At 35.0% G+C, this 144,179-nt stretch overlaps 1 protein-coding gene and 2 pseudogenes across 1 annotated transcript; all 3 read left to right on the top strand.

Annotated features, from left to right (window-relative positions):
- The first annotated feature begins 53,100 nt into the window (after nt 1–53,100).
- On the top strand, nt 53,101–54,154 carry LOC145687533 (ribosomal protein S6 kinase alpha-5 pseudogene; annotated as a pseudogene).
- Nucleotides 54,155–67,909: 13,755 nt separating this feature from the next.
- Nucleotides 67,910–69,018, top strand: LOC145687532 (ribosomal protein S6 kinase alpha-5 pseudogene; annotated as a pseudogene).
- A 120-nt stretch (nt 69,019–69,138) lies between these two features.
- LOC145687531 (ribosomal protein S6 kinase alpha-5-like) lies at nt 69,139–131,726 on the top strand. Its single transcript, XM_081760992.1, is given in 6 exon segments — nt 69,139–69,171; nt 71,499–71,733; nt 72,700–72,999; nt 124,336–124,407; nt 124,410–125,415; nt 131,630–131,726. Coding segments are annotated over 6 exon segments (1,743 nt in total).
- Nucleotides 131,727–144,179: the final 12,453 nt, after the last annotated feature.

Raw genomic sequence — 144,179 nt, 5'->3', positions numbered from 1 at the left:
TACTGTCAAACAAGGACGCATTTAGGGGTGGGTCCAGGCGGTCCGGACCCCCCTCTGAAATCCCAACTTTTCTGTAAATTTAGCCTGATTTTGGGGATTATTTTTTAAAATTGTATTATAATTTATCCTAATATTGAAGTCGGCCCTTCCCAAAATAAATTACTGCATACGTGCCTGCTGACAATTTTCAATATATTCGTTAAATAATAAAGTAAAATAATTAAATTAGGAGCAAAAAGCTTCAACACGGGCTAACTTTTGTCCACTGCCAATATTGTTAGAAGGGATATTAATAGCAAAAACTGCTAGTCAATGCTGAACTTTGGAACTTCACTCCGAACAGCAAGTCTATTATTGAGAACTACATATGAAACATTTTATCAAAACTTAACTAGCTTTTATCTGGCATGTAATTATTATATACAACAAAATGCACTCTCCTAAAATGTGTATCTAAACATTGCTCTACGTATCTACGAAGCAATGAAAATTTTCTATCGAAATATGTGAGCAGGAAACTCTAACAGCCAGCCATTTTATTTAAATCGTAGTAAACCCTGTAACTGTGCGTTAACGTGAAGACAAAGCTTGGTCCATTAGTAAAGTGTTGGAAGAATGAAAACTCAATGTTCGTAGGTTCGAATCCATCCACTCCCCACAAAATTTTATTCTTATGTGTAACGATGAAATAAGAAAGAAAAAAATGTATAACCGTTAAGACAAAACTTCAACCAAGTCTGAAGAGAACAATACTAAAATAGTAACACAATGACGTCAACCAAGAATTATTTCATGTAGTGTTTGGACGAAATTACAGCTGTCAACAATTACAGAAGTAAAAACAGGCTGATAGGTGTAATGCAGTCTGGACTTCTGAATGCATTTACTTCCTGAAAACTTCCGTCTCGTCATTGGTATGCCGTTAGTCATTGTAAAACCTTTCAATTGGAAGTGAAATGACATAAACTAAAACAGTCTTAAATCAATAAATGTCTATGTGTAAAAGTAGGTGTCTCTTATCCGTAGTTCTGAGTTCTTTTTACTTTGATCATGTGGTTCGGATGCCACGTTAATCAGTAGGTCCACGTCTCATATAGCCTCGCTGCTGAAAGGGACGCTAAACTAAAATCAACTCAACCCCTTTTACTTTGAAGTGACAAATGAGAGAAGAAAGTATGTTGTTCGAAAAAAAATCAAATTTGAGATTTCAACGAATTTACACGTATTATAGCCCCTAACACCGAAAAAGTTATTTTTCGATACATGTCCATCTGGGGTTCATCCGTCCGTTCCCTACACTTTTCTGTGCACTCGTCTAGAGGCCATACCGTTCAACTTATCTGCACCAAATTTTAGTTTAAGATTTTCATAGTATTACCTATAATTTCTTTCATTTCCCTCCTACTCCCGAAACAAGGATAGTTTCCTGTACGATGAAAATAGAAAAAAAAGATATTTTCTCATAACTGGCTCTAACGATCTTGTTTTCTTCCTTTTTTTATAAATCAATATTTAATTAGCAACCCTATTTTGTGGTATAGGGCATTTATGTGAGAAAAATCTACAAGGGGTAGTTTATAGTTAGGGGTGAGTTTTTTCTAAGTGATTTTCTCAAAATGGACTCAAGTGTTTTCGATCATATTTCATAAATAAATATTTCATTAATAACTTAACAATATGGCATAACTCGTTTATCCTAAAAAAAAATGCGAGGGGTAGTTTATTCTTGGTGGAGTGTGTTGTCTGGGCAATTTTCTCAAAAACGACTCAAAAGAGTTTATTCATATTTCAAAACTACATATTTCGTTAATAACCTAACAATATGGCAAAACTCGTTTGTCGTGAAAAAAATACGCGAGGGATAGTTTACTCTTGGGGTGTTTTTCCTCCTCTTTTGGGAGCTGAATTTGAACGTAAACACTATCTGGAGTGTCACTATACATCTGAGCAACCCCGATAAATATCGATTCGACACAAATATTGCTCATTTTCTACTACTTTTACATGTCCCGGTGAACGCCCCCTCAGACTCCCTTGGTTCGAATTGTGAAGAAAATCTCCTCTAAGCCCCAGCCGATACCGCGAAAACTATGAATGTGACACTAACATATGCAATTTTCTACTATCTTTTACATATCCCGGTAAAAGCCCCTATGATCCTCTGGTTCCAATTTTGAAAAAAAAACGCCTCTGGCCCGCAGCCGATGGGGCTGTAATTGGAAGTCTACGCCTGTGGAAGTATCACCATTCATCTCAGCGATAGCGAAAACTATGGATTTGACACTAATATCGGTCATTTTCCATTATTTTTACATGTCTCGCAATTCCCCACTCCCGGTGACTCCCGGCCCGCAAACAATGATGGCTAAATTTGACAATCAACGCTAATGAAAGTATCACCATTGATCTCAGCGACCGCGAAAACTACGGATTTGACACTAATATCGGTCATTGTGGATTATTTTTACATGTCTCGTGATCCCCTTTATAATGCCCCCCTTCGTTAGCTAATGGGGGCTAAATGTAAAGTAAACGCGGTCTTAAGATTCACCAGTGAGCTTAGCGACCCCGAAAACTATGAATTTGACATTAATATCTGTCGTTTTTGATTATTTTTACATGTCTCGGAACTCCCCTCTCGTGGCCCAAGGCCCACATACAACGGTGGATGAATTTGAAAGTCATCGCTAATGTTACCATTGATCTCAACAACCGCGAAAACTTTGGATTTGACACTAATATCAGTCATTTTGGATTACTTTTACGTTTCGGTCCCCCCCCCCCCCGTTAGCCCACGGCCCGCAGCCGAATAGGGTGAATTTGGAAATTAATGCGATCAGAGTTTTACCATTGATCTCAGCAACAGCGAAAACTATGAAATCGACTCTGATATCGGTCATTTTTACTACTTTTACATGTCCCGGTAAACGCCCCCCTGAGATCCCCTATTTTGTCAAAAACGCTCCGCCTTGGTGTGGGACCTGGACCAAGGTATCTTTGTCCACAATTTGGTAGCTCTCGGTCAACTTGTCTGGTCTCCAGGCCGGTCTCGGTAAACGTCCCCCTGAGACCTCCCTAGTTCGAAATTTGAAAAAAAAAAACAAAAAAAAACTCTTCGTCTTGATCTGGGACCTAGACCAAGCTACCCATGACCAAATTTTGAAAAGTTTCGGTCCACTCGTCTGGTTCACAGGCCGCACAAAGATAGACAGACAGACACGAAGAAACTCTTTATTTTTTTATATTAGAAAGGTCAGATCCGCCCTTATTGTAATAAAGTGATGCTTGAGCGATTGATCGTAGAAATTCAAACTCCGATGAGTGATAATTTCATACGCTTGTTTTGTTACAAGTTTAAACTCTTTAGTCAGTAGAGAAGAGGGCTTGAATCATGGGTCAGAGTTGATGACAATGGGTTTTGGTAGGTCTGTGGGTCACAGTGGGTGAAAGTGGTTCATGGTGGGTGGTGGGTCAGAGTGGGGCACGGTGGATTGTGGGTCACGATGGGTGGTGAGTCAATTGGTCGTGGCTAAAGTTTTCATTGCCCCACACCCTCTCTGAACTACAGTGTTGAAAATTAATCAGTGAAAATCAATTGCAATTGATCAATCAATTGAAAGTAATTGCTGTGGAAATCAATTGCATTTGAATTAATTGCCAAATAAGTTCAATTGCAATTGAATTTCTGATTTCAATTGCAATTACTGTCCACTGCAATTACTTTCAATCAATTGATTAATTGCAATTGATTATCCATTATTAATGGCCAACTGCAATTAACAATTAACCATTACTTACTTCAATTGCTAATTGCAATTAACAATTAAATTTACAAATTAATTGTTAATTGTTAATTCAATTGAAATTTGCCCAACACTGTATATAGGATGGGCCGTAAGTCCCTTGCCATCCCTTGTAAAATCCATATTCGTGAAAAATGGTAAACAACAACCATGTAGTAACATAGTAGGCCGAGAGGAAAATCGGATTGTGATGGTGACCAAGATGGCGGCCATCTTGAAAGCTGTCATCTTGAATTTATGTCAAGATTTTTAAATGGTAGCATGGTCATGAGGCACATCATTTTAGGCTAGAATGTAAAGACAAACACAATGCTAAAATCGTTTTGTTGATATCTTCATTTGTTCAAAAGTTAAAGGCATTTCAAATTGCTAATTTTACCGTACTGTTTCTGTTGTTGCAGGTGAATAATTATGCCGCTTACGACAGCAGAGAGGAAGGAGTTGATCAGGACATAAGGAGGAAGGAGTCCAAGGGCTGTAGCAGCTAAATTCAATGCCAGGCACCCAGATCGACATCCTGTGTCCCGTGTTAGTGTCGCCCAACTCTTCCAGAAGTTCATGGATACTGGTTCCATAACAGATAAACCCAGATGTGGAAGACCCACGACCGAAACAGATGACGCCACATTAGTAGCAGTGCTAGCATCATTTGCTACATTAAGACACCGCAGTACCCGTCGTCTGTCCATGGAATCTGGTATCAGCCGTACATCCATCAGACGTATCTTACAGAAAAGAAGTGGCATCCGTCCATTTTAACTGGTATATTTTGTCTCGACTCGAATTTCGAGACGTCTCGACGTCGAGACAGAGTCTGTCGAGTCGAGACAGAAACATATTTTCGAGTCGAGATACGAGTCGAGACAACATCTTCTCGAGAAGAGTCAAGACAGGCTTAAATCTCGACTCGACTCGTGCGCATCCCTAACGAACATGAGAAGAAAAGAACAAAATTTTGAGGTTATAATTTAGCGATAATTAATAATCCAATAGGGTTTTTGTTCCCAATTTCCTGAATTCATTTAGTTTATACACCAATAGTCCGTACTGCCATAAACAATAAAATATCCCCAATCAGTGGCGGCATAAGGGCGGGGCGAGAATGTAGATTTAAAAAAAAATAAAATAATAGTTTCATTATCTTGAAGGCTTCCAAAGAAATTTAAAGGAAAAAGCTCTGAATATAGGTGGAAAATAAAGTAAATGTTTCATAATCTTGGGGGCCCGCAAAGAATTTTAAAGGAAAAGGCTGTATGAAGGCGAAAAAAATAAAATAGACGTTTCACTTTCTTGGGGCCCCAAAGAAATTTAAATGAAAAAATGTATGTGGATTAAAATATGAATAAAATAAGTTTCATTCTGTTCAATAACCTCAGAGAAATTTAAAGGAAAAAGCTGAGTGTAGATTAAAATATAATGAAAGTCACAGTATATTGTGTTAATCTACATCTAAGGTCTTATAATGAAAGTAATGCGGCCCCGTTTGCTAGCCTGCTTCCTAAACTATCACTGTTTATTTATTTATTCATTCACATATCAGTTCAAGAGAAGGGTAGAAAGAAGGGATCAACGTATATAATGCTTTATTAGGGTACTAGCATTCTGTTCCTAATTAAAAGCTCTTTGGTGAAGACGCTATAGTCGCTGATTCACTTGTTTTTCTTCTGTCTTTATTCTTTTGTCATTTACAAGTCGAATTTTCAGCGAGCGAAACCCTTTTGCTTAGCTGGTTTTCCCATTTTTGCGCTTTTGTTTTTTGGCGTATGAATTTACATTTCAGCCCACAAATTTAGAGTGAGGAAAATGTTCAATAAGAAAACATAATCAAAATACTTCAGCATTATATTTAATTCAACTACTGATTGTTCTCATATGGAACACTTGTCACAAATCATTCGATTTATTGACATACAACGTGATTCTGTTTAAGTTCGGGAAGCATTTATTGATTTAATCTCTGTCGAAGGAAAGACTGCTGAGAGTATTTCTGCTAAAATACTAAAGAAACTTCAATGTGATAGGCTTGGTATTAAGATTCCAGGGGCCAGTCTTGTTATAAAAAGGCTACAATGGCCGGGCAATATTCTGGAGTTCAAACTTTCATACGGAATATAAGTCCTTTGGCCATTTTCGTTACTTGTAACAATAATTCACTGAACCTTGTGGCTTACATGCTGCGCACGTTAACGTTCTGGCGGTGACTTTGTTGGGAGCAATGGAACGTTTATTGGTATTCTTCTCTAGATCTACTCACCGATGGAATGTGCTGCAAAATCACGTAAAGATTGATCTGAAACGTGAAAATGACACTAGATGGAGTTCAAAAGCAGAAACTTTAAAGGCACTTTCTAGTCAATTGGATTAAGTAATTGATCTGTTGGAAGATCTGCGTGACACTTCGAGTAAAACGCTTGATACTAGAAGAGATGCTGGTCTTCTCGCAAGCATCCAGTCATTTAACTTCATTGCTTTACTATATTTCTGGTCTGCAAATCTCCCTATATTGATCGGATCCAAAAATGCCTTCAATCTCAGGATATGAGTTTCAATCAAACTCTTATTCAGTTACAGAGCCTGGTTAACACCATTAATATCTGCAGACTTGAGCTGGGCAAGGAAATCATATCCACAGCTGAAAGAAGTTGCAGGGCATGAAACATAACTGTGGGTACACACAGTAGAAGGAGATGCATGCCTGGAGAAGCAAAGAATGAAATGTGACTGCACAGGCCGAAGTGTGAGAGCGAGGAAAGGCTAAAAGATTGTTGCTCTGATTTGGCTTTGTTCTACCCGAATGACCTGGATGGTTTATTATCATTATTTCAGGATTGTAAGGATTTAATCCGTTTATTAAGGTGTGCTCAGAAAGCTAAAGAACAACTTGGCTTTTCACCACAAGTTATCCTGAAATATGTATCTTCAATGGGGCTTGAAATTTACTAAAGTTTGGCAACCGCTCTTCAGATTTTGATAACACTGACCGTGTCTGTCGCATCATGTGAAAAGTTTTTCACCAAAATGAAATTGATAAAATCACACTTGCGTTCCACAATGAGTCAAGAAAGATTCACGAATCTAACCATTCTTTCTATTGAAAATTAAATAGCATCCACTGGATTCTGATAATATAGTTGAGACTTTCGCTGCTACCAAAGCAAGGAAAGTATCATTCTGAATGTTGGTGGAACATAGGCTGATATGATAGTGGAACTACTGTCGAAAGTAGTTTCAAGTAAAGGCAATAAAAATACAAAAGTACCGAAAGAAAATGAAATCTTTGTTTTACGTCTTACGGTTACCGGTATGCCGGTTAGGCTAAGGGGGACGGTGATGATGAGAAATGAATGAAAAGGTGCAATGAAAAAAGTGGGAGGAAACGGGAGAACCCAGAAAAAAACCACGAGCACGATGTTTGTCCGAGATCCCAAGCACCGGAGGTTAACGCTCTACCACTGAGCCACCGTGCCATCAAAAGTACCAAGAGAGTAATAAAAAACTCTCAAGATTTGTCAATTGACTGGTGATAGGTGGTAATAGTAGGATGGTATAACCCGTAGTAGAAGTCTGTGCTCACATATTTAATCTATAATATCACGAATTATTCGATATATTCAGATTTTTTTGTTATAATATATTCTAATACTAAGTATGTTAGTAAATGGTAATGGAAATAGTCATAAGTGACAGAATATAAACATGACTGAATTATTAAATACAAAATAATATAATCATAAAACAAGTGCGAAATCTGGACACAATAGTAAAAAAAAGACAAGCAGAAGAGACATATTCTAGTGCTTAACTATTCATTGATATTTCGGTAAAAGCAGCGGGACTAAATAAATCGTACATATCACTGGAGAGAAACCGAATGTTAAAGTGAATGGGGCTAATTGTAGGAAGAAAAATCTAATCAAATAAAACCCATCTAACGTAAATTCAGACAGTTGAGAAACCATGAATAAACTTAACAATATGAGAAATTGCGCAAGAGAAACACCAAAGGCGAGAACCGAACAAAAATATTCTAGAAAACATAGTACTTACATTTAGAAATCGCATCGGTTATATTATTTGCAATTTTTGCAATATCAGCTCATTGTTACGTTTTGTACGTAAATTTATCTCTTAACTGTACTATTAGGAGATTACTTTCACTATTCCATCTAATTACAGTACGCGTTGATACTAGGATAGTATAGGTGTAGGATAAATTCTGGATTCTTGATTGTTACGTTTTGTTTGTTCTTAAGATTGTTATTTCTGTTGTGGGTTGTAGTTTCCGTTACACTTGTATCCCTAATCCTTTTTCTATCGTGTCATTTGTTTAAAAATGAATAAAAAAGAAGAAAAAATATGCAATGATAATTGTGGTCGTTTTATTTGTAAGTACCAGCCTGAAGGCGGTTCTAAGCATTTAAAAAATAGACAGGGATGCTGAATGTCAGCTCTATTTGTTTAATATATCCCAGATTATAATGATCTAAACACACACACCAACGGAAAGGGGGAGGAGCAAACAGAATGATTATGTAAATGAATGTCAAAAATAGAAGTGTATAAATCACGATTGTTTGAAAAGGGGCCCCAACCTACTTCACTGGCCCCGGACCCCAGTTTGCCTTACACCGCCACTGTCCCCAATCAAACCCAATATTCTTAAAGTCAACTACAAACAAAAAGAAACAGAGAAATAATCTAAATAATAATGACTAAAGATAACTTATTACTATATGCTAAATGGACTAAACACAACTTACTATTCCATTATCAACTCTAGCTCCCAAACGAACACTACATCTGAACAAAAAATAGAATATCTTTTTTTAAATTAGTTTTTTTTTATAAACTGCACTTCTAGGGCAAATGCACCTGTCTCAAGGCTGAGCTGTATCACGTCACTTCAACAAGTTTACAAACCTGCCGCTAGATGCCACTATGTCTTTAAAGAAAACAGTAGCAGTCTATCACAGAAGACCTCAAGCGGTGAAACTGATAACTGTTTAAACTCGCCATCTCACTTTATTTAAATTATCACATTCATCTTTCTTTCTTACAATGTTCCGTTTCATTATTTAAAAGTTACAAAAACATACCTAGAGTAATTAAAATTTAAAATGTAGAAAACGAATTAACACTTGATCTAAAACACAACATAATAACAAAATGAAAGAAATATATAAATTGTATCGTTGTACTTTACTACTATGAAAGTTGGCAACGAATTCACTCTCATTTTTTTTTTCAATCCTTCAAGCGCAGCATTTGTTCTGGCAGTGACGATGTTAATGTAGCCTTCTACATTACATTGGATAGTATATTTGCTCATAAAAATAAGTTGCTTGGGAGTTAAGATAGAAGATACTTTACCTTACAAACAACTAATTTTTAAATATATAAGTGCTTGTGTTATCTCTTATCCGTTTACCAACTGTAGAATAAATTGCTGCATATTTAGATATAATGGTTCTCATCTCCCCTTCTACACATTTGTCTAGTTTACTGAAACACGTCGATTAGACTGTGAGATTCCTCGTTGTTGTAAAAATTATCGAAAAATTTTCAAATTCCCCTTCACCGGACACAAAGTCTCATTATTTAATATAATTCCACAATACGCTCTCTGTCCACTCCTAATGTTAGTGTATAACATATAAGAAATTTACAGCATTCAGTGTACTGAAAACGTTTTGACCGATGCTTTTGATCGTTCACAGACAGTCAGTCACTTTTGATCGATGTAAACCAACTGTTACATTAAAAAGGGGTTGATTCAAATGACAGGACCAAACCACATTTTCAAATTAAACATAACAAATTTGGTGTTTTGTTATAAATCATTTAGTTAGTTATAAACAAAGTAGTAAATTAATTGTAAACAGTTGTAAATAAACAAATTGTTGGCGAATATATTGACTATTTGTCAATATTCTATGTTTGAACGCATCGTTGGATGGCTAACAGTTAATGAAAATATGACTAATGTGGATTTGAAGTGAAGTGACTCAAATAAAAGCGTATAGATTTAATTAAGTACTATAATTAAGTACTACTAAAATACTACTATAATTAAATACTACTAAAATTATTCCTGGACAATGTCTTAAAATACACTTAAATATAATGGGAACTATTTAATAGTATTGGGAGTATTATTAACAAATGTACTGTCTAGGAGCTGCGATTAGGGGCATGGGGGTACTTACCACCCCCACTTTTTGCCTTCAAACTATTACCTAACCATATGTTCCCTTACTATTATTCGTGTTTTGTCTCCCTTCTTTAGTGTTCATACCCAATCGTTGTCACTGGTACTATCAGCGAATGGATCTGTGCTCTTATGCAACGACATTTGATCACGGAAAGTCAGATAATTTTAACGCTTTATTAAAATTGTTATAGTTTGCTATTTATTACACTAAATATTAAATCTGTGTCTCAAAATATGTTTGTACATGAATATTATGTGTAAACATAAGAAACTGTAAATACTCAAATATAGAATTGTTACAAATGATTGGACCTGTTTCATGAATTTGCTCTGGCTATGATATTTGGCATATTATCACAAAGCTTTACAATAATATACACCTTAATTTATTTAATTTCGAACTTATAGTGGTCAAATTCGATCTAAATTGACTATTCAGAACCCTCCATTCTTCAATTCAACTGACTAGGTGAGATTATGTCATTTTCGAACAAAGTTAAACCATTTTGAACGACTGGTTTGTTTAAATTGTACTACATGTTGGTACAAACATCCAACTGCTTATTAAAATGAATTGAGAACTACCCAGTCTTGGTTCAGATTTTTAACAAATAAAGTTTAATGTGTTAACTTATTAAAGACGTTTTGAACCAAATCCATTCGTTGGTTTATTTATTTATTTATTTATTTATTTACCATATTTTGTTCACAAATTATAAACCAATGATTTGAACCAATCTAGGTTGGAACAGTTTCCATTTACTGCTTCAAAAATAAACACATTTGTTTTAGGCTATTTTACATTTTCGTTTATCTCCGAGTAAACATTCCTTCGAATTGTAGGTTTTTCTATACTATTAGCTCTCCTGTATAATGTATAAAGCATGTTTCACTCTATGAAAGCATATTTATAAAGAATTAAGCAGAAAGTAAAGAAAATAGTAAACAAACATTATGTTATATGGGAGACACGAAATTGAAAACAATGAATTATTAATTAATTTCGAAGCTGTAGTAGTCGAATTGAAACAATTGTTGATTATTTGTAAACGGCTATCCTTCCATCCAACCGAAATTAGGTTCACTTTTGGACCAAATTTTCAACTTTTTTCAAGTTTTGATTTAATTAAATTTGACAACCTGCAGGTTAATAGATAAATCAGCTGCTTACTAAACGTCAATTGAAAACTACTAAGTCTTGATTCGGATTTTTGGACAAATAAGATTCAAACACTTTCCTCTTTAACTTTCTTGAACCAAATCTGATTGTTTGTTTAAGTCTATTTTTTGATTATATGTAGTTCAAAAAATTAACCCCACTTTGAAACTGACACACAATCATAGTCAACGTCTTGCGAATAAAATCAGAAAAATAAAGACAGTGCTGAACAAGACAGCACTTATTTAATATAAAAACAAATTTACACGTGACGTTTCGATCTTCTAGCCAAGGTCCTCATCAGAGTGTACATGTGATGAGGATCTTCGCTAGAAATCGAAACGTCACGTGTAAATTTGTTTTTATATTAAATAAGTGCAGTCTTGTTCAGCACTGTCTTTATTTTTCTCACTTTGAAATATTTTCAAATATCGAGATCAAAATATGCACATACATTCTTCGTACTGTGCCATTAAATATTATAATATTATCGAGTCCCTATGAGCCCAAGCTATATATACAGGGTGTTCCATATGTCCGTTTACATAAGCCATTTCCGTAACTATTGAAGATACCAAAAAAATTACAAAAGAGCAATGTTGTTGGAAAGTATGTGTTTTCAATGCAAAATGTTGGAATTTACGGATTTGGACCAACCGTTTGGGTATATAGCCCAAAGGAAAGGAAAATACAACGTTGGCACCTCTTAGTTGGACAACAATGAAGGTAAGTCCGTGAGGTTTGAAGTATCTTGGATCAACGAAAATAGAAGGGACGGCCCAATGAAGGATATGAAGAAAGATCACACGCAAAGTCAATCAAAGGCAGTGGCGTCGCCAGCAAAAGCGAAGGGGCAGGTACGAAAAAGAAAATGAATTGAATTTATTCACGGTAAACGTGCATTAATTGTTATTGCTGTGAACGAGATGAAACAGAAGAAGAATTGAATAAAATTAGAAAGGGTCTTAGTGCCAAAACTAAAAAAAGGAAAAAAGAAAAACAGAGAAAAGTCGATAAACATGAGTTATCGCAATACCAGTTAAAGGGGTACTATGAACATGTGAGTGCTTTAAAACAGAAGCAACAACTTTTAAGATATAAACTCCATACAAATGTATTCTGCTTGGTACTAAGATAACCTTGAACGATATAATTCAATTCTACTTATTGCGACACTTAGATCCCGTCCAGTGTCAAATTTGGATTTGATGAGGCCCTAAGCTATTGAAAAAAGGTCCTTTATTCGTAAAGTTTTATTGGCCTTTTATACGTAAAGTTTTCTTTTTCAGCGATAAAATGTCACCGTTTTTTTTTAGGTTTGAATGTATGCTATATGCTAATTTATGGATCTAATGTATATCTAAATGAAAATAAGGGCCCATTACAAGCAGGGCTAGGAAATGGGGCTCCATTATAAGTGCGGCTAGATAACAAGGGCCTCATTACAAGTGAGGCTGAGAAATAAAGCCCTATTATTTGCTTCACAAAAGCCTAGTACATAACAATACAAAACACCATTGTTGTATGTATATTTTATCTTATTTCATTTTTCTTGTTGTTTAGAAATTGCAATCAGCTTTTTTTTTATTTTTGGGCCCCCAACCGATTGGGGCCCTAAGCTATAGCTTGTTTAGCTTATACGTAAATGCGGCACTGATCCTGTCTCATTATTCAATTGTTGTCTCGTCTAGAAACAGAAGTGCCAATTTCCAGACGAATTCAAACGAAACATTAATTATCACATACCCAGCGGTGTAGGAGTACCGTGCCAGCTTGCCACACAACATTTGGGTTAGTGTTGTCAACAGCTCGAGCGGCTCGGCTCACGGCTGTGTCACCACCGAGCCGAACCGAGAAGTGTCCTGAGCAAACAGCCCACCCAACCGAGCCGAGCCGATGCCTCACCTCAACCGAGCAGGCTCGACCCGATGGCTTGCCTGAGCAGAGCCAATGGCTCATCCTAATCAAGCCGGTTCGAGGTGTTGGTTTATTTGAACCGAGCGAGCCGAGCCGGAGTTCGAGATGAGCCGGTGGCTCAGGGCTCGAGCCGAGCCGTTTGACATCACTAGTAGGAAGGTCGAACTTGACACGAAACCTGCTTCGATGGGTCATACTGACTAAGGATTCTCTTAATTTTCCTCAGTTCCCCGGGTGCATGCCGGAATGGTTCCTTCTCTATGGCCAGGGCAGCTTCCTTCTCCGGTCCTACACTCACCTAAGGAGCTGATGTGACTGCGGAGTGGAGACCCAATCTCTCTGGTATCATTTCCTTGGACGAATAAATAAATAAAGTTTCTCGGCTGATGAGCATTATTTATTCATTTGCAGGTCTCGTCTTGGGTCGCAAACTTATTTCATTGAATGATTGTCTAGTGTCGAGTATGAGTTTTCGAAACGAGACGAGAATGTTTTGGTCTCGTGAGCAATACTACTTACGTCATTGGAAAGGGATTACACAATGTAGAAGCCACCTATTTGGCATGTACCATCCCAGCATTCTTCTCATGGACGACAATTTTATACCATCCTTGTCGTCCTTTGACAAATGAATGATATGAGGAAAAAGGACTGCAATACTCACGCAAGGAATACCACACCTAAACTAACCCATTCACTTGAAGACACCTACCTGTTGGAAGATTTCGAAATAGGTTAAACAATGCTGTGACTGTGCTCAGAGTAGATGTTCGAAGTAAGGTTCATCTTGTTATGCACAAATTGCCATACAATGTAGCAAGCAAACTTGCCCTACCCCGTTGTAGAGCCTCAGTGGTAATAACAGCGCATGCCTCGCGAATATTGTGTTGTAGAGCAGCAATTGAACGCGGGCGATCCCTGTAAACGACCGATTTTAAGTATCAACACAGAAAAAATCAAGCAGTGGTAAATCAAGCGATATAGGTAGCTATTCCACAAGACCACGGCCCTCCATCTGATGTACATGAACGGCTGCATCCAACAATTGTCGAACATTGACACTGAAGCGGTGGTGAACCATCGTGTTGGCAGTAAAAGTGCTGGCGGTTTGCGAGAAGCAAGGTGTCGAAATAAGATTCTGGTATTGCTTGTAGCAGGTTTTGAAAGGTTTCACCTGTTAATCTCCCACTAGCCCCGCCGTGGCCGGTCCCAAGCCCGTGCTGAAAAAGTGGGAGAGACCCCCGCTGGCCTGGTTCCTGTGGCGTGCATTGTAGCCACAGTGTGCCAGCGGGGTAGATTGGTTCGGGTGGGAGTTTGGAAACAGACTTTCAAATCGAGTGTCCTGTTCGAACTTCAACTTCTACTTGTGAGGTTGAATGTAATGCAGGACAACAACCTACCGGCAGAGGTGAGCCTGGGGCATCCTCTGAAATGGGCGACTGACTCCTGCCATTGGATCTGGGAGAGTACGTGTGACCCCTTCATTGACCTTTGACCTATGACGTCACAAAGGTCGGGGTCAAAGTCCAAACTTCGATAGGGTGTCCCCAGTACTACTTATACGCATCGACGACTTCGCATACAACTGAACAATAGAGGAAAATTATGACAGAATACAAGAAATTATAGATAGAAAGTGGAGTTATACATGCGTAATTGTAATGTGGGATTTCAATGCACTTGGGAGAAAAACAAAACAAGAAGGTAGTGACTAAGCAAATATGGTTTAGGCGAAAGAAATGAAAGGGAAAAGGAACTGATCAATTTCTGTAGACGTATTTCTCTAGTAATTGGGAACGCTTGGTTCAATGAGCACAAGAGAAGAAGGTATGCCTTTAAATACTCAATATACGGCCGAAAATATCAGATAGACTGTGTTGCGACTCAGCACAGATATCGAAATAGCTTGAAGAACGCGAATACTCTCCCCGGGGCTGACATTTTCTCTGATCATAACCTTGTGCTGGTCGAAGTGGATATTCAACTGAAAAATGTAGGCAGAAGTAAAGTAGGTAACAAGATGCTAAATAGTGAAAAGTTGAAAAACGAAGAAGTAAGAAATGTTTTCGTTGAAAAATTCGATGAAAAATGCTGAAACAAAAAAAATGATCGGTACACGTAATAACAGAAGGTGGAATCATATTAAAGTTTGCATAGAGCAAGCTGCAGAAGAGTGGGTTACTACTATCACAAAACGACTAAAAAACACATGGGTTACGAAACAGATGTTACAGAAAATGAGGGAAATGAAGATATGAAAACAAGTTGATACAGAAGAGGGCAGAAAGATTTACAAGAAAATAAGGAACGATTTATAAAGGGAAACGGACAGAGCAAGGGAAGAGTTTTAGAAAAGAAAATGCGAGGACATAGGCGAATTAGCAAAAATGAAATGAAATCTTTCACTTTAAATTCCCATGATTATGACTGTGAGGCTAAAGGAGAAGGATGACTATGGCAAGTGAATGATAATGGGATAATTGGTGGAATAAACATGTGTGAAGAAATGGGAGTATCCTGATCATTCCACGGACACGATGTTGTCCAGCACAAAATTACTTGACCGGGATCGAACTAGGAACTTCACGCCAGAGGTAAGCGCTTTACTACTAAGCCACCGTATCTCAGAAGAATTAGTAAAAGTTGGAAAACATGATGAAATGTACAAGGAGGTGAAATCTATGGATCTGCGGAGGAAACAACGGGGTATAATGATAACAATAAAAAATAAGAATGGGAAGGTAGTCAGCGAGAGGGTGAAGTCTTAAGAAAATGTAAATAATACGTTGAGAACTTATATGAGAGTGCAGATAGACCGTGTGGTCTAGATGTTGAAGTACGAAATGAAATAGGTGAAGATGATAAAAAGTATTTAGTATTCTTTGAAATAGCTATATCTGAGATTAAAAATGGAAAGGCAACCGAGATAGATAATATACCAATCGAATTCATTAAGAATGTGGAAGACAAGCACAAGAAAGTATTGTTCTGATTCTGCAATAAAATATATGCAACAGTAGAGTGGTCAAAAGACTTCCAGAAGATAATCATGATAGTGATGGCTAAGAAATCGAACCCAGGGAGATGTGAGAATTATAGAACTATTAGTCTCAAATCCCATGCAGAAAAAATGCTTCGAATACTGAACAGAAGTTTGTTTGGAAGAACAAACAAAAATTTTCAGGAGGAAGAGTTCGGCTGCAGGAGAGGTAAGCAGGGGCGCCGGAACTGGGGGGGCAAGGGGGCAGTTGCCCCTACTGAAATTTTCAAAGGGGGCAATATACCTTTTTGGCCCCCTCACTTTCAGACTGTAGAAACATTACACAACGCTGATTATATGAACTAAATTTTGCTTTTTACAGTAATATGAACATAATTCTTTATTCCAGATTCATCTTTCTCTTTGAAACAAGGGACCGGGAGCTTTTTCTGTCCCCATGTTAGACAGAAAGAGTTAGAAAAAAGAATTGAAAAATCTTTTTTATTTCCATTGGTGTACATTCTCAAAACACTAAATTCTTTTAAAATTGTTTTTTTAAGTAACCGTAAGTCTGCAATATAAAACGAGTCGCCGAGCGAGATTTTAAAGTTTGAAAAATATAACAGTTTAAATGAGTAAGAGGACATTTAGGGACTAAATACATTTTAAATAAAGTTAAATTAATGTTCTTGCAAACAATATGCAGAATACAGTAAGTTTTATAGTGAGGAGGAAAAATGTATAGGGTAGGATTAATAATTCAGAGCACATGAAAAATGCGAAATCTATTGTCGTTCCGTTCGTTTAATACTTTCACTACCAAGGTGCATTTCGCCAGCCACCCACCTTGGAGTTTCGAAACAAAACCTATGCCAATCGTTTGTGCTACGTTTGTGCCGGAATGTACCGCAAAAATTTTCGTTTGTACCACTTCCGGTACGAAGTTATAAGGGTTTTAAAGTTGGGGGGGCTGGAGAAACGGCAGCCTCCAGACTTGGAATTTCGAAACAAAACCTATGCCAATCGTTTGTGCTACGTTTGTGCCGGAATGTACCGCAAAAATATTCGTTTGTACCCAGTGGCGTATCCTGAGTTTTGAGGTTGGGCATGCAATGTTCCAATACCACTACTTCTACTACCATATTATTATTATTATTATTATTATTATTATTATTATTATTATTATTATTATTATTATTATTATTATTATTATTATTATTTGTAAAACGCTCCAGCACTCCTTTATGGTGGAACATTCTACCTTGCGGCGTAGAATAAACTTTACATCTGTGTATGTATCATGATGATAATGATGATGATTGATGTTCTACCCGAAGGCAAGTCTTTGACCCGAAGGTCCCATGGTGTTTTTCCATTGCCTTCCATGGGATGATGATGACGTCCTAAGGATGGGACCTACAGCTTAACGTGGGATCCGAACCACTTGTGTCTCCACCGGGAATCGAACACGGGACCCTTGATACAAGGCGACGAGCGTAACCACTCATTCACGGGGGACACAATATTGAATGATGAAAACAAATATATTTTGTTCAAGTGCAAACAGTATACTGTTCGAGAAACGAATGTTCCACCGTCAATTTCTAACTAGTTTTCAAAATCACTTTTATGCTTTAAAATGCTTGCACTTCCTCTCCCGCTAATAAAATAACATAGTTCAAGTATATTCTTACTAGGTAGCTATTGAACGATTTGAAAATACACACTATTCACTCAGAAACACAACTAAGGAATAATATAATCAATCCAAGGGTTAATATAATCCACCCAATAATCAATCCAATGCTGTGCTGAATTTGCTTCTCCAATTTAAGCTCTTAAAAAAAACAGAGACAGTGGGAAACCAAATAAGTTGGCAACTGTGACTGAGAACATGAGGAAGATTGTCAGCGAGGACAATCATCCCCTTTCTCAAAGAGGGACACCTTCAAACAGGCAGGCACATTGCGCTTTTTTTTCTCCCTCTCTCTCTGTTTCGTTTGACAGAAGAGCAAAGAGAATGTGGATGCTCCAATCGCCCATGTAACGCTGTAATGAAGTCTCAGTCGTCATTGCATTTCCTCTTGCCCTTCTCGCCCAGAAACTTACGAAACTAATGGATACTTTCTTATATATGTTCCTTGCTACGTTCCAGCGGTTTCTCAAGCGTGTATATAACTCCAAAGTTTGTTTGTTACATTGGTATGCACATCTATAAGCGCATCGTAATAGTAATGTGGAATTAATACTTGAAAAAAAAATAGTTTGGGAAAAGAAGGGGGTTCAATGCTCTTTTGCGTTACTCTTGTACCCACCATTCTCTGTAAATATAACATGTTCAAAAAGAGTAGACTATCAGAAAATAATTAGAATTATGATAATACTTACCAATTACTTGAAAAGAAAATCCACTCTTCTGGTCTTCTTGCAAAATTCCTCGGTGACTTTGTCAAAGAACGAATCGTTGCTTTTCATTTCTATTAGAAGATCTTTCTCTATAGACATCATCGCCAAAGCCGAAAGACGTTCTTGTCCTTGAGAATTTCTCTGGAATGTTTTTATGCGTTTCAAAGGCGAAAATGAACGTTCCACTGATGATGTAGTTGAAGGTATAACTCTAATTAATTCGCACAGTTTGTTAAGTTCTTGAAGGCCAGTCTGTAGACCATTTGAAACTAAAAAGTTGTAAATATCTCCCAAACTCCTTCCCACAAAATGATCAGAATTATAGACACCCTTAAGCTCGGCTTTCAATCGTACAAAATCAAAGAATTTTGCGTACATTTTCTCCAATTGCACAAACTGTTGTTCTGGGAAATCTTTTGAAAATTTAGAACAATCAAAAAGTTCCAAAAAAGACATTTCTGGTAGTGAATCAAAACGGTGCTGCAACTACAATATTATGGTGTCATATATTTCACAATAAAGCCTCTTGAATTCCTCCTCCACTGATAAGGGATTGGCTTGTTTTCGACGCTTTGTCGGCGGATCATTAGATAGTAAGGTGTCGCGCCAAACTTCTTCAAAACCATTGTTGCGTTTTAATGACAGTCTCTCCTTCAGTGTCAGTATTTCTTTTGAACAATACGCAATGTCTAAAGACTTGGACTGTAAGATATTAAACACTACATCGGTGAAAGTGTATATGTCTTGAAACAAATTTAGAAGAAAATTAAACTGAAAGTCATTTAACTTTGAAAGAAATCCTCCGTCTGCCTCTTGTACGGTAATACTATCCCAATCCACATGATATTCTAAGATGGCTTCTAATAGTTCCTGGAGCTGATCTTTGCAGTTAGCAATAGTTTGCACTAATCGGCTGGAAAAGTTCCATCTCGTAGCTGCAAGTCGTGGGAATCTTTAACAAATGTGTCCAACATATTAGTTTTTTTTTTTTTTTTTTTTTTTGTTAAAGAAGAGAAAAATGCAGCAATTCCATTAATCGTAACGAAGAATATGCGACAAGCACTAACAAAGGAAACGGATTGTGACAACACAAGATTTAGCTTATGCGCGTAACAATGTATAAAAATCGCCTCCGGAACAATTTTCCTTACCCGCGTCTGGACCCCACTTATGTCAACTGATAACACTGTAGCCCCGTCGTAAGTTTGTGCGATCAGTTTATTTTTGCACTCAAACTGTTCTAACACTTTCATAATTAGATTTGTTAATGCTGCAGCACTACGATCAGAACTAACGTCACTAAACCCAAAAAATCTTTCAACAACGTTATTGTTGTGACTGTAACGTAACACAGTAGATAACTGGGATATATTGGTGACATCTGATGTTTCATCGATCATAATAGATACGAAACGACTTGTTTTGATTTGAGATTTTGTACCACTTCCGGTACGAAGTTATAAGGCTTTTAAAGTGGGGGGGCTGGAGAAATTGCAGACTCCAACCTTGGAATTTCGAAACAAAACCTATGCCAATCGTTTGTGCTACGTTTGTGTCGGAATGTAACGCAAACAATTTTCGTTTGTACCACTTCCGATACAAAGTTATGAGAGTTTTAAAGCGGGAGCTGGGGAAACGGGAACCCCCTACCTTGGAATTTCGAAACAAAACCTATGCCAATCTTTTGTGCTACGTTTGTGTCACAATGTACCGCAAAAATTTTCGTTTGTACCACTTCCGGTACGAAGTTATAAGGGTTTTAAAGTGGGGGGGCTGGAGAAACGGCAGCCTCCATACTTGTAATTTCCAAACAAAACCTATGCCAACCGTTTGTGCTACGTTTGTGCCGGAATGTACCGCAAAAATTTTCGATTGTACTACTTCCGGTATGAAGTTATAAGAGTTTTAATGTGGGGGCTGGGGAAACGACAGCCTCCAACCTTTGAATTTCGAAACAAAACCTATGCCAATCGTTTGTGCTACGTTTGTGACGGGATGTACCGCAAAAAATTTCGTTTGTACCACTTTCGGTACGAAGTTATAAAAGTTTTAAAGTGGGGGGACTGGAGAAACGGCAGCCTCCAGCCTTGGAATTGGTGCACTAACGATGCACTAACGATTGCCGTTAACTCTATGTTTCTAACTCTATTTGTATAGAATTTGATTTTCTGAAGTTGGCCTCCCCACCAAAAATCTTGAATAAATCCCAAATTTTGGTAGCACTAACGTTAGTGCCTAGTGCTTTTAAGTGCACTAACGATGCACTAACGATTACCGTCAACCCCATGTTTCTACCTCTATTTGTATAGAATTTGATATTTCTGAAGTTGTCCCCCCTACGAAAATCTTGAATAAATCCCAAAATATGGTAGCACTTACGATAGTGGTTAGTGTGTTTAAGTGCACTAACGATGCACTAACGATGCGCTAAGTTTTGTGAAAATCTGTCTGCATAAAGATGGGTGGGGGGCTAACTTCATATGAAGTTGGTCCCCACCAAAATCTTCAATATCTCGTAAACGCTGATAGCACTAACGTTAGTTCTAAATGCACTAACGTGCACTAACGATGCATTAAAGATGTACAACGTTTGGTGTAATTTGGGAGAAGTGGGGGGCCAACTTCAGGCACGTATTCTTTTTGCGGTACATTCCGGTAAAAACGTACCACAAACGATTGACATAGTCTTATCTCGAAATTCCCAGGTGGGGGGTTCTGGAAACGGCAGCCCCTAGTTAAACTGTCATACCTTTGTACTGGAAGTGATACAAACAAAAATGTTTGCGATACATTCCGATACAAATGTTGTTAAACGATTTGCATAGGTCTCGTTTCGAAATTCCGAGGGGGTACGAAAACGGCAGCCCTATAGTTTGAAACTCTCGTATCTTTGTACCGGAAGTGGTACAGAAAAGAGTTTAGCGATACGTTCCTGTTCCAAAGTAGTGCAAACAGTGGGCATAGGTTTCATTTCGAAATTCCTGGGTGAGGGGCTGCCGTTTCCACAGCCCCTCTTGAAAACTCATATAACTTCGTACCGAAAGTGGTACAAACGAAAATTTTTGCGGTACATTCAGGCACAAACCTAGCACAAACGATTGACTTAAGTTTTGTTTCGAAATTCCTAGGTGGGGGTCTGCCGTTTCCCCAGCCCCCGCTTCAAAACCCTTATAACTTCGTACCGGAAGTGGTACAAACGAAACTTTTTGCGGTACATTCCGGCACAGACGTAGCACAAACGATTGGCATAGGTTTAGTTTTGAAATTCCTATGTGGGGCCTGCCGTTTCCCCATCCCCCCACTTTAAAACCCCTATAACTCCCCTATAACTTCGTACCGGAAGTAGTACAAAAGGGACACCATACACCAAAGGCGCACGTGCTAGCTACTAGACCAGCGGGGAGGGCACCGCTCACTCCCTGTGTCCTTAGGGATTACGACCACTGTATTGCTAGCTATCACTTCTATGGGTTCTATACTATGATCACATGTTTCTTCTTTGCTGGAACAGTTAAACATACATTCTATGTAATACATGAGGTATTTAGACCTACATGCTCTTCATATAATGTAATAAAAGGGTCATGCTGGGAATAAGAAAAAGAACATTCCTTGGACAAAACGGAAACAATTGGCATCAGAAATATTTATCTACGAGGCATGCGCAGTAGTATATTTCAGAATAGTTACTGTTTAGTTCAGTAAACGAAGAAAGGGGTATAAAAAAGCAAATATGTCACGTCAACGAGATCGACCAGAGTTGGCAGAGGCAGAAGCAGATGTGCAGTAATACAACAACTTGGTTAAATTGATAATTGGTTCTTTATTGTGTACTAGATCGTATCACAACTTTACGGGAGAGCAGAGGAAGACTTACTAATGCTATCATATAGTAAGCTTTAGTAACACGATCAAATAGACACAAATGTATGTAACTGTGAGTACTACAACTTGGATTTAACGAAAGCCGTTTAGATAGTCAATGGTTTTCAGGGTTGTATAAGATACAAAAAGATAAGACACAATACAATTTTCATTACCTCAGCTTCCAGTAGCTAGATACATGCAATTTCTGGTTAGATACTGAAACTGCTGTTGGATTTTAATACATGACGTATTGCAGGATACAAAATGCTTTGCATTACTTGCTTGTTTGTAGAGAGCTACTAGTTTAGGTTCTGAAAGGTTGTGTATAAACTAGGGATAGCCAATTCCGGAATTATTACTTTCCGGACTCCCGAAAGTAAAACCGGACAAATTCGGAATTCGGAAAATTAGGATTTTGAAATAATTCCGGAATTCGAAAAAATCCGGAATTTAGAAATTTCTGATTTCGTTAACATTGCAGAATTCGGAAAAATCTGGATTTTTTCGAAATCCGGATTTTTTCTCAATTCCGGAATTTTCTAAATTCCGGATTCTTTCCGAGTTCCGAAATTCTTCTGAATTGCGGAGTTTAACTGAATTCCATAATTTTCCGAAATCCGGAAAGTGAAAGTTCCGCTTCCGAAAAATTAATTTAGTTTGGTTAATATGAATCGTGGCGGAAATAAGTCTTTGACCAGGTAATGGCGACTGCTTTGAAAGAAATGGGGAGTATGAGAATTCAATCTGTCGTATTTGTAGTTTCTTGTGGAGAAAAAGCAAACTTGTAAACCAACGGTTTGAGAAAAACTCAAGTTATTAATGTAAACTTTGCCGATTTCATAAAAGAAATACGAAAGACTTTTTGAATCGAAGAAATATAACATACAATTTTGCAAGCGGAGACAAAGAAATCTAACGTAACCAGACTAAGGACGAATAGTTTACCTCGTAGCGATCGCGGTTCAGTGGTCAAGGTGCTTGTGGGAATGCACGTTGCAATCATTATTATTATTATTATTTTTACTTTAGGATTTTTGATGGCGATCTATCGGCGATAACATACGTTTTATTATATTCAGATATTTGAATACTCGGATGTTTCAATACTTGAACTATCAAATCTTCAGCAATATTAATAAACTAATAATAGTTATTATTATCTCGTAGAAGATTAAAGCCAGAAGCGAATTATCGCTCAGGACATACCATCCTTGCCGGTGCGAGGGGGGGTCGAGCCGTGCTACCGCCTAGAGCGGCACGTCTAGTGGGCGGCAAAATTTGGAAAGGAAAAGAATAGTATCAAAATATAATGGTTAGTAAAAAATAAAATTGTGTTCACCTGGGAATGTAATTAAACTTAATTCACTCACATTCAGGAAAATATTCACTCAGGAAATTGAAATCATTCCCCCTCATTTTCAATGATCAAACTACTAGCCAGAGGTATCTCGTTCAAAATTTCCCTTGCAGCGGCGTAGATAAGATTTTCAACTAGAGCGGATAAGATTATCAAGTGTCTTAGATTTTTTTTCTATTCAGTAATGCTCTAACGCTCCACTCCAAGTATACAAAAGGTACAATCCCACTTGAGACAATCGATTCTAGCCTACAACATCTAGAGATATTTAGGTTCTAGCAGCGAGTTTTTAACCAATTTACAAATTCTTCATATCTTATCAACAATTATATTTTAGAGAACACGTTACATATAATTGTTTTTATATTTAAGCAATATAAATTTGACAGCGTCATGGCCGAACACATTAAAAGAATCATGAGAGGACAAAATAAATACCACCATTACTAAGGAAGAGATGTTCAAAATTAAATTATTCCAATTCTTAGTGAGTAAATTGAAAGTAAAACACTGTCTTTGTTGAGAGCTGCAACATATTATAGGATAATACTAAACTGTACACGATTTATTTCTGGTACAGAGCAAATGACAACAATCGTTTACAGTAATGAAGAATGCCTTGTAAAAATTTGCGAACACTTTCTTGGTTTCGTATCAGTAACAGACACCACTGGTTTAGGACTGACAGAAGTAATAAACAGCTAAAAAAAATTAACTTCCTATCGAAGACAAGAAGGGCCAAAGATATGACAATGGTTCCAATATGAAAAGCAAACATTCAGAGAAATAAATTCCCAAGCCTTTTATGTTCCCTTACTAAACTTTGTCGTTAACAATGCAACCAGAACATCTCAGTCCACCGTTTCATATTTTTGTATAGTAAAAAAAGTTTATAACTTCTTTTCTGCATCAGTTCAGCGTTGGGCTACACTAAAGGAACATATTAGCAGCCTCACTTTAAAACTATTCAGCACCACACGGTGTCAGAGCCGAATTCATGTTCTAACTCCACTTAGGCAGGAGAAGTTTATGATGCCTTACTTCAAATAAGTAGCGACAATAGAACAGACAGAATGGTCGCCTGCGATTCTATATGTATAGCAAACCAGCTGCGTGGCTTTATTTTCTTTGCTCACTCGTTATCTGGTATGACTTTTCACTCCACATAAACATAGGAAGCAAAATTCTCCAAAGCATTGCTTCTCATGTTTCGGATGCAGTCGGGTTTCTTCAAAATATATCTAAATACTTTGAGAGGAGCAGAAATTATGCAAAGTTTCAACCTTACTTAGTTGATGCGATGGAGTTGGCATCAGCATCAGATATGAATGTTTTACGGATAGGTAATGCAGTGCAAGCTCGAAGTCGAAAGAAGACACAGCGTCGGTAAGAGGCAGAGGATGAAGCTATTGAAGATCCACAAATAAGATACAAGATCGATTTTTATTACAAACTTCTAGGCGTGATTGTGTTAGGTTTAAGAGAAAGGTTTGGGCAACTTAAAAATCACAGCGAGTATTTCGATTTTATTTACGATATAAGTAATCTTAAAGATATGCCACCTGAACTTTTGTCTGAAAAGTGCCTGCATTTTAATATGCGAAGAATCGAAAGATATTAACACCAGTGATTTGAAAGACGAACTAAAACTATTATCGGCTATAATTAAGCCTAAAAGTTCAACAAAAGAGACTGAAATTAATTAAGGAATATGACTTCGCTTCCAATGTCAGTGTTGCACTTATGATTTTGTATACCTTACCAGTAACAGTGGCAAGTAGAGAAAGAAGTTTTTCGAAACTTACTGTAAGCTTATTAAAAACTGTCTACGTTCTTCCATATCTGAAACACGCTTAGGTGGTCTAGTAATGATATCAATGGAACACGAATTGCCTGAAACATTGGACTACGCGAATGTGATAAAGGAATTTGCTCATATCAAAGCAAGAAAAGTTCTTTTTTCAATTAAAGTATATAAAAATTTGTGTATTGTGTTTTAGTACGCTGTAAGGCTAAGGCTAATCACTTACTTTTGCCGTAATATCTGATTTACTATATTATCTTCATGCTCCACATTATTGGAAACACCTTTTGATATAAACTAAGCTTAAAAATTAAAATTCTTAGTCGGACTAAATGATATATATATTTTGTAATTTTCTGTATGCCCTGCTGTATATCACGTACAGCGAAATCGATCATATTGGATATTGTGGTGTCATGTATGGAGTCATTTAAATATTACGTAAGCATTCGAGAGAGGTAGTTCAATATTTTCTTTACTTTTCCTTTTCAAACATGTTTTTAAATATGCTATCTTACTTTTTCTTAAAACCTGAACGTTCTCTGTCAAAATAAGATTTGCGAATTAAAGAGGCGGCATTTGAAAGTACCGCCCAGGGCGGCAAAACTGCTAACACCGGCCCTGCATACCATTACAAGCAGAAACGTGACATTTGGAAAGAATATTTCGGTTTGGTTTAGTGTTGCTCACGAGAAGAGGAAAATCTCATCTTGTTTCTAAAACAAACAAAATAACATGAGAATTAACATTTTACATCCAAGACGGTTCAAGGCTAACGCAAAATTTTCGTCTCTCTTTGGAGATGAGAATCGAGACGAGACGAAAAGTATCGTAAACATTTCCCGTCTTGTCTCGATTCTCGTAATAGTGTATGTCCATTCTTTAAGTAACAATTGCTCTGTAGACTGAATCTCATAGGCTATTTCGTTAAATTATATTTCAGAGCTCATTGAATTATGGTCTGTGTAGGTATTTTTGTAGCAAAGCTTTTATATTTAGCTCTGCATATCCTAAAAATTAGTTTATTATATGCGTTACTGTTGCGTGATATTCAGTTATATGTATTACAGTTATTTCCCTTAAAACATACTGAGTTAGCCTTGACCTGTCTCGAATGTAAAATGTTAATTCTCGTGTTATTTGGTTTGTTTTAGAAACGAGATGAGAAACTCCTCTTCTCGTGAGCAACATTAAACCAAACCGAAATATTATTTCCAAATGTCACGTTTCTGCTTGTTATGATATGACCTGAGCAATAATTAGCTCCTAGCTTTAATCTTCTACGAGATAATAATTATTATTATTAGTTTATTATTATTGCTGAAGATTTGATAGTTCAAGTATTGAAACATCCGAGTATTCAAATATCTGAATATAATAAAACGTATGTTATCGCCGATTAATCGATATCAAAAGTCCTAAAGTAAAAATAATAATAATAATAATGATTGCAACGTGCATTCGCACAAGCACCTTGACCACTGAACCGCGATCGCTACGAGGTAAACTATTCGTCCTTATGTTGGTTATGTTAGGTTTCTTTGTCTCCGCTTGCAAACTTGTATGTTATATTTTTTCGATTCAAAATGTCTTTCGTATTTCTTCTATGAAATCGGCAAAGTTTACATTAATAACTTGAGTTTTTCTCAAACCGTTGGTTTACAAGTTTGTTTTTTCTCCACAAGAAACTACAAATACGACAGATTGAATTCTCATACTCCCCATTTCTTTCAAAGCAGTCGCCATTACCTGGTCAAAGACTTATTTCCGCCACGATTCATATTAACCAAACTAAATTAATTTTTCGGAAGCGGAACTTTCACTTTCCGGATTTCGGAAAATTATGGAATTCAGTTAAACTCCGGAATTCAGAAGAATTTCGGAACTCGGAAAGAATCTGGAATTTAGAAAATTCCGGAATTGAGAAAAACTCCGGATTCCGAAAAAATCCGGATTTTTTCGAATTCTGTAATGTTAACGAAATCAGAAATTTCTAAATTCCGGATTTTTTCGAATTCCGGAATTATTCCAAAATCGTAATTTTCCGAATTCCGGAATTTGTCCGGTTTTACTTTCGGGAGTCCGGAAAGTAATAATTCCGGAATTGGCTATCCCTAGTTTATACACAACCTTTCAGAACCTAAACTAGTAACTGTCTACAAACAAGCAAGTAATGCAAAGCATTTTGTATCCTGCAATACGTCATGCATTAAAATCCGACAGCAGTTTCAGTATCTAACCAGAAATTGCATGTATCTAGCTACTGGAAGCTGAGGTAATGAGAATTGTATTGTGTCTTATCTTTTTGTATCTTATACAACCCTGAAAACCATTGACTATCTAAACGGCTTTCGTTAAATCCAAGTTGTAGTACTCACAGTTACATACATTTGTGTCTATATGATCGTGTTACTAAAGCTTACTATATGATAGCATTAGTAAGTCTTCCTCTGCTCTCCCGTAAAGTTGTGATACGATCTAGTACACAATAAGTACACAATAAATACGATCTAGTACACAATAGAAACATGTGGTCATAGTATAAAACCCACAGAAGTAATAGCTAGCAATACAGTGGTCGTAATCCCTAAGGACACAGGGAGTGAGCGGTGCCCTCCCCGGTGGTCTAGTGGCTAGCACGTGCGCCTTTGGTGTATGGTGTCCCGGGTTCGATTACCGGCGGGAGAGCATGTATGACTTTTAACTGTCTTTGATGTTTCTGTGTTCGTGTCCCTGTCGTTATAAGTTATTAGAAGAAGCAAGTTAAACGAGTGAAACAAGTAAAATTAGCAATAAGTAAGTTATTGAAACACGTTTGGTGAGGCAGTTAAAAAAAAGTGGACAAAGCTCTGGCTTTTCGCGCCGTCCATGCGAGTTCGAATCTATCTCGGCTTGATTTTTTATCCATTTGAGAGAAAGTATTGTTGCTTTTCGCTACAAGTAGTCACTCTTTTCATATTTTCGCTGTCGTTCACAGTTAAAGTAACTGGCTATTCTTATTCTTTCTACGAATGATGGATCTTCTCTTTGATTTCATGTCAAACATGCTCACGTAATGAAACACGCTGTCGATAATAATAATAATAATAACAACAACAACAATAATAATAATAATAATAATAATAATAATAATAATAATAATAATAATAATAATATGAAATATTAGTAGCTAACTCGTGTGTGTATTTCGACAATATAATTTTACATTATTATGTGGAAATAAGTAAGGCTGGCTGGCGCCCGCCTCCCTAATTTTTTTCGATACGCCTTATGGGTCCACGGTGTCCAACGCTGATTCCATCCCACTATCACCTCCTGTTCTCTCGATATAAGTTATAGACATTTTGCCCAAAGAGGGCTCTGCCGTGGCCCCATGACTCCCCATGACAATGACTCTTCGTTCATTTTGCATTGAAATCGCTTATTTCTCTGAGTACTATGAGTGCATACTGACCAACGTTGCTCCCATCACTATACAATTTCCCGTTCTCTCGATATAAATTGCTAATATTTTGTTTGTAAGGGAGATATGGCGTTACAATCATTACGTTTGAAGAAGAATTGAGGAAGATATTGACTTGCCACCAAAAACGCCTATTATTATTATTATTATTATTATTATTATTATTATTATTATTATTATTATTATTATTATTATTATTATTATTATTATTATTGTTGTTGTTGTTGTTTTACTTACCACTAATGTTGCCTACCTTTATTTGCATTGCAGTGTGTTACTAAAAACCAAATGAAATAACACTCCTCGCCATTCAGGCTCCCGAACTGGAAATACATGATTTACAGTTCTCTGTGTTAAGGAAAAGCACATTTATTATATTATTCTTTCAAATAACACGTTTTACTTCACTTTCAATGTGTAATTCCATATAATCACTAATAATCATGTCGTTCCGATAGGGAAATAACCCCCCTCCTGGAAAAAAAAACTGATCGTAGCGAAAGGACGTGAACCTTCTTTAGGTGATTAATCGGGTCCAATATTTCAATAAATTCCTGCACACAAATATTTCAGTAAAAGAGGAAAAGTTATTCAAACTTTCTGAATACCTATTAATGGGCGAAATTTGGTTCCCTTGGAAGTTTTTAAGAGTTTGAAGGGCCGCCATTTTGAACATTTTCATCTGATTATTGTGGTTAACGAACTCATCAAGATATTTCAACAATTAATGTTTGTGCCAAGTTTCGTCTCAATCCGCTGAAAATTAGGGTGGTCATGGCATTCCCAAATAGCGTTATATATATACAGATAGATAGATAAATAGACACACAGAGGGAGAGGGAGAAAGTGTTCTGCTCCCTTCTCGCACCTGTGGTGCGTCAGAGCTAAACCGGGCCAATTTGCAAAACGTATTGACCAGCCTAACCTAAACACAAACCTCTTACTTCCTAACGTAGAAACGTGGTCGGGAGGTGTAAGGCATGTAGAAATTGTATTTTTAGTAACCATGAGTATGGTCCGCTTCCATGTTTTTCTTTTTTAGTTTTTGCACCTACATCGGAACGTTCAATTTTTATTCTTCACTAATTGCAAATGGCTTTTACATTCAAAATATGAGGAATTTTGGTGGCATTTGTTCGGATATTCTTCTCTTTCGAAGTGAAGACAAGAATAAAAGCAATACGCAAAGACAAAAAGTATTATCAGTACTTAACATTATCAATAATAATTGCTACGAAAAACTAAATACGACCTATTTTACCATCTCTCATGAGCTGTATGTATTATTAACAAAAATTTTTAAAGATGTCCTTGACGGGGATTCGAACCGTCGTCCTGTGCATTTGTAAGCCAGCATTTTCACAACTACACCAAGATCATGTCATGGTGAATCTTTAGTTTTCGGCGTATTTGTTGTTTTTGAGTTTTATGTTCCCACTTCGAAAATGTTTACTCTTTTTTCTAAGTTTAACAGCTGTTTCTGGCTTTCTATTTCGGTGTCGCCCTTTATTTACACTATGCACTATTCGTATTCACAGTTTATGCCTCTGTGCAATGTCTTATTCAGATTAAACTTTTCTTTTTGCCCCTCAGTAAACATTTGATTGATTTAATTCTCATACTCTCCACGGATGGAGCACAGTAACGCCAGACTCGAAAAATAGGTGTACATTTACTTTCCTGACAGATAATACATGAAATGTCCAACAATGGCTATCCGAATAGTTGGAATTCAAGAACAACAAGAATACAAGATAGTTGCTTTCGGGATCAATTTCCGACTGAAAGACCTGGTGGTGCGAGTGAAATGTCCTTTCGGGGATCTTCATCTATGGTACATGTAGTGCTTTCGGATTCTGATAGAAGATGTTATGGTTTGGAAGATTCTTACCGAGTTAATGAGGTTGGTGCAAATGAAATGTGCCTCGGCCAGCGAGCCTTCATAGACGGTGATTCTTCGAAGTGGGTTTTAAATACTGAAACTCTTAATAACCAAAGAACTTCGGAATCAGTATTAGACGTCAATCCTTTATCAGCTAATGCTTTGACCTTGGATAACGTTGTTAGTGTTCAGAAATCGGGTAAAGACTTTCCAAACTCTGGGCAACTTGTGATGAGCGACAGTATGAAAAAGAGGGGGAGTCGTCGAAGAAAGAAAACTAGAAAGGGGAATAAAGAGATTGAACCTTCGAATCATAATAGTGGTTTTGAGAGAACAGGAGATGCTAGTGCTTCGGAAGTGACTGATTTCGTGGATGATAATGAACATAAGAATGTTGTTTCGAACGTGGATAGTAGTGATTCTGAAGCATCGGACGTGGACTTAGAACAATCAGAGAACTTTCATAAATTACTTCAGCGAAATAGAAAGTTCCAGCCATTGACAATTCTTCGGGATTATCGAAAGTGTCTCAGGGTACACACGGGTATTTAACCACGGTATCGCACAGGTGAAAAATCACAGTTTGGGTCAAGACTCGTCGAAGTACGAAACTCCTGAGGTTACCGCGTTTATCGACTCGATGAAAGAGAAATTCTCAGATGTTATTTCTGAGAGGGTTGGGTGCATCAAAGGGTTTATTGGGAGACTCTATTTGAAAGAGAATACACCGTTCAAAGATACACCTTTCCCAGTTCCCAAAAATAAAGAAAAAATGTTTATGAACAAGTCGAAGTTCTGGTTAAAGAAGGGATACTGGAAGAGATTGGTCATGCCAACTATGGTAATAGTGGCTTTTTGATTAAAAACACAAACAATACGTATCGTATAGTTGCTAATTATATTAAGGCTAGTAACTTAATCGTTAATAATGTTTTATCTATATGTATAGTTTCTATTGATAGTAGTGATGATAATATTGATTTGTGATTATACAAAAACAATTTAGAGGAAAGTATAGTTTTATGATCCGTGTAACGTGGGTTTCTGTCACCACGGCATGGCGCGTCCTCAGGTTGCGGATCGAGGAGAAGGCCTCTAGATATAGAGGTTAGCTGCGAATATACTGAATAAGCAGTCGCGGACAGCCGACTAGGAGTGGTCCTCCAGCTTGGGGGTTTGGGTAGGGCTGACAACCTCATTCTGTAAAAAAAAAGCACTTGTTCAGAAACATTCACAAAAGCCTCGGACAAGGACTGATAACTTGGCACGACCTCAGCAAAAGAAAATGGACATGAGATTTGGAACATGGAATATTAGGAGTCTTTATAGGGCAGGCGCGTTAAAGTCCGTAACGAATGAGTTAGAGAAATACAGGATGGACGTAGTAGGAGTTCAGGAAGTTAGGTGGGTAGGAAATGGATCTGAGAATTCCGGAAATTTTACGTTCTTTTACGGGGAAGGAAACAAAAATCACCAGTTAGGGACAGGGTTTTTCGTTCATAAACGTATATTACCAGCAATTAAACGGGTTGAATTTGTCACTGATAGACTTTCTTTTATCACTCTTAAGGGACGGTGGTGTGATATTATTGTTTTAAATGTACATGCCCCAACTGAAGATAAGGATGACGATATAAAAGACAGTTTTTACGAAGAAGTGGAACGAATATTTGACCAACTCCCGCGATACCATATGAAAATTCTATTAGGGGATTTCAATGAGAAGGTAGGACGAGAGGATATTTTCAAACCGATTATAGGGAACGAAAGTCTGCATAAGGAAAGTAATGACAACGGTGTTAGACTCGTAAATTTTGCAACATCCAAAAACCTAATCGTGAAGAGTACAAAATTCCCACATCGCGACATTCATAAATACACTTGGACATCACCAGACGGGAAAACACATAATCAAATTGATCACGTTTTAGTAGATAGAAGAAGGCAATCTAGCACAATTGATGTCCGGTCGTTTAGAGGGGCTAATTGCGACACCGACCACTACCTGATAGCAGCGATAATACGAGAGAGGTTATCGTTGAATAAAGGTAATATTCATTGTCCGAAAACGGAGAGATTCAATTTAAAGAAATTAGAAGAGAGCCAGGTAAGAAAGAAATACCAGATTGAGGTTTCGAATTGATTCTCGGCTTTAGAAGATTCGGAGTGCACTAGTGTTGAGGATACCTGGATTGAAATTAGAGATAGCATTAACATTTCAGCAAAAGAAAAATTGGGACACGCTGGAATACGCAGGAACAAACCATGGTTCGACCAGGAATGCATAAAACTAGCAGAGAAGAGAAAACAGGCAAAATTACTCTGGCTACAAAATCCGAATGAAATAAGTACACACAATTTCGCAGATATCAGGCGGGAAACTTCCAAAACTTTTAGAACAAAGAAACGCGATTTTCTGAAAGCTAAAATTAAGGAACTCGAAGATAATAGTAAAAATAAAATCATCCGGGACATGTATAAGGTAATCAACGAATTTAAGAAAGGCTATCAACCTCGTGCTTACATATTAAAGAAATCTGACGGTACAGTTCTCACTGACTTGGATAGCATCTTAAATAGATGGAAAGATTTCTTTGACGATTTGCTTAACACGCAACCGAAAACTAGTGTGCTTGGAGAAAAGGAGATACACACCGCAGAACCGTATATTCCAGAACCCAACAGAATAGAAGTAGAAACTGCTATAAAAAAATTAAGGAAACACAATCTCCGGGTGAAGATGAAATTCCGGCTGAGTTAATTTTAGCTGGAGGCGAAAAATTGTGGAACAAGATACACAAACTCACTCTCCTTCTCTGGAACAAGAAAGAATTGCCACAAGAGTGGAAAGAATCAATCATTGTTCCAATTCACAAGAAAGGCGACAAAACTGACTGTAATAATTATCGAGGCATCTTTCTTCTGTCAACATCCTATAAAATTCTTTCAAATATTCTACTAGCAAGACTGACCCCATACGCAGATGAAATTATTGGAGATTATCAATGCGGATTTAGACGGAATCGATCAACTATTGACCAAATATTTACTATTCGCCAAATACTTGAAAAAAAGTGGGAATATAATACCCCGGTACATCAACTATTTATTGATTTTAGAAAGGAGTACGACTCGGTTAGGAGAGAAATATTATACAACGTCCTTACAGAACTTGGAATACCGAGAAAGCTAATTAGATTAATTAAGATATGTTTAAATGAATCCCAAAGTAAAGTTCGGGTAGGAAAATTTTTGTCCACGAACTTTCACGTCGAAAATGGCCTGAAACAAGGAGATGCGTTGTCGCCATTATTAATTAAATTCGTCCTGGAATACGCTATAAGGAAAATCAAAGATTGCAACCAGGGCCTAGAATTGAACGGTATTCACCAGGTTATGGCATATGCTGATGACGTAAATTTAATAGGTGATGATAGGAGAACAATAGAAAGAAATGCAGAGATGTTATTAAACGCTTGCAGGGACATGGGTTTAGAAGTTAATGCAGATAAAACTAAATACATGGAAGTGCGTCGGGACCGGAATACAGCAAACTATGGATGCGTTAAAATATGAAATAATACTTTTGAAAAAGTGGATAGTTTCAAATATCTAGGATCAATATTAACAGAGGAAAATCATAGTCACGGAGAAATTAAATGTCGACTCAAAGCAGGGAATTCGTGTTACTATTCGGTTCAAAATTTCTTGTCGTCGCGAATTCTGTCGAGAAATTTGAAGCTTAAAATATACAAAACGGTAATCATTCCTGTTGTTTTGTATGGCTGCGAAACATGGTCGCTTACTCTGAGGGAAGAACATAGACTGAAATTATTTGAGAACAAGATCCTGAGACGAATATTCGGACCCAAGAGGAACGGGAATGGGGAATGGCGGAAACTTCATAACGAGGAACTACATAATTTATATGGTTTACAAAACATTGCTGGGGTCGTGAAGTCTAGGAGACTTAGGTGGGCGGGTCATGTAGCTAGAATGGAAGAAAGTAGAAACGCTTTCAAAGTCTTGACAGGAAGACCAATCGGAAAACGACCATTAGGAAGACCTAGGCGCAGATGGGAGGACAATATTAAGATGGATCTCGCAGAGATTGGAATACAAAGTAGAAACTGGATGCAGTTAGCTATGGATAGAAATCAGTGGAGAGCTTTTGTGAACGCGGCATTGAACCTCCGGGTTCCATAGGCCATAGAGTTAGTTAGTTAGTAATAGTTTTATGACACATTACAAAATGAGATTGAAGTTGAAATAGGTGTAAAGGTGTTTTACATTGTTACGTGCAGTATTAGAACATTTGTATATCTTTGTAATTGACATTAAAGGATTATAATGGAAAATACTCCCTACTAAATTATATGCTGCAGTATCACAAACAACTTCTTAAGAAATTCTTGCGGACATTCTTTAAGTAAGAGGGATCTTAAAGACCGAAAAAAAAATATAATATTGATTTTGAGTTAAACGTCCCTTTCAGTAGCGAGGATATACTAGACAGGAACTACTGATTAACATAGATTCAGAACTACTTCAACCCCCGCCAAGAACTAAAGCCGGGTCTTTCACGTCAAAGGAGTGTATTCTAATCTCTTATCGACGGGGGAACTCCGATAAAATATGATTTAAGGTACTAAGTCTAACATCAAAGTGTTACAGGAGGAAGTCAAGTACATTGAAAAGACTTCAGTAAAAGTAAATCTTAAAACAATATCTAATCGGAACAAACAGAACATACAGCTTAATGTAACCCTTTACATACCTCTTGTTCCCAAGAAGTCATTTCCGTTTCATGGATAGTGCAGATAATATCAAACGGTGCGACAACCAGTTATAAAAAGTTTTATCAGTGTTCAACTAATTCTTAATTTATGTAAGTAGTTGGCCAATGGCTAAGTATATTGATCAGGTTTTTAAAAAGTTTGAAAAGTTACTTTGACCTCTATAAGGTAATAGTGATTTTTTTTTTATTTTTCTTCTCTTAATCATCTAAAGTATTAAGTGAATATTTACTTTTTAGCTGTCAACCGTATTGCTCCCCGTGAAGAATTAACTGTTTCAGCGAAATTTGGTACTCTCCACTGGGAGAGGATGTATAGCATTCGTGATAATCCACTTTTTGCTGTTTGGTAGTAACTATTTTTCTTTCTTATCATTTTAGGACGTTGCTCTTACACTCCTATGGCGATACGAAGAGTTAAGACGCATTTGATTTTCACATTTGAATATGTTGAGGTGCATTTGGAAAAGTAATATTAATTAAAAAATAATTACTAGTCTCAAAATACAGTAGAGTTGCATTGTGTTCTACTAAGCAAACTATATCAAATAAATTTCTAGCATACGTTTTTCAATATATATTATTATTTGGAAGAAGTGTCAATATAAATTTGTCATTTTTCACAACACTCTAATTATATATCAAAAGAGAAAAGAAACATGCGGACAGAAAATCCACGAAAGGCCACGAACGAGGGATTGACATAAAGCAAGAAAGAAAAGCTAATAATGCTATTTCAATAATCCTTAAAACGAGAAAATACTTATCTTTTTCATAAATTCAGGCAATGTATAAATCGCTACATTCAAAACAATGCCAAGTCTTAGATTATTTTATGTAAATATATAATTTTCAAACGGATATAATAATGACGAATGCGATCTATGATTATATAAAGCGTATTTAGGAGAAATTATAGTTATATGACAAATTAGAGTTTTAAATTGAAGCTCAAATATGTGTGTAGGTTGTTTATTTGTTTAGTGCAAGATATCAGAAATGCTTAATCACTTATATATTCTTCCATCTTATAATCATTCATCGGTAATTCAGATTAAGATAAAATCTATCAGGAGAAAAAGAAACAATGTGTTTTATCTTTTGCAAATACCTCTATCAAATGTGAAATAGCATAATGTGAAACTTTATATACACGAAATGTTATATTTGAATATCTTTCATTCTAAAGTTGGAAGACAAAAAGCGAATATACTCCGTACTGTAAAATATACCACTTCATCAGAAGCAAGAATTGAGTAGAATCTTGAATACATTACCTTAAAAAACTAAAATTCAGCAACCGAAGATGTAATCTTGACGTTAACGGCCCTTTCCGTAGCGTAGCAATATGGTATGGAACCTGTGGAGAAACGTGGAATTCGAATCACAATAGATTCTGGCCGGAAATGATGCCGGGTCTTCAATGCCAGAAAGCGCGTATGCTTACCTCTTACCCACAAATGAACCTGAAATAATATTAGCTGCTAAGTCTAAGCTTTAATATTTAGAGGAAGAAGTCAAATTAAGTGGAGAACGTTAGTAAAAGTAAACCTGAAGAAAATGTCTAACTTGAATAAACAGAATATAAGGCAAAATCTAAATCCTTTCACCTCTTTTGCACCTTCCAAACCATTTTAGTGTCGTTGACCGTGCATACATCCTAAAACTGCATTAAAACCAGCTGAATGAAAGTTATCGCTGCACACTCAATTCTTAATGAATGCCGAAGTCCGTCGACAGTGCGAAATGAATAAGCAACGCGCCATAGAATAAACAAAAATGAAAGTGATGCATCAGTAGTGTTTTGTACTTGCAGATATATAAATAAGGACCTCATCATTCCGAGTGAAAGTTAGGATGCATATTAGTATTAAGTATCTTAATAATTATTCATTGATGATTGTCCTGTGTTTGGTTTGTATTTATCTAAAGGTGGTCGTGTGTAAGTTTAAATATGTGTGTGTGTGTGTGTTTGCCGCGAGAAAGTGTGCGATGTATAGAAAAAAGCCATGTGTATACATGGAACACATCCTGCTTTTCTATTCCAGAGCAAAAAGACTGCATAAAATAAAAAATGGCTGATATAAACAAGAAAAAGAAGAAATAACTTGTTTTACGAAAACAGTTAGAGGTTATGTATTTTTTGTTGGAGGCTTTTCATTCTTGGCAGCAAGTGAGAGAGAGATTGTTTATATACAGTACCTCTGGTTTAAGCGTTTGCATGTAAATTATTGTCTATGCAGAAATGAATGAAGAAAAATGGTATATAATAGATGCAACCGTATCACTGTTTAAATGTGATATATTGTGGTAGCTACGATTTTTAAACAGTCTCTGCTACTTCATTACTTTCAGGTTTTTAAATGACGTTTGTAGATAGCCTCTAAATGTTGTTACTCCATTACCAATGGTTCCGCATTAAAGCGACGTTTATATTCTCTCAGTATTTTGTTCTTGATGTACTATTGTCTACACGACTCCAAAAGTGCATTACTACCTGCAATTCAAGTTTTCCTGCAATAGCAGACAACCCAAAAATCCCGGCGATTCGGTAGGTTGTGAATTCGAAAGGCGTTGGACCAATCCTCAATTTTGTAACAAATATATCAGTGTGGCGAACTACAAATAACAGAACAAAACGAATTATTGAAAATGACAATTTTATTATAGAGGCGGAGTTGGATGACATCAGAAGTTACAACATGATCTTACGTAAGCAGTTCAAACAAGATGAATGGCAAGAAACACATATCACAGAAAAGCATTCCTCTCTTCCTCCGCAACAAGAAATGATCTCATAAAAAAAAGTTACATAATGTGAACGTTTAATATAAAAGCCTCACCAAATGTTTTTAAAGTTGACAACGGAAAATTCAAGAACAACTGAACCGAAGAGCATGCGAATGAATTGTGTACAGATATTGCAACGGAAAATGAGGATACGGGTTTCGTATTTTCCTAAAAAAGGGTTGGGTGGGGCACGAGCCCCTCCAAACCTTTGATCACGAAATATGAAACGTGCTAGTAACACTATGTCAAATGTTTGTAAAGGACATGAAGAATTGCAACGAAACTTTGTGTATGGACAATACGCCCAAAATAAAGGAATACGGGTTTTTATGTTCTGTGGAAAAACGATTTTAGGGGGCAAAGATGCCCACGCAAAATTTTTAAAGCTGACGCCTGAAAGGCAAGGAGAAGTGAACGAAAGTGAATGAAATTGTGAACAGAGATTGCAGACGTAAAATGAGAATACGGGTATCGAATTTTCTTGAAAAAAATATTGGGTGGGGTACGGACCCCTGCAAACCTTTGATCACGGAATATGAAATGTGCTAGTAATACTATGTGAAATGTGTGTAAAGGACATGAAGAATTGCTAGGAAACTTTACGTATAGACAAGACGCAAAAAACAAAGAAATACGGTTTTAGATTTTCTGCGGAAAAACGGTTTCAGGGGCAAAAGAACGCACACCAAACTTTGAAAGTTGACGCCCAAAAGATAAAAAGAAGTGAACCGAAGTGAATGAAATTTTGCACACATATTGAAGACATAAAATGTTGGTATACGAGTTTTGTATTTACTTGAAAAAGACGGTTAGGTGGGGCACGGATCCCTCCAATCACTTGATCACAAAATGTCAAAAGTTCTGGTAAAAGTATGTGAGATGTGTGTAACGATATGAAGAATTGCAACATAGCTTTCTGTATGGACAATACGAAAAAAATAAACGAATAAGGGTTTTTATGTTCTGTGGAAGAACGATTTAAGGGGTAAAAGTACCTACGCAAAATTTTTAAAGCTTACGCACGGAAAGCAAGGAGAAGTGAACCGAAGTGAATTAAATTGCGAACAGAGATTCAGACGTGAAATGAGAATACGGGTTTCGTATTTTCCTGATAAAAATGTTGGGTAAAGCACGGACCCTTCCAAACCTTTGATCACGAAATTTGAGAAGTGCTTATCACATTATGTTTATTTACTGCGGAAATACGGTTTCAGGGGGCAAAAGCTCGCACGGAAAATTTTAAAGGTTGACGCCCGAAAGGCAAATAGAAGTTAACCGAACTGAATGGAATATTGAACAGATATTGCAGACGTAAAATGAGGGTACGGGTTTCGTATTTTTATAAAAAAAACGGTTGGGTGGTGCACGGACCCCACGAATTATGAAAAGTGTTAGTAACACTAGGTCAAATGTGTAAAGGGTATGAAGAATTGCAGTGAAACTTTACGTGTTGACAATACGCAAAAAATAAATGAATACGGGTTTTTATTTTCTGCGGAAAAACGGTTTTAGAGGGCAAAACTATCACCCAAAATTTTGAAAGTTTACGCCCGAAAGGCAAGAAGAAGTGAACCGAAGTTAATGCACAGATATTTTACACACAAAATAAGGGAATACGAATTTCGTATTTTCCTGGAAGAAAGATGGTTGGGTGGGGCACGGTCCACCCAAAAGTTTTTTCTTTGCAGGAAAATACGAAAAAAGTATTCCTTCGTCTTACCTCTACAATATTTGAGCACAGTTTCATTCACTTCGGTCCACTTGTTTTTGCCTTTTTGGAGTCAATTTTCTAAATTTTGTGTGTGGGCCTTTTCCCCTTTACCGTTTTTCCACAGAAAATAAAAAAACGCATTAGTTATTTTTCGCATATTATCACTACACAAAATTTCGTTGCAATTCTTCATGTTGTGTAGGCACTTTGGCATACCGTTATTAGCACTAGACCCTATCCCCACCTCCAAAAAACTGGGTACGGCGACCCCCACTTCCTAAGCATTTACAATGGACAAAGATAGGCATGGGGTACGGCGTGATGTCATCTAACGTTGACTGAGGCAAGTTAACTACAATTAAATACGATATTTCAACTAACAGGAATCTTAGAACACGGCCAAAGTTACAAGAACATCATTAAAATTATAAAAAAGGGAAGATGGACACATTTGATTGATCTACTTTGTCTCAGTATAGAATTGGCTATAGAGGAAGAACTGAAATGATATGAAGTCCATAAAGTTTAAATGTTATGCCTTCTAGGCTAATGAAGACAGAGAGATCACGCATGGATATTGGGTAGCGTCTGCGACTTTCGCAATGGAGACCCGACTCCGATTGGCGGCGGGAGCGCAAGCATTTCGGATCTCACGTTAATCCGTAGCTCCATGTCTCATGTAATTTTGCTACCCAAGGGATGCTAAACTGAAATCCGATCCAATAATAAAGAGAGGTAATAGATTGAAGCTAACTTTGGGAAATAATTTGTGAAATGAGAATGTAGGAGAAAACAGGATAATTCCGAGAAATCTCACGGGTACGATGGTATCCACTACAAACTTTAAGTCTGGGATCGTACGAGGTCCATCCCGCACCAGAAGTAAGCGCTCTATCATTAAGTCACCTGCCCGTACTTTGAAGGAAACACCATTATTCTGACAGATGTATCGATATACTAAATAATGTTTGTGATAAACCAACATACAAGAAGTACAAACGGTCAGAATGTGGGATTCGTGGAGTTTCCTTTGTGAGAAAATGGTAAGTACGTTTTTTTATGTCAGTTATTCTTAACTGGATGCCCGCGTCTCTTAGGGATTGGAGGAGGACAAGGTGACTCAGTGGTAAACACTTGCCTCTGGTACGTGGGGCCTCTGGTTCGATCCTCAGCCAAGAAACTTTGTGCTGGACACCATCGTATCGTGTGTGGGTTTTCTCGGGATATTTCAATTTCCTTCCACATTCTCATTCCATCATATCTTCCATCAACATTCACTTGCCTTAATCATTGTCTCCCTTAGCCTAAAGAGCATAATCGTGGTTCGTTAAAGTGAAATACTTCATTGCATTTTACAGGGGTTGCTTACAGTTTGTCGGTGGGTTAACGTTAAAATAATTTTTCAATAGGTTATATTATTGATACTAATATTTGTAAGAAAGAAGGAGTCTATGAGGCTCATAATTTTGAAAGGCTAAGAACTACAATTGAACGTTGATTGTAAGAAATGCTAAAGGTACGAACTAAATTTGATTTGTGAATCATTTAGCAATATAATAATATACAACTTGGATATCAAATTTCGAGGTTTGTTTTCTTGGCTTTGGACATGTTCAACTTACATGTGTTTTCGTGATATTCCAAACTTTCAACATACGTGTATCAGTCTCCTAGATTTTCGTAAATAACTATGAAGATTATCCTAAATCTAACAACTAAGTACAGATACCGATCACTAAAGTTCATAATTGACTTTTGAGAACATGCTGGCCCAAATTGATATATCACATCACTACCTCTCCATTTCCAAAATTATAACAGATTTCAAAATGGCGGATTCGAAGGTGCCGCCAGAGGTTCGCGATCTACTCTGCCCATTCTTCTTCTGTCAATATGAGAAACTATCACCGTTTGCATTGTCTATCTTTCACTATTTTCATGATTCAATAGTTTATTTGATGTATTTCTATAACATAGCATAGCCCTCCTCCCATCAATTTTGATCCCAATCCGTTTCTTATGGCGCTCAGCCCTTATAACTTTGCACATATACATATTTCCATATCCTCTATCAGTCGCACTAAGTCTCATCCCGCGACTCGATTCATCCATTTGGACCCTTTACTTGTCAGGCAATTTCTTATTGATGGAAAAACAAGGAAAATAGTTCTACAATAACTGACAAGTAACACTTCCCAAGTGTAACACTCCAATTTTGATAAAATTTGGTAGGTAAATACTACACATAAAATAAACTAATACGTGTATTTTTATTTTCTGTGGTAAAGTTGTTTCAGGGGGCGATAAACCAGACCCAACATTTTGAGAGTTCACGCTCGAAAGGTAATAACAAGTGGACCGAAGTGAATAAAATTGTGCACAGATATTGTGGACATAAAATGAATGAATACGGGTTTCGTATTTTCCTGGAAAAAAACGATTAGGTGGGCCACAGACCCCTCCAAATCTTTGATCACGGTATATCAAAAGTACTAATAACAGTATGCCAAAGTGCCTACAGAACATGAAGAATTACAACGAAATTTTGTGTAGTGATAATATGCAAAAATTAACTAATGCGGTTTTTTTATTTTCTGAGGAAAAACGGTAAAGGGGAAAAGGTCTCCACACAAAATTTGGAAAATTGTTGCCAAAAAGGCAAAAACAAGTGGACCGAAGTGAATGAAACTGTGCTCAAATATTGTAGAGGTAAGACGAAGGAATACTTTTTTCGTATTTTCCTGCAAAGAAAAAACTTTTGGGTGGACCGAGGCGTCTTGTGGCGGAAGGAGTGGACAGAAGCGAAAGAAATCGTGTGTAGATATTGGATATGTAAAATAAGACTTTTCTTGTTTCACAAGTGTATCCATCCGATTTCTCAAATTTGGAAGATCAACAGTAAGCACAAACAGTATATATAGTATTTTATAATATTTCGGGAGGCACCTTTAACGCTTACAATGTTTTCGTGATCAAATGTTTGGAGGTCTCCGTGCCCCACCCAACCATCTTTTTTCCAGGAAAATACGAAATTCGTATTCCCTTATTTTGTGTGTAAAATATCTGTGCATAATTTCATTCACTTCGGTTCACTTCTTCTTGCCTTTCGGGCGTAAACTTTCAAAATTTTGGGTGATAGTTTTGCCCTCTGAAACCGTTTTTCCGCAGAAAATAAAAACCCGTATTCATTTATTTTTTGCGTATTGTCAACACGTAAAATTTCACTGCAATTCTTCATGTCCTTTACACATTTGACCTAGTGTTACTAACACTTCTCATATATCGTGGGGTCCGTGCACCACCCTACCGTTTTTTTATAAAAATACGAAACCCGTACCCTCATTTTACGTCTGCAATATCTGTTCACAATTCCATTCAGTTCGGTTAACATCTATTTGCCTTTCGGGCGTCAACATTTTAAAAGTTTCGGTGCGAGCTTTTGCACCCTAAAACCGTATTTCCGCAGTAAATAAAAAAAACTCATATTCGGCTATTTTTCGCGTATTGTCCATACACAAACTTTCCTTGCAATTCGTCATGTCCTTTACGCACATCTGACATACTGATACTAGCACTTTTGATATTTCTTGATCAAATGTTTGGATGGTTCCGTGCCCCACCCAACCGTTTGTTCCAGGAAAATACGAAACCCGTATTCCTTAATTAGATGTCTGCAATATCTTTTCGCAATTTCATTCACTTCGGTCCACTTCAACTTGCCTTCCAGGTATAAAATTTGAACATTTTGGGTGGCAGCTTTTGTTCCCGAAAATCGTTTTTCCACAGAACATAAAAATCCGTATTCATTTATTTTTTTGCGCATTGTCCATACAGAAGGCTATGTTGCAATTCTTCATGTCGTTACACACATCTCACATACTTTTACCAGAACTTTTGATATTTCGTGATCAAATGATTGGAGGGATCCGTTCCCCACCTAACAGTCTTTTTCAAGTAAATACAAAACTCGTATACCAACATTTTATGTCTTCAATATGTGTGCAAAATTTCATTCACTTCGGTTCACTTCGTTTTATCTTTCGGGCGTCAACTTTCAAAAGTTTGGTGTGGGTTCTTTTGTCCCACAAAACCGTTTTTCCGCAGAAAATGAAAAACCGTATTCCTTTGTTTTTTGCGTATTGTCTATACATAAAGTTTCGTTGCAATTCTTCATGTCCTTTATATACATTTGACATAGTATTACTAGCACATTTCATAATCCGTGACCAAGGGTTTGGAGGTGTCCGTGCCTCACCCAACATTTTTTTTAAAGAAAATACGAAACCTGTATCCCCATTTTGCGTCTGCAATCTCTGTTCACAATTTCATTCACTTCGGTTCACTTCTTCTTGCCTTTCGGGCGTCAGCTTTAAAAACTTTGCGTGGGGACTTTTGCCTCCTAAAATCGTTTTCCCACAGAACATAAAAACCCGTATTCGTTTATTTTGGGCGTATTCTCCATACACAAAGTTTCGTTGCAATTCTTCATGTCCTTTACACACATTTGACATAGTGTTACTAGCACATTTCATATTTCGTGATCAAAGGTTTGGAGGGGCTCGTGTCCCACCCAACCTTTTTTTAGGAAAATACGAAACCCGTATCCTCATTTTACGTCTGCAATATCTGTGCACAATTCATTCGCATGCACTTCGGTTCAGTTGTTCTTGAATTTTCCGTTGTCAACTTTCAAAATATTTGGTGAGGCTTTTATATTAAACCTTCATATTATGTAACTTTTTTCTTTTTATGAGATTATTTTTTTCTGCGGAGGAGCAGAGGAATGCTTTCCTGTAATAAGTGCTTCTTGCCATTCATCTTGTTTGAACTGCTTACGTAAGATCATGTTGTAACTTTTGATGTCATCCAACTCCGCCACGATAATAATTTTGTCATTTTCAATAATTCGTTTTATTCTGTTATTTGCAGTTTGCCAGACTGATATGTTTGTTACACAATTGAGGTTTGGTCCAACACCTTTCGAATTCGCAACCAACCGAATCGCCGAGCTTTTTGGGTTGCCTGCTATTGCAGGAAAAGGAGAATCGCAGGTGGTAATGCACTTTTGGAGTGGTGTATACATTACTGTTCTGTTTGTCATGATTTGCCCAAGGAGGGAGGATGTCTCTGGTCTACTCATGTATTCCGTGGTATAACAAATAGCTATGTTAATGGGTCGTGTTGAATTCAATCTTGACTCTATTTATAGTTTCCTGCTTTTTTCAGTGAGGATTTGGTGTGGAATTAAAATTGGAGTTTGTGCTGCGTATTTGTTTCGTGTGTTTTTCTAAAAAGAAGTACTGTGAGAAGTTGAGTGTCACGTTGACCGGGAATTGACGAAACGGTATAAGTGAGCCCAGTTAAAGTTTTTTTTTTTTTAAGATTGAAGTTTATTTATTAGCCTCTCTTTATATTTGAACCAGCCTTAAAGGTTTTTGTTAACCTGCTGGATTTGGAAAGTACGTTAGATCTTAGGTTTGGAATCTTTTTGTCATTTGACAAGGTAAAGAATGTGTTGTGAGTGGCATACGTAAGAAAGTCACATTAGACACTAATGCCTAAGATTGGCGCAATCTTTGGATTTCCCTATCAAAAACATTACCTTTAATTAGTTTAACTTTCCTGGGTGGTGGAATGTGATTGGGGGAGATTCCAGAAAGAATTGTCTTGGATATCCTGCCTTAGATGGCTTAATCCTCGTAAAGTGATTGTCTCTTAGTGTATTTTCCCCGTAGTACTCGTTGTGTGCGCTCTTTTTACAATCTGACTAAATGGTGGAATGCCGACGCAGGAGATGCAAGTGTGAGCAGAAGTTAAATTGGTTTGTTAAAAATAAGCTTGGTCATACTACCGTGTCAAAGCTCTTTCGCACTTTATATTGTGAGAGTTCTGCTGACCAAGCGGTGACATACGAAGGTGGGACATCGAAGAACAGCTAATTGCTCGAAGGAAAATTGGGCCTGAGTATATTTCCCGTTGTTCTGGTTTATTTATTGTGCTAAGATTCTTGCTGTACTTGTTGAAAGAGGGAGCTAATCGGTCTACTGGTGATATGATAAAACCATAAGAAATTTTACTTTGCTTGTTTCAAATGGCCTAAGTCTTGGTCGGAAATTGGAAGCAATTTAACACAGCAATAACAAATTATTATTTTTTTAAACTTTGCATAAGTCGAAATGCTGTCCAAACCAAGGATATACAAAGGTAACTATGATAAGGGAGTCAGTGTGAGGTGTGTATCATTTAATTAATTTTCTAGTTGGTTGTCCTATATGCATGTTATATGTTTCTGGGTTGTCTGATTGTCTCCATTTGAGTCACGCCTAAGATCTAGTGCTTTATTAAATTTGTGAATGAAATTTCGGTTGCATTTGATAATTCAGCATTTAATGAAATTGGTTATAAAACCATTTAGTGTAGTTTATTGAATAGTTAATTGTTGGAATAATTTCAGCCTGATGGGCATCGAGATAATATTTTTTCTTTCTTTTTCTTTTTTTTTGAGAGAGAGATTCAATGTGATGCCGATTACGAAAGACCTATGTGGTGAGGCATGACTCCTAAATTAACTTAGTTGGAATCTAATTAAAGTAACTATTTGAATGATAGTTAATCACAGATTTTTCCTTTGGATGTAGTTGAGGTTGAAAGTTTACTCACCCCAGATTTTTGCTTCTTTGAATTTCAGGAATATATTTGAGTACTAATACTTGAGAAATTGAGGCTAAGCAAAGATTATTTGTTCTCTCTTCTTTGGTATATTAAAAATTGTCAGATCTCGTAGAGGATTTATATATAAATTTGAGATTGAAATTACAACCGAATTATGATAATTGATATTTTTATTAGTTCACGTAAATTAATTCGAGAATGATAATTTCTACTTACTAGACACAAAACGTCGAAGAATATTGTATTACCGTTGGATATCTGATCGTGCAGATATCACCTGCATATATCTATATATCTATCTATCTGTATATATATATATATATATATATATATATATATATATATATATATATATATATATATATATATATATATATATATATATAGTAAATAAAAGTTATTAAGTGGAATTGTTGTTGTTATTATTTAATGGATATAAGAGTATTTATGTTATGGTTGCTGTTTTAAATTATGAAATAGCATAATGTGAAACTTTATATACACGAATTGTTATATTTGAATATCTTTGTTTCTAAAGTTGGAAGACAAAAAGCGAATACACTCCGTATTGAAAAATATACCACTGCATCAGATGCAAGAATTGAGTCGAATCTTGAATACATTACTTTAACAAACTAAAATTCAAAAACCGAAGATGAAATCTTGACATTAACGGCCCTTTCCGTGGCGTAGCAATATGGTATGGAACCTGTGGAGAAACGTGGAAATAGAACCACAATATACTCTGGAAGGAAATGATGCCAGGTCTTCAATGCCAGAAAGCGCGTACGCTTACCTCTTACCCACAAATGAACCTGAAATAATATAATATTGGCTGCTAAGTCTAAGCTTTAATATTTAGAGGAAGAAGTCAAATTAAGTGTAGGACATTAGTAAAAGTAAACCTGAAGAAAATGTCTAACTTGAATAAACTGAATATAAGGCAAAATCTAAATCCTTACACCTCGTTTACACCTTCCAAACCATTTTAGTGTCGTTTGCCGTGCATACATCCTAAAGCTTCATTAGAACCAGTTGAACAAAGGTTATCGCTGCACACTCAGTTCTTAATGAATGCAACCAGTAACCAAATGAGTCAGTATATTTTTTTTTGTTTTTACCAAAAATCTAATATTTGCTTTGATTTTAATAGAAAAAAGGGTCTTTCTAGCCGTATTCCCTTCACTGATCTCATACCATCAGTGAATATTTAGTTTGAAGCTGTCAACCGTATTGCACCTCGTGAAGAGTTCATTCTTCCAGCAATGCTTGTGACTTCCCAAAGCGAAAGAACGTATAAGATTAGTAATAATCCAGAATCTGATGTTTGGTGCTAACGATTTTACTTCCCTATCATTGTTAGGAAGCTGTTCTTACATTGCTGTGAAGATACAAGTAAGTTCAAACGTAATTCATTTTGAAGTTATACTATGTTCACGGATATTTGGAAAATAATATTAATTAAAAATAAATGACTATCTTGAGAAGGAAGTGGAAATTTTTTACTGGTGCTGTGTTGTAGTAAGTAAAATGGAAATTTAACTTTGCTAGAACACGTTATTAAATGAAATTTTCAACGGTTGGAGAAAGTGTCAATTTACATGTGCCATGTTTGCAACAATATATGAAAAGAAATGCAGAAATTGTGATACTTAATAAAGAAAGCGAACGAACGAGGGAGTAGATAATATTAAAAAGGGAAACTGGAATGCCATCCAAATGGTCTTCTTCAAAAGAGAGAGAATCCTTCGATTTCACCATTGCAAGCAATGCATAAATAGATTCAGTGGAACAATTTCGAAGGTTAAACTATCTTATCCATACTTATACTTTTCTATTGATTATACTGAAGATCCAATTGATAGTAAACCTTTATGACAAATTAGTGCTTTAGATTGAAGATCAAACATGTTTATAATTCGTTTAGATGATTACGTGCAGCATATCAGAAACGGATAATCACTAATATATTCTTAAATCTTATCATCATTCATTTGCTGTTCTTTTTCACATTAAAGATGCCTTGAAAGAACCTACTATGTGTTACCTCCTGTTGTTAATATCTCAATGAATCAGTGAAATAGTATAATGTGAAACGATATGTATATTTTTTTTTTAAATTTTAATATTTTTGATTTTGACGTTACAAGACTAAAACGCGAAAACACACCATACTGAAAAAATATAACAGAGCATCGAAAGCATCTATTGAAAAAGCATTACTAGTCACAGATGACAGTGGTATGTATTTTCTTGTCCTCTGCAGTAGAAAGTCAAATCAAATCTAAAGTGTGATGAGAATCTTTATTGAAAGATATTATGATCTGATGGAAGAAGTCTCAATATATATTTTTCATTTGTGCTCTGCACTGCAATTATATATCAAAAGAGAAAAGAAAAAAATGCATAATGTAATTGAAAGCAAATGAACAAACGAGGCATTGGACTAAACGAAAATATTAAAACTGCTAATAGCGTTCAAAAGATCTGCTTTAAAGGACAGACTATCTAATGATTTCATCATTGCTAGCAATCCACACATTCCAAACTATATCAAAGCTTAAGATGTTTTATCTATATGTATAGTTTCTGTTGATAGTAAAGATGATAATATTGATTTCTGATTATACAAAAAACAATTTACGGGAAAGTATCTTTTTTTGACACTTTAAAAAATGCGATTGAAGTTGAAACAGGTGCGAAGGTGTTTTACATGGTTACGTGCAGTATTAGAACATTTGTATATCTTTGTAATTGACATTAAAAGATTATAATGCTGAATACTCCCTGCTAAATTATATACTGCAGTATCACAACCAACATTTTAAGAAATTCTTGCGGACATTCTTTAAGTAAGAGGAATCTTAAAGACCGAAACAATATAATATTGATCTTGAGTTTAACGTCCCTTTCAGTAGCGAGGAAATATTAGAAAGGAACTACTGATTAACATACATTCAGAACTACTTCAACCCTCGCCCTGAACTAAAGCCGTGTCTTTCACATCAAAGGAATGTATTCTAATCTCTTACCGACGGAGGAACTCCAATAAAATATAATTTAAGGTACTAAATCTAACATCAAAGTATTACAGGAAGAAGTCAAGTACATTCAAAGGACTTCAGTAAAAGTAAATCTTAAAATAATATCTATTCGGAACAAACAGAACATAGAGCTTAATATAACCTTTTACATACCTCTTGTACCCTAGAAGTCATTTCAGGTTGACGGATACTGTAGATAATATCAAACGATGCGACAACCAGTTCTAAAAAGGTTTATCAGTCTTCACTTAATTCTTAATATATGTAAGTAGTAGGCCAATGAGTGAGCATATTGATTACATTTTTAAAAATGTTTGAAAAATTACTTTGATCTTTATAAGGTAATAGTGATTTTTTTTAATTTTTCTTTTCTTAAACATCTCAAGTAATCAGTGAATATTTACTTTTTAGCTGTCAACCGTATTGCTCCCCGTGAAGAATTAACTGTTTCAGCGAAATTTGGTACTCTGCCTGGCAGACGATATATAGCATTCCTGTTAATCCACTTTTTGCTGTTTGGTAGTAAAAAATTTAATTTCTTATTATTTTAAAACGTTGCTCTTACACTCCTGTGACGATACGAAGAGTTCAGACGCATTTGGTTTTGACGTTTGAATATGTTGAAGGGCATTTTGCAAAAGTAATAATAATTAAAAAATGATTACTAGTGTCAATATACAGTAGAGTTGCATTGTGTTTTGCTAAGCAGACTATATCATATAAATTTCTAACAGACGTTTTTTCAAAATATATATTATAATTATTATTTTTTGGAAGAAGTGTCAATATAAATTTGTCATTTTTCACAACACACTAATTATGTATCAAAAGAGAAAAGAAAAAAGCGGACATAAAATCCACGAAAGGCCACGAACGAGGGATTGACATAAAGCAAGCAAGAAAAGCTACTAATGCTACTTCAATAATCTACTTCAAACGAAAAAAAAAATACTTCTCTTTTTCATAAATTTAGGCAATGTATAAATCGCTGCATTCAAACCAATGCCAAAGCTTAGATTATTTTATGTAAAAATATAGTTTTCAAACGGATATAATAATGATGAATGCGTTCTACGTATGATTACATAAAAGCGTATTTAGGAGCAATTATAGTTATATGACAAATTAGATTTTTAAATTGAAGTTCAAACATGTGTGTAGGTTGCTTAATTGTTTAGTGAAAGATGTCAGGAATGCTTAATCACTTATATATAATTCCATCTAATAATCATTCATCGGTAATTCAGATTCAGATAACATCTATCAAGAGAAAAAAACAATGTGTTTTATCTTTTGCAAATACCTCTATCATTATGTGAAATAGCATAATGTGAAACTTTATATACACGAATTGTTATATTTGACTATCTTTGTTTTTAAAGTTGGAAGAGAAAAAGCGAATATACTCCCTACTGAAAATTATACCACTGCATCAGAAGCAAGAATTGAGTAGAATCTTGAATACATTACCTTAACAAACTAAAATTCAGCAACCGAAGATGTAATCTTGACATTAACGGTCTTTTCCGTAGCGTAGCAATATGGTATGGAACCTGTGGAGAAACGTGGAATTCGTACCACAATAGATTCCGGCCGAAAATGATGCCGGGTCTTCAGCGCCAAAAACCGCGTTCGCTTACCTCTTACCCACAAATGAACCAGAAATAGTATAATTTGAGCTGCTAAGTCTAAACTTTAAGACTTAGAGGAACAAGTCAAATTAAGTGGAAGACATTAGTAAACGTAACCCTTAAGAAAATGTCAATTTTGAATAAACTGAATATAAGGCAAATTCTAAATCCTTAGACCTCTTTTGCACTTTCGATACCATTTCATTGTCGTTGGCCGTGTATACAGCTCGAAACTACGGTTAAACCAGTTGAAGAAAGGTTAACGCTGCACACTCAATTTTCAATGTGCAAGCAGTAACCAAATGATTAAGTATATTTGTTTTCTTGTTGCCAAACATTTAAGATTTATTAAGATTTTAATAACAAAAAGGGGCTTTCTAACCGTATTCCCTTCATTGATCTCATATCATCAGTGAATATTTAGTTTGAAACTGCCAACCTTATTGCACTTCGTGAAAAATTTATTATTTTAGAAAAACTTGTGACTTCCCAATGCGAAAGAACGTATGGGATTAGTAATAATCTTGAATCTGAGGTTTGGTACTAACGATTTTACTACCGTATCATTGTTAGGATGCTGCTCTTACATCGCAGTGAAGACACAAGGAAGTTCAAAAGTATTTCATTTTGAAGTTATACTATGTTCACAGATATTTGGAAAGTAATATTATTTAAAAAAGGTGACTATCTTGAGAAGCAAGTAGAAAGGTTTTACTGGTGCTGATTTGTAGTAAGTCAAATGCAAATATCCGTGTTAAAACACGTTATTAAATGAAATTGTCAACGGTTGGAGAAAGTGTTTATTTATATGTGCCATGTTTACAACTATATATGAAAACAAGGGAGAAATACTGATAGTAAATACACGAAAACGAACTAACGAGGGAATAGCTAATATTAAAAAAAAGGAAACTACGAATGCCATCTCAATGATCTACTTCAAAAGAGAGAGCATCCATCGATTTCACCATTGCAAGCAACGCATAAATAGATACAGTGAAACAATTTCTTATTCTTTCTTATTCTTATTAAAATCTTATTCTTACTTATACTTTTCTATTGATTATACTGAAGATAAAATTGATTTATAGTTACACAAAAGGAACTTAGGGGATAGTAAACCTTTATGACAAATTAGTGTATTAGATTGAAGTTCAAACATGCTTATAATTCGTTTAGATGGTTACGTGCAGCATATCAGAAATGGATAATCACTAATATATTCTTACATCTTATCATCATTAATTTGCAGTTCTTTTTCACATAAAAGATGCCTAGAAAGAACAAAACATGTGTTACCTCCTGTTGTTAATATCTCAATGAATCAGTGAAAGAGTATAATGTGAAACGATATGTATAAATATTCTTAAATTTAATATTTTGGATTCTGACGTTACAAGACTAAAACGCGAAACACACCATACTGAAAAATATAACAGAGAATCAAAAGCATCTATTGAAAAAGCATTACTAGTCACAGATGACAGTGGTATGTATTTTCTTGTAATCTGCAGTTGAAAGTCAAATCAAAACTAAACTGTGATTAGAGTCTTTATTGAAAGAGATTATGATCTGTTGGAAGAAGTCTCAATATATAATTTTCGTGCAATGCACTGCAATAATATATCAAAAGAGAAAAGAAAAGTGCGGACTGTAACTGAACGAATATATATTGGAGAAATTATTCTGGCTTGAGAACATCTTCACAGGTTGGGAATAATTTATCGTGATATCAAACTAGAGAGTAAAGAGTTTGTTCCTCATGAAAAGGAACACAAGGCATATTCCTTTTGTGGTACCATTGAATATATGGCACCAGAAGTCGTATGCGGTGGTGAGGCAGGAAAAGATATTGCTGTGGACTGGTGGAGTGTAGGTGTTCTTACGTATGAAGTGTTGACTGGTGCTTCTCAATTCACTGTTGATGGATAAAGAAATTCACAACAAGAAATATCCAGGAGAATCCTAGAGATTGATCCACCAACACCAGACGATCTATCTCCTGAGGTTGCAGATCTTATTTTTAAGCTTTTGATCAAAGACCCTCGTAAGAGGTTAGGCGGCGGAGTTGATGATGCCGAGGAATTAAAGAGACATCCGTTCGTTAAGAGCGTAAATTGGAATGATTTGGCTGAAAAGAAGATCCCTGTTCCATTTGTCCCAAACATTACAGACGAATTAGATGTGAGCAATTTTTTCAGTCGAATTTGCGAGAATGACGCCAACAGATTCTCCTACTGTAGAGAATCCTAATTTTGATAAGATATTTAAGGGATACTCCTACATATCGCCCTCCATATTATTTAGTGAAAATGTGATCAGTGATGATCTTCTCCGTCCTTCTCCTTATAAAAGACCAAGCACCACGAATACCGTCACCAGCAGATTTAAGAATTTCCCATATTTCCATAATTACGACACTGATTTTCGGGAAGGTATCCTGGGTGATGGTATCTTCTCAGTTTGCCGCAAATGTGTTCATAAACAAACAGATCAAGAATATGCAGTGAAAATTGTTAGCCGCAAAATAGATTGCACGTAAGAAATTAACTTGTTTCGAGCCTGCCAAGGACGTCCGAACATTGTACAATTGCATGAAGTCTACCACGAGGAATTTCACACTTGCCTAGTATTGGAACTACTTAAAGGTGGAAAATTGTAATAGTATTTCCAGACGGCAACACTGTTTTCTTCTTTCCTACGAGCGAAGCGGACTCCCGTCAGGTGAGTTACGCTCGGCATTGCCACGGTGTGAAGATGTCTGCTTGAGGCTTACGTAACCATGAGGAAGCGTGGATTCGCTGCACGACCACAAGTTTGTTCTATCGGTGTGTTAGGAAATTCGTTTGACTTTTGCTTAGTGCGTTTAAAAGGAGACCAAGTTTAACAATAATCAATAACGAAGATATCTGGAAAGTATAAAAAAGAGTGAACTGATATATTCTCGTTAATGTCGGAAAGTGGGGCAGGAAAGTGGAGTCGTTAAAAATCAATGGATTTACTTTAATTCCCAATGCAAATATTCGATTCTGGTATTAAAGAAGAAAGTATTGAAAGAGAATGATTTTGGTTAACTACGCCAATTACCAGATCGTTGGTTTGCAGAGAGATGGATGAAAAATCGATCACTCCACTTTGTTTTGTCTTATTTGGATACGTTATAAATTCTTTTGAGAGGATATTGTCTTCCGTCTTTCCTTTCGTTATTTGTGGTGAATGGAGTGGTTTGAGTAAGGGTCAAATAGAAGGTCGATTTCCACCCAGAGGAGAAGGAGGACGAGATACCGTTGATAAGGAAATGTATTTAACTACCATTGCAAGGTAAGAACTAGTTAAATTTTTGTACTTCCCTGTGACCCTTGTTAATGATAGGGATATGTTTTTCTTAGTTGAGTTGGTTGTCTCGTAGAGTGCTTCCTTTGATCAGAATTTTTCCCTCCTTCGTTAACTACGAAGTTCTCTGAAGACCATTTTTCTGAATTCATCTACCGTTTTTGACTAAAATTTCAGCTCGATGCTTATTAACGAATTTTCAGCAGTCGAAGGAAAAGATTATTTTGTTGCCTGGAAGTACTATATTATTTATTAGAAAGAGAGTAATTCATAACTGAAATAAATATTAAAAATTTTAACGGGATCAATCCCAGTGCTACTTTGATATAAGTACGTGGCGTGACCACTTGTAAATTTGCTTTATAATTGATACAAATCTAATATTGTTTGAATCTTTTTAAGAGAATGACATTAAAGAAAAGTAATTGCATGAAAATTAAGGTTAGGTGGAGAATCCCCCTCCCATTATTTTTGAATCACTAACATTTCAGAGTTGTATGAATTATTGTGTCCCTAAAGAAAATATTTCTAATCGGAATTCTTGAGGGTTTACGTCGCATACAAATGCGACATTCCATTTATATAATTGTTATTCGTTGCAACAGAATATTTATTGTTATCCCCTTTTTTGGAATTCAATAAAATTATAAAACAAGGAATTTGTGTGATTATTTTTCAGATTATGTGTGTTTTTGTTTGTGTTATTTTATTTAAGCTAATTTAATAGCACGTTATATTCAACTGAAGGTTGGTGGAAAGAATCTGATTGAACCAAATAAAAGGTAAGGGCTGTTGGGGATTGGGCTGAGATACCGCACAGAAGAATCTTCAGATGATCCTCACCCAAAGCATTCGAGAAAGATTCCTATGTCGAAAAGAAGAAGAAAAGAATAAAAGGAGGAAAAGGAAATTTGAAAAGATTGAAGGTGTCACCTGTAAGCAGATAATATCTAAACAGAATCCTTTAACACAGATGGATGTTTCTCCATTTGATAATGTAGAGAGTGACTCACAAGCTTCGGACATTGATCATGAACAAACTGGTAACTTTTATAAATTATTTCATCGAAATAAAAAGTATTTAGATCCGGAGTTAACTCACAAGGGGAAGAAAGAAACTGTATATGATCACACAGGTGAATAAACCCACTAATGATGAGTGTATAAACACACAGGTGAATAAACGCACTCAAGAGGAAGATAAGCTTAAGACTTGGAAATATTCGGGTTCGGATATTGAGGATTTTTTATCTGAGGTTAAAACATCTTATAGTAATGTTAGAAACACCCGACTGTATAGTAGGGTGTTTTAAAGACTTCGTTGGTCGATTATACTTACAACAAAAAAAAAAACTTTTTTAAAGAAACACCATTTCCGGTACCCCGACAAAAGGAACAGGTTTTTGATTCTGAAATTAAGGAATTGATAGACCAAGGGATATTAGTTGAAGTCGATCACTCAAATTATGCAGTGCGTGTTTTCTCGTGAAAAATAACGATGGTACCCATCGTCTTGAAGGGAATATCTGTAAGGCTAACTCATTGATTGTTAATGACGTATGTCCTTCGCCTAATCTCGAGCAATGTTTGACTGCATTGGCGGGTAATACAGTGTTTTCCAGATTAGATCTTAAGAAAGCATATCGACAAATCTACCTTCGTGAAATTTAGAGAAATAACTAGTTTAGAGAAATAACTACCATAGTAACACCTAAGGGTAGTTATCAATTTACTCGAATTCTGGTCGGAATTAGGACAGGAGGTAATATACTCGCTCGGGCAATGAAAAAGATTCTCGGAGATTTGGTTAGTGAGGGTGTATGCATATATTTTGATGATGTCCTTTTATATACAAAAACTTAAGAAGAACACAAGAAATTGATGACAAAAGTACTTGATCGTTTTCGTAAATATAATATAACGATTTCTCCAGAGAACAGTTTGTTCTTTTATAGGAAAAGTAAGTACCTTGGCTATATCATAGATGGTAACACTACGGAAATAGATCCATCTAGAGTGTCTGCAATAAGAAATATACCTCCACCCAGGAACGGAAGGGGTTTAATGAAAATATTAGGACTTTTTTCATATTACTCTAAATTTGTTCCTCAATTGCAGGAAATTACGGGTCCTTTAAGTGAGCTTAGGCCTATTAAAAGAAAATTTACTTGGACAAGTGAGGAACAAAAGATTCTGGATAAGTTGAAAGATCTGTTAATTAACAATGCAGTCCTTAAAACACCAGATTTAAATAAAAGATTTATAGTCCATGTTGACGGAGGAGGACGTGTAATTGGAAAAGTCCTTGCACAGAAAAACGATGACGGTGCAGCAGTCCCTGTAGCATTTTATAGTAAGAGACTTTTTGAAGCAGACAAACATAGAAGCATTTACGAGTTTGAGTTTATCAGTCTCGTAAAACTATTTCAAGATATAAACATTATCTTGTTTAAGAATTTTATATATACTGATAATAAAGCATTGAGTTGGATCCTAAACAACTCGAAGACATTGTCGAAATATGGCCCTTTGGTAGAGACCTTGTGTCATCTTAATTTTGTTATTCACCACATCCGTTCAGAATATATTGTAGTCGATTTTTTCACGCGGATGCATGATCTTTTTGAGTTCAATATTTATGACAGTCCTATTGGTTTGCCTTCATTTAGGCATAATATGAAAATAGCAAATACTTGGCGTTTGCCATTAGTTAGGGAACCAATACATGTTTTACAAAAGGAAGATCCTGAATTATCAAGAATATTAGAAAGATTAGAAGCAGGTGAACAGGTAAAAGGTATTCCTTGAATAATAAGATCTTGATGAAAAGGACGAACTCTATCATAAATCCATTCAAGATAGTTATTCCATAAAGACTACAACGCATTATTATTGAATATTTTCATGATGATCGACGAACAGGCTCTCATTCTGGAGTTTTTCGAACTTTGAAGGAAATCATGAAAAGATTTATTTGGAATAATGTCGTGAATGATGTAAAAGAATATGTGAGATCGTGTGATATTTGTCAGCTTGTTAAGGAATCGAATCAAAAGAAAATGGGTCCTCTAGAATCTAAAAAGCAAAAAGAATAAATTCTTGTTGGGCTTATGATATTATTGGCCCTCTCCCATCTTCACAAGGCTTCAAATTCATTTTAATAGGAGTCGGTTATGCAAATGGATTCGTTATCCTAGAAAAAATGAATAAGATTACTTCTACCTTATTAGCTAAGATATTTATGGATATTTTCAGTCGTCTACAGTATCCGGAGACTCTAGCAACTGATAACGTTTCAGTTTTCGTGTCAGAGTATTTTTCTAAGTTTCTCATTGGATTGGGTATTAAACATATTAGAATTAGCCCATACCACCCCGAGCCGAATCCAGCGGAAAGATTCATGAAAACTCTGAAATCGGCGATGAGAGCTTATTACTCAGATAAATAAACGCAATGGTCAAATCTTATTGCAGAACTCCAATATTCTTTAAACATCTGCGAACATTCAGGACTGAAAGATGTTCCAATGGAACTTTATTATGGACGTCAGAATTTTACACCATTATAATAACGTTGGCACATTTCAGATCTTGATCTTGAGGTTAAATCAGGTAAGGAGTTAAGGGGGAATGCTTTACCCAATATGAAGAAGGCTTGGTACAGGGGGAAAAACTGATGAATCAACGTAGACGACCAGTTGTTGTTAAAATGAATGACAGAGTTTTAGTTAGAAGTCATATAAAATTTTCCATAAGAGAAAATATATCTAAGTCGCTTAGCGATAAATGGATCGCACCTTTGCGATTAGGAGATTCCTTACACCCAATACACTTTTACTTTCGAATGGAAATGATGACCAATTGTGTCTTTGTGTATTTTGTGTGTACTTAAATGTATTTTATCTTTGGCCAAAAATAAACTTTTTAATGGCAATATACATACTTGGGATATATTGCAAATAAATATTTTCAAAGATAAACTTTTAATAAGAGTATACATAAGTTGAGATATATTCCAAATAAATATTTTAGAAAAATGTTATGAATATAACTTTTATTGACATTTCAAAATATAAAAAGAAAAGTTTAACATTTAAATATAAATCGATGGATAATCGCCAAATTGCAGTTACGACTTTTTGTCACTCAACCATCGAAATACAAATTTACTAGTCAAAAATGAGGAACTGGAAAATCTATAAACATTAATAAAAATTTCAATGTGTTTTATCTAGATTTTAATATTTGCAACATAATAATGACAAATTTTATATTCCTAGCTAAGACTGTGTATCCTGAGTTCACTATGCTCCTAGATATGTCGTTTTTCCCTTCAATGTGGGGGAAATTGTAACAAATGCCGCCACTGAGTTCTGCAATTTTAACAGAATCGTCAAGACGACATTTATTACAAATACAGAAGCAAATAAAAATAATTTACAATGTAAAACATCGAAAATGAAAAGAAATTGTTGTAACATCTTTTTAATATTTTTGAAAAAGAAGAAAAATCCCTAACAACCCTCACTTTTTTATTGGTTCAATTAGTATCTTTTCACCAACCTTCAGTTAAAAATAACGTGCAAATAATTTAGCTGAAACAAATAACACAAACATACACAAATACAATCTAGAAAATAATCACGCAAAAATCCTTGTTTTATCATTTTATTGAATTGCAAAAAGTGGATAACAATAAATATTATGTGCAACGAATACGAATTATATAATGAAATGTCGTATTTTGTATGTGATTTAAACCCTCAAGAATTCCAATTAGAAATGTTTTCTTTTCTTTACTTACTTACGTATCGAATCTTGTATAGTATCAAAGCTATCTAGGGACACAATAATCCATACAACTCTCAAACGTAACTGATTCAAAAATAATGGCAGGGGATATTCTGAACCTAACTTTGTAAATCTAAAGTGAAGGAAGTTTTCAAATCAGACAAGCTGTTTCGGCTGTGCACTCTTTATGAGCCCAATGCTAAAAAAATGCAACGTTACCATTTACCTGGACCTACAATATAAGTGAATTAAGTTACTGTTTTATGTTAACGTGTCGATGGCCAGCCCGAATTTCAAACAGTCAAATCATTCATTTACGTTGTGGGTTCAGGTAAATGGCAAAGTTGCATTTTTATTTAAGATTGGGGGCATAAAGAATGCAGAACCCAAACTGCTTGTCAGATTTGAAAACTTCCTTCACTTTAAATTCAAAACATCATATTTGGAGATGGTATTCCCTCTTACCTTTTGTTCTAACTCTGATAATAACGGTTACCCTATGTCAGGGGACTTTTGAGACACCCTATATATATAATACAATGCAAAATACTCCCTACTAAATTATATACTGCAGTATCACAAACAACTTTTTATGAAATTCTTGCGGACATTCTTTAAGTAAGAGGAATCTTAAAGACCGAAATAATATAATATTGTCCTTTAGTTTAACGTCCCTTTCAGGAGCGAGGAAATATTAGACAGGAACTACTGATTAACATAGATTAAGAACTACTTCAACCCCCGCCAAGAACTAAAGCCGTGTCTTTCACATCAAAGGAGTGTATTCTAATCTCTTAACGACGGACGAACTCCGATAAAATATAATTTAAGGTACTAAGTGTAACATCAAAGTATTACAGGAGGAAGTCAAGTTCATTCAAAGGACTTCAGTAAAAGTAAATCTTAACACAATATCTAATCGGAACAAATAGAATATAGAGCTTAATGTAACCCTTTACATACCTCTTGTACTCTAGAAGTCATTTTAGTTTCAAGGATAGTGCAGATAATATCAAACGGTGCGACAAACAGTTGTAAAAAGGTTTCACAGTGTTCACTTAATTCTTAATATATGTAAGTAGTAGGCCAATGAGTAAGTATATTGATTAGGTTTTTTAAAAAGTTTGAAAAGTTACTTTGATCTTTATAAGGTAATGGTCATTTTTTAAAAATTTTTCTTCTCTTAATCATCTCAAGTATTCAGTGAATAATTAATTTTAGCTTTCAACCGTATTTCTCCCCGTGAAGAACTAAGTGTTTCAGCAAACTTTGGTACTCTCAACTGGCAGAGGATGTATAGCATTCGTGTTAATCCATTTTTTGCTGTTTGGTAGTAGCAATTTTCTTTATTTTTATTTTAGGACGTTGCTCTTACACTCCTATGATGATACAAAGAGTTCAGACGCATTTGATTTTCACGTTTGAATATGTTGATGTGAATCTTGCGAAAGTAATATTAATTAAAAAATGATTACTAGCGTCAAAATACAGTAGAGTTGTACTGTGTTTTACTAATCAAACTATATTATATAAATTTCTAACAGACGTTTTTCTATATTTATATATATTATTATTATTGTTTGGAAGAAGTGTCAATATAAATTTGTCATTTTTCACAACACTCTTATCATGTATCAAAAGAGAAAAGAAACATGCAAACAGAAAATCCACGAAAGGCCACGAACGAGGGATTGACATAAAGCAAAAAAGAAAAGCTACTAATGCTACTTCAATAATCTATTTCAAACGAGAAAATACTTCTCTTTTTCATAAATTCAGGCAATGTATAAATCGCTGCATTCAAAACAATCCCAAAGCTTAGATTATTTTAAGTAAATATATAGTTTTCAAACGGATATAATAATGACGAATCCGATCTATGATTATATAAAACGTATTTAGGAGAAATTATAGTTATATGACAAATTAGAGTTTTATATTGAAGTTCAAAAATGTGTGTAGGTTGTTTAATTGTTTAGTGAAAGATATCACGAATGCTTAATCACTTACATATTCTTCCATCTAATAATCATTCATCGGCAATTCAGATTCAGATAAAATCTATCAAGAGAAAAAAACAATGTGTTTTATCTTTTGGAAATACCTCTATCAAATGTGAAATAGCATAATGTGAAACTTTATATACACGAATTGTTATATTTGAATATCTTTCTTTCTAAAGTTGGAAGACAAAAAGCGAATATACTCCGCACTGAAAAATATACCACTGCATCAGAAGCAAGAATTGAGTAGAATCTTGAAAGCATTACCTTAACAAACTAAAATTCAACAACCGAAGACGTAATCTTGACATTGACGGTCCTTTCCAAGGCGTAGCAATATGGTATTAAACCTGTGGAGAAACGTGGAAATTGAACCACAATGGATTCTGCTCGGAAATGATGCCAGGTCTTCAAAGCCAGAAAGCGCGTACGCTTACCTCTTACCCAGAAATGAACCTGAAATAATATCATATTAGCTGCTAAGTCTATGTTCTAATATTTAGAGGAAGAAGTCAAATCAAGTGGAGGACATTGGTAAAAGTAAACCTGAAGAAATAGTCTAACTTGTATTAACTGAATATAAGGCAAAATCTTAATCCTTACACCTCGGTTGCACCTTTCAAACCATTTTAGAGTCCTATGCCGTGCATACATCCTAAAACTGCATTAAAACCAGTTGAATGAAGGTTGACGCTGCACACTCAAATCTAAATGAATGCCGAAGTCCGTCGTCAGTGTGAAATTAATAAGAAACGAGCCGTAGGAGAAACAAAAAGGAAAGAGGTGCATAACTAGTGTTTCTGGATCGTTTAAAAGAAAAATGTTTTGTACTTGCAGATAGATAAATAAGGACCTCATCATTCCTAGTGAAAGTTTGGATGCATATTAGTATTAAATTACTTTGGTCTTAATAATTATTCATTGATGATTGTCCTGTGTTTGGTTTGTATTTATCTAAAGGTGGTCGTGTGTAAGTTTAAATATGTGTGTGTGTGTTTGGCGCGAGAAATTGTGCGATGTATAGAAAAAAAAGCAGTGTATATATATGGAACACAGCCTGCTTTTCTATTCCAGAGCAAAAAGACTGCATAAAACAAAAAATGGCAGATATAAATACGAAAAAAAGAAATAACTTGTTTTACGAAAACAGTTAAAGGTTATGTAATTTATGTTGGAGGCTTTTCATTCTTGGCAGCAAGAGAGAGAGTTTTTATATGCAGTACTTCTGGTTTAAGCGTTTGCATTTAAATTATTGTCCATGCAGAAATGAATGAAGAAAAATAGAATATAATAGATGCAAATGTATCACTGTTTAAATGTGATATATTGTGGTAGCTACGATTTTTAGACAGTCTCTGCTACTTCATTAGTATCAGGTTTTTAAATGTAGTTTGTAGATAGCCTCTAAATGTTGTTACTCCATTACCAATGGTTCTGCATTTAAGCGACGTTTATATTCTCTCAGTATTTTGTTCTTGATGTACAATTGTACATTACTGTTCTGTTTTTCATGATTTGCCCAAGGATGGAAAATATCCCTGGTCTTCTCGTGTATTCCGTGGTATAACAAATACGTCTGTTACTGGATCGTGTTGAATTCAATCTTGACTCAACTTATAGTTTCCTGCTTTTTTCAGTGAGGATTTGGTGTGGAATTAAATTTGTAAGCAAGAATAATAAGTGTGTGATGCGTATTTGTTTCGTGTGATTTTCTAAAAAGAAGTACTGAGAGAAGTTGAGTGTCACGTTGACTGGGAATTGACGAAACTGTGTAAGTGAGCCCAGTTAAAGTTTTCTTTAAGATTGATGTTTATTTAGTAGCATCTCTTTATATTTGAACCAGCTTTAAAGGTTTTTGTTTACCTGCTGGATTTGGAAAGTACTTTAAATCTTAGGTTTGGAATCTTTTTGTCATTTGACAAGGTAACGAATGTTTTGTGAGTGACATACGTAAGAAAGTCACATTAGACACTAATGTATAAGTTTGGCAATCTTTGGATTTCCCTAATCAAAAAAATATTAGTTTTAATTAGTTTAAATTTCCTGAGTGGTGGAATGTGAATGGGGAGATTCAAGAAAGAATTATCTTGGATATCCTGCCTTAGATGGCTTAATCCTTGTAAAGTGATTGTCTCTGAATGTATTTTTCCCCGTAGTACTCGTTGTGTGCGCTCTTTTTACAATCTGACTAAATAGTGGAATGCCGATGCAGGAGATGCAAGGGTGAGCAGAAGTTAATTTTGTTTGTTAAAAATAGGATTGGTCATACAACTGTGTCAAAGCTCTCTCGCTCTTTATACTGTGAGAGTTCTGCTGACCAAGTGGTGGCATACGAAGGTGGGATATGGAAGAACAGCTAATTGCTCGAACTTACAAAGTGAAGAAAATTGGGCCTGAGTATATTTCCCGTTGTTCTGGTTTATTTATGGTGCTAAGATTCTTGCTGTTCTTGTTGAAAGAGAGAGCTAATTGGTCTACTGGTCTTATGACAAAAACATAAGAAATTTTGCTTCGCTTGTTTCAATTGACCTAAGTCTTGGTCGGAAATTGGAAGCATTTTAACACAGCAATAACAAATCATTCTTGTTTTTTTTTCAACTTTGCGTAAGTCGAAATGCTGTCCAAACCAAGGATATAAAGAAGTAACTATGATAATGGAGTCAGTGTGAGGTGAGTATAATTTAATTAATTTTCTAGTTGGTTGTCCTATGTGTATGTTATATGTTTCTGGTTTGTCTGATTGTCTCCATTTGAGTCACGCTAAAGATCTAGTGCTTTATTAAATTTATGCATGAAATTTCCGTTGCATTTGATAATTCAGAATTTTGTGAAATTGTTTGTAAGTCATTTAGCGGAGTTTATTGAATACCTTTTGTTAGTTGTTGGAATAATTTCAGCCTGATGGGTATCGAGATATTTCTTTCTTTCCTTTTTTTGATTTATTCAATGTGATGCCGATTACGGAAGACCTATGTGGTGAGGCATGACTGCTAAATTAACTTAGTTGGATTATCATTAAAGTAACCATTTTTATGATATCCCACACTCTTCCTTTGGATGTAGCTGAGTTTTAAAATTCACTCCCCCCAGATTTTGGCTTCTTTAATTTCAAGAAAATATTTGAGTACTAATACTTGAGAAATTGAGGCTAAGCAAAGAATATTTTTTTCTCTCTTCTTTGGAATATTAAAAATTTTCAGATCTAGTAGAGGATTTATATATAAATTTGAGATTGAAATTACAACCGAATTATGATAATTATAATTTTTATTAGTTCACGTAAATTAATTCGAGATTGAGAATTTCTACTTACTAGACACAAACCGTCGAAGAATATTGTATTACCGTTGGATATCTGATCGTGCAGATGTCATCTGTATATATATATTGTAAATAAAAATTATTAAGTTGAATTGTTGTTTTTATTGCTTAATGGATATAAGTGTATTTATGTTATGGTTGGTGTTTTAGTACTTCATAATTAAATAAATGCTGAATTATCTTTCCCTGATTGTGGTCTTCACTGAGTACCACCGTGTGGTGTCTATCCTCGTAAATCCTTCTGTGGTCGCGCTTGGGGTGTTGCTGGCAGCTCAACCTATCTTGAGACTATTATATCCATGAATGTTGACCTCTTAGCATCGACTATGGCGCTGACAGCGGATAGGAACACTACAATAGGTAATTCAGATTCACATAAAATCTTTCAAGAGAAAAAAACAAGGTGTGTTATCTTTCGCAAATACCTGTATCAATATGTGAAATAGCATAATGTGAAACTTTATATACATGAATTGTTATATTTGAATATCTTTCTTTCTAAAGTTGGAAGACCAAAAGCAAATATACTCCGTACTGAAAAATATACCACTGCATCAGAAGCAAGAATTGAGTAGAATCTTGAATACATTACCTTAACAAACTAAAATTCAACAACCGAAGACGTAATCTTGACATTAACAGCCTTTTCCGTAGGGTAGCAATATGGTATGGAACATGTGGAGAAACTTGGAAATAGAACCACAATATACTCTGGGAGGAAATGACGCCGGGTCTTCAATGCCAGAAAGCGCGTACGCTTACCTCTTACCCACAAATGAACCTGAAATAATATAATATTAGCTGCTAACTCTAAGCTTTAGTATTTAGAGGAAGAAGTCAAATTAAGTGGAGGGCATTAGTAAAAGTAAACCTGAGGAAAATGTCTAACTTGAATAAACTGAATATAAGGCAAAATCTAAATCCTTAGACCTCGTTTGCACCTTCCGAACTATTTTAGAGTCGTTGGCCGTGTATACATCCTAAAACTGCATTAAAACAGGTTGAACAAAGGTTAACGCTGCACACTCAATTCGTTATGAATGCAAGCAGTAAAAAAATGAGTAAGTATATTTGTTGTGTTTTTACCAAATATTTAATATTTGCTTTGATTTTAATAGAAAAAAGGGGCGTTGTAGCCGTATTTCCTTCATTGATCTCATGCCATCAGTGAATATTTAGTTTGAAGCTGTCAAACGTATTGCACCCCGTGAAGAGTTCATTCTTTTAGCAATGCCTGTGTTTTCCCAAAGCGAAAGAACGTATAATATTAGTAATAATCCAGAATCTGATGTTTGGTACTAACGATTTTACTTCCTTATCATTGTTAGGAAGCTGTTCTTACATTGCCGTGAAGAAACAAGGAAGTTCAAACGTAATTCATTTTGAAGTTATACTATGTTCACGGATATTTGGAAAGTAATATTAATTAAAAATAAATGACTATCTTGAGAAGCAAGTGGAAGGTTTTTACTGGTGCTGTATTGTAGTAAGTAAAATGGAAATTAAACTTTGTTAAAACACGTTATTAACCCTTATCCGGGCAAGACTTTTTTGTAACTAAACGGACAACCGGAGCCTGTGAGGCCCAGTATATATTTTAAGTACAGAATACACAAAATCAATGCCTATTGTCACTTACTGTTCAGGCTAGTCTAGAATGTACCGGTATATATTCTTGTCAAGTAGCGAAACTTCGTGTCACGCGTGTAAGCCGACCAAGCAGAATAGCAAATCCGGTGCAGATATTTTTGTAACGTAAACGGGCAACCGGGGCCTGTCAGTCCCAGTATATATTTTAATTGCAGAACAGTCAAAATTCTATGTCTGTTGCCGCATACTGTTCCGACTAAAGGTTACAATAGTCACGTGTTCAATATATAATTATGTGACAATTTGATCTAATATTTGACAGGAATTTCACTAAAGTTATACGGGGCATCCTAGGCCTCGGTTGCCAGGTTACGTTAGGAAAAATTAAAAAAAAAAAACTTTACCAACTCGATATGTTCATGATTTTAACTCCGACGAAAGATCGAAGAATTCAGTATTTTATGTCTTCGAAATATGTATAGTTACTGAGAAATTTTAGAAAAATGAAGCTACTGGACCTGGGAGGCCCCAGTTGCCCGGATAAGGGTTAAATGAAATTGTCAACGGTTGGAGAAAGTGTCAATTTACGTGTGCCATGTTTACAACTATATATATGAAAAGAAAAGCAGAAATCGTGATATTTAATGCACGAAAGCGAACGAACGAGAGAGCAGTTAATATTAAGAAGAGAAACTGGAATGCCATCTAAATGGTCTTCTTTAGAAGAGAGAGCATCCATCGATTTCACCATTGCAAGCAATGCATAAATAGATACAGTGAAACCATTACAAACGTTAAACTAGCTTATCCATACTTATACTTTTGTATTGATTATACTGAAGACAAAATTGATTTATGGTTACACAAAAGGAACTTAGGGGATAGTAAACCTTTATGACAAATTAGTGTATCAGATTGAAGTTCAAACATGTTTATAATTCGTTTAGATGGTTACGTGCAGCATATCAGAAATGGATAATTACTAATATATTCTTACATCTTATCATCATTCATTTGCAGTTTTTTTCACATAAAATATGCCTAGAAAGAACATAATATGTGTTACCTCCTGTTGTTAATATCTCAATGAATCAGTGAAATAGTATAATGTGAAACGATATGTATAAATATTCATAAATTTTAATATTTTTGCTTCTGATGTTAGAAGACGAAAACGCGAAAACACACCCTACTGAAAATATAACAGAGCATCGAAAGCATCTATTGAAAAAGTATTACTAGTCACAGATGGCAGTGATATGTATTTTCTTTTCCTCTGTAGTATAAAGTCAAATCAAAACTAAAGTTTGATGAGAGTCTTTAATGAAAGAAATTATGACCTGTTGGAACAAGTCTCAATATATATTTTTCATTTGTGCAATGCACTGCAATTATATATCAAAAGAGAAAGGAAAAGTGCGGACTGTAATTGAACGAATATATATTGGAGAAATTATTCTGGCTTGAGAACATCTTCACAATTGGGAATAATTTATCGTGATATCAAACTTGAGAATATGCTTCTGGACTCTCAGGTTCATATTGTTCTGACGGAGTTTGGTCTGAGTAAAGAGGTTTTTCCTCCTGAAGAGAAACAGGAACACAAGGCATATTCCTTTTGTGGTACTATTGAATATATGGCACCAGAAGACGTACGCGGTAGTGAGGCAGGAAAGGATATTGCTGTGGACTGGTGGAGAATAGGTGTTCTTACGTATGAACTGTTGACTGGTGCTTCTCCATTCACTGTTGAGGGAGAAAGAAATTCACAACAAGAAATATCCAGGAGAATCCTAGAGATTGATCCACCAATACCAGACGATCTACCTTCTGAGGTTGCAGATCTTATTTTTAAGGTTTTGATCAAAGACCCTCGTAAGAGGTTAGGCGGTGGACTTGATGATGCCGAGGAATTGAAGACACATTTGTTCTTTAAGAGCGTAAATTGGAATGATTTGGCTGAAAAGAAGATCCCTGTTCCATTTGTCCCAAACATTACAGACGAATTAGATGTGAGCAATTTTTCAGTCGAATTTGCGAGAATGACGCCAACAGATTCTCCTACTGTAGAGCCTCCTAATTTTGATAAGATATTTAAGGGATACTCCTACATATCGCCCTCCATATTATTTAGTGAAAATGTGATCAGTGATGATCTTCTCCGTCCTTCTCCTTATAAAAGACCAAGCACCACGAATATCGTCGCATGGAGATTTAAGAATTCCCCGTATTTCCATAATTATGACATTGATTTTCGGGAAGGTATCCTGGGTGATGGTATCTTCTCAGTTTGCCGCAAGTGTGTTCATAAACAAACAGATCAAGAATATGCAGTGAAAATTGTTAGCCGCAAAATAGAGTGCACGCAAGAAATCAACTTGTTTCGAGCCTGCCAAGGACGTCCGAACATTGTACAATTGCATGAAGTCTACCACGAGGAGATTCACACTTGCCTAGTATTGGAACTACTTAAAGGTGGAAAATTGTAATAGTATTTCCAGACAGCAACACTGTTTTCTTCTTTCCTCCGAGCGAAGCGGACTCCCGTTCGCTGAGTTACGCTCGCCATTGCCACGGTGTGAAGATGTCTGCTTGAGGCTTTCGTGACCATGAGGAAGCGTGGATTCGCTGCACGACCACGAGTATGTTCTATCGGTGGTTGGGAAATTCGTTTGACTTTTTCTTAGTGCGTTTAAAAGGAGACCAAGTTTAACAATTATCAATAACGAATATATCTGGAAGGTATAAAAAAGAGTGAACTGATATATTCTCGTTAATGTCGAAAAGTGGAGCTGGAAGGTGGAGTCGTTAAAAATCAATGGATTTACTTTAGTTCCCAATGCCAATATTCGATTCTGGTATTAAAGAAAAAAGCATTGAAAGATATTATTTTGGTTAACTACGCCAATTACCAGATCGTTGGTTTGCAGAGAGATGGATAACAATAAATATAGAGACGAAGTTGTTTAGACCGTATTTTTCTGAATTCATCTACCGGTCTTGACTAAAATCTCTGCTCGATCCCTATTAACGAATTTTTCAGCAGTCGAAGGAAAAGATCATTTGGTTGCCTGGAAATACTATATTATTTATTAGAAAGAGAGTATTTGATAATTGAAATTAAAGTTGAAAATTTTGACTGGATCAATCCCAGTGCTACTTTGATATAAGTACGTGGCGTGACTACTTGTAAATTTGCTTTATAATTGATACAAATCTAATCTGGTTTGAATCTTTTTAAGAGAAAGAAATTGAAGAAAAATAATTGCATAAAAATTAAGGTTAGGTGGAGAATCCCCCTTCCATTATTTTTGAATCAGTATCGTTTGAGAGTTGTATGAATTATTGTGTCCCTAGATAGCTTTGATACTATAGGAGATTCGATACATAAGTAAGTAAAGAAAAGAAAATGTTTCTAATTGGAATTCTTGAGGGTTTACGTCGCATACAAATGCGACATTTCATTTATATAATTGTTATTCGTTGCAACAGAATATTTATTGTTATCCACTTTTTTTTTTGGAATTCAAGGAATCTGCGTGATTATTTTTTCAGATTATATGTGTTTTTTGTGTTATTTCATTTAAGCTAACTTAATTGCACGTTATTTTGAATTGAAGTTTGTTGGAAAGAATCTGATTGAACCAAATAAAAGGAAAGGGTTGTTGGGGGATTGGGCTGAGATATCGCACACAAGAATCTTCAGATGATCCTCACCCAAAGCATTCGAGAAAGATTCTTATGTCGAAAAGAAGAAGAGGAAAAAGAACAAAAGGAGGAAAAGGAAATTTGAAAAGAGTGAAGGTGTCACCTGTAACCAGATAGTATCTAAAGAGAATCCTTTAACACAGATGGACGTTTCTCCATTTGATAATGTAGAAAGTGACTCACAAGCTTCGGACATTGATCATGAACAAACTGGTAATTTTTATAAATTATCACATCGAAATAAAAAGTATTTAGGTCCGGAGTTAACTCACAAGGGGAGGAACTAATCTGTATTAAGCACACAGGTGAATAAACCGACTAATGATGAGTGTATAAACACACAGGTGAATAAACGCACTCAAGAGGAGGATAAGCTTAAGACTTGGAAATATTCGAGTTCGGATATTGAGAATTTTGTATCTGAGGTTAAAACATCTTATAGTAATGTTAGAAATAAAAGAGTAGGGTGTTTTAAAGACTTCGTTGGTCGATTACACTTCCAACAACAAAAAACATTTTAAAGAAACATCATTCCCTTTACCCCGACAAAAGGAGCAGGTTTTTGATTCTGAAATTAAGGAATTGATAGACCAAGGGATATTAGTTGAAGTCGATCACTCAAATTATGCAGTGCGTGTTTTCTCGTGAAAAATAAAGATGGTACCCATCGTCTTGAAGGGAATATCTGTAAGGCTAACTCATTGATTTTTAATGACGTATGTTCTTCGCCTAATCTCGAGGAATGTTTGACTTCATTGGCGGGTAATACAGTGTTTTCCAGATTAGATCTTAAGAAAGCATATCGACAAATCTACCTTCATGAAGAGCTTAGAGAAATAACTACAATAGTAACACCTAAGGGTAGTTATCAATTTACTCGAATTCAGGTCGGAATTAAACAGGAGGTAATATACTCGCCCGGGCAATGGAAAAGGTTCTCGGAGATTTGGTTAGTGAGGGTGTACGCATATATTTTGATGATGTCCTTTTAAGTACAAAAACTTAAGAAGAACACAAGAAATTGATGACAAAAGTACTTGATCGTTTTCTTAAATATAATATAACGATTTCCCCAGAGAAGACTTTGTTCTTTTATAGGAAAATTAAGTACCTTGGCTATATCATAGACGGTAACACTATGGAAATAGATCCGTCTAAAGTGTCTGCAATAAGAAATATACCTCCACCCAGGAACCGAAGGGGCTTAATGAAAATATTAGGACTTTTTTCAGATTACTCTAAATTTGTTCCTCAATTGCAGGAAATTACGGGTCCTTTAAGTGAGCTTAGGTCTATTAAAAGAAAATTTACGTGGACAAGTGAGGAACAAAATATTCTGGATAAGTTGAAAGATCTGTTAATTAACAATGCAGTCCTTAAAACACCAGATTTAAATACAAGATTTATAGTACATGTTGACGGAGGAGGACGTGCAATTGAAGGAGTCCTTGAACATAAAAACGATGACAGTGTAGCAGTCCCTGTAGCATTTTATAGTAAGAGACTTTCTGAAGCAGACAAACATAGAAGCATTTACGAGATTGAGTTTATCAGTCTCGTAAAACTATTTCAAGATATAAACATTATCTGGTTTCAGGATTTGATATATATATACTGATAATGAAGCATTGAGTTGGGTCCTAAACAACTCGAAGAGATTGTCAAAGTATGGTCCTTTGGTAGAGACCTTGTGTCGTCTTATATTTTGTTATTCACCACATCCGTTCAGATTATATTGTAACCGATTTTTTTAACGCGGATGCATGATCCTTTTGAGTTCAATATTTGTGACAGCCCTATTGGTCTGCTTTATTTAGGCATAATATGAAAATAGCAAATACTTGGTGTTTGCAATTAGTTAGGGAACCAATACATGTTTTACAAAAAGATGATCCTGAATTATCAAGAATATTAGAAAGATTAGAAGCAGGTGAACAGGTAACAGGTTATTCCTTGAATAATAAGATCTTGATGAAAAGGACGAACTCTATCATAAATCCATTCAAGATAGTTATTCCATAAAGACTACAACGCATTATTATTGAATATTTTCATGATGATCGGCGAACAGGCTCTCATTCTGGAGTTTTTCGAACTTTCAAGGAAATCATGAAAAAATTTATTTGGAATAATGTCGTGAATGATGTAAAAGAATATGTGAAATCGTGTGATATTTGTCAGCTTGTTAACGAATCGAATCAAAAGAAGATGGGTCCCTTAGAATCCAAAATAGCAAAAAAGAATAAATTCTTGTTGGGCTTATGATATTATTGGCCCTCTCCCATCTTCACAAGGCTTGAAATTCATTTTAATAGGAGTCGGTTATGCAAGTAGGTTCGTAATCCTAGAAAAAATGAATAAGATTACTTCTACCTTATTAGCTAAGATATTTATGGATATTTTCAGTCGTCTACAGTATCCGGAGACTCTAGCAACTGATAACGCTTCTGTTTTCGTGTCAGAGTATTTTTCTAAGTTTCTCATTGGATTGGGTATTAAACATATTAGAAGTAGCCCGTACCACCCAGAGCCGAATCCAGCGGAAAGATTCATGAAAACTCCGAAATTGGCGATGAGAGCTTATTACTCAGATAAACAAACACAATGGTCAAATCTTATTGCAGAACTCAGATATTCTTTAAACATCTGCGGACATTCAGGACTGGAAGGTGTTCCAATGGAACTTTATTATGCACGTTCGAATTTTACACCATTAGAAAACCGTTGGCACATTTCAGATCTTGATCTTTATGTTAAATCAGGTAAGGAGTTAAGGGGGAATGCTTTATCCAATATGGAGAAGGCTTGGTATAAGAGGAAAAAACTGATTAATCAAGGTAGACGACCAGTTGTTGTTCAAATGAATGACAGAGTTTTAGTTAGAAGTCATATAAAATCGTCCATAAGAGAAAAGATATCTAAGTCGCTTAGCGACAAATGGATCAGACCTTTTGTGATTAGGAGATTTTTTACACCCAATACACTTTTACTTTCGAATGGAAAAGATGACCAATTGTGTCTTTGTGTATTTTGTGTGTACTTAATTGTATTTTATCTTTGGCCAAAGATAAACTTTTTAATGAGAGTATACATAACTTGAGATATTATCAAATAAATATTTTCAAAGATAAACTTTTAATAAGAGTATACATAAATTGAGATATATTGCAAATAAATATTTTAGAAAAATGTTATGAATATAACTTTTATTGACATTTCAAAATATAAAAAGAAATAATTAACGTGTTAAATATAAATCGATGGATGAGCGCCAAATTGCAGTTACGTCTTTTTGGCGCTCAACCATCGAAATACAAATTTACTAGTCAAAAATAGGGAAGTGGAAAATCTATAAAGATTTATAAAAATTTCAATGTGTTTTTTGTCTAGATTTAAAAAGAAATTTCTAATATTTGCAACATAATAATGAGAAATTTTATATTCCTAGCTAAGACTGTGTATCCTGAGTTCACGATGCTCCCAGATTTGTCGTTTTTTTCCCTCAATGTGGGGGAAATTGTAACAAAAGCCGCCACTGAGTCCTGCAATTTTAACAGAATCGTCAAGTCGACATTTATTACAAATACAGAAGCAAATAAAAATAATTTACAATGTAAAACATCGAAAAAGAAAAGAATTTGTTGTAACATTCTTTTTAATATTTTTGAAAAAGAAAAAAAATCCCTAACAACCCTCACTTTTTTATTGATTCAATCAGTATCTTTTCACCAACCTTCAGTTAAATATAACGTGCAAATAATTTAGCTGAAACAAATAACACAAACATACACACATACACACAATCTATAAAATAATCACGCAAAAATCCTTGTTTTATAATTTTATTGAATTGCAAAAAGTGCATAACAATAAATATTATGTGCAACGAATAAGAATTATATAAATGAAATATTGTATTTTGTATGTGACGTAAACCCTCAAGAATTCCAATTAGAAATATTTTCTTTTCTTTACTTACTTAGGTATCGAATCCTGAATAGTATCAAAGCTATCTAGGGACACAATAATCCATACAACTCTCAAACGTTACTGATTCAAAAATAATGGCAGGGGAGATTCTCAACCTAACCTTAATTTTTATGCAATTATTTTTCTTTAATTTCTTTTCCTTAAAAAGATTCAAACAAGATTAGATTTGTATCAATTATAAAGCAAATTTACAAGTGGTCACGCCACGTACTTATATCAAAGTAGAACTGGGATTGATCCCGTCAAATTTTTAACATTAATTTGAATTATCAAATATTATCTTTCTAATAAATGATATAGTATTTCCAGGCAACACAATAATCTCCTCTTTCTTCGACTGCTGAAATATTCGTTAATAAGGACCGAGCTGAGATTTTGGTCAAAAACGACAGAGGAATTCAAAAACAACAACAACTTCGTATAGACAACTTTGTATATAACGAAAGACGGAAAATACTGATCGAAGGAAGCACTCTATGAGACAACCAACAGTGCTGTGAAAAGTTGCAGAAAGAAACCAAACCTCGAAGTTTTCTAAATTTGATAAGTATGCATGAATAATAAAAACGAGTATCATGTTGCAAGTCTGATTAATGTTTCAACATGGTAAGAAAAAACAGGCGAAGCTAATTTTTCTTTCGTAAACGATATTGACAAACCGTAACGCGTAATTCCACCTTATTGGACAGGCATGTGGTAATCGCCGACCTAGAAATTCATCATGAAATTTTGCACTCTTTGAGAAAAACGCTGCAATTCCACTAAAAGTAGCAACAAAATCAGGAATACTGGAAGCACTTTGGTACAGTGCTTGACTTAGACCGATCGACTATACCACATTGACACCACTAATTCACAGTGCATTTTTGTATATTAAGTATATTTAAAGTAAGAAGGCGTGCACCCAGAAATTTTGCTTCCAAGAGGTCCAAAGTTTGGAGGGCTCTAATACTACAAGACCATACGTCTATGTAGTAGTGAGCTTGTATCATTCTGCACCCGAAAAGACGATAAGTAATTGTTAAGTGTCAACACCTATGTTTAATATATCTCTATCTATCTACATATATTCAGGGTGGTTCAGTAATGTTGGACAGCCCTGAATAAATCGGAAACCAGAAGATATATTAGCGAGAGTTTGGTGGATACAGATACTTGTGGAAGGGGGACATCCTTGAGGTACCACACAATGTTATCAGGTCTACATACAAAGTGGTATTTTTTAAAAATGGAACATATAGGAGTTTATGCAATCAAAAGAATTAGTACAGAATGTGAATACCAACAAGCGAAATCGCACCTGTCAGTGTTGCCAAATAAAGAATTTATAAAGCTTCAAATATCAAGAAATTAAAGTGTCCGTACAGCAAAACTAGCAAAAAGGCAAGAAAAATAATACTACGGATTGAAAAGGAGTAACAGAAAGAGTAAACTAGAGAACGCACAGCATCCAGTGAGTAACAGAGTAGCCACAGCAAAGGGGGAAAAATTTGAAAATTTTGCAGTTGCCGTAAGAGGAAAAGTGCCCATATGACGTAATGCTGGAAACGCCATAGAAAGTCTATGTAAGATTCAAGAATCCTAATAGCATTTGTTCGAAAGCGATATCTCTAACCGTTCCCGAGATACACGAAAGGTGTGCGGGGCTTGCAACACTGCATAATAATTCCCTCGCCATCCAAACTATAGGAACGAGTAATGAAAATGACACGCCCAACAAAATGTAAGAACTACATGGGTCTAATCGTCAAATAGAAGGCAATGATACCTTTATGTTTATAAGAATATAATGAAGTGTAGGATATTCCCAGTAACTCTTATGGGACACGGAGACACCATTGTCACGCAACGTCCGTGACAATATACATTTTACAGTGCACAAACCAGATCAGGTGTTCTTGTGATGTATTGGTTAACGATTCGGGCTACGATGTAGGTCGTTGGTTCGATCCTATTCAGGGCTACTGTTGTTGTTCTTTCAACAAGCACTATAATTACTTTAGATAGAGGTGATTTACTATGAAACGTTTTACTAACGTTCCTTGGCTTCGCGTTAGGATGTAGTCGGTTGCACACATAAGAATTCCGAATCTAGAAAGAATAATAATTACATGGTTGTAGCAGTGAACCATGGTTTTGAATAATAATAATAATAATACGTTTTACTGAACGCTGGAATAGCCCAGTTATAACAATCATCAATAATGTTGTTTCAACAAGCTCGTATCATGCTTGTTGATGGTTCTCACAACATGAAGTCTGAAAAGCTGAAAGCAAGTGACTGCCAACCTTGCCAAGCTGTCATACCGTATGAATACAGTGTATTGACAATACTAATATAAACAATAAATGAATGAATCAGTGTTAGATAAAGGCAAGAGAAATGACGTAAAAACTACCTTGTAACATATAAGAGGAAAACTTAATCAGTTTTAAGATGAGTACGTAAGATGGCGCTTGATGTTAGATTTTGCTACTCCTGTGCTCAGTTTTATGAAATTTTCACTTACAAGCATAAATTATTTTACAAGTAGTTGTCTCATTACGGAATATGAATATTATATTACCGTTTTCCTGTTGACGACCATTTTAAACGTTAAATATGTAACCTAATATGTGTTATTTCTTTTTTTCTTTTCTTTCCTTTCTTTGTTTATTTTTGCTGAAACTTAATTTGCTCATATAATCACGAATAGTTGCCTGAATCCCTTAGTGGAAAAGACTAATTAATTTCACTAATTAGGGAAGGTTGTGGGGTGTTACTTTGATTTCATATTGATACTATGCTGAGTCGACATCGTTTTACATTTGAAACAATTAGGCAACCGGAGAAATCCTCGATCGCAAGCTTGTTCGAATTATGAGCGTTAAAAGTTCAAAATTGAACAGTTCTAAAAAAGTTTGAAGTAACTTTTATATACACGCTTCATTTTTAGTACTGGGGTGTTTTCTTGGGTGCTCGACAGAATGGTAAGGTCAAAACGTACGCATTTTGCAACATACGGAAACTTATTGGGGAAGGGTTGAGGAGTAATGGCGTCGAGAAAAGCCATGGACATGATTGTATTCATTGTGGAAGACGGTGCTTTTGGGCTAGCTACCGGCCTCGTTCCATACTCATTCATTTTTTTTTCTTTTTTTAAAGTTTTAAAGGTTTTTTGACACCTCGTAAATTTAGAAAATTGTTGTTTCCGTAACTACCGTGTATGGAAGTGGAGATATAATTTTAACAACCGGTTCCAAGAACCTGAGAAATTTTAATAACCGGTTTAGACGAATTAGGTGAATGATACCATTAAACAAAGCAATATGCTCTTTCAACGATAAGGCAATGAGCGTCCGCAGCGAAGGCAAAGGGACAATCGCTTTACCTTGCATTTTCGAAAGGTGTTTGGTTGTTTCAAAACTCTTTTATCCTGAAACACACGTGAAGGCACATTATATTTGGTTACACCTACTAGAATATTTAATATAGACCTATTTAATGTAGTCCACAAAGTTATGCAATAAGCCTCAATAATAATTGTTTTGCATTATGCGTTATGTGCATCAATTATGTCTGTCGTTTGCCCCTTCCCCACCCTTGGAAAAATCCTGCGATTGTTTCTGGATAAAAGTGTTCTTATTCGGAACTGTTATTATCTTCAGGTGTGCATAGTATCAAGTATGAACCAGTACTGAAAGATAGCGTGAAATTGTTTTGAATATATGCCACTATAAACAAGACTTACAGAATCCATACTTGAGCTTGTTATTGTTGAAGATCATGTGATATACGAAGTAGAGCAATCATGGTGCAAAAGCAAGTACTTGCTAAACACTTGGAGAATTGAAGTAGGTTAAATATACTAGCAGATTTTAATAAAATTAGCTGTAAATAGCTCGGTAGATCATTTCTGGCGCACGAAATCGCTGTTTCGGTCCCACTTTTCGCCAGGAAGACTTTATGTAGGACCCATAGTGCTCTTGTATTTTCTCGGTGTCTCCCACTTCCTTCAGTCTATCATTTTGATAATCATCATCACTGCTCCTTTTAGATTCGGACTATAACCGTGTAATATTAAACCAGAAAAATTCAAATAGCGCCTTCGGCACCCTAACACCCGTGCTAATCGCGTAGTTTTACTCGCTGCGGGAACTTAGGCAGAATCATTCTGACGTGTGATTACTAAAGAGTTCGACTAACATGTTTCCTGCAGTAGTCAGGACTTTTATATGACGCTAATCATACGTCAAAACGACGCTGTATAAAGCCCTATCTCAGATTCCTCATTCCACCTGGATTGTGGAACAAATCTGTCTGTGTAAGTAAGCAACCTAGTAAAATTTGATGATAGTTTTCATTTAACGTAGCCGTCTTTGGTTCACAATTTTAGTCATAATGATTATGCCATCTAAAGTAAAGTTGCACTAAGACATTCAACTTACAAAATGCATGCACTGGGGAACACAACTTACAAAATACCTGCACGGTAATACAACTTGACAAAATACTACGCTTGAAGGAACTAAGTCCGTTTGGTTGAAAAGATCGGATTTGAGTAATGGTTTTGTATTTGCATTCTTATCCTTAATTTGCACCTTTGAGAAATCTAGTTATAGATAAATGTATATCTGTCATTTGCTGAGAAAATTTTACTCGGTCTATGGCCTCGCACCCCTTAAATCCACAATTCTACCAAATTTGAAGTTTTTCTTTCCTATTTCAACTATCTAAAAGGATTTTTTTATCCTAAGAAAACGCCTATTTAAATAACATGGGAATTTCTGCATCCCCCTTTAGACCCCTTAAAAACTAAAAATATTCAGTTTTGGCAATTTTCCTGTACGGTAGTCCTACACTCTTACGAAATTTCATCATTCTAGTCCTGCCGGAAGTCTTTAAACATTTTGGGGTGTAGAAGATATCCCATATAAATAACATGGGGAAGATTTTTCAGTTTCCCATAAAACCACTCTACATTTGGAAATTTTTATTTTTAGCAAATTACTCAGTTAACGCTAACAAAAACGTATAAGCAGGCCAAATTTTAAATTTTATTTCAATTCCAAGTCCCTAAAATATGAGATTATAGATCCAAAAAAGTCCCATTTAAATAATATGCGGAAGTTCTTCACCTCTCCTTTAGATCCCCTAAAAATTAAAAATATTCAATTTGGCAATTTTTCTGTCAGTTAGTCCCGAAAAGCTAAAATCATGTCAAATTTAAGCATTGTAACCCTACATTAAGTGCCCAATAATTTGGGGGTTAAAAGGTGTTGCATATAAATAACATGGGAAAGATATTTTCAGTTCCCTATAAAACCACTCTAAAGTTGGAACTTTTTATTTTTACCAACAGTGGATATTTTTAATTTTTAGGGGATCTAAAGGAGAGGGTATAGCATTAGTGTACCATAATGTGTATATTGTCACGGACGTTGCGTGACAATGATGTTCCCTTGTCCCGCACGAGTTACGGGGAAAATCCCACACTTCATCATATGTTCTTGTAAACATAAAGGTATCATTGCCTTCTATTTGAAGATTAGACCCATGTAGTTCTTACATTTTGTTGGGCGTGTCATTTTCATTACTCATTCCTGTAGTTTGGAGGGTGAGGGAATTATTATGCAGTGTTCCAAACCCCGCACACCTTTCGTGTATCTCGGGAACGGTTAGAGATATCGCTTTCGAACAAACGCTATTAGGATTCTTGAATCTTACATAGACTTTCTATGGTGTTTCCAGCATTACGTCATATGGGCACTTTTCCTCCTATGGCAACTGCAAAATTTTCAATTTTTTCCCCCTTTGCTGTGGCAACCCTGTTACTCACTGGAAGCTGTGCGTTCTCTGGTTTACTATTTCGGTTACTCCTTTACAATCCGTAGTATTATTTTTCTTGCCTTTTTCCTAGTCTTGCTGTACAGACACTTTAATTTCTCGATCTCTGAAGCTTTAAAACTTCTTTATTTGGCAACGCTGACAGGTGCGATTTCGCTTGTTCGTATTCACATTCCGTACTAATTGTTTTGATGGCATAAACTCCTATATGTTCCATTTAAAAAAAATACAACTTTTTACTGTGCTGGCAACATTGTAGACCTGGTAACATTGTGAGGTACCTCAAAAGATGTCCCCCTTCCACAAGTATCTGAACCCACCACACTCTCGCTAATATATCTTCTGGTTCTCGACTTATTCAGGGCTGTCCAACATTACTTAACCACCCTGTATATATATATATATATATATATATATATATATATATATATATATATATATATATATATATATATATATATAGGATGTCTCAAAAGTCCCATGACACAGGGTAACTTTGTTATTATTAGAGTTACAACAAAATGTAAGAGGGGATGAAGTTTTCAATCTAAAGTGAAGGAAGTTTTCAAATCAGAAAAGCTCTTTCGGCTGTGCACTCTTTATGAGCCCAATGTTAAATAAAATTGCAACGTTACCATTTACCTGGACCTACAATATGAGTGAATAAAGTTACTGTCTTATGGTAAAGTGTCGATGGCCAGCCCGCATTTCAAACAATCACATCATTCATTTATGTCGTGGGTTCAGGTAAGTGGCAACGTTGCATTTTTATATAACATCGGGCGAACAAAAAGTGCAGAGCCCAAACGGCTTGTCCGATTTGAAAACTTACTTCACTTTAGATTGAAAACATCATATTTGGAGATGGTTTTCCCTCTTACATTTAATTGTAACTCTGATAATAACAGTTACCATATTTGAGGGCACTTTTGAGATACCCTATATATATATATATATATATATATATATATATATATATATATATATATATATATATATATATATGATAATGCAAAATACTCCCTACTAAATTATATACTGCAGTATCACAAACAAGTTTTTAAGAAATTCTTGCGGACCTTCTTTAAGTAAGAGGAATTTTAAAGAAAAATATAATACTGATCTTGAGTTTCACGTCAATTTCAGTAGCGAAAAAATATTAGACAGGAACTACTGATTAACATAGATTCAGAACTACATCAACCCTCGCCATGGACTAAAGCCGTGTCTTTCACATCAAAGGAGTTTATTCTAATATCTTACCGGCGGAGGAACTCCGATAAAATATAATTTAAGGTACTAAGTCTAACATCAAAGTATTACAGGAGGAAGTCAAGTGCATTCAAAAGACTTCAGTAAAAGTAAATCTTAACACATAATCTAATTTTAACAAACATAACATAGAGCTTAATATAACACTTTACATACCTCTTGTACCCTAGAAGTCATTTCAGTTTCATGGATAGTGCATATAAAATCAAACGGTGCTACAACCAGTTCTAAAAAGATTTGTCAGTGTTCACTTAATTCTTAATATATGTAAGAAGTAGGACAATGAGTAAGTATATTGATTAGGTTTTTAAAAAAATTTCAAAAGTTACTTTGATCTTTATAAGGTAAAGGTGATTTTTTTTTTAAATTGTTCTTCTCTTAATCATCTCATATATTCAGTGAATATTTACTTTCTAGCTGTCAACCGTATTTCTCCCCGGGAAGAGTTAAGTGTTAGAGCGAAATTTGGTACTCTCCACTGGTAGAGGATGTAAAGCATTCGTGTTAATCCACTTTTTGCTGTTTGGTAGTAACAATTTTTCTTCCTTATCATTGTTAGGACGTTGCTCTTACACTCCTATGACGATACGAAAAGTTCAGACGCATTTGATTTTCACGTTTGAATATGTAGAAGGGCATTTTGCAAAAGGAATATTAATTAAAAAATGATTACTAGTGTCAAAATACAGTAGAGTTGCATTGTGTTTTTCAATATATATATATATATATATATATATATATATATATATATATATAATTAATATTATAAGAAGTGTCAATATAAATTCGTCATTTTTCACAACACTCTAATTGTATATCAAAAGAGAAAGCAGACATACATGCGGACAGAAAATCTACGAACGAGGGATTGGCATAAAGCAAGAAAGAAAAGCCTCTAATGCTATTTCGATAATCTACTACAAACGAGAAAATACTTCACTTTTTCATAAATTCAGGCAATGTATAAATCGCTGCATTCAAAACAATGTCAAAGCTTAGATTATTTTATGTAAATATATAGTTTTCAAAGGGATATAACAAAGACGAATGCGATCTATGATTATACAAAACGTATTTAGGAGAAATTATAGTTATATGACAAGTTAGAGTTTTAAATAGAACTTCAAACATGTGTGTAGGTTGTTTAATTGTTTAGTGAAAGATATCACGAATGCTTAATCACTTATATATTCTTCCATCTTATAATCATTCATCGGTAATTCAGATTCAGATAAAATCTATCAAGACAAAAAAAAACATTGTGTTTTATCTTTTGTAAATACGTCTATCAATATGTGAAATAGCATAATGTGAAACTTTATATACATGAATTGTTATATTTGAATATCTTTCTTTCTAAAGTTGGAAGACAAAAATTGAATATACTCCGTACTGAAACATATACCACTGCATCAGAAGCAAGAATTGAGTAGAATCTTGAATACATTACCTTAACAAACTAAAATTCAACAACCGAAGACGTAATCTTGACATTAACGGCCCTCTCCGTAGCGTAGCAATATTTTTTGGAACATGTGGAGAAACGTGGAAATAGAACCACAATATATTCTGGAACGAAATGACGCCGGGTCTTCAATGCCAGAAAGCGCGTACACTTACCTCTTACACACAAATGAACCTGAAATAATACAATATTAGCTGCTAAGTCTAAGCTTTAATATTTAGAGAAAGAAGTCAAATCAAGTGGAGGACATTAGTAAAAGTAAACCTGAAGAAAATGTCTAACTTGAATAAACTGAATATAAGGAAAATCTAAATCCTTACACCTGGTTTGCACCTTCCAAACTGTTTTAGTGTCGTTGGCCGTGGATACATCCTAAAACTGCATTAAAACCAGTTGAATGAAGGTTGACGCTGCACACTCAATTCTTAATGAATGCCGAAATCCGTCGTCAGTGTGAAACGTAACGAGCCATAGAAGAAACAAAAAGGAAAGTGGTGCACCACTAGTTTTTATGGACCGTTTATAAAGAAAAATGTTTTGTACTTGCATATAGATAAATAAGGACCTCATCATTCCTAGTGAAAGTTAGGATGCATATTAGTATTAAATCTCTTTGGTCTTAATAATTATTCATTTATGATTGTCCTGTGTTTGCTTTGTATTTATCTAAAGGTGGTCGTGCGTACGTTTAAATATGGGTTTGTGTGTTTTGCGCGAGAAAGTGTGCGTTGTATACAAAGAAACAGCAATGAGTATACATGGAACAAAGTCTGCTTTTCTTTTCCAGAGCAAAAGGACTGCATAAAATTAAATATGGCGGATATAAACAAAAAAAGAAGAAATAACTTGTTTTACGAAAACAGTTAGAGGTTATGTATTTTTTGTTGGAGGCTTTTCATTCTTGGTAGCAAGTGAGAGAGGGAGTTTGTATATACAGTACCTCTGGTTAAAGCGTTTGCATGTAAATTATTGTCTATGCAAAAATGAATGAAGAAAAATAGTAAATAATAGATGCAACCGTTTCACTGTTTAAATGTGATATATTGTGGTAGCTACGATTTTCAAACAGTCTCTGCTACTTCAATAGTTTCAGGTTTTTAAATGTAGTTTGTAGATAGCCTCTAAATGCTATTACTCCATTACCAATGGTTCTGCATTAAAGCGACCTTTATATTCTCTCAGTATTTTGTTCTTGATGTACTATTGTACATTACTGTTCTGTTTTTCATGATTTGCCAAAGGAGGGAGGATTCCCTGCTCTACTCGTGTATTCCGTGGTCTATCAAGCACGTCTGTTAATGGGTCGTGTTGAATTCAATCTTGACTTGATTTATAGTTTCCTGCTTTTTTCAGTGAGGATTTGGTGTTGAATTAAAATTGGAAGCAAGAATAAGGAGTTTGTGCTGCGTATTTGTTTCGTGTGCTTTTCCAAAAAGAAGTACTGAGAGAAGTTGAGTGTCACGTTGACCGGGAATTGACGAAACGGTATAAGTGAGACCAGTTAAAGTTTTCTTTAAGATTGAAGTTTATTTATTAGCCTCTCTTTATATTTGAACCAGCTTTAAAGGTTTTTGTTAACCTGCTCGATTTGGAAAGTACTTTAGATCTTAGGTTTGGAATCTTTTTGTCATGTTTTGTGAATGGCATACGTAAGAAGATAACATTAGACACTAATGCCTAAGTTTGGCGCAATCTTTGGATTTCCCTAATCAAAAAAATAATTAGTATTAATTAATTTAAATTTCGTGAATGGTGGAATGTGAATGGGGGAGATTCAAGAAAGAATTGTCTTGGATATCCTGCCTTAGATGGCTTAATCCTCGTAAAGTGATTGTCTCTGAATGTATTTTTCCCCGTAGTACTCGTTGTGTGCGCTATTTTTACAATCTGACTAAATGGTGGAATGCCGATGCAGGAGATGCAAGTGCGAGCAGAAGTTAATTTGGTTTGTTAAAAATAAGCTTGTTCATAATACCGTGTCAAAGCTCTCTCGCCCTTTATATTGTGACAGTTCTGCTGACCAACTGGTGACATACGAAGGTGGGACATCAAAGAACAGCTAATTGCTCGAGCATACAAAGTGAGGAAAATTGGGCCTGAGTATAATACCCGTTGTTCTGGTTTATTTATTGTGCTAAGATTCTTGCTGCTCTTGTTGAAAGAGAGAGCTAATTGGTCTACTGGTCGTAAGGTAAAAACATAAGAAATTTTACTTTGCTTGTTTCAATTGACCTAAGCCTTGGTCGGAAATTGGAAGCAATTTAACACAGCAATAACAAATTATTCTTCTTTTTTAAACTTTGCGTAAGTCGAAATGCTGTCCAAACCAAGGATATACAGAGGTAACTATGATAATGGAGTCAATGTGAGGTGTGTATCATTTAATTAATTTCCTAGTTGGTTGTCCTTTGTGTATGTTATATGTTTCTGGGTTGTCTGATTGTCTCCATTTGAGTCACGCGTAAGATCTAGTGCTTTATTAAATTTATGCATGAAATTTAGGTTGCATTTGATAATTCAGCACTTAATGAAATTGGTTGTAGGCCATTTAATGGAGTTTATTGAATACCTTTTGTTAGTTGTTGGAATAATTTCAGGCTGATTGGTATCGAGATAAGATTTTTTCTTTTTTTTTTAGAGATTCAATGTGATGCCGATTACGAAAGACCTATGTGGTGAGGCATGACTGCTAAATTAACTTAGTTGGATTCTAATTAAAGTAACCATTTAAATGATAGTTAGTCCCAGATTCTTCCTTTGGATGTAGCTGAGGTTTAAAGTTCACTCCCCCCAGATCTTTTCTTCTTTGAATTTCAGGAATATATATTTGAGAACTAATACTTGAGAAATTGAGGCTAAGCAATTTTTTTTTCATTCTTCTTCCTTGGAATGTTAAAAGTTGTCAAATCTCGTAGAGGATTTATATATAAATTTGAGATTGAAATTACAATCGAATTTTGGTAATTTATATTTTTATTAGTTGGCGTAAATTAATTCGAGATTAAGAATTTCTACTTACTAGACACAAACCGTCCCAGAATATTGTATTACCGTTGGATATATGATCGTGCAGATATCATCTGTATATATATATATATATATATATATATATATATATATATATATATATATATATATATATTGTAAATAAAAATTTTTAAGTTGAATTGTTGTTGTTGTTATTATTTAATGGATATAAGTGTATCTATGTTATGGTTGGTGTTTCAATACTTGCTAATTGAATAAATGATGAATTATCTTTCCCTGATTGCGGTCTTCACTGAGTACCACCGGGTGGTGTCCATCCTTGTAGATCCTTTTGTGGTCGTGCTTCGGGTGTTGCTGACAGCTCAACATATCTTGAGAGTATTATATCCATGACTGTTGAACTCTTGGCATATACTCTGGCGCTGACAGCGGATAGGAAAGCTACAAAATTGCAAATCGATCAGTTCCATACATGTTTTTTTTTTTTTTTTATCTGGCAAAAAATTTTGATTGCATAATAGTTCCTTCTTACATGCATTTTTTTTTCAATGGCTTTTATATTGTTTATTATTTACATTAATGTTTGTTGACATTAAAATATTTCAAAACTCTGTTATAATTAAACATTGAGTTTTTTTTTTTTGTTTCCTAATAATTTCACAACAAGGGAGGTACTTAAAAAAGTGAATTTAAAGTCAATTCTTGCTTGTTAGGTTTGATCCATTCTCGTCCTCCTGGTTTTGTCGTAGTGTCCGTAGTTAGACTAGTGTTAAGTTTGTTTATGATAACCTGTTGTATACTTCTTGTATTAATATACACAAAAATATATCTTCGAATGTTTATGATGTCTAATCGATCAGAGTATGTTAGAATTAATATAACTGAAAGGTATTCGGAACTAGTAACGCGTAATAGAACGGGTTATTGTGAAACCGATTTGCGTTCAGATTTTGAGCAATTGAGTATGTCTCGTAGTCCGACAACACATGGAAGTCTACATGCTAGACGGGTTTCTATGGAAAAAAGTAGGAGTTCGGGGAGAAATAATGAGAGCTTGCGTTCTATTAGCTATGGCTTTAGTAGACTGACTAACGCTTCTAGTTTGCGTGAGTCACAGAGAGATTTAAGACAAGTTGCCTTGAGACTCCGTTAAGGCAATCCACGAATACGGGATTGGTGGATCGAGATTCTTCGAGTGATAATGCTGTTGGGAATGTTCGAGATAATGGTACTAATAGATATCTCAATCTTCGTGGTCGCTTATAAGAAATTCTTTTCCGAAAGCTCTCCCGTTTTTCAGCCTGTTAACAAGGGTGATGAGAGACATAGCACAGAACCGGGTACTTTGGGTGGTTGTAACCGACAAGACTTAACTAGCATTGAACATAATCTAATGATAAAATTAGCCTTTAAGAGAAACAGTGAATCTCTTGAGTTGAGATTCAAGAATATAGCCATAACAGATGGGAGTAATAGACAGCTAGTTTTTGATTTATTATTAAGGATCGAAGAAACGCTATTAGAGACAATCTATTCCCTCGGTATGGTGTTAACTGTTATTGTTGCCAAATGTACAAGCTCATTATTGAGGGAAATCTTGTTTCCCATTAATAATAATATAAATTGGTGTAATTTAAGAGAAAGGTTGTTAAATAATTTTGTTACTCCTGTCAGAAGACATTCGTTTGTTTCCGATTATGTTTATAGAAGACAAAAATTATCCGAACAAATCCATGATTATGTTAGATCGGTTATCATTGCTATGAATGTATTGGGGTTTGAAGGTCCAGAAATAGAATTAGTGAATATTATTGTGTGTGGGATGAACCCAAATTAGAAATTTAGAATTTTGAATAACTATATACCTACTACGCGTATGGAGTTATTGGAAATAGCAGAAAAACATGTATTGAGTTTTAGAGATCATGTAGATTACAATAAGGAAGTGGGTAATTTTAGGAAAAAATCAAATACTCTGATATCTAGTTATCATAATAAAGGAACATATCAGCATGAAACTACGGTGAATGGCACCTTGTGAGAAAATAATATTAGATCAACCCTTTATGAAAATAAATCGAGACGATTAATGGGAAACTCGGGATTTTCGGGATTCCAGGGGTCCTATATACTTCTCTGAACCTACGTGAAGCGAGATCAGCTCCATCGCAGATTCCTTCCGAGATGGACAATACTGTTGCATCTTTTGTTGTGAGGAGAATCAACAACCAGATGACGGACATATGAATTGATGGGGGTGCGAGTTTTAACATGGTTGGAATAGACTTAGTTTGTGCTTGCGGATTAGAGGACAAGATTTCTATAACACAAGAAAATTTAGTGAATGCACCTTCTGGGTTGCATTTTTCTACGAATACAGAAATTGTCTTGACATTAAATCTTTCAGGGCACTTTGAAAGAGTTTGTTTCAAGGTGGTTGACCAGTTGCCTTGTAGGTGCTTACTTGGAACTCCATTTTTGCGTTCGACGAATTCAGTTATCGATTATTCGAAAAATGTTGTGGTTCTCCGCAATGGCAAGCGTAGGATTGCTTTGAATTCTAGGAAGACTGTTCGTCAATCCATTTTCCAACCAAAAGGGTTTAAGTCTGTATCTCGTGACGGCTAGTTGAGATCGAATGATGTCAAGGGTCATAGGTTACGGAGTCAAGTTGGAACTATTGATGATAAGATGGTTTCAATCTTCATCTATGAGGACATTTTTAATTATGGCTTGCGTGGTGAGGGAATTCAATACAATTTGGATTTAGCGGATGCTGAATCGAGGATTTTGGAGATACGTGCACCGCATGAAATCCAGCTAGGACAACTTCGAGCGATCATAGATTCTGAAGTGGAATTTGGAAATCCTATTGAGAATACGTTATCTTATATTGCGGATGGTTATCGATCAGAACCATCGACCAGTGTCATACATGGTGCGAATGAAATGTCCTGGAGCCAATATTCACCACATGAGAATTCAATTACAGAGACATCAGGAAATGCTCATGGTGCTTCATCAGTGAGTCCAAATGGACAAGGTGGTGTAAATTGAATGTCATGTGGGAGGAAAGCAATGTATGCGAACTTATCGAACTTAAGATCTGGAGTTAGTGGTTCTACAGGGCAAGCTGATAATTTTGGAAGTTCTGAAGGTGCAATAGGAATATCCAGTTCTCGTTTACGTTATGGCGAGAATTTGGGTGTAATTAACTCAGAACGGAACAACGTCTACGGTACTCTATCCGAAGGGATACAAGTTTTGTACATGAAATGTCCAACAATGACTATCCGAATAGTTGGAATTCTGGAACAAAAAGAATACAAGGTAGTTATTTTCGGGATCAATTTACGACTGAAAGACCTGGTGGTGCGAGAGAAATGACCTTTCGGGGATCTTCATCTATGGGACATGTAGTGCTTTCGGATTCTGACAGAAGATGTTATGGTTTGGAAGATTCTTACCGAGTTAATGAGGTTGGTGCAAATAAAATGCGCCTTTGCCAGCGAGCCTTGATAAACGGTGATTCTTCGAAGTCGGTTTTAAATACTGAAACTCTTAATAACCAAAGAACTTCGGAATCAGTATTAGATGTCTATCCTTCATCAGCTAGTGCTTTCACGTTGGATAACGTTTTTTGTGTCCAAAATTCGGATTCATCGGGTAAAAGTTTTCCAAACTCTGGGCAACTTGTCATGAGCGACACACTGAAAAAGAGGGGGAGTCGTCGAAGAAAGAAAAATAGAAAGGAGAATAACCTTCGAATCATAATAGTGGTTTTGAGAGATCAGGAGATGCTAGTGCTTCGGAAGTGACTGATTTCGTGGATGATAATGAACATAAGAATGTTGTTTCGAACCTGGATAGCAGTGATTCTGAAGCATCGGACGTGGACTTAGAACAATCTGAGAACTTTCATAAAATACTTCAGCGAAATAAAAAGTTCCAGCCATTGACCATTCTTCGGGATTATCGAAAGTGTCTCAGGGTAACACACGGGTATTTAACCACGGTATCGCACAGGTGAAAAATCACAGTTTGGGTCAAGACTCGTGGAAGTACGAAACTCCTAAGGTTACCGCGTTTATCGACTTTATGAAAGAGAAATCCTCAGATGTAATTTCTGAGAGGGTTGGGTGCATCAAAGGGTTTATTGGGAGACTCTATTTGAAAGAGAATACACCGTTCAAAGATACACCTTTTCCAGTTCCCAAAAATAAAGAAAAAATTTTTATGAACAAATCGAAGTTCTGGTTAAAGAAGGGATACTGGAAGAGGTTGATCTTGCCAACTATGGTAGTAGTGTTTTTTTTTATTAAAAACACAAACAATACGTATCGTATAGTTGCTAATTATATTAAGGCTAGTAACTTGATCGTTAATGATGTTTTATCTATCCACACACTCCAAACTATATCAAAGGTTAAGATGTTTTATCTATATGCATAGTTTCTATTGATAGTAGTGATGATAATATTGATTTGTGATTATACAAAAGCAATTTAGGGGAAAGTATAGTTTTATGACACATTACAAAATGCGATTGAAGTTGAAATAGGTGTAAAGATGTTTTACATGGTTACGTGCAGTATTAGAACATTTGTATATCTTTGTAATTGACACTAAAAGATTATAATGCAAAATACTCCCTACTAAATTATATACTGCAGTATCACAACCAAAATTTTAAGAAATTCTTGCGGACATTCTTTAAGTAAGAGGAATCTTAAAGACCGAAAAAATATAATATGTTTTTTTAGTTTAACGTCCCTTTCACTAGTGAGGATATATTAGACAGGCACTACTGATTAACATAGATTCAGAACTACTTCAACACTCGCCAAGAACTAAAGCCGGGTCTTTCACGTGAAAGGAGTGTATTCTAATACCTTATCGACGGGGGAAATCTGATAAAATATAATTTAAGGTACCAAGTGTAACATCAAAGTATTACAGGAGGAAGTCAAGTGCATTTGAAAGACTTCAGTAAAAGCATATCTTAACACAATATCTAATTTTAGCAAACAGAACATAGAGCTTAATGTAACCTTTTACATACCTCTTGTACCCTAGAAGTCATTTCAGTTTCATGTATAGCACAGATAATATCAAACAGTGTGACAACCAGTTCTAAAAAGGTTTATCAGTGTTCAACTAATTCTTAATATATGTAAGTACTAGGCCAATAAGTAAGTATATTGATTAGGATTTTAAAAAAGATGAAAAGTTACTTTGATCTTTATAAGGTAATGGTGATTTTTTAAATTTTTCTTCTCTTAATCATCTCAAGTATTGAGTGAATATTTATTTTTAGCTGTCAACCGTATTACTCTCCGTGAAGAATTAAGTGTTTCAGCGAAATTTGGTACTCTTCACTAGCAGAGGATGTATAGCGTTCGTGTTAATCCACTTTTTGCTGTTTGGTAGTAACAATTTTTCTTTCTTATCATCTTAAGACGTTGCTCTTACACTCCTATGACGATGCGAAGAGTTCAGACGCATCTGATTTTCACGTTTGAATATGTAGAAGGGCATTTTGCAAAAGTAATATTAATTAAAAAATGATTACTAGCGTCAAAATACAGTAGAGTTGCATTGTGTTTTACCAAGCAAACTATATCATAAAACATACGTTTTTCAATAGATATATATTACTCTTTGGAAGAAGTGTCAATATAAATTTATCATTTTTCACAACACTCTTATCATGTATCAAAAGAGAAAAGTAACATGCTTAAAGAAAATCCACGAAAGGCAACGAACGAGGGATTGACATAAAGCAAGAAAGAAAAGTTACTAATGCTATTTCAATAATCTACTAAAACGAGAAAATACTTCTCTTTTTCATAAATTCAGGCAATGTATAAATCCCTTCATTGAAAACAATGCCAAAGCTTAGATTATTTTAAGTAAATATATAGTTTTCAAACGGATATAATAATGACGAATGCGATCTATGATTATATAAAACGTATTTAGGAGAAATTATAGTTATATGACAAATTAGACTTTTAAATTGAAGTTCAAACATGAGTGTAGCTTGTTTAATTGTTGAGTGCAAGAAATATGAAATGCTTAATCACTTATATGTTCTTCCATCTTATAATCATTCATCGGTAATTCAGATTCAGATAACATCTATCAAGAGAAAAAAACAATGTGTTTTATCTTTTGCAAATACCTCTATCAATATCTGAAATAGCATAATTTGAAACTTTATATACATGAATTGTTATATTTGAATATCTTTGTTTCTAAAGTTGGAAGACCAAAAGCGAATATACTCCGTACTGAAAAATATACCACTGCATCAAAAGCAAGAATTGAGTAGAATCTTGAATACATTACCTTAGCAAACTAAAATTCAACAACCGAAGACGTAATCTTGACATTGACGGCCCTTTCCAAAGCGTAGCAATATGGTATGGAACCTGTGGAGAAACGTGGAAATCGAACCACAATAGATTCTGGTCAGAAATGATGCCAGGTCTTCAATGCCAGAAAGCGCATACGCTTACCTCTTACCCATAAATTAACCTGAAATAATATAATATTAGCTGCTAAGTTTAAGCTTTAATATTTACAGGAAGAAGTCAAATCAAGTGGAGGACATTAGTAAAAGTAAACCTGAATAAAATGTCAAAATTGAATAAACTGAATATAAGGCAAAATCTAAATCCTTACACGTCGTTTGCACGTTCCAAACCATTTTTGTGTCGTTGGCCGTGCATACATTCTAAAACTGCATTAAAACCAGTTGAATGAAGGTTGACGCTGCACACTCAATTCTTAATGAATGCCGAAATCCGTCGTCAGTGTGAAATGGATAAGCAACGAGCCATATGAGAAACAAAAAGGAAAGTAGTGCATCACTAGTGTTTGTGGATCGTTTATAAAGAAAAATGTTTTGTACTTGCAGATACATAAATAAGGACCTCATCATCCAAGTTGAAGTTAGGATGCATATTAGTATTAAATCTCTTTGGTCTTAATAATTATTCATTGATGATTTTCCTGTGTTTGGTTTGTATTTATCTAAAGGTGGTCGTGTGTAAGTTTAAATATGTGTGTGTGTGTTTGGCGCGAGAAAGTGTGCGATGTATAGAAAAAAAGCAGTGTGTATACATGGAACACAGCCTGCTTTTCTATTCCAGAGCAAAAAGACTGCATAAAAAAAATGACAGATATAAACACGAAAAAGAAGAAATAACTTGTTTTACGAAAACAGTTAAAGGTTATGTAATTTTTGATGGAGGCTTTTCATTCTTGGCAACAAGAGAGAGAGAGAGTTTTTATATACAGTACTTCTGGTTTAAGCGTATTCAGATTCACAAAAAATCTTTCAAGATAAACGAGTAATGTGTCTTTTGCAAATACCTCTATCAATATGTGAAATGACATAATGTGAAACATTATATACATGAATTGTTATATTTGAATATCTTTGTTTCTAAAGTTGGAAGACCAAAAGCGAATATACTCCGTACTGAAGAATATACCACTGCATCAGAAGCAAGAATTGAGTAGAATCTTGAATACATTACTTTAACAAACTAAAATTCAGCAACCGAAGACGTTATTTTGACATTGACAGCCCTTTCCGTAGCGTAGCAATATTTTATGGAACATGTGGAGAAAAGTGGAATTCGAACCACAATATACTCTGGAAGGAAATGATGCCAGGTCTTCAATGCCAGAAAGCGCGTACGCTTACCTCTTACCCACAAATTAACCTGAAATAATATAATACTAACTGCTAAGTTTAAGCTTTAATATTTACAGGAAGAAGTCAAATCACGTGGAGGACATTAGTAAAAGTAAACCTGAAAAAAATGTCTAACTTGAATAAACTGAATATAAGGCAAAATGTAAATCCTTACACGTCGTTTGCACCTTCCAAACCATTTTAGTGTCGTTGGCCGTGCATACATAATAAAACTGCATTAAAACCAGTTGAATGAAGGTTAACGCTGCACACTCAATTCTTAATGAATGCCGAAGTCCGTCAACAGTGTGAAATGTATAAGCAACGCGCCATAGAAGAAACTAAAATGAAAGTGATGAATCACTAGTGTTTTGTACTTGTAGATAGGTAAATAAGGACCTCATCATTCCTAGTGAAAGTTAGGATGCATATTAGTATTAAATCTCTTTGGTCTTAATAATTATTCATTGATGATTGTCCTGTGTTTGGTTTGTATTTATCTAAAGGTGGTCGTGTGTAAGTTTAAATATATGTGTGTGTGTGTTTGGCGCGAGAAAGTGTGCGATGCATAGAAAAAAGCAATGTGTATAGATGGAACTCAGCCTACTTTTCTATTCCAGAGCAAAAGGACTGCATAAATTAAAAAATGGCGGATATAAACACGAAAAAGAAGAAATAACTTGTTTTACGAAAACAGTTAGAGGTTATGTATTTTTTGTTAGAGGCTTTTCATTCTTGGCAGCAAGAGAGAGAGAGAGAGAGAGAGTTTTTATATACAGTACTTCTGATTTAAAGGTTTGCATGTAAATTATTGTCTATGCAGAAACGAATGAAGGAAAATAGAATATAATAGATGCAACCGTATCACTGTTTATCAGTGTCAATATAAATTTGTCATTTTGCATAATACTCTAATTATATATCAAATGACAAAAGAAGCATGCGGACAGAAAATCCACGAAAGGCCACGAACGAGGGATTGACATAAAGCAACAAAGAAAAGCTACTAATGCTATTTCAATAATCTACTAAAACGAGAAAATACTTCTCTTTTTCATAAATTCAGGCAATGTATAAATCGCTACATTCAAAACAATGCCAAAGCTTAGATTATTTTATGTAAATATATAGTTTTCAAACGGATATAATAATGACGAATGCGATCAATGATTATATAAAACGTATTTAGGAGAAATTATAGTTATATTACAAATTAGTTTTAGATTGAATTTCAAACGTGTGTGTAGGTTGCTTAATTGTGTAAGGCACGGTATCAGGAATGCTCAATCTCTTATATATTCTTCCATCTTATAGTAATTCATCGGTAATTCAGATTCAGATAAAATCTATCAAGAGAAAAAAAAACAATGTGTTTCATCTTTTGCAAATACCTCTATCAATATGCGAAATATCATAATGTGAATCTTTATACACACGAATTGTTATATTTGAATATCTTTCTTTCTAAATTTGGAAGACAAAAAGCGAATATACTCCGTACTGAAAAAAATACCACTTCATCAGAAGCAAGAATTGAGTAGAATCTTGAGTACATTACCTTAACAAACTAAAATTCAACAACCGAAGACGTAATCTTGACATTGACGGCCCTTTCCAAAGCGTAGCAATATGGTATGGAACCTGTGGAGAAACGTGGAAATCGAACCACAATAGATTCTGGTCGGAAATGATGCCGGGTCTTCAATGCCGGAAAGCGCGTACGCTTACCTCTTACCCATAAATGAACCTGAAATAAAATAATATTAGCTGCTAAGTCTAAGCTTTAATATTTAGAGGAAGAAGTCAAATCAAGTGGAGGACATTAGTAAAAGTAAACCTGAAGGAAATGTCTAACTTGAATAAACTGAATATAAGGCAAAATCTAAATCCTTACACCTCGTTTGCACCTTCTAAACCATTTTAGTGTCGTTGGCCGTGCATACATAATAAAACTGCATTAAAACCAGTTGAATGAAGGTTAACGCTGCACACTCAATTCTTAATGAATGTCGAAGTCCGTCAACAGTGTGAAATGTATAAGCAACGCGCCATAGAAGAAACTAAAATGAAAGTGATGAATCACTAGTGTTTTGTACTTGTAGATAGATAAATAAGGACCTCATCATTCCTAGTGAAAGTTAGGATGCATATTAGTATTAAATCTCTTTTGTCTTAATAATTATTCATTGATGATTGTCCTGTGTTTGGTTTGTATTTATCTAAAGGTGGTCGTGTGTAAGTTTAAATATATGTGTGTGTGTGTTTGGCACGAGAAAGTGTGCGATGCATAGAAAAAAAGCAGTGTGTATACATGGAACACAGCCTGCTTTTCTATTCCAGAGCAAAAAGACTGCATAAAATAAAAAATGACAGATATAAACACGAAAAAGAAGAAATAACTTGTTTTACGAAAACAGTTAAAGGTTATGTAAGTTTTGATGGAGGCTTTTCATTCTTGGCAACAAGAGAGAGAGAGAGTTTTTATATACAGTACTTCTGGTTTAAGCGTATTCAGATTCACAAAAAATCTTTCAAGATAAAGAAATAATGTGTCTTTTGCAAATACCTCTATCAATATGTGAAATGACATAATGTGAAACATTATATACATGAATTGTTATATTCGAATATCTTTGTTTCTAAAGTTGGAAGGCCAAAAGCGAATATACTCCGTACTGAAAAATAGACCACTGCATCAGAAGCAAGAATTGAGTAGAATCTTGAATACATTACTTTAACAAACTAAAATTCAGCAACCGAAAACGTTATTTTGACATTGACAGCCCTTTCCGTAGCGTAGCAATATTTTATGGAACATGTGGAGAAAAGTGGAATTCGAACCACAATATACTCTGGAAGGAAATGATGCCAGGTCTTCAATGCCAGAAAGCGCGTACGCTTACCGCTTACCCACAAATTAACCTGAAATAATATAATACTAACTGCTAAGTTTAAGCTTTAATATTTAGAGGAAGAAGTCAAATCACGTGGAGGACATTAGTAAAAGTAAACCTGAAAAAAATGTCTAACTTGAATAAACTGAATATAAGGCAAAATCTAAATCCTTACACGTCGTTTGCACCTTCCAAACCATTTTAGTGTCGTTGGCCGTGTATACATAATAAAACTGCATTAAAACCAGTTGAATGAAGGTTAACGCTGCACACTCAATTCTTAATGAATGCCGAAGTCCGTCAAAAGTGTGAAATGTATAAGCAACGCGCCATAGAAGAAACTAAAATGAAAGTGATGAATCACTAGTGTTTTGTACTTGTAGATAGATAAATAAGGACCTCATCATTCCTAGTGAAAGTTAGGATGCATATTAGTATTAAATCTCTTTGGTCTTAATAATTATTCATTGATGATTGTCCTGTGTTTGGTTTGTATTTATCTAAAGGTGGTCGTGTGTAAGTTTAAATATATGTGTGTGTGTGTTTGGCACGAGAAAGTGTGCGATGCATAGAAAAAAGCAATGTGTATACATGGAACTCAGCCTACTTTTCTATTCCAGAGCAAAAGGACTGCATAAATTAAAAAATGGCGGATATAAACACGAAAAAGAAGAAATAACTTGTTTTACGAAAACAATTAGAGGTTATGTATTTTTTGTTAGAGGCTTTTCAGTCTTGGCAGCAAGGGAGAGAGAGAGTTTTTATATACAGTACTTCTGGTTTTAAGGTTTGCATGTAAATTATTGTCTATGCAAAACGAATTAAGGGAAATAGAATATAATAGATGCAACCGTATCACTGTTTATCAGTGTCAATATAAATTTGTCATTTTGCACAATACTCTAATTATATATCAAATGACAAAAGAAGCATGCGGACAGAAAATCCACGAAATGCCACGAACGAGGGATTGACATAAAGCAACAAAGAAAAGCTACTAATGCTATTTCAATAATCTACTAAAACGAGAAAATACTTCTCTTTTTCATAAATTCAGGCAATGTATAAATCGCTACATTCAAAACAATGCCAAAGCTTAGATTATTTTATGTAAATGTATAGTTTTCAAACGGATATAATAATGACGAATGCGATCAATGATTATATAAAACGTATTTAGGAGAAATTATAGTTATATGACAAATTAGTTTTAGATTGAATTTCAAACGTGTGTGTAGGTTGCTTAATTGTTTAAGGCACGATATCAGGAATGCTCAATCTCTTATATATTCTTCCATCTTATAATCATTCATCGGTAATTCAGATTCAGATAAAATCTGTCAAGAGAAAAAAAAAAACAATGTGTTTTATCTTTTGCAAATACCTCTATCAATATGTGAAATAGCATAATGTGAATCTTTATATACACGAATTGTTATATTTGAATATCTTTCTTTCTAAATTTGGAAGACAAAAAGCGAATATACTCCGTACTGAAAAAAATACCACTTCATCAGAAGCAAGAATTGAGTAGAATCTTAAATACATTACCTTAACAAACTAAAATTCAACAACCGAAGACGTAATCTTGACATTGACGGCCCTTTCCAAAGCGTAGCAATATGGTATGGAACCTGTGGAGAAACGTGGAAATCGAACCACAATAGATTCTGGTCGGAAATGATGCCGGGTCTTCAATGCCAGAAAGCGCGTACGCTTACCTCTTACCCATAAATGAACCTGAAATAAAATAATATTAGCTGCTAAGTCTAAGCTTTAATATTTAGAGGAAGAAGTCAAATCAGGTGGATTACATTAGTAAAAGTAAACCTGAAGGAAATGTCTAACTTGAATAAACTGAATATAAGGCAAAATTTAAATCTTTACACCTCGTTTGCACCTTCCAAACCATTTTTGTGTCGTTGCCGTGCATACATCCTAAAACTGCATTAAAACCAGTTGAATGAAGGTTGACGCTGCACACTCAATTCTTAATGATTGCCGAAATCCGTCGTCAGTGTGAAATGGATAAGCAACGAGCCATATGAGAAACAAAAAGGAAAGTGGTGCATCACTAGTGTTTGTGGATCGTTTATAAAGAAAAATGTTTTGTACTTGCAGATACATAAATAAGGACCTCATCATCCAAGTTGAAGTTAGGATGCATATTAGTATTAAATCTCTTTGGTCTTAATAATTATTCATTGATGATTTTCCTGTCGTTGGTTTGTATTTATCTAAAGGTGGTCGTGTGTAAGTTTAAATATGTGTGTGTGTCTTTGGCGCGAGAAAGTGTGCGATGTATAGAAAAAAAGCAGTGTGTATACATGGAACACAGCCTTCTTTTCTATTCCAGAGCAAAAAGACTGCATAAAATAAAAAGTGACAGATATAAACACGAAAAAGAAGAAATAACTTGTTTTACGAAAACAGTTAAAGGTTATGTAATTTTTGATGGAGGCTTTTCATTCTTGGCAACAAGAGAGTTAGAGAGTTTTTATATACAGTGCTTCTGGTTTAAGCGTATTCAGATTCACAAAAAATCTTTCAAGATAAAGAAATAATGTGTCTTTTGCAAATACCTCTATCAATATGTGAAATGACATAATGTGAAACTTTATATACATGAATTGTTATATTCGAATATCTTTGTTTCTAAAGTTGGAAGACCAAAAGCGAATATACTCCGTACTGAAAAATATACCACTGCATCAGAAGCAAGAATTGAGTAGAATCTTGAATACATTACTTTAACAAACTAAAATTCAGCAACCGAAGACGTTATTTTGGCATTGACAGCCCTTTCCGTAGCGTAGCAATATTTTATGGAACATGTGGAGAAAAGTGGAATTCGAACCACAATATACTCTGGAAGGAAATGATGCCAGGTCTTCAATGCCAGAAAGCACGTACGCTTACCTCTTACCCACAAATTAACCTGAAATAATATAATATTAACTGCTAAGTTTAAGCTTTAATATTTAGAGGAAGAAGTCAAATCAAGTGGAGGACATTAGTAAATGTAAACCTGAAAAAAATGTCTAACTTGAATAAACTGAATATAAGGCAAAATCTAAATCCTTACACGTCGTTTGCACCTTCCAAACCATTTTAGTGTCGTTGGCCGTGCATACATAATAAAACTGCATTAAAACCAGTTGAATGAAGGTTAACGCTGCACACTCAATTCTTAATGAATGCCAAAGTCCGTCAACAGTGTGAAATGTATAAGCAACGCGCCATAGAAGAAACTAAAATGAAAGTGATGAATCACTAGTGTTTTGTACTTGTAGATAGATAAATAAGGACCTAATCATTCCTAGTGAAAGTTAGGATGCATATTAGTATTAAATCTCTTTGGTCTTAATAATTATTCATTGATGATTGTCCTGTGTTTGGTTTGTATTTATCTAAAGGTGGTCGTGTGTAAGTTTAAATATATGTGTGTGTGTGTTTGGCGCGAGAAAGTGTGCGATGCATAGAAAAAAGCAATGTGTATACATGGAACTCAGCCTACTTTTCTATTCCAGAGCAAAAAGCTGCATAAATTAAAAAATGGCGGATATAAACACGAAAAAGAAGAAATAACTTGTTTTACGAAAACAGTTAGAGGTTATGTATTTTTTGGTAGAGGCTTTTCAGTCTTGGCAGCAAGGGAGAGAGAGAGTTTTTATATACAGTACTTCTGGTTTAAAGGTTTGCATGTAAATTATTGTCTATGCAGAAACGAATGAAGGAAAATAGAATATAATAGATGCAACCGTATCACTGTTTATCAGTGTCAATATAAATTTGTCATTTTGCATAATACTCTAATTATATATCAAATGACAAAAGAAGCATGCGGACAGAAAATCCACGAAAGGCCACGAACGAGGGATTGGCATAAAGCAACAAAGAAAAGGTACTAATGCTATTTCAATAATTTACTAAAACGAGAAAATACTTCTCTTTTTCATAAATTCAGGCAATGTATAAATCCCTTCATTCAAAACAATGCCAAAGCTTAGATTATTTTATGTAAATATATAGTTTTCAAACGGATATAATAATGACGAATGGGATCTATGATTATATAAAACGTATTTAGGAGAAATTATAGTTATATGACAAATTAGTTTTAGATTGAATTTCAAACGTGTGTGTAGGTTGCTTAATTGTTTAAGGCACGATATCAGGAATGCTCAATCTCTTATATATTCTTCCATCTTATAATCATTCATCGGTAATTCAGATTCAGATAAAATCTATCAAGAGAAAAAAAACAATGTGTTTTATCTTTTGCAAATACCTCTATCAATATGTGAAATAGCATAATGTTATTCTTTATATACACGAATTGTTATATTTGAATATCTTTCTTTCTAAATTTGGAAGACAAAATGCGAATATACTCCGTACTGAAAAAAAATACCACTTCATCAGAAGCAAGAATTGAGTAGAATCTTGAGTACATTACCTTAACAAACTAAAATTCAACAACCGAAGACGTAATCTTGTTATTGACGGCCCTTTCCAAAGCGTAGCAATATGGTATGGAACCTGTGGAGAAACGTGGAAATCGAACCACAATAGATTCTGGTCGGAAATGATGCCGGGTCTTCAATGCCGGAAAGCGCGTACGCTTACCTCTTACCCATAAATGAACCTGAAATAAATTAATATTAGCTGCTAAGTCTAAGCTTTAATATTTAGAGGAAGAAGTCAAATCAAGTGGAGGACATTAGTAAAAGTAAACCTGAAAAAAATGTCTAACTTGAATAAACTGAATATAAGGCAAAATCTAAATCCTTACACGTCGTTTGCACCTTCCAAAGCATTTTAGTGTCGTTGGCCGTGTATACATAATAAAACTGCATTAAAACCAGTTGAATGAAGGTTAACGCTGCACACTCAATTCTTAATGAATGCCGAAGTCCGTCAACAGTGTGAAATGTACGAGGGCTATCCAGAAAGTAGATTACGTTTTGGAATAAAAAATCAACAAAGTATAGGAAACAAATTTTATTATATACAGATGAAAGCCACACACAAATACTACTTTTCGACATAGTCACCATTCAAATTAAGGCATTTATCGTAGCGATGTACGAGCTTGGAAATTCCTTCGTCGAAAAATTCGGCCGCCTGCGACTTCAACCACTTCGTTACCTCTTCTTGCAGCTGTTCGTCGTCATCAAAACGCTGCATAGCCAGCCACTTCTTCATTGCTGGGAATAGGTGGAAGTCGCTCGGTGCCAGGTCGGGACTGTACGGCGGATGAGGAAACAACTCCCACTGAAAAGATTCAAGAACTTCACGCGTGACATTTGCCGTGTGGGGCCGGGCGTTGTCGTGAATCAACAAGATCTTAGAGCTCAACATTCCTCTGCGCTTGTTTTGAATTGCTCTTCTGAGGTTTTGCAGAGTTTGGCAATACCTTTGAGCGTTTATTGTAGTGCCTCTTTCCAGGAAGTCCACCAAAATCACACCTTTTCTGTCCCAAAAACCAGTCGCCATCATCTTCCTTGCCGACATTGTTTGCATGCATTTCTTGGGTTTTTGGGGAGAACCTGTGTGCCCCCACTGCATTGATTGCAATTTCGTTTCACAGTTCACGTGTTTCACCCATGTTTCGTCACCAGTAACGATGCGATCGAGTAAAGAGTCACCATCCTTATTGTAGGCGTCCAAAAAGTGCAACGCTGCAGCCATTTGCTGATTTTTGTGGTCCTCTGTCAAGATTTTTGGAATCCATCTTGCACAAAACTTGTGGTAACCAAGCTTTTCGCTGATGATTTCGTGCAACAAACTTCGCGAAATTTGTGGAAAACTCAAAGAAAGTTCCGTTATTGTGAACTTTCGATTTTCACGGACTTTAACATCGACTTTTTCGACAAGTTCGGCAGTCACTTTGCTGGGTCTCCCACTTCGATCTTCGTCGTGAACATTGGTTCGGCCATTTTTAAATCTTATGACCCACTGTCGCACTCCACCTTCAGTGATAATGTTGTCCCCATAAACTTCACACAGCTGCCGATAGATTTCTATCGGTTTACAGTTTTTTGCTGTCAGAAACCTTATTACTGCACGCACCTCGCAGCTCGCGGGATTTTCAATTAACGCAGACATTTCAAACCGTCAAAGTATCTTAACGGAGCACAGCACGAACCTCTCACTAGCACGGCTAGATGCCGACTTAGCTGCGCAACGCTCTGACCCCAAGATGGCCGCGCTAGCCCCGCCCCTAGCGGTCACAGACGAAAACATAATCTACTTTCTGGATAGCCCTCGTATAAACAACGCGCCATAGAATAAACAAAAATGAAAGTGATGAGTCATTAGTGTTTTTTACTTGCAGATAGATAAATAAGGACCTCATCATTCCTAGTGAAAGTTAGGATGCATATTAGTATTAAATCTCTTTGGTCTTAATAAGTATTCCTTGATGATTGTCCTGTGTTTGGTTTGTATTTATCTAAAGGTGGTCGTGTGTAAGTTTAAATATATATGTGTGTGTGTTTGGCGCGAGAAAGTGTGCGATGCATAGAAAAAAGCAATGTGTATACATGGAACTCAGCCTACTTTTCTATTCCAGAGCAAAAGGACTGCATAAATTAAAAAATGGCGGACTTAAACACGAAAAAGAAGAAATAACTTGTTTTACGAAAACAGTTAGAGGTTATGTATTTTTTGGTAGAGGCTTTTCATTCTTGGGAGCAAGAGAGAGAGAGAGAGTTTTTATATACAGTACTTCTGGTTTAAAGGTTTGCATGTAAATTATTGTCTATGCAGAAATGAATGAAGAAAAATAGAATATAATAGATGCAACCGTATCACTGTGTATCAGTGTCAATATAAATTTGTCATTTTGCACAATACTCTAATTATGTATGAAATGACAAAAGAAACATGCGGACAGAAAATCCACGAAAGGCCACGAACGACAGATTGACATAAAGCAAGAAAGAAAAGCTACTAATGCTATATCAAGAATCTACTAAAACGAGAAAATACTTCTCTTTTTCATAAATTCAGGCAATGTATAAATCCCTTCGTTCAAAACAATGCCAAAGCTTAGATTATTTTAAGTAAATATATAGTTTTCAAACGGATATAATAATGACGAATGCGATCTATGATTATATAAAACGTATTTAGGAGAAGTTATAGTTATATGACAAATTAGACTTTTAAATTGAAGTTCAAACATGTGTGTAGCTTGTTTAATTGTTGAGTGCAAGATATCAGGAATACTTAATCACTTATATGTTCTTCGATCTTATAATCATTCATCGGTAATTCAGATTCAGATAACATCTATCAAGAGAAAAAAACAATGTGTTTTATCTTTTGCAAATACCTCTATCAATATGTGAAATAGCATAATTTGAAATTTTATATACATGAATTGTTATATTTGAATATCTTTGTTTCTAAAGTTGGAAGACCAAAAGCGAATATACTCCGTACTGAAAAATATACCACTTCATTAGAAGCAAGAATTGAGTAGAATCTTGAATACATTACTTTAACAAAATAAAATTCTGCAACCGAAGACGTAATCTTGACATTGACGGCCCTTTCCAAAGCGTAGTAATATGGTATGGAACCTGTGGAGAAACGTGGAAATCGAACCACAATAGATTCTGGTCGGAAATGATGCCGGGTCTTCAATGCCAGAAAGCGCGTACGCTTACCTTTTACCCACAAATTAACCTGAAATAATATAATATTAACTGCTAAGTTTAAGCTTTAATATTTAGAGGAAGAAGTCAAATCAAGTGGAGGACATTAGTAAAAGTAAACCTGAAAAAAATGTCTAACTTGAATAAACTGAATATAAGGCAAAATCTAAATCCTTACACGTCGTTTGCACCTTCCAAACCATTGTAGTGTCGTTGGCCGTGCATACATAATAAAACTGCATTAAAACCAGTTGAATGAAGGTTAACGCTGCACACTCAATTCTTAATGAATGCCGAAGTCCGTCAACAGTGTGAAATGTATAAGCAACGCGCCATAGAAGAAACAAAAATGAAAGTGATGAATCACTAGTGTTTTGTACTTGTAGATAGATAAATAAGGACCTAATCATTCCTAGTGAAAGTTAGGATGCATATTAGTATTAAATCTCTTTGGTCTTAATAATTATTCATTGATGATTGTCCTGTGTTTGGTTTGTATTTATCTAAAGGTGGTCGTGTGTAAGTTTAAATATATGTGTGTGTGTGTTTGGCGCGAGAAAGTGTGCGATGCATAGAAAAAAGCAATGTGTATACATGGAACTCAGCCTACTTTTCTATTCCAGAGCAAAAGGACTGCATAAATTAAAAAATGGCGGATATAAACACGAAAAAGAAGAAATAACTTGTTTTACGAAAACAGTTAGAGGTTATGTATTTTTTGTTAGAGGCTTTTCAGTCTTGGCAGCAAGGGAGAGAGAGAGTTTTTATATACAGTACTTCTGGTTTAAAGGTTTGCATGTAAATTATTGTCTATGCAGAAACGAATGAAGGAAAATAGAATATAATAGATGCAACCGTATCACTGTTTATCAGTGTCAATATAAATTTGTCATTTTGCATAATACTCTAATTATATATCAAATGACAAAAGAAACATGCGGACAGAAAATCCACGAAAGGCCACGAACGAGGGATTGACATAAAGCAACAAAGAAAAGCTACTAATGCTATTTCAATAATTTACTAAAACGAGAAAATACTTCTCTTTTTCATAAATTCAGGCAATGTATAAATCCCTTCATTCAAAACAATGCCAAAGCTTAGATTATTTTATGTAAATATATAGTTTTCAAACGGATATAATAATGACGAATGGGATCTATGATTATATAAAACGTATTTAGGAGAAATTATAGTTATATGACAAATTAGTTTTAGATTGAATTTCAAACGTGTGTGTAGGTTGTTTAATTGTTTAAGGGACGATATCAGGAATGCTCAATCTCTTATATATTCTTCCATCTTATAATAATTCATCGGTAATTCAGATTCAGATAAAATCTATCAAGAGAAAAAAACAATGTGTTTTATCTTTTGCAAATACCTCTATCAATATCTGAAATAGCATAATTTTAAACTTTATATACATGAATTGTTATATTTGAATATCTATCTTTCTAAATTTGGAAGACAAAAAGCGAATATACTCCGTACTGAAAAAAAAACCACTTCATCAGAAGCAAGAATTGAGTAGAATCTTGAGTACATTACCTTAACAAACTAAAATTCAACAACCGAAGACGTAATCTTGTTATTGACGGCCCTTTCCAAAGCGTAGCAATATGGTATGGAACCTGTGGAGAAACGTGGAAATCGAACCACAATAGATTCTGGTCGGAAATGATGCCGGGTCTTCAATGCCGGAAAACGCGTACGCTTACCTCTTACCCATAAATGAACCTGAAATAAAATAATATTAGCTGCTAAGTCTAAGCTTTAATATTTAGAGGAAGAAGTCAAATCAAGTGGAGGACATTAGTAAAAGTAAACCTGAAAAAAATGTCTAACTTGAATAAACTGAATATAAGGCAAAATCTAAATCCTTACACGTCGTTTGCACCTTCCAAAGCATTTTAGTGTCGTTGGCCGTGTATACATAATAAAACTGCATTAAAACCAGTTGAATGAAGGTTAACGCTGCACACTCAATTCTTAATGAATGCCGAAGTCCGTCAACAGTGTGAAATGTACGAGGGCTATCCAGAAAGTAGATTACGTTTTGGAATAAAAAATCAACAAAGTATAGGAAACAAATTTTATTATATACAGATGAAAGCCACACACAAATACTACTTTTCGACGTAGTCACCATTCAAATTAAGGCATTTATCGTAGCGATGTACGAGCTTGGAAATTCCTTCGTCGAAAAATTCGGCCGCCTGCGACTTCAACCACTTCGTTACCTCTTCTTGCAGCTGTTCGTCGTCATCAAAACGCTGCATAGCCAGCCACTTCTTCATTGCTGGGAATAGGTGGAAGTCGCTCGGTGCCAGGTCGGGACTGTACGGCGGATGAGGAAACAACTCCCACTGAAAAGATTCAAGAACTTCACGCGTGACATTTGCCGTGTGGGGCCGGGCGTTGTCGTGAATCAACAAGATCTTAGAGCTCAACATTCCTCTGCGCTTGTTTTGAATTGCTCTTCTGAGGTTTTGCAGAGTTTGGCAATACCTTTGAGCGTTTATTGTAGTGCCTCTTTCCAGGAAGTCCACCAAAATCACACCTTTTCTGTCCCAAAAACCAGTCGCCATCATCTTCCTTGCCGACATTGTTTGCATGCATTTCTTGGGTTTTTGGGGAGAACCTGTGTGCCCCCACTGCATTGATTGCAATTTCGTTTCACAGTTCACGTGTTTCACCCATGTTTCGTCACCAGTAACGATGCGATCGAGTAAAGAGTCACCATCCTTATTGTAGGCGTCCAAAAAGTGCAACGCTGCAGCCATTTGCTGATTTTTGTGGTCCTCTGTCAAGATTTTTGGAATCCATCTTGCACAAAACTTGTGGTAACCAAGCTTTTCGCTGATGATTTCGTGCAACAAACTTCGCGAAATTTGTGGAAAACTCAAAGAAAGTTCCGTTATTGTGAACTTTCGATTTTCACGGACTTTAACATCGACTTTTTCGACAAGTTCGGCAGTCACTTTGCTGGGTCTCCCACTTCGATCTTCGTCGTGAACATTGGTTCGGCCATTTTTAAATCTTATGACCCACTGTCGCACTCCACCTTCAGTGATAATGTTGTCCCCATAAACTTCACACAGCTGCCGATAGATTTCTATCGGTTTACAGTTTTTTGCTGTCAGAAACCTTATTACTGCACGCACCTCGCAGCTCGCGGGATTTTCAATTAACGCAGACATTTCAAACCGTCAAAGTATCTTAACGGAGCACAGCACGAACCTCTCACTAGCACGGCTAGATGCCGACTTAGCTGCGCAACGCTCTGACCCCAAGATGGCCGCGCTAGCCCCGCCCCTAGCGGACACAGACGAAAACATAATCTACTTTCTGGATAGCCCTCGTATAAGCAACGCGCCATAGAAGAAACAAAAATGAAAGTGATGAGTCATTAGTGTTTTTTACTTGCAGATAGATAAATAAGGACCTCATCATTCCTAGTGAAAGTTAGGATGCATATTAGTATTAAATCTCTTTGGTCTTAATAATTATTCCTTGATGATTGTCCTGTGTTTGGTTTGTATTTATCTAAAGGTGGTCGTGTGTAAGTTTAAATATATATGTGTGTGTGTTTGGCGCGAGAAAGTGTGCGATGCATAGAAAAAAGCAATGTGTATACATGGAACTCAGCCTACTTTTCTATTCCAGAGCAAAAGGACTGCATAAATTAAAAAATGGCGGACTTAAACACGAAAAAGAAGAAATAACTTGTTTTACGAAAACAGTTAGAGGTTATGTATTTTTTGGTAGAGGCTTTTCATTCTTGGGAGCAAGAGAGAGAGAGAGAGTTTTTATATACAGTACTTCTGGTTTAAAGGTTTGCATGTAAATTATTGTCTATGCAGAAATGAATGAAGAAAAATAGAATATAATAGATGCAACCGTATCACTGTGTATCAGTGTCAATATAAATTTGTCATTTTGCACAATACTCTAATTATGTATGAAATGACAAAAGAAACATGCGGACAGAAAATCCACGAAAGGCCACGAACGACAGATTGACATAAAGCAAGAAAGAAAAGCTACTAATGCTATATCAAGAATCTACTAAAACGAGAAAATACTTCTCTTTTTCATAAATTCAGGCAATGTATAAATCCCTTCGTTCAAAACAATGCCAAAGCTTAGATTATTTTAAGTAAATATATAGTTTTCAAACGGATATAATAATGACGAATGCGATCTATGATTATATAAAACGTATTTAGGAGAAGTTATAGTTATATGACAAATTAGACTTTTAAATTGAAGTTCAAACATGTGTGTAGCTTGTTTAATTGTTGAGTGCAAGATATCAGGAATACTTAATCACTTATATGTTCTTCCATCTTATAATCATTCATCGGTAATTGAGATTCAGATAACATCTATCAAGAGAAAAAAACAATGTGTTTTATCTTTTGCAAATACCTCTATCAATATGTGAAATAGCATAATTTGAAATTTTATATACATGAATTGTTATATTTGAATATCTTTGTTTCTAAAGTTGGAAGACCAAAAGCGAATATACTCCGTACTGAAAAATATACCACTTCATTAGAAGCAAGAATTGAGTAGAATCTTGAATACATTACTTTAACAAAATAAAATTCTGCAACCGAAGACGTAATCTTGACATTGACGGCCCTTTCCAAAGCGTAGTAATATGGTATGGAACCTGTGGAGAAACGTGGAAATCGAACCACAATAGATTCTGGTCGGAAATGATGCCGGGTCTTCAATGCCAGAAAGCGCGTACGCTTACCTTTTACCCACAAATTAACCTGAAATAATATAATATTAACTGCTAAGTTTAAGCTTTAATATTTAGAGGAAGAAGTCAAATCAAGTGGAGGACATTAGTAAAAGTAAACCTGAAAAAAATGTCTAACTTGAATAAACTGAATATAAGGCAAAATCTAAATCCTTACACGTCGTTTGCACCTTCCAAACCATTTTAGTGTCGTTGGCCGTGCATACATAATAAAACTGCATTAAAACCAGTTGAATGAAGGTTAACGCTGCACACTCAATTCTTAATGAATGCCGAAGTCCGTCAACAGTGTGAAATGTATAAGCAACGCGCCATAGAAGAAACAAAAATGAAAGTGATGAATCACTAGTGTTTTGTACTTGTAGATAGATAAATAAGGACCTAATCATTCCTAGTGAAAGTTAGGATGCATATTAGTATTAAATCTCTTTGGTCTTAATAATTATTCATTGATGATTGTCCTGTGTTTGGTTTGTATTTATCTAAAGGTGGTCGTGTGTAAGTTTAAATATATGTGTGTGTGTGTTTGGCGCGAGAAAGTGTGCGATGCATAGAAAAAAGCAATGTGTATACATGGAACTCAGCCTACTTTTCTATTCCAGAGCAAAAGGACTGCATAAATTAAAAAATGGCGGATATAAACACGAAAAAGAAGAAATAACTTGTTTTACGAAAACAGTTAGAGGTTATGTATTTTTTGTTAGAGGCTTTTCAGTCTTGGCAGCAAGGGAGAGAGAGAGTTTTTATATACAGTACTTCTGGTTTAAAGGTTTGCATGTAAATTATTGTCTATGCAGAAACGAATGAAGGAAAATAGAATATAATAGATGCAACCGTATCACTGTTTATCAGTGTCAATATAAATTTGTCATTTTGCATAATACTCTAATTATATATCAAATGACAAAAGAAACATGCGGACAGAAAATCCACGAAAGGCCACGAACGAGGGATTGACATAAAGCAACAAAGAAAAGCTACTAATGCTATTTCAATAATTTACTAAAACGAGAAAATACTTCTCTTTTTCATAAATTCAGGCAATGTATAAATCCCTTCATTCAAAACAATGCCAAAGCTTAGATTATTTTATGTAAATATATAGTTTTCAAACGGATATAATAATGACGAATGGGATCTATGATTATATAAAACGTATTTAGGAGAAATTATAGTTATATGACAAATTAGTTTTAGATTGAATTTCAAACGTGTGTGTAGGTTGTTTAATTGTTTAAGGGACGATATCAGGAATGCTCAATCTCTTATATATTCTTCCATCTTATAATAATTCATCGGTAATTCAGATTCAGATAAAATCTATCAAGAGAAAAAAACAATGTGTTTTATCTTTTGCAAATACCTCTATCAATATCTGAAATAGCATAATTTTAAACTTTATATACATGAATTGTTATATTTGAATATCTATCTTTCTAAATTTGGAAGACAAAAAGCGAATATACTCCGTACTGAAAAAAAAACCACTTCATCAGAAGCAAGAATTGAGTAGAATCTTGAGTACATTACCTTAACAAACTAAAATTCAACAACCGAAGACGTAATCTTGTTATTGACGGCCCTTTCCAAAGCGTAGCAATATGGTATGGAACCTGTGGAGAAACGTGGAAATCGAACCACAATAGATTCTGGTCGGAAATGATGCCGGGTCTTCAATGCCGGAAAACGCGTACGCTTACCTCTTACCCATAAATGAACCTGAAATAAAATAATATTAGCTGCTAAGTCTAAGCTTTAATATTTAGTGGAAGAAGTCAAATCAAGTGGAGGACATTAGTAATAGTAAACCTGAAGGAAATGTCTAACTTGAATAAACTGAATATAAGGCAAAATCTAAATCTTTACACCTCGTTTGCACCTTCCAAACCATTTTTCTGTCGTTGGCCGTGCATACATCCTAAAACTGCATTAAAACCAGTTGAATGAAGGTTGACGCTGCACACTCAATTCTTAATGAATGCCGAAATCCGTCGCCAGTGTGAAATGGATAAGCAACGAGCCATATGAGAAACAAAAAGGAAAGTGGTGCATCACTAGTGTTTGTGGATCGTTTATAAAGAAAAATGTTTTGTACTTGCAGATACATATATAAGGACCTCATCATCCAAGTTGAAGTTAGGATGCATATTAGTATTAAATCTCTTTGGTCTTAATAATTATTCATTGATGATTGTCCTGTGTTTGGTTTGTATTTATCTAAAGGTGGTCGTGTGTAAGTTTAAATATGTGTGTGTGTGTTTGGCGCGAGAAAGTGTGCGATGTATAGAAAAAAAGCAGTGTGCATACATGGAACAGAGCCTGCTTTTCTATTCCAGAGCAAAAAGACTGCATAAAATAAAAACTGACAGATATAAACACGAAAAAGAAGAAATAAATTGTTTTACGAAAACAGTTAAAGGTTATGTAATTTTTGATGGAGGCTTTTCATTCTTGGCAGCAAGAGAGAGAGAGAGTTTTTATATACAGTACTTCTGGTTTAAGCGTATTCAGATTCACAAAAAATCTTTCAAGAGAAAGAAATAATGTGTCTTTTGCAAATACCCCTATCAATATGTGAAATGACATAATGTGAAACTTTATATACATGAATTGTTATATTTGAATATCTTTGTTTCTAAAGTTGGAAGACCAAAAGCGAATATACTCCGTACTGAAAAATATACCACTGCATCAGATGCAAGAATTGAGTAGAATCATGAATACATTACTTTAACAAACTAAAATTCAGCAACTGAAGACGTAATTTTGGCATTGACAGCCCTTTCCGTAGCGTAGCAATATTTTATGGAACATGTAAAGAAAAGTGGAATTCGAACCACAATATACTCTGGAAGGAAATGATGCCAGGTCTTCAATGCCAGAAAGCGCGTACGCTTACCTCTTACCCACAAATTAACCTGAAATAATATAATATTAAGTGCTAAGTTTAAGCTTTAATATTTAGAGGAAGAAGTCAAATCAAGTGGAGGACATTAGTAAAAGTAAACCTGAAAAAAATGTCTAACTTGAATAAACTGAATATAAGGCAAAATCTAAATCCTTACACTTCGTTTGCACCTTCCAAACCATTTTAGTGTCGTTGGCCGTGCATACATAATAAAACTGCATTAAAACCAGTTGAATGAAGGTTAACGCTGCACACTCAATTCTTAATGAATGCCGAAGTCCGTCAAAAGTGTGAAATGTATAAGCAACGCGCCATAGAAGAAACAAAAATGAAAGTGATGAGTCATTAGTGTTTTGTACTTGTAGATAGATAAATAAGGACCTCATCATTCCTAGTGAAAGTTAGGATGCATATTAGTATTAAATCTCTTTGGTCTTAATAATTATTCATTGATGATTGTCCTGTGTTTCGTTTGTATTTATCTAAATGTGGTCGTGTGTAAGTTTAATTATATATGTGTGTGTGTTTGGCGCGAGAAAGTGTGCGATGCATAGAAAAAAGCAATGTGTATACTTGGAACTCAGCCTACTTTTCTATTCCAGAGCAAAAGGACTGCAAAAATTAAAAAATGGCGGATATAAACACGAAAAAGAAGAAATAACTTGTTTTACGAAAACATTTAGAGGTTATGTATTTTTTGTTAGAGGCTTTTCATTCTTGGCAGCAAGAGAGAGAGAGAGAGAGAGTTTTTATATACAGTACTACTGGTTTAAAGGTTTGCATGTAAATTATTGTCTATGCAGAAATGAATGAAGAAAAATAGAATATAATAGATGCAACCGTATCACTGTGTATCAGTGTCAATATAAATTTGTCATTTTGCACAATACTCTAATTATATATCAAATGACAAAAGAAACATGCGGACAGAAAATCCACGAAAGGCCACGAACGAGAGATTGACATAAAGCAAGAAAGAAAAGCTACTAATGCTATTTCAAGAATCTACTAAAACGAGAAAATACTTCTCTTTTTCATAAATTCAGGCAATGTATAAATCCCTTCATTCAAGACAATGCCAAAGCTTAGATTATTTTAAGTAAATATATAGTTTTCAAACGGATATAATAATGACGAATGCGATCTATGATTATATAAAACGTATTTAGGAGAAGTTATAGTTATATGACAAATTAGACTTTTAAATTGAAGTTCAAACATGTGTGTAGCTTGTTTAATTGTTGAGTGCAAGATATCAGGAATACTTAATCACTTATATGTTCTTCCATCTTATAATCATTCATCGGTAATTCAGATTCAGATAACATCTATCAAGAGAAAAAAACAATGTGTTTTATCTTTTGCAAATACCTCTATCAATATGTGAAATAGCATAATTTGAAATTTTATATACATGAATTGTTATATTTGAATATCTTTGTTTCTAAAGTTGGAAGACCAAAAGCGAATATACTCCGTACTGAAAAATATACAAATCATTAGAAGCAAGAATTGAGTAGAATCTTGAATACATTACTTTAACAAAATAAAATTCTGCAACCGAAGACGTAATCTTGACATTGACGGCCCTTTCCAAAGCGTAGTAATATGGTATGGAACCTGTGGAGAAACGTGGAAATCGAACCACAATAGATTCTGGTCGGAAATGATGCCGGGTCTTCAATGCCAGAAAGCGCGTACGCTTACCTCTTACCCACAAATTAACCTGAAATAATATAATATTAACTGCTAAGTTTAAGCTTTAATATTTAGAGGAAGAAGTCAAATCAAGTGGAGGACATTAGTAAAAGTAAACCTGAAAAAAATGTCTAACTTGAATAAACTGAATATAAGGCAAAATCTAAATCCTTACACGTCGTTTGCACCTTCCAAACCATTTTAGTGTCGTTGGCCGTGCATACATAATAAAACTGCATTAAAACCAGTTGAATGAAGGTTAACGCTGCACACTCAATTCTTAATGAATGCCGAAGTCCGTCAACAGTGTGAAATGTATAAGCAACGCGCCGTAGAAGAAACAAAAATGAAAGTGATGAATCACTAGTGTTTTGTACTTGTAGATAGATAAATAAGGACCTCATCATTCCTAGTGAAAGTTAGGATGCATATTAGTATTAAATCTCTTTGGTCTTAATAATTATTCATTGATGATTGTCCTGTGTTTGGTTTGTATTTATCTAAAGGTGGTCGTGTGTAAGTTTAAATATGTGTGTGTGTGTGTTTGGCGCGAGAAAGTGTGCGATGCATATAAAAAAGCAATGTGTATACATGGAACTCAGCCCACTTTTCTATTCCAGAACAAAAGGACTGTATAAATTAAAAAGTGGCGGATATAAACACGAAAAAGAAGAAATAACTTGTTTTACGAAAACAGTTAGAGGTTATGTATTTTTTGTTAGAGGCTTTTCATTCTTGGCAGCAAGAGAGAGAGAGAGTTTTTATATACAGTACTTCTGGTTTAAAGGTTTGCATGTAAATTATTGTCTATGCAGAAATGAATGAAGAAAAATAGAATATAATAGATGCAACCGTATCACTGTGTATCAGTGTCAATATAAATTTGTCATTTTGCACAATACTCTAATTATATATCAAATGACAAACGAAACATGCGGACAGAAAATCCACGAAAGGCCACGAACGAGAGATTGACATAAAGCAAGAAAGAAAAGCTACTAATGCTATTTCAAGAATCTACTAAAGCGAGAAAATACTTCTCTTTTTCATAAATTCAGGCAATGTATAAATCCCTTCATTCAAAACAAAGCCAAAGCTTAGATTATTTTATGTAAATATATAGTTTTCAAACGGATATAATAATGACGAATGCGATCAATGATTATATAAAACGTATTTAGGAGAAATTATAGTTATATGACAAATTAGTTTTAGATTGAATTTCAAACATGTGTGTAGCTTGTTTAATTGTTGAGTGCAAGATATCAGGAATACTTAATCACTTATATGTTCTTCCATCTTATAATCATTCATCGGTAATTCAGATTCAGATAACATCTATCAAGAAAAAAAAAAACAATGTGTTTTATCTTTGGCAAATACCTCTATCAATATGTGAAATAGCATAATTTGAAATTTTATATACATGAATTGTTATATTTGAATATCTTTGTTTCTAAAGTTGGAAGACCAAAAGCGAATATACTCCGTACTGAAAAATATACCACTGCATTAGAAGTAAGAATTGAGTAGAATCTTGAATACATTACTTTAACAAAATAAAATTCTGCAACCGAAGACGTAATTTTGGCATTGACAGCCCTTTCCGTAGCGTAGCAATATTTTATGGAACATGTGGAGAAAAGTGGAATTCGAACCACAATATACTCTGGAAAGAAATGATGCCAGGTCTTCAATGCCAGAAAGCGCGTACGCTTACCTCTTACCCACAACTTAACCTGAAATAATATAATATTAACTGCTAAGTTTAAGCTTTAATATTTAGAGGAAGAAGTCAAATCAAGTGGAGGACATTAGTAAAAGTAAACCTGAAAAAAATGTCTAACTTGAATAAACTGAATATAAGGCAAAATCTAAATCCTTACACGTCGTTTGCACCTTCCAAACCATTTTAGTGTCGTTGGCCGTGCATACATAATAAAACTGCATTAAAACCAGTTGAATGAAGGTTAACGCTGCACACTCAATTCTTAATGAATGCCGAAGTCCGTCAACAGTGTGAAATGTATAAGCAACGCGCCATAGAAGAAACAAAAATGAAAGTGATGAATCACTAGTGTTTTGTACTTGTAGATAGATAAATAAGGACCTAATCATTCCTAGTGAAAGTTAGGATGCATATTAGTATTAAATCTCTTTGGTCTTAATAATTATTCATTGATGATTGTCCTGTGTTTGGTTTGTATTTATCTAAAGGTGGTCGTGTGTAAGTTTAAATATATGTGTGTGTGTGTTTGGCGCGAGAAAGTGTGCGATGCATATAAAAAAGCAATGTGTATACATGGAACTCAGCCTACTTTTCTATTCCAGAACAAAAGGACTGCATAAATTAAAAAATGGCGGATATAAACACGAAAAAGAAGAAATAACTTGTTTTACGAAAACAGTTAGAGGTTATGTATTTTTTGTTAGAGGCTTTTCATTCTTGGCAGCAAGAGAGAGAGAGAGTTTTTATATACAGTACTTCTGGTTTAAAGGTTTGCATGTAAATTATTGTCTATGCAGAAATGAATGAAGAAAAATAGAATATAATAGATGCAACCGTATCACTGTGTATCAGTGTCAATATAAATTTGTCATTTTGCACAATACTCTAATTATATATCAAATGACAAAAGAAACATGCGGACAGAAAATCCACGAAAGGCCACGAACGAGAGATTGACATAAAGCAAGAAAGAAAAGCTACTAATGCTATTTCAAGAATCTACTAAAACGAGAAAATACTTCTCTTTTTCATAAATTCAGGCAATGTATAAATCCCTTCATTCAAAACAATGCCAAACCTTAGATTATTTTAAGTAAATATATAGTTTTCAAACGGATATAATAATGACGAATGCGATCTATGATTATATGAAACGTATTTAGGAGAAATTATAGTTATATGACAAATTAGACTTTTAAATTGAAGTTCAAACATGTGTGTAGCTTGTTTAATTGTTGAGTGCAAGATATCAGGAATACTTAATCACTTATATGTTCTTCCATCTTATAATCATTCATCGGTAATTCAGATTCAGATAACATCTATCAAGAGAAAAAAAACAATGTGTTTTATCTTTTGCAAATACCTCTATCAATATGTGAAATAGCATAATTTGAAACTTTATATACATGAATTGTTATATTTGAATATCTTTGTTTCTAAAGTTGGAAGACCAAAAGCGAATATACTCCGTACTGAAAAATATACCACTGCATTAGAAGTAAGAATTGAGTAGAATCTTGAATACATTACTTTAACAAAATAAAATTCTGCAACCGAAGACGTAATTTTGGCACTGACAGCCCTTTCCGTAGCGTAGCAATATTTTATGGAACATGTGGAGAAAAGTGGAATTCGAACCACAATATACTCTGGAAAGAAATGATGCCGGGTCTTCAATGCCAGAAAGCGCGTACGCTTACCTCTTACCCACAAATTAACCTGAAATAATATAATATTAACTGCTAAGTTTAAGCTTTAATATTTAGAGGAAGAAGTCAAATCAAGTGGAGGACATTAGTAAAAGTAAACCTGAAAAAAATGTCTAACTTGAATAAACTGAATATAAGGCAAAATCTAAATCCTTACACGTCGTTTGCACCTTCCAAACCATTTTAGTGTCGTTGGCCGTGCATAGATAATAAAACTGCATTAAAACCAGTTGAATGAAGGTTAACGCTGCACACTCAATTCTTAATGAATGCCGAAGTCCGTCAACAGTGTGAAATGTATAAGCAACGCGCCATAGAAGAAACAAAAATGAAAGTGATGAATCACTAGTGTTTTGTACTTGTAGATAGATAAATAAGGACCTAATCATTCCTAGTGAAAGTTAGGATGCATATTAGTATTAAATCTCTTTGGTCTTAATAATTATTCATTGATGATTGTCCTGTGTTTGGTTTGTATTTATCTAAAGGTGGTCGTGTGTAAGTTTAAATATATGTGTGTGTGTGTTTGGCGCGAGAAAGTGTGCGATGCATATAAAAAAGCAATGTGTATACATGGAACTCAGCCTACTTTTCTATTCCAGAACAAAAGGACTGCATAAATTAAAAAATGGCGGATATAAACACGAAAAAGAAGAAATAACTTGTTTTACGAAAACAGTTAGAGGTTATGTATTTTTTGTTAGAGGCTTTTCATTCTTGGCAGCAAGAGAGAGAGAGAGTTTTTATATACAGTACTTCTGGTTTAAAGGTTTGCATGTAAATTATTGTCTATGCAGAAATGAATGAAGAAAAATAGAATATAATAGATGCAACCGTATCACTGTGTATCAGTGTCAATATAAATTTGTCATTTTGCACAATACTCTAATTATATATCAAATGACAAAAGAAACACGCGGACAGAAAATCCACGAAAGGCCACGAACGAGAGATTGACATAAAGCAAGAAAGAAAAGCTACTAATGCTATTTCAAGAATCTACTAAAACGAGAAAATACTTCTCTTTTTCATAAATTCAGGCAATGTATAAATCCCTTCGTTCAAAACAATGCCAAAGCTTAGATTATTTTAAGTAAATATATAGTTTTTAAAACGGATATAATAATGACGAATGCGATCTATGATTATATAAAACGTATTTAGGAGAAATTATAGTTATATGACAAATTAGACTTTTAAATTGAAGTTCAAACATGTGTGTAGCTTGTTTAATTGTTGAGTGCAAGATATCAGGAATACTTAAGCAGTTATATGTTCTTCCATCTTATAATCATTCATCGGTAATTCAGATTCAGATAACATCTATCAAGAGAAAAAAACAATGTGTTTTATCTTTTGCAAATACCTCTATCAATATCTGAAATAGCATAATTTGAAACTTTATATACATGAATTGTTATATTTGAATATCTTTGTTTCTAAAGTTGGAAGACCAAAAGCGAATATACTCCGTACTGAAAAATATACCACTGCATTAGAAGCAAGAATTGAGTAGAATCTTGAATACATTACTTTAACAAAATAAAATTCTGCAACCGAAGACGTAATTTTCGCATTGACAGCCCTTTCCGTAGCGTAGCAATATTTTATGGAACATGTGGAGAAAAGTGGAATTCGAACCACAATATACTCTGGAAGGAAATGATGCCAGGTCTTCAATGCCAGAAAGCGCGTACGCTTACCTCTTACCCACAAATTAACCTGAAATAATATAATATTAACTGCTAAGTTTAAGCTTTAATATTTAGAGGAAGAAGTCAAATCAAGTGGAGGACATTAGTAAAAGTAAACCTGAAAAAAATGTCTAACTTGAATAAACTGAATATAAGGAAAAATCTAAATCCTTACACGTCGTTTGCACCTTCCAAACCATTTTAGTGTCGTTGGCCGTGCATACATAATAAAACCGCATTAAAACCAGTTGAATGATGGTTAACGCGGCACACTCAATCCTTAATGAATGCCGAAGTCCGTCAACAGTGTGAAATGTATAAGCAACGCGCCATAGAAGAAACAAAAATGAAAGTGATGAATCACTAGTGTTTTGTACTTGTAGATAGATAAATAAGGACCTCATCATTCCTAGTGAAAGTTAGGATGCATATTAGTATTAAATCTCTTTGGTCTTAATAATTATTCATAGATGATTGTCCTGTGTTTGGTTTGTATTTATCTAAAGGTGGTCGTGTGTAAGTTTAAATATATGTGTGTGTGTGTTTGGCGCGAGAAAGTGTGCGATGCATAGAAAAAAGCAATGTGTATACATGGAACTCAGCCTACTTTTCTATTCCAGAGCAAAAGGACTGCATAAATTAAAAAATGGCGGATATAAACACGAAAAAGAAGAAATAACTTGTTTTACGAAAACAGCTAGAGGTTATGTATTTTTTGTTAGAGGCTTTTCATTCTTGGCAGCAACAGAGAGAGAGAGAGTTTTTATATACAGTACTTCTGGTTTAAAGGTTTGCATGTAAATTATTGTCTATGCAGAAATGAATGAAGAAAAATAGAATATAATAGATGCAACCGTATCACTGTGTATCAGTGTCAATATAAATTTGTCATTTTGCACAATACTCTAATTATATATCAAATGACAAAAGAAACATGCGGACAGAAAATCCACGAAAGGCCACGAACGAGAGATTGACATAAAGCAAGATAGAAAAGCTACTAATGCTATATCAAGAATCTACTAAAACGAGAAAATACTTCTCTTTTTCATAAATTCAGGCAATGTATAAATCCCTTCATTCAAAACAATGCCAAAGCTTTGATTATTTTAAGTAAATATATAGTTTTCAAACGGATATAATAATGACGAATGCGATCTATGATTATATAAAACGTATTTAGGAGAAGTTATAGTTATATGACAAATTAGACTTTTAAATTGAACTTCAAACACGTGTGTAGCTTGTTTAATTGTTGAGTGCAAGATATCAGGAATACTTAATCACTTATATGTTCTTCCATCTTATAATCATTCATCGGTAATTGAGATTCAGATAACATCTATCAAGAGAAAAAAACAATGTGTTTTATCTTTTGCAAATACCTCTATCAATATGTGAAATAGCATAATTTGAAATTTTATATACATGAATTGTTATATTTGAATATCTTTGTTTCTAAAGTTGGAAGACCAAAAGCGAATATACTCCGTACTGAAAAATATACCACTTCATTAGAAGCAAGAATTGAGTAGAATCTTGAATACATTACCTTAACAAACTAAAATTCAACAACCGAAGACGTAATCTTGACATTGACGACCCTTTCCAAAGCGTAGCAATATGGTATGGAACTTGTGGAGAAACGTGGAAATCGAACCACAATAGATTCTGGTCGGAAATGATGCCGGGTCTTCCATGCCAGAACGCGCGTACGCTTACCTCTTTCCCACAAATGAACCTGAAATAATATAATATTAGCTGCTAAGTCTAAGCTTTAATATTTAGAGGAAGAAGTCAAATCAAGTCGACATTAGTAAAAGTAAACCTGAAGAAAATGTCTAACTTGAATAAACTGATTATAAGGCAAAATCTAAATCCTTACACCTCGTTTGCACCTTCCAAACCATTTTTGTGTCCTTGGCCGTGCATACATCCTAAAACTGCATTAAAACCAGTTGAATGAAGGTTGACGCTGCACATTCAATGCTTAATGAATGCCGAAATCCGTCGTCAGTGTGAAATGGATAAGCAACGAGTCATATGAGAAACAAAAAGGAAAGTGGTGCATCACTAGTGTTTGTGGATCGTTTATAAAGAAAAATATTTTGTACTTGCAGATACATAAATAAGGACCTCATCATCCAAGTTGAAGTTAGGATGCATATTAGTATTAAATCTCTTTGGTCTTAATAGTTATTCATTGATGATTGTCCTGTGTTTGGTTTGTATTTATCTAAAGGTGGTCGTGTGTAAGTTTAAATATGTGTGTGTGTGTTTGGCACGAGAAAGTGTGCGATGTATAGAAAAAAAGCAGTGTGTATACATGGAACACAGCCTGCTTTTCTATTCCAGAGCAAAAAGACTGCATAAAATAAAAAATGACAGATGTAAACACGAAAAAGAAGAAATAACTTGTTTTACGAAAACAGTTAAAGGTAATGTAATTTTTGAGGGAGGCTTTTCATTCTTGGCAACAAGAGAGAGAGAGAGATTTTATATACAGTACTTCTGGTTTAAGCGTTTGCATGTAAATTATTTTCTATGCAGAAATAAATGAAGAAAAATAGAATATAATAGATGCAACTGTATCACTGTTTAAATGTGATATATTGTGGAAGCTACGACTTTTAGACAGTCTCTGCTACGTCATTAGTATCAGGTTTTTAAATGTAGTTTGTAGATAGCCTCTAAATGTTGTTTCTCCATTACGAATGGTTCTGCATTTAAGCGTCGTTTATATTCTCTCAGTATTCTGTTCTTGATGTACTATTGTACATTACTGTTCTGTTTTTCATGATTTGCCCAAGGATGGAGGATGTTTCTGGCCTCCTCGTGTATTCCGTGGTATAACAAATACGTCTGTTAATTGGTCGTGTTGAATTCAATCTTGACTCAACTTATAGTTTATTGCTTTTTTCAGTGAGGATTTGGTGTGGAATTAAATTTGGAAGCAAGAATAATAAGTGTGTGCTGCGTATTTGTTTCGTGTGATTTTCTAAAAAGAAGTACTGAGAGAAGTTGAGTGTCACGTTGACTGGGAATTGACGAAACTGTGTAAGTGAGCCCAGTTAAAGTTTTCTTTAAGATTGATGTTTATTTAGTAGCATCTCTTTATATTTGAACCAGCTTTAAAGGTTTTTGTTAACCTGCTGGATTTGGAAAGTACTTTAGATCTTAGGTTTGGAATCTTTTTGTCATTTGACAAGGTAACGAATGTTTTGTGAGTGACATACGTAAGAAAGTCACATTAGACACTAATGTATATGTTTGGCGCAATCTTTGGATTTCCCTAATCAAAAAAATATTAGTTTTAATTAGTTTAAATTTCCTGAATGGTGGAATGTGAATGGGGGAGATTCAAGAAAGAATTGTCTTGGATATCCTGATTTAGATGGCTTAATCCTCGTAAAGTGATTGTCTCTGAATGTATTTTTCCCCGTAGTACTCGTTGTGTGCGCTCTTTTTACAATCTGACTAAATAGTGGAATGCCGATGCAGGAGATGCAAGGGTGAGCAGAAGTTAATTTGGTTTGTTAAAAGTAGGATTGGTCATACAACCTTGTCAAAGCTCTCTCGCTCTTTATATTGTGAGAGTTCTGCTGACCAAGTGGTGGCATAAGTGGAAGACATTAGTAAAAGTAAACCTGAAGAAAATGTCTAACTTGAATAAACTGAATATAAGGCAAAATCTAAATCCTTAGACCTCGTTTGTACCTTCCGAACTATTTTAGTGTCGTTGGCCGTGCATACATCCTAAAACTGCATTAAAACCAGTTGAACAAAGGTTAACGCTGCACACTCAATTCGTAATGAATGCAAGCAGTAACCAAATCAGTAAGTATATTTGTTGTGTTTTTACCAAATATTTAATATTTGCTTTGATTTTAATAGAAAAAAGGGGCGTTCTAGCCGTATTTCCTTCATTGATCTCATACCATCAGTGAATATTTAGTTTGAAGCTGTCAAACGTATTGCACCCCGTGAAGAGTTCATTCTTTTAGCAATGCCTGTGTTTTCCCAAAGCGAAATAACGTATAATATTAGTAATAATCCAGAATCTGATGTTTGGTACTAACGATTTTACATCCTTATCATTGTTAGGAAGCTGTTCTTACATTGCCGTGAAGATACAAGGAAGTTCAAACGTAATTCATTTTGAAGTTATACTATGTTCACGGATATTTGGAAAATAATATTAATTAAAAATAAATGACTATCTTGAGAAGCAAGTGGAAGGTTTTCACTGGTGCTGTGTTGTAGTAAGTAAAATGGAAATTAAACTTTGCTAAAACACGTTATTAACCCTTATCCGGGCAAGACTTTTTTGTAACGTAAACGGGCAACCGGGGCCTGTGAGGCCCAGTATATATTTTAAGTACAGAATACACAAAATCAATGCCTATTGTCACTTACTGTTCAGGCTAGTCTAGAATGTACAGGTATATATTCTTGTCAAGTAGCGAAACTTCGTGTCACGCGTGTAAGCCGACCAAGCAGAATAACAAATCCGGTCCAGATATTTTTGTAACGTAAACGGGCAACCGGGGCCTGCCAGTCCCAGTATATATTTTAAGTGCAGAACACTCAAAATTCTGTCTGTTGCCGCATACTGTTCCGACTAAAGGTTACAATAGTCACGTGTTCAATATATAATTATGTGACAATTTGATCTAATATTTGACAGGAATTTCACTAAAGTTATACGGGGCCTCCCAGGCCTCGGTTGCCAGGTTACGCCAGGAAAAATTAAAAAAAAAAATTACCAACTCGATATGTTCATGATTTTAACTCCGACGAAAGATAGAAGAATTCAGTATTTTATGTCTTCGAAATATGTATGGTTACTGACAAATTTTAGAAAAATGAAGCTACTGGACCTGGGAGGTCACAGTTGCCCGGATAAGGGTTAAATGAAGTTGTCAATGGTTGGAGAAAGTGTCAATTTACATGTGCCATGTTTACAACTATACATGAAAAGAAAAGCAGAAATCGTGATATTTAATGCACGAAAGCGAACGAACGAGAGAGTAGTTAATATTAATAAAAGAAACTGAAATGCCATCTAAATGGTCCTCTTTAGAAGAGAGAGCATCCATCGATTTCACCATTGCAAGCAATGCATAAATAGATACAGTGAAACCATTACAAACGTTAAACTAGCTTATCCATACTTATACTTTTGTATTGATTATACTGAAGACAAAATTGATTTATGGTTACACAAAAGGAACTTAGGGGATAGTAAACCTTTATGACAAATTAGTGTATCAGATTGAAGTTCAAACATGTTTATAATTCGTTTAGATGGTTACGTGCAGCATATCAGAACTGGATAATCACTGATATATTCTTACATCTTATCATCATTCATTTGCAGTCCTTTTTCACATAAAATATGCCTAGAAAGAACATAATATGTGTTACCTCCTGTTGTTAATATCTCAATGAATCAGTGAAATAGTATAATGTGAAACGATATGTATAAATATTCATAAATTTTAATATTTTTGATTCTGATGTTAGAAGACGAAAACACGAAAACACACCCTACTGAAAATATAACAGAGCATCGAAAGCATCTATTGAAAAAGCATTACTAGTCACAGATGGCAGTGGTATGTATTTTCTTTTCCTCTGTAGTATAAAGTCAAATCAAAACTAAAGTTTGATGAGAGTCTTTATTGAAAGAAATTATTACCTGTTGGAACAAGTCTCAATATATATTTTTCATTTGTGCAATGCACTGCAATTATATATCAAAAGAGAAAGGAAAAGTGCGGACTGTAATTGAACGAATATATATTGGAGAAATTATTCTGGCTTGAGAACATCTTCACAATTGGGAATAATTTATCGTGATATCAAACTTGAGAATATGCTTCTGGACTCTCAGGGTCATATTGTTCTGACGGAGTTTGGTCTGAGTAAAGAGTTTGTTCCTCATGAAAAGGAACAGGAACACAAGGCATATTCCTTTTGTGGTACTATTGAATATATGGCACCAGAAGACGTACGCGGTGGTGAGGCAGGAAAGGATATTGCTGTGGACTGGTGGACTATAGGTGTTCTTACGTATGAACTGTTGACTGGTGCTACTCCATTCACTGTTGAGGGAGAAAGAAATTCACAGGAAGAAATATCCAGGAGAATCCTAGAGATTGATCCACCAATACCAGACGATCTACCTTCTGAGGTTGCAGATCTTATTTTTAAGGTTTTGATCGAAGACCCTCGTAAGAGGTTAGGCGGTGGAGTTGATGATGCCGAGGAATTGAAGAGACATCTGTTCTTTAAGAGCGTAAATTGGAATGATTTGGCTGAAAAGAAGATCCCTGCACCATTTGTCCCAAAGATTACAGACGAATTAGATGTGAGCAATTTTTCAGACGAATTTGCGAGAATGACGCCAACAGATTCTCCTACTGTAGTGCCTCCTAATTTTGATAAGATATTTAAGGGATATTCCTACATATCGCCCTCCATATTATTTAGTGAAAATGTGATCAGTGATGATCTTCTCCGTCCTTCTCCTTTTAAAAGACCAAGCACCACAAATATCGTCGCCTGCAGATTTAAGAATTCCCCGTATTTCCATAATTATGACATTGATTTTCGGGAAGGTATCCTGGGTGATGGTATCTTCTCAGTTTGCCGCAAGTGTGTTCATAAACAAACAGATCAAGAATATGCAGTGAAAATTGTTAGCCGCAAAATAGAGTGCACGCAAGAAATTAACTTGTTTCGAGCCAGCCAAGCACGTCCGAACATTCTACAATTGCATGAAGTCTACCACGAGGAGGTTCGCACTGGCCTAGTATTTGAACTACTTAAAGGTGGAAAATTGTAATAGTATTTCCACTGTTTTCTTCTTTCCTCCGAGCGAAGCGGACTCCCATTCGCTGAGTTACGCTCGCCATTGCCACGGTGTGAAGATGTCTGCTTGACGCTTACGTGACCATGAGGAAGCGTGGATTCGCTGCACGACCACGAGTTTGTTCTATCGGTGGTTAGGAAATTCGTTTGACTTTTTCTTAGTGCGTTTAAAAGGAGACCAAGTTTAACAATTTCAATAACGAATATATCTGGAAGGTATAAAAAAGAGTGAACTGATATATTCTCGTTAATGTCGGAAAGTGAGGCAGGAAAGTGAAGTCGTTAAAAATCAATGGATTTACTTTAATTCCCAATGCCAATATTCGATTCTGGTATTAAAGAAGAAAGTATTGAAAGAGATTATTTTGGTTAACTACGCCAATTACCAGATCGTTGGTTTGCAGAAAGATGGATGAAAAATCGATCACTCCACTTTGTTTTGTCTTATTTGGATACGTTATTAATTCTTTTGAGAGGATATTGTCTTCCGTCTTTCCTTTCGTTATTTGTGGTGAATGGAGTGGTTTGAGTAAGGGTCAAACAGAAGGTCGATTTCCACCCAGAGGAGAAGGACGACGAGATACCGTTGATAAGGAAAGGTATTTAACTACCATTGCAAGGTAAGAACTAGTTAAATTTTTGTACTTCCCTGTGACCCTTGTTAATGATAGGGATCTGTTTTTCTTAGTTGAGTTGGTTGTCTCGTAGAGTGCTTCCTTTGATTAGAATTTTTCCGTCGTTCGTTGACTACGAAGTTGTTTAGACCGTTTTTTCTGAATTAATCTACCGTTTTGACTAAAATCTCTGCTCGATCCTTATTAACGAATTTTTCAGCAGTCGAAGGAAAAGATCATTTTGTTCCCTGGAAATACTATATTATTTATTAGAAAGAGAGTATTTGATAATTGAAATTAATGTTGAAAATTTTGACTGGATCAATCCCAGTGCTACTTTGATATAAGTACGTGGCGTGACTACTTGTAAATTTGCTTTATAATTGATACAAATCTAATCTAGTTTGAATCTTTTTAAGTGAAAGAAATTGAAGAAAAATAATTGCATAAAAATTAAGGTTAGGTGGAGAATCCCCCTCCCATTATTTTTGAATCAGTAACGTTTGAGAGTTGTATGAATTATTGTGTCCCTCGATAGCTTTGATACTATAGGAGATTCGATACATAAGTAAGTAAAGAAAAGAAAATGTTTCTAATTGGAATTCATGAGGGTTTACGTCGCATACAAATACGACATTCCATTTATATAATTGTTATTCGTTGCAACAGAATATTTATTGTTATCCACTTTTTTGGAATTCAATAAAAGTATAAAACAAGGAATCTGCGTGATTATTTTTTCAGATTATATGTGTTTTTGTTTGTGTTATTTTATTTAAGCTAATTTAATTGCACGTTATTTTCAATTGAAGGTTGGTGGAAAGAATCTGATTGAACCAAATAAAAGGTAAGGGTTGTTGGGGGATTGGGCTGAGATATCGCACACAAGAATGTTCAGATGATCTTCACCCAAAGCATTCAAGAAAAATTCTTATGTCGAAAAGAAGAAGAAGAAAATGAACAAAAGGAGGAAAAGGAAATTTGAAAAGAGTGAGGGTGTCACCTGTAACCAGATAGTATCTAAAGAGAATCCTTTAACACAGATGGACGTTTCTCCATTTGATAATGTAGAGAGTGACTCACAAGCTTCGGACATTGATCATGAACAAACTGGTAATTTTTATAAATTATCACATCGAAATAAAAAGTATTTAGATCCGGAGTTAACTCACAAGGGGAGGAACTAATCTGTATTAAGCACACAGGTGAATAAACCGACTAATGATGAGTGTATAAACACACAGGTGAATAAACGCACTCAAGAGGAGGATAAGCTTAAGACTTGGAAATATTCGGGTTCGGATATTGAAAATTTTGTATCTGAGGTTAAAACATCTTATAGTAATGTTAGAAATATAAGAGTAGGGTATTTTAAAGACTTCGTTGATTGATTACACTTACAACAACAAAAAACCTTTTAAAGAAACACCATTTCCGGTACCCCGAAAAAAGGAACAGGTTTTTGATTCTGAAATGAAGGAATTGATAGACCAAGGGATATTAGTTGAAGTCGATCACTCAAATTATGCTGTGCGTGTTTTCTCGTGAAAAATAAAGATGGTACCCATCGTCTTGAAGGGAATTTCTGTAAGGCTAACTCATTGATTGTTAATGACGTATGTTCTTCGCCTAATCTCGAGCAATGTTTGACTGCATTGGCGGGTAATACAGTGTTTTCCAGATTAGATCTTAAGAAAGCATATCGACAAATCTACCTTCATGAAGAGTTTAGAGAAATAACTACCACAGTAACACCTAAGGGTAGTTATCAATTTACTCGAATTCTGGTCGGAATTAAGACAGGAGGTAATATACTCGCCCGGGCAACGGAAAAGATTATCGGAGATTTGGTTAGTGAGGGTGTACGCATATATTTTGATGATGTCCTTTTAAGTACAAAAACTTAAGAAGAACACAAGAAATTGATGACAAAAGTACTTGATCGTTTTCGTAAATATAATATAACGATTTCTCCAGAGAAGAGTTCTTTCTTTTATAGGAAAATTAAGTACCTTGGCTATATCATAGACGGTAACACTACGGAAATAGATCCGTCTAAAGTGTCTGCAATAAGAAATATACCTCCACACAGGAACCGAAGGGGCTTAATAAAAATATTAGGACTTTCTTCAGATTACTCTAAATTTGTTCCTCAATTGCAGGAAATTACGGGTCCTTTAAGTGAGCTTAGGTCTATTAAAAGAAAATTTACTTGGACAAGTAAGGAACAAAAGATTCTGGATAAGTTGAAAGATCTGTAAATTAACAATGCAGTCCTTAAAACACCAGATTTAAATAAAAGATTTATAGTACATGTTGACGGAGGAGGACGTGCAATTGAAGGAGTCCTTGCACATAAAAACGATGACAGTGTAGCAGTCCCTGTAGCATTTTATAGTAAGAGACTTTCTGAAGCAGACAAACATAGAAGCATTTACGAGATTGAGTTTATCAGTCTCGTATAACTATTTCAAGATATAAACATTATCTGGTTTCAGGATTTGATATATATATATATACTGATAATAAAGCATTGAGTTGGGTCCTAAACAACTCGAAGAGATTGTCAAAGTATGGTCCTTTGGTAGAGACCTTGTGTCGTCTTATATTTTGTTATTCACCACATCCGTTCAGATTATATTGTAACCGATTTTTTAACGCGGATGCATGATCCTTTTGAGTTCAATATTTGTGACAGCCCTATTGGTCTGCCTTCATTTAGGCATAATATGAAAATAGCAAATACTTGGTGTTTGCAATTAGTTAGGGAACCAATACATGTTTTATAAAAGGAAGATCCTGAAATATCAAGAATATTAGAAAGATTAGAAGCAGGTGAACAGGTAACAGGTTATTCCTTGAACAATAAGATCTTGATGAAAAGGACGAACTCTATCATAAATCCATTCAAGATAGTTATTCCATAAAGACTACGACGCATTATTATTGAATATTTTCATGATGATCGACGAACAGGCTCTCATTCTGGAGTTTTTCGAACTTTCAAGGAAATCACGAAAAAAAAATATTTGGAATAATGTCGTGAATGATGTAAAAGAATATGTGAGATCGTGTGATATTTGTCAGCTTGTTAAGGAATCGAATCAAAAGAAGATGGGTCCTTTAGAATCCAAAATAGCAAAAAGAATAAATTCTTGTTGGGCTTATGATATTATTGGCCCTCTCCCATCTTCACAACGCTTCAAATTCATTTTAATAGGAGTCGGTTATGAAAATGGATTCGTAATCCTAGAAAAAATGAATAAGATTACTTCTACCTTATTAGCTAAGATATTTATGGATATTTTCAGTCGTCTACAGTATCCGGAGACTCTAGCAACTGATAACGTTTCAGTTTTCGTGTCAGAGTATTTTTCTAAGTTTCTCATTGGATTGGGTATTAAACATATTAGAAGTAGCCCGTACCACCCAGAGCCGAATCCAGCGGGAAGATTCATGAAAACTCTGAAATCGGCGATGAGAGCTTATTACTCAGATAAACAAACACAATGGTCAAATCTTATTGCAGAACTCCAATAATCTTTAAACATCTGCGAACATTCAGGACTGAAAAGTGTTCCAATGGAACTTTATTATGGACGTCCGAATTTTACACCATTAGGAAACCGTTGGCACATTTCAGATCTTGATCTTTATGTTAAATCAGGTAAGGAGTTAAGGGGGAATGCTTTATCCAATATGGAGAAGGCTTGGTATAAGAGGAAAAAACTGATGAATCAAGGTAGACGACCAGTTGTTGTTCAAATGAATGACAGAGTTTTAGTTAGAAGACATATAAAATCGTCCATAAGAGAAAAGATATCTAAGTCGCTTAGCGACAAATGGATCAGACCTTTTGTGATTAGGAGATTCCTTACACCCAATACACTTTTACTTTCGAATGGAAAAGATGACCAATTGTGTCTTTGTGTATTTTGTGTGTACTTAATTGTATTTTATCTTTGGCCAAAGATAAACTTTTTAATGAGAGTATTCATAACTTGAGATATATTGCAAATAAATATTTTAAAAGATAAACTTTTAATAAGAGTATACATAAGTTGAGATATATTGCAATTAAATATTTTAGAAAAATGTTATAAATATAACGTTTATTGACATTTCAAAATATAAAAAGAAAAAAATTAACGTGTTAAATATAAATCGATGGATGAGCGCCAAATTGCAGTTACGCCTTTTTGGCACTCAACCATCGAAATACAAATTTACTAGTCAAAAATAAGGAAGTGGTAAATCTATAAAGATTTATAAAAAATTCAATGTGTTTTTTGTCTAGATTTAAAAATAAATTTCTAATATTTGCAACATAATAATGAGAAATTTTATATTCCTAGCTAAGACTGTGTATCCTGAGTTCACGATGCTCCCAGATTTGTCGTTTTTTCCCTCAATGTGGGGGAAATTGTAACAAAAGCTGCCACTGAGTCCTGCAATTTTAACAGAATCGTCAAGACGACATTTATTACAAATACAGAAGCAAATAAAAATAATTTACAATGTAAAACATCGAAAAAGAAAAGAATTTGTTGTAACATTATTTTTAATATTTTTGAAAAAGAAGAAAAAACCCTAACAACCCTCACTTTCTTATTGACTCAATCAGTATCTTTTCACCAACCTTCAGTTAAATATAACGTGCAAATAATTTAGCTGAAACAAATAACACAAACAGTCTTGAATAGTATCAAAGCTATCTAGGGACACAATAATCCATACAACTCTCAAACGTTACTGATTCAAAAATAATGGGAGGGGAGATTCTCAACCTAACCTTAATTTTTATGCAATTATTTTTCTTTAATTTCTTTTTCTTAAAAAGATTCAAACAAGATTAGATTTGTATCAATTATAAAGCAAATTTACAAGTGGTCACGCCACGTACTTATATCAAAGTAGAACTGGGATTGATCCCGTCAAATTTTTAACATTAATTTGAATTATCAAATATTATCTTTCTAATAAATGATATAGTATTTCCAGGCAACACAATAATCTCCTCTTTCTTCGACTGCTGACATATTCGTTAATAAGGACCGAGCTGAGATTTTGGTCAAAAACGACAGAGGAATTCAAAAACAACAACAACTTCGTATAGACAACTTTGTATATAACGAAAGACGGAAAATACTGATCGAAGGAAGCACTCTATGAGACAACCAACAGTGCTGTGGAAAGTTGCAGAAAGAAACCAAACCTCGAAGTTTTCTAAATTTGATAAGTATGCATGAATAATAAAAACGAGTATCATGTTGCAAGTCTGATTAATGTTTCAACATGGTAAGAAAAAACAGGCGAAGCTAATTTTTCTTTCGTAAACAATATTCACAAACCGTAACGCGTAATTCTACCTTATTGGACAGGCATTTGGTAATCGCCGACCTAGAAATTCATCATGAAATTTTGCACTCTTTGAGAAAAACGCTGCAATTCCACTAAAAGTAGCAACACAATCAGGAATACTGGAAGCACTTTGGTACAGTGGTTGACTTAGACCGATCGACTATACCACATTGACACCACTAATTCACAGTGCATTTTTGTATATTAAGTATATTTAAAGTAAGAAGGCGTGCACCCAGAAATTTTGCTTCCAAGAGGTCCAAAGTTTGGAGGGCTCTAATACTACAAGACCATACGTCTATGTAGTAGTGAGCTTGTATCATTCTGCACCCGAAAAGACGATAAGTAATTGTTAAGTGTCAACACCTATGTTTAATATATATCTACCTATCTACATATATTCAGGGTGGTTCAGTAATGTTGGACAGCACTGAATAAATCGGAAACTAGAAGAGATATTACAGAGAGTTTGGTTTATACAGATACTTGTGGAAGGGGAACATCCTTGAGGTACCACACAATGTTATCAGGTCTACATACAAAGTTGTATTTTTTTAAAAAATGGAACATATAGGAGTTTATGCAATCAAAAGAATTAGTACAGAATGTGAATACCAACAACCGAAATCGCACCTGTCAGTGTTGCCAAATAAAGAAGTTATAAAGCTTCAAATATCAAGAAATTAAAGTGTCCGTACAGCAAAACTAGCAAAAAGGCAAGAAAAATAATACTACGGATTGAAAAGGAGTAACAGAAAGAGTAAACCAGAGAACGCACAGCATCCAGTGAGTAACAGAGTAGCCACAGCAAAGGGGGAAAAATATGAGATTATAGATCCAAAAAACTCCCATTTAAATAACATGCGGAAGTTCTTCACCTCTCCTTTAGATCCCCTAAAAATTAAAAATATTCAATTTGGCAATTTTTCTGTCGGTTAGACCCGAAAAGCCACAATCATGTCAAATTTAAGCATTGTAACCCTACATTAAGTGCCCAATAATTTGGGGGTGTAAAAGGTGTTGCATATAAATAACATGGGAAAGATATTTTCAGTTCCCTATAAAACCACTCTAAAGTTGGAACTTTTTATTTTTACCAACAGTGGATATTTTAAATTTTTAGGGGATCTAAAGGAGAGAGTGTAGCATTAGTGTACCATAATGTGTATATTGTCACGGACGTTGCGTGACAATGATGTTCCATTGTCCCGCACGAGTTACGGGGAAAATCCCACACTTCATCATATGTTCTTGTAAACATAAAGGTATCATTGCCTTCTATTTGAAGATTAGACCCATGTAGTTCTTACATTTTGTTGGGAGTGTCATTTTCATTACTTATTCCTGTAGTTTGGAGGGCGAGGAATTATTATGCAGTGTTCCAAACCCCGTACACCTTTCGTGTATCTCGGGAACGGTTAGTGATATCGCTTTCGAACAAACGCTATTAGGATTCTTGAATCTTACATAGACTTTCTATGGTGTTTCCAGCATTACGTCATATGGGCACTTTTCCTCCTATGGCAACTGCAAAATTTTCAATTTTTCCCCCTTTGCTGTGGCAACCCTGTTACTCACTGGATGCTGTGCGTTCTCTGGTTTACTATTTCGGTTACTCCTTTACAATCCGTAGTATTATTTTTCTTGCCTTTTTGCTAGTTTTGCTGTACAGACACTTTAATTTCTCGATCTTTGAAGCTTTATAACTTCTTTATTTGGCAACGCTGACAGGTGCAATTACGCTTGTTGGTATTCACATTCCGTACTAATTGTTTTGATGACATAAACTCCTATATGTTCCATTTTAAAAAAATACAACTTTGTGCTGTGCTGGCAAAACTGTAGACCTGGTAACATTGTGTCGTACCTCAAAAGATGTCCCCCTTCCACAAGTATTTGAACCCACCACACTCTCGCTAATATATCTTCTGGTTTCCGACTTATTCAGGGCTGTCCAACATTACTTAACCGCCCTGTATATATATATATATATATATATATATATATATATATATATATATATATATATATATATATAGGATGTCTCAAAAGTCCCATGACACAGGGTAACTTTGTTATTATTAGAGTTACAACAAAATGTAAGAGGGTATGAAGTTTTCAATCTAAAGTGAAGGAAGTTTTCAAATCAGAAAAGCTGTTTCGGCTGTGCACTCTTTATGAGCCCAATGTTAAATAAAATTGCAACGTTACCATTTACCTGAACCTACAATATCAGTGAATAAAGTTACTGTCTTATGGTAAACTGTCGATGGCCAGCCCGCATTTCAAACAAACACATCATTCATTTATGTTGTGGGTTCAGGTAAATGGCAACATTGCATTTTTATATAACATCGGGCGAACAAAAAGTGCAGAGCCCAAACGGCTCTTTCGATTTGAAAACTTACTTCACTTTAGATTGAAAACATCATATTTGGAGACGGTTTTCCCTCTTACATTTTGTTGTAACTCTGATAATAACAGTTACCATATTTGAGGGTACTTTTGAGACACCCTATATATATATATATATATATATATATATATATATATATATTATAATGCAAAATACTCCCTACTAAATTATATACTGCAGTATCACAAAAACTTTTTAAGAAATTCTTGCGGACCTTCTTTATGTAAGAGGAATTTTAAAGAAAAATATAATATTGATCTTGAGTTTAACGTCAATTTCAGTAGCGAAAAAATATTAGACAGGAACTACTGATTAACATAGATTCAGAACTACTTCAACCCTCGCCCTGAACTAAAGCCGTGTCTTTCACATCAAAGGAGTGTATTCTAATATCCTACCGGCGGAGGAACACCGATAAAATATAATTTAAGGTACTAAGTCTAACATCAAAGTATTACAGGAGGAAGTCAAGTGCATTCAAAAGACTTCAGTAAAAGTAAATCTTAACACAATATTTAATTTTAACAAACATAACATAGAGCTTAATATAACACTTTACATACCTCTTGTACCCTAGAAGTCATTTCAGTTTCATGGATAGTGCATATAAAATCAAAATACAGTAGAGTTGCATAAATATATATATATATATATATATATATATATATATATATATATATTATTATTATTAATATTATAAGAAGTGTCAATATAAATTTGTCATTTTTCACAACACTCTAATTGTATATCAAAAGAGAAAGCAGACATACATGCGGACAGAAAATCTACGAACGAGGAATTGGCATAAAGCAAGAAAGAAAAGCTGCTAATGCTATTACGATAATCTACTACAGACGAGAAAATACTTCACTTTTTCATAAATTCAGGCAAATTTTAAATCGCTGCATTCAAAACAATGTCAAAGCTGACATTATTTTATGTAAATATATAGTTTTCAAACGGATATAATAATGACGAATGCGATCTATGATTATAAAAAACGTATTTAGGAGAAATTATAGTTATATGAGAAGTTAGAGTTTTAAATTGAACTTCAAACATGTGTGTAGGTTGTATAATTGTTTAGTGAAAGATATCACGAATGCTTAATCATTTATATATTCTTCCATCTTATAATCATTCATCGGTAATCCAGATTCAGATAAAATCTATCAAGACAAAAAAAAAACATTGTATTTTATCTTTTGTAAATACCTCTATCAATATGTGAAATAGCATAATGTGAAACTTTATATACATGAATTGTTATATTTGAATATCTTTGTTTCTAAAGTTGGAAGACAAAAAGCGAATATACTCCGTACTGAAAAAATATACCACTGCATCAGAAGCAAGAATTGAGTAGAACCTTGAATACATTACCTTAACAAACTAAAATTCAACAACCGAAGACGTAATCTTGACATTAACGGCCCTCTCCGTAGCGTAGCAATATTTTATGGAACATGTGGAGAAACGTGGAAATAGAATCACGATATATTCCGGAATGAAATGATGCCGGGCCTTCAATGCCAGAAAGCGCGTACGCTTACCTCTTACCCACAAAAGAACCTGAAATAATATAATATTAGCTGCTAAGTCTAAGCTTTAATATTTAGAGAAATAAGTCAAATCAAGTGGAGGACATTAGCAAAAGTAAACCTGAAGAAAATGTCTAACTTGAATAAACTAAATATAAGCAAAATCTAAATCCTTACACCTGGTTTGCACCTTATAAACTATTTTTGTGTCGTTGGCCGTGCATACATCCTAAACCTGCATTAAAACCAGTTGAACAAACGTTAACGCTGCACACTCAATTCTTAATGAATGCCGTCCGTCGTCAGTGTGAAACGCAACGAGCCATAGAAGAAACAAAAAGGAAAGTGGTGCACCACTAGTTTTCATGGATCGTTTATAAAGAAAAATGTTTTGTACTTGCATATAGATAAATAAGGACCTCATCGTTCCTAGTGAAAGTTAGGATGCATATTAGTATTAAATCTCTTTGGTCTTAATAATTATTCATTGATGATTGTCCTGTGTTTGGTTTGTATTTATCTAAAGGTGGTCGTGCGTACGTTTAAATATGTGTTTGTGTGTTTTGCGCGAGAAAGTGTGCGTTGTATACAAAGAAACAGCAATGAGTATACATGGAACAAAGCCTGCTTTTCTTTTCCAGAGCAAAAAGACTGCATAAAATAAAATATGGCGGATATAAACAAGAAAATAAGAAATAACTTGTTTTACGAAAACAGTTAGAGGTTATGTATTTTTTGTTTGAGGCTCTTCATTCTTGGCAGCAAGTGAGAGAGGGAGTTTTTATATACAGCACCTCTGGTTAAAGCGTTTGCATGTAAATTATTGTCTATGCAGAAATGAATGAAGAAAAATAGTAAATAATAGATGCAACCGTATCACTGTTCAAATGTGATATATTGCGGTAGCTACGATTTTTAAACAGTCTCTGCTACTTCATTAGTTTCAAGCTTTTAAATGTAGTTTGTAGATAGCCTCTAAATGTTGTTACTCCATTACCAATGGTTCTGCATTGAAGCGACGTTTATATTCTCTCAGTATTTTGTTTTTGATTTACTATTGTACATAACTGTTCTGTTTTTCATGATTTGCCCAAGGAGGGAGGATTCCCTGCTCTACTCTTGTATTCCGTGGTCTATCAAGCACGTCTGTTAATGGGTCGTGTTGAATTCAATCTTGACTTGATTTATAGTTTCCTGCTTTTTTCAGTGAGGATTTGGTGTGGAATTAACATTGAAAGCAAGAATAAGGAGTTTGTGCTGCGTATTTGTTTCGTGTGCTTTTCCAAAAAGAAGTACTGAGAGAAGCTGAGTGTCACGTTGACCAGAAAATTGACGAAATTGTATAAGTGAGCCCAGTTAAGGTTTTCTTTAAGATTGAAGTTTATTTATTAGCCTCTCTTTATATTTGAACCAGCTTTAAAGGTTTTTGTTAACCTGCTCGATTTGGAAAGTACTTTAGATCTTAGGTTTGGAATCTTTTTTCATGTTTTGTGAATGGCATACGTAAGAAGATCACATTAGACACTAATGTCTAAGTTCGGCGCAATCTTTGGATTTCCCTAATCAGACAAATATTAGTTTTAATTAATTTAAATTTCCTGAATGGTGGAATGTGAATGGGGGAGATTGAAGAAAGAATTGTCTTGGATATCCTGCCTTAGATGGCTTAATCCTCGTAAAGTGATTGTCTCTGAATGTATTTTTCCCCGTAGTACTCGTTGTGTGCGCTCTTTTTACAATCTGACTAAATAGTGGAATGCCGATGCAGGAGATGCAAGTATGAGCAGAAGTTAATTTGGTTTGTTAAAAATAGGATTGGTCATACTACCGTGTCAAAGCTGTCTCGCTCTTCATATTGTGGGAGTTCTGCTGACCAAGTGGTGGCATACGAAGGTGGGAAATGGAAGAACAGCTAATTGCTCGAACATATAAAGTGAGGAAAATTGGGCCTGAGTATAATTCCCGTTGTTCTGGTGTATTTATTGTGCTAAGATTCTTGCTGTTCTTGTTGAAAGAGAGAGCTAATTGGTCTACTGGTCGTATGACAAAAACCAAAGAAATTTTACTTTGCTTGTTTCAATTGACCTACGTCTTGGTCGGATATTGCAAGAATTTTAACACAGCAATAACAAATTATTCTTGTTTTTTTTTAAAAAAAAAAAAACTTTGCGTAAGTCGAAATGCTGTCCAAACCAAGGATATACAGTGGTAACTATGATAATGGAGTCAGTGTGAGGTGAGTATCATTTAATTAATTTTCTAGTTGGTTGTCCTATGTGTATGTTATATGTTTCTGGGTTGTCTGATTGTCTCCATTTGAGTCACGCTTAAGATCTAGTGCTTTATTAAAACGCCGAAATTATTTTTTGTTTTTATTTTCGGTGAAATTTGTAATTTTGAGTTATTTAGGTGTAAAGATCATTTACGAGAAATTTTGAGTTCGTGACGTAAGCGGTTTTGTTGGGGTGCCCCGTGATCATATGAACACGCTAGGCGTTTAAGTACTTTCGTATATCATGATTAAGTGGATGCCCTGTTAAATTATTAACACATATGGAAAAGAAAAGAGACATTTATTGTCTTAGAAATTGTTACACTTTAGAAGACAAAAATAAACACAGTATTTGGACTATGGATTTGTCAGGTTATGGAGCCCAATATCTATGGAACTTTATGGAAATTGAAAAAAATGGTAGGCGCACAAACCTATGCTACATTTGAAACATTTCGTAGGTACTGTGTTTGAACACAGTGTACTTGCACAACGTTTACGCTTAGACCGAACCACTAAGTGGTTTCTCCCATAAAGACAAACGTCATCCCTTACATGGTGTTGTTGACTGTTGGACACAGAAATATCTGGAAGCCCTGCATCTAATAGAATGGTTTTATAATTTTGCAAATAAGTTAGTACAATATGTCTTGCAAATCCTAAGTGTGAGATGCCTATTTTGGTTTTCTCAACATTAGCCATGCGATTCCTGCGATACATCAATCATCCAAGAGAGAGGCGCCCACCACCACATTTTGGACTTGATTTTAATTCTATAATATGAGATATCCTGGTCCATTTGATCAGTAAGTTTCATGTGCTTGCTAATATTCTCCGAATCCATACGAACGAGTACTTTCTATTTTCATTTTGGAAATTTTGTTCATTAAAAACAGGCTGATCCCCGCTACACGTAACGCAGTTGTAACGACAGAGTTGTCACATCATCTTCACCAAGTCGAGTATTATCTGCAAAAACAACTTCAGCATGACTGGTAAGTTGGCGCCCTGTAATTTTGTCCATTTCCATCCCCCTTTCCCAAATCTTCAGGCGAAAAGGCGTTAGATCTCGGAGGTTCAGTATGTCTTGCATTTCATGCACGTCATCCGATTCTAAAATATCAAGAATTTGTTGAAGTGAAAGATCTCAGTATCTAAAGGGAAAACCATACAATTAGAAGTAACAGGAGTTGCAAAAGTCATTTCAAATAATAATAATAATAATAATAATAATAATAATAATAATAATAATAATAATAATAATAATAATATAAAAAGAATAGAGTAAGTCAACTGAAAGCATGAACAATCTGTTCTAAATTGATATACCTGCAAAATTTTATTGTATAATTGACACCTATACGTACGTACGTAAGAGAGAAGAAGCTACTTAAACGCCTTGCGTGTTCATATGATCGCAGTGATGGAAAACGTCAATGACCATGACCCAAATATTTTCAGATGAGTGAAATGTAATCAGTAACAACTTTTGACATCTCTAAAACATAAGCCAGCCGAAAATAATTTGAAAGGATAAGATATAAGATTGTTTTTTAATACTTACTGCAAGGACGATGACATTTTTCTTGTATTTCTGGCGCGTTGCCGATATCTGTACCTCTAGATTACATTCACGCCGCAATGTGGAATTTGTTTTGTCCGAGTATCGTTAACAGAACCTTCTCCTAGTAGTCAACACACAAAGCGTAAAGAAAAAACTGAAAATATGTTATACAAGGCTTATTTTCATAAATACTAGCTGCTGTGATCATATGATCACGCACGGCGCTAATGGGTTAAGTTTATGCATGAAATTTCGGTTGCATTTGATAATTCAGCATTTAATGAAATTGGTTGTAAGCCATTTAGTGGAGTTTATTGAATACCTTTTGTTAGTTGTTGGAATAATTTCAGGCTGATTAGTATCGAGCTAAGATTTTTTCTTTTTTTTTTTTCAGAGATTCAATGTGATGCCGATTACGAAAGACCTATGTGGTGAGGCATGACTCCTAAATTAACTTAGTAGGATTCTAATTAAAATAAATATTTGAATGATAGTTAATCCCAGATTTTTCCTTTGGACGTAGTTGAGGTTGAAAGTTTACTTCCCCCCAGATTTTGGATTCTTTGAATTTCAGGAATATATTTGAGTACTAATACTTGAGAAATTGAGGCTAAGCAAAGAATATTTCTTCTCTCTTCTTCTTTGGAATATTAAAAATTTTCAGATCTCGTAAAGGATTTATATATAAATTTGAGATTGAAATTGCAACCGAATTATGATAATTGATATTTTTTATTAGTTCACGTAAATTAATTCGAGATAGAAAATTTCTACTTACTAGACACAAATCGTCGAAGAATATTGCATTACCGTTGGATATCTGATCGTGCAGATATCATCTGTATATATATATATATATATATATATATATATATATATATATATATATATATATATATATATATATATATATATATATATATATATATATTGTAAATAAAAATTAAGTTGAATTGTTGTTGTTATTATTTAATGGATATAAGTGTATTTTTGTTATGGTTCGTGTTTTAATACTTGATAATTGAATAAATGCTGAATTATCCTTCCCTGATTGCGGTCTTCACTGAGTACCACCGGGTGGTGTCCATCCTTGTAGTTCCTTCTGTGGTCGTGCTTCGGGTGTTGCTGACAGCTCAACATATCTTGAGAGTATTATATCCATGAATGTTGAACTCTTGGCATCGACTCTGGCGCTGCCAGCGGATAGGAAAGCTAAAAAACTGCAAACCTATCAGTTCCATATATTTTTTTTTTTGATCTGGCAAAAAATTTTGATTGCATAATAGTTCCTTCTTACATACATTAGTTTCCTTCAATGGCTTTCATATTTTTTATTATTTAAATTAATGTTTGTTGAATAAAATATTTCAAAAGTCTGTTATAATTAAACATTGAGCATTTTTTTTTGGTTTCGTAATAATTTCACAACAAGGGAGGTACTTAAAAAAATGGAATTTAAAGTCAATTCTTGCTTGTTAGGTTTGATCCATTCTCGTTCTCCTGGTTTTATCGTAGTGTCCGTAGTTAGACTAGTGCTAAGTTAGTTTATGATAACCTGTTGTATACTTCTTGTATTAATAGATATAAAAAATATATCTTTGAATCTTTATGATGTCTAATCGATCAGAGTATGTTAGTATTAATATACCTGAAGGGTATTCGGAACTAGTAACGCGTGATAGAACGGGTTATTGTGAATCTGATTTGCGTTCAGATTTTGGGCAATTGAGTATGTCTCGTAGTCCGACCACACATGGAAGTCTATATGCTAGACGGGTTTCTATGGAAAAAAGTATGAATTCGGGGAGAAATAATGAGAGCTTGCGCTCTATTAGCTATGGCTTTAGTATGATGGCTAATGCTTCTAGTTTGCGTGAGTCACAGAGAGATTTAAGACAAGTTGCCTTGAGACTCTGTTAAGGCAATCCACGAATACGGGATTGGTGGATCGAGATTCTTCGAGTGATAATGCTGTTGGGAATGTTCGAGATAATGGTACTAATAGATACCTCAATCTTCGTGATTATTATCGTAGAGTGTCGCTTATAAGAAATTCTTTTCCGAACGATCTCCCGTTTTTGAGCCTGTTAACAAGGGTGATGAGAGACATAGCACAGAACCGGGTACTTTGGGTGGTAGTAACCGACAAGACTTAACTAGCATTGAACATAATCTAATGATAAAATATGTCATTAAGAGAAACAGTGAATCTCTTGAGTTGAGATTCAAGAATATAGCCATAACAGATGGGAGTAATAGTCAGCTAGTTTCTGATTTATTATTAAGGATCGAAAGAACGTTATTAGAGAAGCTATTCCCTCGGTATGGTGTTAACTGTTATTGTTGCCAAATGTACAGGCTCATTGTTGAGGGAAATCTTGTTTGCCATTAATAATAATATAAATTGCTATAATTTAAGAGAAAGGTTGTTAAATAATTTTGTTATTCCTGTCAGTAGACATTCGTTTGTTTCCGATTATGTTTATAGAAGACAACAATTATCCGAAAAAATCAATGATTATGTTATGTCGGTTATCATTGCTATGAATGTATTGGGGTTTGAAGGTCCAGAAATAGAATTAGTGAATATTATTGTGTGTGGGATGAACTCAAATTAGAAATTTAGAATGTTGAATAACTATATACCTACTACGCGTATGGAGTTATTGGAAATAGCAGAGAAACATGTATTGAGTTTTAGAGATCACGTAGATTACAATAAGGAAATGGGTAATTTTAGGAAAAAATCAAATACTCTGATATCTAGTTATCATAATAAAGGAACATATCAGCATGAAACTACGGTGAATGGCACCTTGTCAGAAAATAATATTAGATCAACCAATTATGAAAATAAATCGAGACGACTAATGGGAAACTCTCGGGATTTTCGGGATTCCAGGGGTCCTATATCCCTCTCTGAACCTACACGTGAGGCGAGATCAGCTCCATCGCAGATTCCTTCGGAGATGGACAATACTGTTGCATCTTTCGTTGTCTGGTGAATCAACAACCAGATGACGGACATATGAATTCATGGGGGTGCGAGTATTATCATCGTTCGAATAGACTTAGTTCGTGCTTGCGGATTAGAGGACAAGATTTCTATAATACAAGTATATTTAGTGAATGCACCTTCTGGGTTGCATTTTTCTACGAATAGAGAAATTGTGTTGACATTAAATCTTTCAAGGCACTTTGAAAAAGTTTATTTCAAGGTGGTTGACCAGTTACCTTGTAAGTGTTTACTTGGAACTCCATTTTTGCGTTCGACGAATTCAGTTATCGATTATTCGAAAAATGTTGTGGTTCTCCGCAATGGCAAGCGTAGGATTGCTTTGAATTCTAGGAAGACTGTTCGTCAATCCATTTTCCAACCAAAAGGGTTTAAGTCTGTATCTCGTGACGGCTAGTTGAGATCGAATGATGTCAAGGGTCATCGGGTAGGAAGTCAAGTTGGAACTAATGATGATAAGATGGTTTCAATCTTCATCTATGAGGACATTTTTAATTATGGCTTGCGCGATGTGGGAATTCAATGCAATTTGGATTTAGCGGATACTGAATCGAGGATTTTGGAGATACGTGCACCGCATGAAATCCAGCTAGGACAACTTCGAGCGATCATAGATTCTGAAGTGGAATTTGGAAACCCTATTGAGAATACGTTATCTTATATTGCGGATGGTTATCGATCAGAACCATCGACCAGTGTCATACATGGTGCGAATGAAATGTCCAGGAGCCAATATTCACCACATGGGAATTCAATTACAGAGACATCAGGAAATGTTCATGGTGCTTCATCAGTGAGTCCAAAAGGACAAGGTGGTGTAAATGGAATTTCATGTGGGAGGAAAGCAATGTATGCGAACTTACCGAACTTAAGATCTGGAGTTAGTGGTTCTACAGTGCAAGATGATAATTTTGGAAGTTCTGAAGGTGCAATAGGAATATCCAGTTCTCGTTTACGTTATGGCGAGAATTTGGGTGTCATTAACTCAGAACGGAACAACGTCTACGGTACTCTATCCGATGGGATATAAGTTTTGTACATGAAATGTCCAACAATGACTATGCGAATAGTTGGAATTCTGGAACAACAAGAATACAAGATAGTTACTTTCGGGTTCAATTTACAACTCAAAGACCTGGTGGTGCGAGTGAAATGTCCTTCCAGGTATCTCCATCTATGGGACATGTAGTGCTTTCGGATTCTGATAGAAGATGTTATGGTTTAGAAGATTCTTACCGAGTTAATAAGGTTGGTGCAAATGAAATGTGCCTTGGCCAGCGAGCCTTCATAGACGGTGATTCTTCGAACTGGGTTTTAAATACTGAAACTCTTAATAACAAAGAACTTCGGAATCAGTATTAGATGTCAATCCTTCATCAGCTAATGCTTTGACCTTGGATAACGTTGTTAGTGTTCAAAATTCGGATTCATCGGGTAAAGATTTTCCAAACTCTGGGCAACTTGTGATGAGCGACAGTATGAAAAAGAGGGGGAGTCCTCGAAGAAAGAAAACTAGAAAGGAGAATAAAGAGATTGAACCTTGGAATCATAATAGTGGATTTGAGAAATCAGGAGATGCTAGTGCTTCGGAAATGACTGGTTTCGTGGATGATAATGAACATAAGAATGTTGTTTCGAACCTGGATAGTAGTAATTCTGAAGCATCGGACGTGGACTTAGAACAATCAGAGAACTTTCATAAAATACTTCAGCGAAATAAAAAGTTCCAGCCATTGACCATTCTTCGGGATTATCAAAAGTGTCTCAGGGTAACACACGGGTATTTAACCACGGTATCGCACAGGTGAAAAATCACAGTTTGGGTCCAGACTCCTGGAAGTACGAAACTCCTGAGGTTACCGAGTTTATCGACTCGATGAAAGAGAAATCCTCAGACAACTTTTCCGCAGTATCACAAACAACTTTTCAAGAAATTCTTGCGGACATTCA

The sequence above is a fragment of the Thermobia domestica genome, chromosome 6 (genome assembly GCF_964235325.1).
Source record: "Thermobia domestica chromosome 6, izTheDome1.hap1.1, whole genome shotgun sequence".
Classification (NCBI taxonomy): Eukaryota; Metazoa; Arthropoda; class Insecta; order Zygentoma; family Lepismatidae; genus Thermobia; species Thermobia domestica.
Note: the sequence above shows the minus strand (reverse complement) of the source record. Positions and strands in the feature narration are given on the sequence as shown.